General features: G+C 35.8%; 4 protein-coding genes across 5 annotated transcripts in view; 3 read left to right on the top strand and 1 right to left on the bottom strand.

Annotated features, from left to right (window-relative positions):
* Window positions 1-23,500: 23,500 nt before the first annotated feature.
* LOC129255684 (fibropellin-1-like) lies at window positions 23,501-49,863 on the bottom strand. The gene is made up of 12 exons (XM_064095960.1): window positions 49,780-49,863; window positions 38,790-38,950; window positions 37,881-38,019; window positions 36,394-36,551; window positions 34,698-34,857; window positions 33,172-33,268; window positions 30,781-32,821; window positions 30,046-30,215; window positions 29,532-29,700; window positions 28,417-28,591; window positions 27,075-27,166; window positions 23,501-26,397 (listed from the first exon to the last, which is right to left on the bottom strand). The coding sequence occupies exons 1-12, from the start codon at window positions 49,861-49,863 to the stop codon at window positions 26,175-26,177; spliced, it is 3,669 nt and encodes a 1,222-aa protein (XP_063952030.1). The 3' UTR covers window positions 23,501-26,174.
* Window positions 49,864-52,618: 2,755 nt separating this feature from the next.
* On the top strand, window positions 52,619-70,480 carry LOC129257416 (xylulose kinase-like). The gene is made up of 9 exons (XM_064096853.1): window positions 52,619-52,884; window positions 58,718-58,800; window positions 61,694-61,844; window positions 62,506-62,592; window positions 65,852-65,980; window positions 67,078-67,143; window positions 67,944-68,016; window positions 68,504-68,622; window positions 70,232-70,480. The coding sequence occupies exons 1-9, from the start codon at window positions 52,831-52,833 to the stop codon at window positions 70,469-70,471; spliced, it is 1,002 nt and encodes a 333-aa protein (XP_063952923.1). The 5' UTR covers window positions 52,619-52,830; the 3' UTR covers window positions 70,472-70,480.
* An 11,120-nt stretch (window positions 70,481-81,600) lies between these two features.
* On the top strand, window positions 81,601-87,957 carry LOC135153578 (xylulose kinase-like). Its single transcript, XM_064096854.1, has 6 exons — window positions 81,601-82,787; window positions 83,302-83,417; window positions 83,941-84,111; window positions 84,657-84,803; window positions 85,894-85,988; window positions 86,552-87,957. The coding sequence occupies exons 1-6, from the start codon at window positions 82,573-82,575 to the stop codon at window positions 86,606-86,608; spliced, it is 801 nt and encodes a 266-aa protein (XP_063952924.1). The 5' UTR covers window positions 81,601-82,572; the 3' UTR covers window positions 86,609-87,957.
* A 10,733-nt stretch (window positions 87,958-98,690) lies between these two features.
* The window catches only part of LOC129256360 (amidase-like), a 23,456-nt gene continuing 2,902 nt past the window's right edge, over window positions 98,691-119,244 (top strand). The window contains exons 1-12 of one of the 2 annotated variants that reach the window (XM_064096851.1): window positions 98,691-98,963; window positions 108,262-108,400; window positions 109,953-110,050; window positions 111,588-111,724; window positions 111,930-112,102; window positions 112,700-112,839; window positions 113,453-113,653; window positions 114,613-114,687; window positions 115,898-116,063; window positions 116,648-116,710; window positions 117,187-117,287; window positions 119,236-119,244. The exon at window positions 119,236-119,244 is cut by the window's right edge and continues 178 nt beyond it. In XM_064096851.1, the coding sequence (XP_063952921.1) occupies window positions 108,277-108,400; window positions 109,953-110,050; window positions 111,588-111,724; window positions 111,930-112,102; window positions 112,700-112,839; window positions 113,453-113,653; window positions 114,613-114,687; window positions 115,898-116,063; window positions 116,648-116,710; window positions 117,187-117,287; window positions 119,236-119,244 (1,287 nt within the window). In that variant the 5' untranslated portion in view covers window positions 98,691-98,963; window positions 108,262-108,276. Of the gene's footprint in view, window positions 98,964-105,446; window positions 105,602-108,261; window positions 108,401-109,952; window positions 110,051-111,587; window positions 111,725-111,929; window positions 112,103-112,699; window positions 112,840-113,452; window positions 113,654-114,612; window positions 114,688-115,897; window positions 116,064-116,647; window positions 116,711-117,186; window positions 117,288-119,235 lie in introns of those variants that run through there. The other variant, XM_064096852.1, reaches the window with a different exon arrangement.

The raw sequence follows: 119,244 nt of genomic DNA, 5'->3' as shown, positions 1-119,244 counted from the left end.
TGTTTAGAGTCCGATTTGCGCGAGATGGGGAAGTAAATAAACCCAATAATGTAGGTAAAGGTAAAACCGATGACCGACGTCCGTGATATAACAATTAAAATATCACTGTACTTGTTTATAGGGGGTCAATTCAGGGAATACTTGCCAAGGGTACCGTTTTGTTTCCAATACTTGTTAAGGGTTGGGTTTCACACGCCAATACTTGTTAAGGGGTGCATTTTCAGAATATGGAAAATACGTGTTTAGGGTGCTTTTTGAGACCCCATGGTCGCTCATGGTATCCACTCGTCAATCGAAGTGGCCCCCCAGGTCTTATTTACAGTTGATTCCATGGATTTTGTGGTACTTATACTCATCAGGTGACATTGACTTTGACTTTGACAACTTCTGAATTCCAAGACAAAAAAATCAGGGGAACATTTTACCCTTCTGTATTTCTTTAGAAACAAAATCCAATTAGTGTTTCACAATTGATTTAGGATCAATCATTTTAATTGCAAACTTTGAACCATGGGTTTTCCCTCAAATATCAATTAACGTTTATGAGAGCCCTATTCATTGCCACTTATTGAAAAATTCTATAGGACATTTTACTATAGCCATGATTATTTTTTTTTCGGGAGGAGGTGCAAATTAATTCGCACTGAATATTTACATGTAAATTGGTTTCCGCTGGTTCATATTGGACGTGTTTATCATAATCTGAAACTAAATCAGATTATCGACTGCACGCAGTCAGATTTATGCCATCGCCACTGCCAGACCAAGACTGTATTACACATCTAACTTCTAAAATGACCTATGTAATCTTTCACCTTTTACCTTATGGCCCGAAAGTCTAATTCATATTATGCATACATGAGTCAAGTTTGAATTTGAAGCTCCAGGTGGTTCGTAATATTATCAAGAGAACAATGTACCTTCGGGTATTACTCTGCGACCCTTGACCTTTGACCTTGATACACACAACTACAATAATAGATAATCGACAAGAACATGAAGAAGATACATCAACTTAAGCGGTTCCTGTTATAAGTTTTACGGGAGAGCGAAATACGGGACGAATAGACAGAGTATAACTCGAAAACCAATCAACTACGGTGGATGAAAGCAAACAAAATTAATGATATCGTGTCACATAAGGAAATGGTGCATGGGCTGGGTTGCCTGTGTGTGATCGCAGCATTACTAGTACCTGTTGCGAGTATTTTTCTTTATTTTGAACCATCGCTTTGTGATGGAGCCTGTGAACTGATCACTCCAGTAATCTTGCAGTGGACAGTTTCCCTTAAGAAATGTTGAATGGTGTTGAATACATACCTAGGTATACTTGCCAATTATTTTACAAATAGGCTATGCGCCTCAAAAATGCACCACGGTCCTTAATTTTCAACTATGGATTGCGAAACCACCTTAGCGATAAGCCTGGTCGCTTTGCTCACTCGCTTATGGTTTCAAATTTGACGCATTTATTGCCCCCGAAAAGATATAGTATGCGTACGGCCTTTTTACCCGCGGCTTTATCGATCATGCAAACTTTCAGGTGACTATTTCTCTTTGAATTTTCAACTAACTACAGGTAACTACCAGGCGCGGATCCAAAATTTTGTGGGGAGGGGGGCCCAAATTTGACCTGATTTTTGGCGCCCATGTGTACTTTTCGAAAAATGGCGCCCCCTCCCTCCCGGCCAGGCTAACTTAAATGTAGCTTAAATGCCTTGAATGTATTTTGAATTATCTTATTACATAATCACATAAAAAAGGCAATTAAAGACCACTTTTTTAATGTGTTCTTGAACAAAAAATCCATGAATATATAATGTAATATCAATGGGAGCGCGAAGCGCGAGCGATTTTGGGGGGTCTCAATTTGGTTTAACTTCTCACCAGAGTAGGCCCTACTAGAATATTGTGTGAACGGGAGCTGTAGTTTCTTTACTAGTTGTTTAGAATAGCCCTTATTAATATCAATGATAACCTCTTGGGAATAATGCAATATCGAAGCAATCGACTCAATCTCCTTATCAGTAGCGAAGCTGTGATTTATTCAGCAGGGTTGCACGGGGGGGGGGGGGGGCTTGTTGAACTTTTGTAGAGGGCACCAAGATAAAACAATAAAAATAAAATGGGGGGTAGAAGTTAAAGAAATTCCGGAATTTTATTCTTAAAAACACATTGAGGTATCTCACAAGGCCTAAATAAATAATGATAACGCGAAGCGCGATATATTTGACATAAAATTTGGAAAATAATATTATATTTCACCATAATCCCTTTCCTTTTCTCTCTTTTTTTTCTTGGTCGAGATTTTTTTTTTTTTTTGGGGGGGGGGGGACAAAACGCCCATGTCCTAACAGTCATTTCCTAGCTTTACTTTATAAACAACATTAATGTGCAATAATCTCATAAGCCCTATGCGAGGAAAACAAAATTAAATTTTATGTATTTTGACCTGAAAATTGAAAATTCTGGGCAATGTTTGTGAACCTGAACAAGATGCGTATGTAACTAGATAATTACTACGAGCGCGAAGCGCGAGCAGAAATTTTTAATGTGCGTTCCGACCTGGTCGAAAAGGGACCTGTTAAGGAAGTTTTGCAGTTAGCCATTAAGACAATACATATTTCAACGATTAAATAATGCGAGCGCGAAGCGCGAGCTGAACATTTTTGATATTCCAACCTAAAAAAATAGATTTCAAACCCCCAACGGGACACTCGATTCATGTTTTGTCACTCATGAAAAATGATGGGTAGTTTTTGGTATCTTCCTACATTAATAATGCGAGCGCAAAGCGCGAGCAGAAAATTTTGATATTCTGATCTAAAACTGGATAATTTTAGCACGTTTTTAATAAGATCAAGATGCGTATCTCGATAAACATGCATGCACGTGTTTTAGAGTTAGACAAAATCTGGGCATTCTGAATACATTTCAATTTTCATCATGAAAATCAATAATGCGAGCGCGGATCGCGAGCTGGAAATAATATTTGAAATTCCGATATGAAATGGGTCAATTTAAGCAATATTTAAAGCACTGTGTATATAGGGGAATTGTGGATGTGGAAAGTGGATGTGGAAAGTACTTAATAAATGATTCGAGCGCGAAGCGCGAGCTGATATTTTATTATTTTCAAAACTAGGATCGAGACATTTTAGGCCTAAGGACATTTTGTCATATAAAAATGATGCCTATATTTTATTCCTCTTCCTAGAACGTGTCGATTTTTTTTTTGAAAAAGGACAATTTAGTTATGAATTCATAAAAATTGTATTTCATATTTGAAGAGTTTAGTTGCAAAAGGGGTTAGGTCCACTTTGGACCATTCCGAGAAAAACCATGTTTTTTTATTCTCACTTATTGCAGTAGTCTTATGAAAAACTAAATTGTCATGATGTACTACCCTATCATGTGAACATAAAATTGGGTATAAAAGAAATCTACCTTTCTTCAATTTTTTTCTATATATCTTTAAAAAAAATTATCATTGTGGACCTAACCCCTTTTGCAACTAAACTGAAATGAATCCAATCTCTTTTCATAAGGTTCATAAGGTGTCCACTTGTAATTGTTATTGTTATCAGTATTTACATATTATTTTTATTTTCAATATTGTTGTTTTAAAGAATTAACATCAACTACCCGACAAGGTAAATTTACATTATTAGGCATATCATTATTCTTATACAATCCCTTCCTCATTCAGCATTCGGATTGAGCTTGGCACGAATGAGTTTAAGAACCTATTTGTTCGACAACGTGCCGACCGTAGTCTATTATCAGATCTCATCCTTTCGTAGTTTACATTCAATGGGTGATCATTATTGTATAGTATCTCTTTTGCCTTTTCAAGTATTCTGTTTCGACATACATCAGTGAGGTTAAGGTCGGGTCCTGTTATTTTTTCTGCTTGTCTGACCATTCTACTTAGTATATTCAGATCTTTTTTGCGACAGCTTGTGAACCAAACCACACAATCAAATATGAGGATGCTTTCAATAAGTGATCTATAGAATAAAACCATTATGGTGCGGTCAACATGGAATGACTTCAATTTTCTTATGAAATACATCCGTTGTATTGCCTTCTTGTAAATTGAATTGCATTGATCTCCCCATTTTAATCCATCGTCAATAATGGTACCTAAGTATTTGAACTTATGAACTATTTCAATTTCCTCTTCATTGATTAAAATTGTGATTTTTCTTTGCCACTTTCATTCACGTTTTCATTTGAATTTCAAATTTTCTTTCGTATCATCAGAGTGACTAAAAATTTAGAGGTTTAGAGACAGAAAACAATAAAATTTATGAAAAATGGACCTAACCCATTTTGACAAATGAGTTCTTCAGAAGAGTTTTGTTGCAAAAGGGGTTAGGTCCACTCCAAGAAAATATTTTTTTTAATTCTCCCATATTGCAATATTTTTATGCGAAACTGAATTTTCATGATACCCTTCCATGAGAACATTAAATTGGGTATAAAAGAAATCTACCTGTCTTCATATATTTTATGATATACTTTTCCAAAAAAATTCTGTTTGGACCTAACCCCTTTTGCAACTAAACTGAAATGGACCTAAACCCTTTTGAAAAAAAGTGGCTTTTCTTTGCCATTTTAGTTCACTTTTTAATAGGAATTTCAACTTTTCTTTGGTATCATCTCATAGAGCTACTAAAAATCTATACATTGAGACATAAAAATCAAATTTGATGAAAAATGGACCTAACCCCTTTTGCAAGTGAGCTCTTCATTTATTAATCTAATAAGCCTAATGAGTGCGTGAAATCTGTTGACAGTGCATGAGGCCAATCAAATACTGCGAGCGCGAAGCGCGAGCTGAAAATTTATGAAATTCAGACCTGAAGAGGGGGATTCTAAGGCTTGTTTGTAGGAATTCACTAAGTCCTTACGTATTTCACTAACCAAATGATGCGAGCGCGAAGCGCGAGCTAAAAATGTTTGATATTCAGATCAGAAAAATTGACATTTTAAGAACTGATTTTAGGAATTCATGAAGAGCAGACATCTCACCAATCGGCTCGGTGTAAAAATGGCAGAGGCAATAATGGCAGAGGTAAAAATGGCAGAGGTAAAAATGGCAGAGGTAAAAATGGCAGATGTAAAAATAGCAGAGGTAAAAATGGCAGAGGTAATAATGGCAGAGGTAAAAATGACAGAGGTAAAAATGGCAGAGGTAAAAATGGCAGAGGTAAAAATGGCAGAGGCAAAAATGGCAGAAGTGAAAATGGCAGAGGTAATAATGGCAGAGGTAAAAATGGCAGAGGTAAAAAAAATGGCAGAGGTAAAAATGGTAGAGGTAAAAATGGCAGATGTAAAAATGGCAGAGGTAATAATGGCAGAGGTAAAATGGCAGGGGTTATAATGGGAGAGGTAAAAATGACAGCTCTAGGTAAAATATGGCCAGTCTTAAACCCCCATGCAATGAATTGTCAAAAAGCCCCCGCATGTACATACATTAAATAAGAAGTGCATGTCACGGTTAGGCATTTCATCATCATTATGTTTTCATCGGCCTAACAATGCTATTTACGAATTCGTTGGAGGTGTACCGTGAACGCTTTTTAAAAAGAAATCAAACGACAGATTTTGTTTCATTCAATTTATCAGGAGCAAAATGAAACTGCACTATTCTCATTCATCATATCATAACATTCCTTTTTGGCTGGCTGGTTTCTTTATATCTATTTTTTTGTTGTTACCTTTGTATTTTTTTTCTTATGCCTATTATTGCCATTGTTGTAAGTTGTTATATTTCTTCTATGCCCCCAGGAGGGGCCGTCAAAGAAATAAAATCATTGTCATTGTCATTGTCATTGTCATTGCCAGGTTTACCGATGCAAAAAGGAGGAAGAGTAGACATAAGGCATAAGACAATAATAATCCTGTTTTGAATGGTAAACCAATTTGGGGTCGATCGAGGGGGACCGTCTGGTTCAGATTCTTTGCATAAAAGAAGACCCTGAACCTTAACCACTGCATCCAATATGATATAAACGCCTTGATGGTCATAACCCTTGAAAGCGGAAGTACTGTTGGGTATTTTGTACACCATAAGCAGCACCCTCTTGGTAATTAGCTTGGTATGCTAAAATGTAGAGATTTGATACAAATCTGTTATTTTTCAAACAGAAAAAAAAACATTGTTTATTATCTAATTGTTATTATTTTTGTTGTAATTCGTTTTCTGACCTAAAAGAACTTCATTTAGTTGAAATAATTTTTGTGTAATTTTCCCCCTTAACCAAATCCCCTTTCATTTTGGATTGAAAACTTTTTTTTCTCGGCTTTTTAACAAACCGGTACCCCATTTTTCAATAACTTTTCAAAAGTAAGTGGTGCTCACTCAAGCGGAAATATTTTTCGACAGTTATATCGTCATTTGTTTAAATGGATCTGTACCAATGTTAAAATGTGGAAAAATCTTCAGGATTTTACATGCGGGGGCATTTTGACAATTCATTGCATGGGGGTTTAAGACTGGCCATATTTTACCTAGAGCTGTCATTTTTTACCTCTCCCATTATAACCCCTGCCATTTTACCTCTGCCATTATTACCTCTGCCATTTTTACCTTTGCCATTTTTACCTCTGCCATTTTTGCCTCTGCCATTTTTACCTCTGCCATTTTTACCTTTACCATTATTACCTCTGCTATTTTTACTTCTGACATTTTTACCTCTGCCATTTTCACCTCTGCCATTTTTACCTCTGCCATTTTTACCTCTGCCATTTTTACCTCTGCCATTTTTACCTCTGCCATTATTACCTCTGCCATTTTTATTTCTGCCATTTTTACCTCTGCCATTTTCACCTCTGCCATTTTTACCTCTGCCATTATTACCTCTGCCATTTTTACCTGGCACCCACCAATCAACTAATGCGAACGTAAGCATGGACAGGAAATGTTTTATATTAAGACCCTAAAATTGGGCAATCACTTTAAGTAGTCATGAAAAAGAAGCAAATGTCACTACATAAAACAATAATAACTCGAAATGTGAGGAAATATATTTGGTGTATATTGATTTGAAAACGGGAGGTTTTAGTACAACAGGATTATACATCTCGTTAAACAGTCCACGCGAGCACCAGGAACAATGAAGACATAGGCCCTGAGCAAACTGTTTCATAAAGTCATGAAAAAAATGCTTCTTATGTAAAATAATTATGATATAATATAACATTATAATAAACAATATTTTATATTTTTTTTTGGGGGGGACGTGCCCCCCATGCCCCCTGGTAGTTACGCCACTGTATAGGTATACAGAAATCACCAATAAAAATGCGAGCGCACAGCGCTAGCTCATAGGCCTTCATTTTGACAATCGAGACACCTGAAAAGGAATATTTTGAGAATTCTATAGGAAATACACAAAGATAATAGGTAGGCCAACAACATTTTAAAGTTTCGCTTAATTTCACAAACCAGTTATATTCACATCCTTGTCGGTATGTAAATGAGGAGACTGATGACATCACTCACTCACTACTTCTTTTTGTATTTTAGTATATGAAATATGAAATATTCCATTTTTCTCTGTTGTCGTGTGAAACAACGATTAATTCCTCCCTGAACATGAGCAATTAGCATTGTTTAATACTAAATGGTTCAATCAAGTTGGTTCATATTGTAAAATCTGTAAAAAATGAAATATTGTAAAACTCTAACGATAAAAAACAAAGGAATTCGTGAGTGAGGGACATTATCGACTGTCTCATTTGCATGTCACTGAGTTGTGCATATCACTGTTTTGTGAAAAATAAGCAAAATTTTAAAATGTCATAATTTTCTGATTTTACATCCGATTTTGATGAAATTTTCAGCATAATGCTTGTTTGATTTTTCTCTATTTATTCAAATCAACATTTTTTTTGGGGGGTGGACTTGTCCTTTAAGAAATGAATGCGAGCGCGAAGCTTTTTCAGTTGTTAGATTAGAATATAAAATATTTTCAGCTTGTGCTTCTCGTTCGCATAAAAAAAAACCTGTGAGGTCGGGATGCGTATATAACTAAACAGTGATGCGAGCGCGTAGCGCGAGCTCAATTTTTTATATACTGACTTAAGAAGGACTCTTTTAAGGTATAATTCCTATTCTAAAAGTTTTTCCTTTTTCTCTTTTTTTTTTTTTTTCTTTTTCCTTCCTTTTTTTTTGCGCCACCAGGGGGGGGGGGCAAAAACTTTGCCCCCTGGATCGGCCTATGTATATTGACTTGAAAAACACTAACATTTTAAGGACTTATGTACGTGTGATCGATGGAGAGGATACACACCTCACTAATCAAATCAGGCGCGGATCCAGGAGGGGGCCGAGCCGGCCCCGGCCCCCCTATTTTTTGACAACCTGCAGAAAAAGTGTACTATAGGAAAAACACTAAAGAAAACACTAAATCATACCCAGGATGTGTAATTTACAACCTCGTATCGGCCGGCCCGACCCCGAAAGGAAACAAGAAAAGGGTAAGGGGAAGAATTGGAAAAAGAACTTTATACAAAATATTTCGCTCGCGCTTCGCGCTCGCATTGCCTGTACCAATGAATCCCATTCAAGAGGATTAAATGACACTTATATATCCAGATCTGAAATCAATTTGCACACAATATTTTTGCTCGCACATCAAGCTTTAATTATTTTGTTTGTTTTACACAAATTGTTTATATCAAAATTTTCAGCTCGCGCTGCGCGCTCGCATTGTTTGATTTGTGAGTTACCTATCCTCTTTGGAATTCTTACCAAAATTTGTCAAAATGCTCCTTTATCATGTCAGTATATAAAAAATTGAGCTTGTGCTTCGCGCTCGCATTTAATTGTTTGAGACACACAGCTTTTTCTGTATTTAAATAAAAACGCGCTTAGACTGTCGAGTTTTCAGGTCGGAATATCAAAAAAAATTTGCTCGCGCTCCGCACTCTCATTATTTAATTGGTGATACTTGTATCCTCTTCATTAATCACTAAAAATAGTCCTAATTGAGTCTCTTTTCACGTTACTATGATAAAATTTCGGCTCGCGCTTCGCGCTCGCATTGTTTAGTTGGAACTTATCTATTCATGATTATAAAATCTCCTCAGAATCTTCAGGTCTAAGGACATAAAATATCAAAGAATTTGAGCTCGCGCTTCGCGCTCGCATTATATATTAAGACCACATGAGATATCCTATCTTGTTTATAACAATAAAAACTAACATATACTTAAAACTTCAGTCTCTAGTTAGGACTACCCCCTGAACCCCCCCACCCCCCCCCCCAAAAAAAAATCAGATTATAGCGGCCAATCGAGAAAAATGTTGATGAAAATATTTTTCGGCCCCCCCTATTGGCGAAAGCTAGATCCGCCCCAGCAAATATTGCGAGCGCGTAGCGCCAGCTGAATTTGATATTTACTCCTTTTCTGACCCTGAACAGGTTACCTATCTTGCCAAACAAACTTCAAACTCGAGCACATTGATTTTTGTCTATTATCGTAAAAACAGGATATTTTAAATCAGCCGCATTAATTTAACCTTTTTGGGCAGGAAATAAATTTCACTATAAACAGGCAATACGAGCAATGTTGCGCCCCTGGTCGAACATGAATTTGCATGGAACCCCCTAAGTTCAAGGTCAATTTGGCGCCCTCGGTTGAACATGAATTTGGAGCCATGTGAAATATCACTTTGCCCTCCCCCTTCTGAAACATGTCGCCTTATGGTCAAACATCAAATTAGCGCTCCCCTAGTTCGAACATCAATTTGGCGCCCCGCTAGTTTGAACATCAATTCGGCGCTCCCCTAGTTCGAACATCAATTTGGCGCCCCGCCCAGTTCAAACATCAATTTGGCGCCCCCATCTAGTTCGAAAATTAATTCGCCCCCTCCCCCTTGTTCAAACATCATTTCGGCGCCCCATAGTTCGAACGTCATTTTGGCGCCGCCTAGTTCGAACATCAATTTGGCGCCCCCCTCGTTCGAACATCAATTTGGCGCCCCAAGTTCGAATAGCAATTCGGCGCCCCCTAGTTCGAACATCAATTTGGCGCCCCGCCCAGTTCAAACATCAATTTGGCGCCCCCATCTAGTTCGAAAATTAATTCGCCCCCTCCCCCTTGTTCAAACATCAATTCGGCGCCCCATAGTTCGAACGTCATTTTGGCGCCGCCTAGTTGGAACATCAAATTGGCGCCCCTAGTTCGAATATCAATTCGGCGCCCCCTAGTTCAAACATCAATGTGGTGACCCTAGTTCGAACATCGATTCGGCGCCCCCCCCCCTAGTTCGAGTATCAATTCGGCGCCCCTACATGTAGGTCGATCATCAATTCGCCCCCCCCCCCCCCCCCCGTTCGAACATCAATTCGACCCCCAGTTCGAACATCATTTTGGCATCCCTTCGAACTGAATTTGGTTTCCCTAGTTCGAAAATCATTTCGCCCCCTAGCTCGAGTATCAATTTGGCGCCCCCCTAGTTCGAACATCATTTTGGCGCCCCCCTAGTTTGAGTATCAGTTTGGCGCCCCCCTAGCTCGAACATCGATTCGCCTCCTCCCCCTAGTTCGAGTATCAATTTGGCGCCCCCAGTTCGAACACCATTTTAACATCCCTTCGAACATCATTTTGGCGCCCTCCTAGATCGAATATCAATTCGGCGCCCCTACATGTAGGTCCAACATCAATTTGGCGCCCCATAGTTCGAGTATCAATTTGGCGCACCCTAGTTCCAACATCAATTCTGAGCCCCCCTAGTTCGAGTATCAATTTGGCGTCCCCCTAGTTAGAACATCGATTCGGCCCCCCCCCCCTAGTTCGAGTATCAATCTGGCGCCCCCAGTTCGAACATCATTTTGACATTTATTCGAACATCATTTCGGCGCCCTTTTGGTTCGAACATCATTTTCTTTCCTCCTCTTCCTCTTTTTTCTTCTCGTCCTTCCCCTCTTCCTCTCCCCTTTTCTTCTTTTCTTTTTTTTATTTTTTTATCTTCTTTCCTCCCTCTTCCTCTCTCCTTTTTCTCCTTTTCTTTCCCCTCTTCCTCTTTTTTCTTCCCCCTCTCCCCCTCCCTTTTCTTCTCTTCCTTTCCCCTTTTCTTCCCCCTTCTCTATCTTTTTTCTCTTCTTTCTTCCCTTTTCCTCTCTCTCCTTTTTCTCCTTTTCCTTTCCCTTCTTCCTCTCTCTTCCCCCCCCCCTCTTCTTTCCCCGCTTCCTCTTTTTTCTTCCCCCTCCCCCTCCCTTTTTCTTCTTTTCTTTCCCCTCTTCTTTTTTCTTCTTTTCTTTCCCCTCTCTTTTTTCTTCTCTTCTTTCCTCCCTCTTCCTCTCTCTCCTTTTCTTTTCCCCTCTTCCTCTTTTTTCTTCCCCCTCTTTTTCCCCCTCCCTTTTCTTCTCTTCTTCTTTTTTCTCCTTTTCTCCTCTTTTTCCTCTCTCTCTTTTTCTTCTCTTCCTTTCCCCTCTTCCCCTCTCTCTCTTTTTTTTCTCCTTTTCCTTTCCCTCTCTTTTTCCTTCTCTTTCTTTCCCCTTTTCCTCTCCCTTTTCCTTCCCTTCCTTCCCCCTCTTCCCTTTTCTTCTTTTCTTTCCCCCCCTTTTCCTCTCTTTTTTCTTCCCTTCTTCCCCCTCTTCCTTTCTTCTTTTCTTTCCCCTCTCTTTTCTCTTTCTTTCCCTCTCTTCTTTTTTTTTGCCGAAGGGGGGGGGGGGCCAAGGCCCCCTCGGCCCCCCCCCCATGGATCCGCGCCTGGTAACTACCGCTTAGGGTGTATTGTGGAAAGTGTCAACAACTATCATACATTGATCATGACCTCATGTTTCTAAATTGTTCACTCTGATATCTAGGTAATGATTGCGTTCAATTGAAACCAAAAGAGGGATAAAACCATCGGTACCGTAGTTGGCATGGGAGACGGTTGTGGAAGGAAGGCCATGAGCGCCAAAAACTATGTCCGCAGTTACCATCCGTGGTGAACAGCCATAGACGAGAAAATCGGAAAAGAGTTTGGAAGTAAGGATCGAAAGTTTAATTTCGATATGACCTAAAATCGGTAGTCAGAACACATTTCGTTAATAGACGTAAATCGTGTTAGAGTTATTTCAAGCTCGAAAATAATCTTACTGTATTCGACAATGGTTTTGGGCCGGGCTATATCATATGGTGGCCCTGAAGGGACATCGCAAATAGACCAAATCGCGAATATTCACGACGAAATTGGCGACGAAATTCACGACATCGTGAATTTCGTCGCCAATTTCGTCGCGAATTATTCACGACGAAATTCACGACGTCGTGAATTTCGTCGCCAATATCGTCGTGAGTTTGTTTTGCTTGCCTGGGCGGTATGCGGGTTGAAACCAATTCGTCTGCTGCTAATTCCTCCACTCACAACAGGGTCTCTACATTCATTTAGTCTAATGCAATTCTGTCCATTAACTTTTCGCCTAACAACTATATGGTCCAATAACCATTTGGTCCAGTCATCACTTCGTCTAATCACCAGTTCGTCTATGACCATTTCGTCTCATAACTAGTTGGTCTAATATCAATTTTATTTTCCTTAATTTCGCCCAATTAACACTTAGTTCAATTAGACCAAATGGCATGTGGAATAAATGGCAATTGGACCAACTTGGTTATTAGACGAAATGGCAGTTAGACCATATGGATAGTGGATGAACTGATGGTAGACCAAAATGATAGCAGACGAATTGGCATTAGACCAATTGAAAATAAACCATTGAAACGACAGAACGATGTCCATGCACTGCTATACATATGCATAGGCGGATTTAGGGGATAGGGGGGCCGAAGGGCCCGCCCCCCCCCCCCCCCCTATTGGCCGAGCAAAAAAGAAAAAAAGGGAAGAAAGAAAGAAAAAAAAGGAGGGAAGACGATATATGACACCAATGAGTTTTTTACCTTCCCTGGGATTTCAATTAAAAAAAAATATTCAAGATAATTTGCCTGAACTAAATCATGTCTGACTTTGTAATTCACAGATTTATGTACGCAAAAACCAGTGCCACCATCTCTCTTAGAAATTATATTATTAACTATAAGATCATAATCAGTTAATTGGTACATGTTTAAACAAGACGAACTGTTCAGCCAGGTTTCTGTAATGGCTACTACTGTAAACATATGATTCACATAAAAAAAACTTTGAATCGTTTGAATCTTTCCTTAGTGACTTCTACAGTTAATATGTAACAAAGAATAACAATATCATTACAAGCTATGTTAAACTCATCAACAGAAAAAATAATTGCTTTGAGCATTAGGTTCTTCAGTAAGGTTCCCACAATAATGCATTCTGTATTTCAAAAGCTATATCTACTATACTTGATTATCAGGTTGAACTTTATCATTAAAAAATGTAAACATTGCTTCACTGTACTCGTCTTGGTTGTTGTAGTTATTAAAGGGTAAGTGTTCACCAATACAGTTTTGGCACATTACTTACTTATCATTACCTCTGTATGATCTTTGGTTAAATTCAGTAAAATATTCATTAACAATAGAATGGGAAATATTTAATGAGCAATTAAAACATGTAAGGCGCCCAGATCTTAGATTTATTTGGGGACTATTGAATAGAGAGAAAAGATATACTTTCATCTAATACGTAAAATGCAATGTAAGTCCAACATTTTGTAATATCAGTAATAGAATAGAGGAACATTGAACAGATGGAGAAAATTTTGAAATGACAATTAGACAATGAATTTCAAAGACAAAAATATATTCTAATTCTACCACTATACTATAGCATAAAATAATGTAAACAAAAAGTTCAGTAATTGAATTGAATAAAAAAAAAGAAATGAGATACCAAGGCTCTATGGAGGATATAATATAATCAGTTCACTTTTTCGCCTTAGGTTGCCAGGTTACACTGAATTATTTCAAATATCTAGCCTATACAAGTATGTACATGTTATCCCGAGGGAACATACATGTACCGCTAATAAGTTGCAAACTGTGTTATTGAAAACAGTGTCATTTTTGTCTGGTATGTCTTTATTGAGTTAAAAATGCTTAATAATAGCTGAAAAATACATAAACTAAACATGCACTTTACTAATTCTCAAGTTAGATAACACATGCACATATGCAATTATACTATGTAAGTATGCAATATACATGTGCATGTGAATTAAAATATTGAATAACAGTAGAGCACCATCATACATGAGGCACACTTGTTGTTTGTAGTTTTCTATTTCTTACACTATACGTACATGCAATCAAAATGCAATTTTCATTTATTGTTGAAAAATTACATGTGTATAAAAAGTAAGATGTACTGAGTAACAGTAAGCGGAATTACACGTAAGCTCGAAAACCAAAGCGTCGTGCATAGTTTTCTATTTCTTTATCAAAGTATGTACCAAAAGTTTCACATTATGAGTTTGCGGTGTTCTTTACATACCAATAAAGATATTAATTCAAAAGTTTAATTTATTTCATTTGTAGATGTAAAATGTGCAGTTAGCATTAGTATCATTTTTGTCTCACCTGCATAGCAGAGTGAGACTATAGGCGCCGCTTTTCCGACGGCGACGGCGGCGGCGGCGTCAACACCAAATCTTAACCTGAGGTTAAGTTTTTGAAATGACAGCATAACTTAGAAAGTATATGGACCTAGTTCATGAAACTTGGCCATAAGGTTAATCAAGTATTACTAAACATCCTGCCTGAGTTTCATGTCACATGACCAAGGTCAAAGGTCATTTAGGGTCAATGAACTTAGACCATGTTGGGGGAATCAACATCAAAATCTTAACCTAAGGTTAAGTTTTTGAAATGTCATCATAACTTAGAAAATATATGGACCTAGTTCATGAAACTTATACATAAGGTTAATCAAGTATCACTGAACATCCTGCATGAGTTTCACGTCACATGACCAAGGTCAAAGGTCATTTAGGGTCAATGAACTTTGGCCGAATTGGGGGTATCTGTTGAATTACCATCATAACTTTGAAAGTTTATGGATCTGATTCATGAAACTTGGACATAATAGTAATCAAGTATTACTGAACATCCTGTGCAAGTTTCAGGTCACATGATCAAGGTCAAAGGTCATTTAGGGTCAATGAACTTTGGCCAAATTGGGGTATTTGTTGAATTACAGCCATAAATTTGAAAGTGTGTTGGTCTAGTTCATAAAACTTGGACATAATAGTAATCAAGTATCACTGAACATCCTGTGCGAGTTTCAGGTCACATGATCAAGGTCAAAGGTCATGTAAGGTCAAAGAACTTTGGCTACGTTGGGGGTATTTGTTGAATTGCCATCATATCTCTATAAGTGTATTGGTCTAGTTCATAAAACGTGGAAATAAGAGTAACCAAGTATCACTGAACATCTTGTGCGAGTTATAGTAGTTTTCAAAATCAGCACTGCTGCTATATTGAATCGCGTGATGCAGGTGAGACGGCCAGAGGCATTCCACTTGTTAATTCAATGTGTGCAAATAATTAGCATCTTACTTATTTTCAAACCGTACAGAAACTCCCCATATCATGACATTTTGTCAAAGTACGGTGTAATATGTACAGATCATTCTGAACATGTTCATCGTTGGCGTATTGGATTATACTTCAAACATGTTATTATATTTTGGAGCTTGATAAGGGGCGTACGTGACATGCTTGCCAAGTTTTATTGTCATTACCAAGGTCCAGTAATCAATTTTAGGCTGTCTGGTGACGAATACTGCACTCACAATGGTCCTCAATCATTCCAAGTGAATTCATTTATGGTTTTTTATGATTTTTAATGGAAGCTCATTTCAAATCCCTCTTTGCCCCGGGGTCCTTCCGTTTGTTTGAAATCGCTTTTCTCCGTGCAGGTTTTCCACTTAATCGAGCTGGAATTTTTTCTAAACATGGTTAAATTGTTCGCAGATTGTCATGAGGGGGGTTGTTTGTGGTATTTTGGTCGCATTTTTCATTTTTATTTTTTACAATTCGTAACTCATTTGCATTCCTTTTCGCATTCCATGTCACTGCCATAGTAACACTGATCAACAGCCAATCAGAATCAAGGACTCCATGCAAGTTACCATTGGATGGCAAAGTTATCATAATAGTAACTTATGCAACGGGGCCCTGAATAGCTACAGTACAGTGTGAAAGCCATAATGTGGGGTTGACTCTATTGATATTTACCTCACTCCGCCCCCTAAATTAGCATATTTGACAATATGTCTTCCATTTCTGAGACAAAACATAACTTCAATTTTTGAGGCATCTAATCCTAAACCAATAAAGAGCTCATTTCTATGACACTATAGTTAATATACAGACCTTGTGTCATGGTGGTCAATGCATGGATATACATGTATGCAATGCACATTATAAAGTGTATACTGTATAGCCCCTATGGATAAATGACATTTTTTATTCATTTCGCAAATATCCGTAAAACCCAAAGTAGAGGAATAAAAGCAATATATGAAGCTGCTTGCTATTGTTTAACTCATATCATCTAATATCCAAGAACCACAAAACGATGAAACCTAATTTTTGGCTGTAAAAGGGCTTTAAAAATGTGTATATTGAAGTAAAATCACCTTTTAACTCTACAAATAATGGTTTAAAAGTACTAATTTAGGGAAAAAAATTGTCTGCCCCAAAAAACATATGAATAGACATCAAAACCAGAGAAAAAGACCACCAAATAAAAGAGTTGTGGCCAAAAATGTGATTTGGGAGAGTTTTGGCGGCCATTTTGGATTTTGGCCCGGCACCGTTTTTTATCGGACCCGAGACAAAAAATATTGTCATTTCATGTTGAGATACATTACAAGGAATTAAAAAAACTGTTGCCATATTTAAAATATTAAAAAAGTATTTTGACCCATGTATACCCCACTCCTAATTATACAGAATAAAATGGTTAGATTCATTAAAAGTTCTGGTCCCAAAAAGGGATGTTGGCTACACCGAACTCGTTGGAGCAGGTTTTCTTGAAGTCAACAAAGGATCAAAACAGCCCTATTATTTACTCCTCCTTTAGGGCTCTCCATGTATTGAAAAACATTAAATCCCATAGACGGAGCCCTAAAGGAGGACTGAATAATAAGGATTGACAAGGCAATATCGTGGCTAGCCAACTGTCTTAGAAATGTGATGAGCTTTTAAAATCGATTTCAAAATTGATTTAATAATCAATTGTAAAATCAATGTTAAAATCGTATTCAAAATCCATTTTGAAAGCTCAAACGTTTTCTAAGACAGTTGGTTAGATGTTTTTTTTCCAATGAAGACCATGAGAAAACAAAATACATAGTAAGTTCTCAACAGTATTACTCGTTCCAACTTCAAATTAATCCTGTCTCGAGACACCCAAAATGAATATTATTCTTCACAACTAAATGATGCTGTGATCGACCTATTTCAACGTTTCATTTTTCTATTTCCACAACATCATATAAAAAATCTTGGTATGTTTTTCCATATCAAAACTTCCTTATGAAGGATCCAGTACTGATCCACTCATAACATACTAAATCACATTGGAATATCATATACTCAACATTCAGAATAACTCATGTACTTCTTTGACACTAACCACATATCGATAGATATCATTTCATTTTCACTTATTTTTGCATAATCCAGTTTTACCCTTTTACAATCGAACATCATAACTTCAAATATAACATCAACTTAACTTCTTGTATCATCAACGTCTTCCTAAAACTATTTTCTTATCTTTATTATCATTATTTATCGTTCTCATCATTTATCTCAGAACAAACATCACCTGACGATCCTGTACTGATCCATCATAAAAACATCAACCATCAATATTCAACCTCAGTCAAGGACTAAAACAAAAGGAACAATATCAATAAAAAATTCTCACTATAAAAAATAATAAATCAGTATCCAAATCGCTGAACAATTTTGTCCCTCAGAAAATATATATTTTTTCAGCGTTCATTGTTCTATCAACATGTCTTCAATTCGACATAAAATAATCATATCGTAGGCCTATACGTCACCATAGTCGACCGTATGTCTTGCGAACTTGGATTTGGTTACTCTCGGTGACTAGCGGCAAATCTGGACATCCCTCGGATACTTTCGACTACTCTCGGCTCCAGTGGCCATTTAGTCTGCGGGGAAAGATGTCCCACCCCGGTACCATCGATGACTTTAGCAAAACGGGCTTAAAATTGGTTTTAAAGACCTGTATTCTTAGCTCATGCAGGTAGCAAAGTTTAGCAGCTCAAATATCAGGAAAATATAGCTGCTCGGAAGTAAGCTTTTAACAGGTCAGTAAAATGTAATGAATTCTCTTCTGGCTAGCTCGAGAAAAACTGTACAGAGATATGTGCTCACCAAAGTCTGGAGATGGTTTGTGCCAAAAAGCTAAATGGAAGGCTACTGAACACATACTCTTGTCCAGAAAAATCCCAAGCAGCTGGTCAAAAAGATTGGATCCTGCTTGGGACAAAAGGGGAACAAAAGGGACCTATTCAGGCAAGGCAGAGAAAGATCACTGCCCTGGAAAAACTATTTTAATTACCTAGTCATCGATGGTAACCTAAATCAAAGAAGCACTGCTCATTAGAGAATAAAAAGATAAGATTCCTGTCTCTTTGCTACCTTGGCTCGAGTACGGGGTTAAATTGTTTGGGCTAAAGCAGAAAAATGAATCTAAAAAAATGCATTTTCAATGTGACAAAGGCGATATCGTGGCTAGCAAACTGAAAGTGGCAGAGTGGTTTTGAAGAGGAGGGAAAAGAGGGGTTGATGGAATAATTCGGTTGATGATTTTAAAATTGATTATAAAATTGATTTTGAAATCAATTTTACAATCGATTTTAAATCGTATTTCAAATTGATTTTAAAAGCTCAAAGATTTTTTAAGGCCATGAAGACAGTTGGCTAGCCACGATCTTGCCAATCCCTATTGTGTGGGTGCGTCGTGGTCTAGTGATTCTGACTCTCGCCTTTGAAACAGAGGGTCGTGTGTTCGAATCGTAGCCATGGCGTATTTCCTTCAGCAAGAAATCTATCATCACTGTGCTGCACTCGACCCAGGTGAGGTGAATGGGTACCAGGCAGGAGTAATTCCTTGCATGCACTGAGCGCCGGTGATGGTAGCTCGAGCTAAAGCCGGGGTAATAATAGCAGCACTTTGTATCCTCTGGCAAAAAAGCGCTTTATAAATCCAGCTATTATTATTATTATTACTTCTCCTCCTTTAGGGCTCTCCCTGTAGTAAGAAACATTGAAAATCGTATTTCAAATTGATTTTAAAAGTTCAAACATTGTCTAAGACAGTTGGCTAGCCACGATATCATCTTTTCAATCCGTATTATTTAGTCCTCCTTTAGGGCTCCGCACTAGCGTACCTACGGGGGGCAGAGGGGGCAGACTGCCCCCCTGACGTAACCCAGGGAGCTCCAGCCCGCTTCGCGGGCCGGAGCCATAGTGCTCACCGTGTATTTACCCATACTCACGGGACTAGGGTAATTTATGGTCAAAATATCTAGCAAACTAAATTGTGAAAACAGAAATTATGCACTTACCTCGATTATATGGATGAAGGTCTATCGTGTGGCAGTATCCTGACATCGAGGCACAGACTGGAACCTAAAAAAAACGAAAAGTTCTGTCGCGGTATCGGCCATTTTGTTTTGAATTCTGAAAGAAGGAGAGCTACCGCGACAGAACTTTACCCCTGACGAGTCACGTTACCCCTGACGAGTCACAACCCATGCATGGGGACGTATCCCCCCCCCCCCCCCTGACGAGTCACAACTGATCCCTGCCTGGCCCGCTCCTTTGAACGTGAAGACCTTTTTTTTTTTTTTTTTTTGCTTGTCAAATTTTTTTCTGGGGCTCCGTCTATGGGATTGTAATGTTTTTCAATACAGGTAGAGCCCTAAAGGAGGAGTAAATAATAGGGATTGACAAGGCGATATCGTGGCTAGCCAACTGTCTTAAAAAATGTTTGAGCTTTAAAATCAATTTAAAATACGATTTTAAAATTATAACTGTCTAAAAGTGGCAGAGTGGTTTTGAAGAGTCAGAAAAGTTCCGACTCGGAGTCCTCCTATAAGACACAGTAGAAATCCTGATCTTATTAAAGTTAGTTGAGCCACATGGCTGATTTGCTTGTTTGTTATGTGAAAACAGTAGTCCAGTACATTTTATTTAAGGCATTTTCCGGCTTAAAACGAAACTCGAATTTCAATTTCATTTTATTTTCCCAGCGTGTTTGTCCCATTGAAGACACCGTTAGAAAAAAAATCGCCAAAAATCCAAAACCCCGAGTGATTTCTTACGCGACCCCAGCGATTTCGCACGCGCACGCGACCCGAGTGATTAGTATAAGCCTTATGTAAGGTATTATTTTAAAGAGAATTAAATGATCCATTCATTGGTATCAATCACACATCGATATTCACTAAAACCGAGGAGGGATTATCGATCAAAGTCAGATTTCCAAACTTTTTTTAGGAGTTTAGATGTTCTTACCTTTATTACAAACCCAGCAAGGAGAAGGCCCCTCAGTACTGCGTGAACCCAACTCATCTTGACGCCTGTGATGGAACGGGGATGGAACACAGTATGAAAAATAAGTTGAAGGTCTAATTGGAACGAGTGCAAATGAACATAATCGACTCGAGTTTTTCCCTTTCCAATGAAATAGTTTCTACAACAGTTCGCAGGGTGTGTTTCATCGTAGACGGCATTGAGCTGAATGAACTGTGATCGAATAAGAGAACACAAACATGAAGACTAGAATTGCAACGTACCAGAACGATGTGCATGCATTGCCGCATGTGAATAAAACATAGGCTGATCCGGGGGGCCGAGGGGCCAGATGCCCCCCCCCCCCCTATTGGCGGAGCAAAAAAAGAAGAAAAAATGAAGGAAAGAAAGAAAAAAAGGAGAGAAAAGAGAGGAGAAAAAAAATGAGGAAGACGAGTGAACAAAACAAGGTGAGGTGAAGACTTGGAAAATAAACAAAATCTTTCACATCACTACATAAAATTTTCGCTCGCGCTTCGCGCTCGCATTGCCTGTTAGGTGATTAACATATCTTGCTCAATATGGAGCTTAAAATATCAAGTTCGGAAGCCAATATACAAATTATATTTTAGCTCGGAAATCGAACTTTCATTATTTTGTTTGGTTTACAAATTGATTTGCACAAAGTACTCTGTAAAAATGTCAGTTTTGTGGTCTGAATATTAACATTTTCTGTTAGCGCTGCGCGCTCGCAAAATTAGATTTTTGCCAGGTACCTATTATTTTCGTGTATTCCATAAAGTTCTCAAAATATCCGTATTCAGGTTTGAGTGTCAAAACGTATCAGCCAGCACTCGGCACGCTCGCATCATGATCGGTGAGTTATGTATATAATGTATATATCTCAATATTAATTCTATAACAATTTAAAATCCCCATTTCACTTCAGATTGTCAAAAATGTCGGCTCGCGATTTGCGCTCGCATTAATTAATAAAAATATATTAACTCATGCATCCAGTTCATACTTTAAAAAGTGCTTGAAATGTCAAGTTTTTAGGCCATAATATTAATGGATTTCGCGCTCTCGTTAAGCCCCTTTCACAATTGACGTACGACCAGTTTACGACCGCCTGCAACAGTTTTTTATTGTTGTTGCACGATCGATCTCTTGGTGTATTGCGAGCACTTGCAGTCGTTGTAAACGATCGCACGAACTCGAGGTGGTCGTGACTGGTCGCATCTGAACTTTGAACATGTTCAAAATCCAAACGCGATCAAATACGATCGATTCACTCGCATCAGGTCGTACCATCGGTCGGGCGATCATCGTGTGAGTGTTGTTCAACGTTGTACGACTTGATGCGAGAGGTGGCACAACTAAGCAGTCGCATTTAGTCGACTGGAGGTCGTACAACACTTGCACATGTGTTAGCGACCTACAGAGACCAGTCTTGCGACTGGGTGCGATAATAATTATATAGGCCATAAGACTGTTGCAAGACTTTTTCCCCGCTTTCCTTCCTTTTCCCTATTTATGCTTTCTTTCTTTCCCTTTCTTTTCATTTTCCTTTTCCCTTTTTTCCCTTTCCTCTTTTTCTTTCTTTCTTTCCCTTTCCATTTCCCTTTCTCTTTCTCCCTTTTCTCTTTCTTTATTTTCCCGGTGAAATCCGCCAGGGGGCAGCTTGCCCCCCTCCCCCGCCTGTTACGCCACTGAATAAGAATGACAAACGTTTCTAGAACGTAAATCATTCATCTCATCAACGAGAAAGTTCTCTCACTGGAGTTTATCTGGAAATAAGAACTGATTTTCCATACTATGATAAGATCAATTTTACTAGTACTTCCATCCCTCCTTTCTCTCTCTCTCTCTCAGATGCCCCTTTGAGTTCGTGCGACATTTTGACCGATCATGCTAGTCACACCTTGAGATATACAGTGCGTATCAAAAAAAGTTTACACTTTAAAAAAGCCCTGGGAATTAAAAAATATACAACATGTGGGTATTTTTTTCACTTATAATCTTGGGTTTGGGTCTCATCTATCTAATGAAAGTAAAGGTTTTGACAGAATTTTACACTTGAGTGAGCACTGTCCATTTTTGTAAAGCTCGCAGAAATCTGTTTGCGCAGAAATGCTCGTTTTCACGCTGTGTCAAGGGGAAAGAGCGAAATCAAACTTGCCCTGCGAAACATTTCTCATACATTTCCCTTGCACTTTTAGTCAATTGGAATAAAACGGACACATTCAAGCATTTTGTAACAATTTTGCCACCCAAATTGAAATTTTAACATTTAGTAAGCACAATCTTTACCCATTTTGTGCCAGCTGGATCTGAGGACATAACTGAATCTGAACAAAAGTTTATATCAGACATCTCCAGCATTTTTTCACTAAGTTTTTATCATTTAAAGTGGGTTTACATTTCATTTTTCATTTAATACTTGTTTCTCCACACTTTTCCCAAGCTTGACAATAATTAACTAAATGAAAATCAAGCCTAAGCCATTTCATGTAAATCACAGCACAGTGTAAAGCAAATAACGTCTCGATGGCCTCGGTGTGTGGTGGAGTGGGATGGGGCGCAATGCACTCTTCGAAGTGTTTTGGGCAAGGAAACAATTTTAAAAGGTAAAATATATCTTCAAATCAATTTTACTAGCTAAATTCCACGTGTTCTTCATGATTAAGGTCTACTTTTATTTGCATAACTATTTCAAAGTTCTGCGCAAATAATTTTTTACTTTTCAAAAGTAAGTGGTGCTCACTCAAGCGGAAATATTTTTCGACAGTTATGTGTCATTTGCTTAAATGGATCTGTACCGATGTTAAAATGTGAAAAAAATTCTGGATATTACATATGTGTAATTTTACAGGATTTTATTTTTGATACGCACTGTAGTGTCAACACAGTATCCCCACCTTCCCCTCTTACTAGCAAATCAACTCTGAATTATCAACCCCATGTTCCAACACAGAATTTGAAAGAGGGAATACATGGGATAATGATGTGATGGTTCGCATTTTCTTTAATTTCATTTGTACAATAACATAGCCATGGTTCAAAAATATGTTAACTTATTATATAATGTACATTTATAATCGTGATCAAAGCACATCATCTACTTGTTGTGTTAACTAATATCAGTGCGATGCTTTATTATCTTAATGACAATATTATTACAACCAGGTCTACGTGTTTATCCAGGTAATTTCTTGATAAATACGACAAAGATCAATGTGACTAATCACTCACCTCACGATCAGTAAAACTTTAGCAATAAATGTTATTGTTCTATCATTCATTTTTTTAAGTCTACGGAATATCAGCAGATTCACCTCATAAAATTTCCTATTTTGTCAACGAAACGTAAACAGAGTAAAATAAAACGATGGGTGCTCATGGTGATAAGCATTTGAATAGGTCCATATATATTTTTACAAAATACACTTCAATCTGCGATGCAATCACATCTAAGTTAGTACGTTGGACACTAATGTAAGTAGTTCTTTGACAAATATTAAAATTAACGACAATGAGACCATTATGCCTTGGCTTGATCACCCCGTTATCAATATTTACAGCAAGTGAATGATAGCAACATAATATCAACATAATATGCTCCACACTCACCTTCTGACAAATTCATGTCATGACAAGAAAATGCAGATCTCAAACTTGTAACTTTCGCAATCGAAACCAAGCAAGTGATTTTACTGTTGATATAAGAGGGGCTATCAATAGGGTATATTTTACAAAATCGGAATAAACATAATGATGCTTGTTCGTGAAAAGTATTGCACATTATTTATTAGTATTTTTTTCAAAACTGAACATGGTTTTATTTGATGACATTAATCCACAATGTATCTTGCAATACCTCAAGTCAGTGATATTTTATTCTATTTTTATTACATGAATTGCTATTTAGTTCAGTAAGCGCTTGGTGATATTCAAAAGGCCTTATTTTCGTCCCGTAGTCCTTTATTCTCTACCAACTCTATTGTCTTTATTTCATATTCATCATCGCCGTAAAAATCATCATCTTCGTCACCACCACCACCATCATCGTCAGTGGCGTAACTACGGGGGGGCATGGGGGGGCACGTGCCCCCCCAATCGGCTGACAAAAAAAAAAAAAAAAAAAAAAAAAACGGGGAAAAGGAGAAACAGAGGGAGAAAGGAAGAGGAACGTAGTGGGAAAGAAGAAATTATTATTCATTATAATGGTATATGATATTATAATCATGTTATGTTACATAGAAAAAAAAATTATCCTAACTTTATGAAACTTTATTTGCTCAGGGCCTATGATGTCATTGTTCCTGGTGCTCGCATTGTCTGTTTAAAGAGATATATAAACCTGTTGTACGAAAAACTCCCGTTTCAAGTCAATATAAACCAAATATATTATTGTTTTATGCAGTGACATATGCTTCTTTTTCATGACTACTTAAAGTGATTGCCCCATGTTAAGGTCTTAATATAAAATATTTCCTGTCCGTGATTACGTTCGCATCAGTGGATTGGTGAGATATGTCTGCTCTCCGTGAATTCCTAAAATCAGTCCTTAAAATGTCCCTTTTTCTGATCTGAATATCAAAATTTTTCAGCTCGCGCTTCGCGCTCGCATCATTTGGTTAGTTAAATACGTATGGTCTTAGTGAATTCCTACAAACAAGCTATAGAATGCCCCTCTTCAGGTCTAAATTTCCTAAATTTTCAGCTCGCGCTTCGCGCTCGCAATATTTGATTAGTGAGATGCGTATGTTATTCATGATTACAATGAGTACAAGTGCTTCATAAGTGTTTAAATGTAATTCTATCAAATTCAGCAAGCACTTGGTATTGGTATTAGATGACCACGGTGAGATATGTATACTATTAAGGGATTATTCCTATAATATAGTCCTTAAGATCTCCCTGTTTGGGGTCAATGTATACAAAAATTTCGGCTCGCGCTTCGCGCTCGCATTGTTTAGCGAGACAGGTACGTATCGTGATTACAAATTCGATTATAATGTCCCTTTTTAGGTCTGAATATCAAAAATTTTCAGCTCGCGCTTCGCGCTCGCATTATTTGATTGATGAGATGCGTATTTTTTTTATTCATGATTACAAATGACTACAAGTGCTTCCTTAAAATGTCTCTATCAGTATACCTGACATCTGAGCGCGCTTCGCGCGCTCACTAAGTGACTTAAAATTTTTGCTGGTGCCCCCCCAATGCTGTGACCCACGGTACGCCACTGATCATCGTAATCATTATCATCATCATCAACGCCATCGTCACCATCATAACCTGTATTTTGATTGAGGAAAGATGAATGCATTGCGCCCCTCTCAATACACTTTAATCTATATAGTATAAGTCATGCGGTAGTATCTATAAGATGTTTCATTTCTCCATTCCTTTTCTAAATATTCATTTTCCCCATTTTCATCTTCAGAAGAAATGTTTTCATTGCATCAATTCAATCCCAGGTAAAGGTTTGTTGACAGCAAGGATGTTCATCGGTTCTTGGTCGTTTCAGGGGGAGGTTCCTCCCTCACTCCCCCGGTAAAACTCCCTAGTCCTTTCTCCATTTCTATTTTGATTTTCACTTTGATACTTTATCCAAAGTTTTCCACTGAATAGAGTTATATGAGAGTATTTAAAGGTTTTATGCAATGAATCAAGTCGATCATAGTTCGGAATCCGATTCAGGAGGACCTTTGAATGTGCCCATGTTTGCATTTGAAAAGTTGGCTTCCCACGAAGCAAAACTCTCTGTTGCTTCTGTCACCGGTAGTGCGCCCTCTACTCTGGGTGGCACGTTATTTGGGGGTGAACCGAACGCTGGGTTGATGAACCGTGTGACTTCGCGATCCAACTCAGTATGCTCGTAGGCTTCCGATTGTTTTCTCCTATATCAAAGAGAAATTTCATAAATATGATAAGATATAGAATGATAAATTTTGATGAATTTTTGGAAGATGATGATGAATCGCTCGTCCACGTTAATACAAGGTATGAACAACTGTGTATCTTCAAAATTAGCAGGCATTTTTTATTATGGACCTACAGGCTTAAAACTCTTCAATGTTACAAAAGATCATCTAGTCCAACTTCAAAGTAAGCAAGGTTTCGTTCTAAAGACACACATGACACTGTCTCCAAAGGGGGTAATTAATATAGGAACGCCTTAAGCATAACACAGTGGATATTATGTGCGCTATAAACAATACATTATATTATTGTCTTTATTATAGTCCCTAATAAGATGCATTGTCGTGTTCTACAATCTCTTTTTAAAAAGTTAAAATATTTTCTACTTTATCGATCCATTCAAATCTTCATTAAAAATAAAAGCCCGGTTTATGTTCTCTGACTTCTCTCGAAGACATTCATGCTGCTGACTGGAATTTTAATTTGATTGAATTTGATATATAACAAATCACACAGCATATTATATCAAACAGCAGAACATTGAATAAATGAGATATGGCATGAATATTCGTACAATGAGAATTGATAAGCGGGTTGAAATCAAGGAAGCACTGACAATACTGTAGGCGAGATGCATGCTGGGATACTGCCCTACCTTTTCTTGTAAAGATATGCGAACAGGATCAGTGCAATAAGAATAAGCAGAGCAATGATGCAGAAGACAAACCAGTTCTTTGACATCCATTGCTGTGATGAGAAGAGAAAATTTTATTATATGCGATTAAAGTAACTTGCATTGTAGCCTCATCTATTATTTCACTAATTCCAGAAACACAAGTGAATATAGTTGTCAACTTAAATTGACCATTTATTTATTGAATCATAAAGATACAGGTACATGACAGGTAGATACAACAAGTGGAACGCCTCTGGCAGTCTCGCCTGCATTACGGGATTCGATATAACAGCAGTGCTGACTTTGAAAACAGCTATTAAATAATTATTCACAAAAGAAAACACTCATATGATAATAAAACATGACCTTTGACCATATCATGTGACCTATTAAAGAGGCTAAGACATGTGCAAAACAATCATTCATACTGGATTACCATTATGTCTTTGCTTCATGAACTGCATGGGTAGATCCATAAACTTTTTAGGTTATGATGCCAATTCAACAAATACCCCCAACACGGCCAAAGTTCGTTGACCCTAATGACCTTTAACCTTGGTCATGTTACCTAAAACTCAGCCAGGATCTTCAGTGATACACTATCATTCTTATGTCCAAGTTTCATGAACCAGGTCCATATACTTTTGAAGTTGTGACGACATTTCAAAATTTAACCTTGGTTAAGATTTCGATATTGATTCCCCCAACATGGTCTAAGTTCATTGACCCTAAATAACCTTTGACCTTGGTCATGTAACCTGAAACTCAGACAGGATGTTTATTATTACTTGGTTATTTTTATGTCCAGGTTTCATGAACTAAGTCCATATACTTTCTAAGTTATTATGACATTTCAAAAACTTAACCTTAGTTAAGATTTCAATGTTGACAACGCCACCATCGCCGCCGTCGGAAAAGTGGCGCCTATAGGGCTATAGTCTCGGTCTGCTATGCATGCGAGACAAAATTACTTTGCTAGGCATTTGTATCTTCCATCATAATTCAAGTTCAACCACAAATCATAATCAAGGGGTCCATCATGTCCATGGTAAATGCATTGCGAGTACTTATCAACAATCTATTAAAAAATAGATTTTACTTGAACTTATCTTTGAAGACAAATTTACCACCCATGCCAAGTCTGACATGCCACAGAATAAGATGCCTAACTGAAAAATCGTCTGATTGAAAATCACCAATTTAACATTAATACCAAATCTTGCGGACTCATATGGAAAGTATTATGGCGGCCTCGTTGAAATTCAAAGGTGAAGGAGACATTGTTATCATTTTTTTTTAACAGCTAGGAATTTGGGCGTACCTTATTTTCTCTCGATGTGACGTGTGCCAGTGGAGTTTCGATAAATAACCTATAGGGCTTGAGTATCGCACCAATTTCCTGGTTTGAGCGGGAATTAATCGCAGAGGTGAGTTGTGATCTTGTCAGCACATTATTATCTGCGCGTGCGTAGAACTCGATGGCTGTATAGGCAAGACTGAATCATCCAAAACAACAACAAAAAATATGAGTAACTATTAAAGCAAAGTAATAAAAAGGGAAATTCGAATCAACTAAAGATAAACGAAACAGATGAAATACAACATAAAAGAAAATAATGTGCCTATTCGTAACAAGGGCGAGAAAGGGTAACTGGGGCACGCGCCTGACTAAACTGAGAACTTACAGAATGAGAAAACTCCAGACATCACTGAACAAAACTGTCATATGCGCGAAGAAGTTAATGGGAAATTTCTGGTAGTTTGAATTATATGTTCAAGTCGACCAAATATTCGATGAAATCATGAATGTAAAGTCCTTTGCGGTAAAAAAAAAAAAACAGAGAGAGAGTGAGAGCCAATGATTTTGACAAGTATCAAAAACGAAGGAAAGGAAAACAGGTAAATTTTCTAACAGAAGAATGAAACAATGTATTGGAAATATTGAGCTGGGATGTACAACTTTGTAATAAGCCTTCCTCTATAACTTAATTGCGAAAAGAAAAGGTCAACTAGTGTCACCTCCTATGACTACACCGGTTCGCCCGTGGCCTAGATTTAAGATCGTGACGATTTGACTGTTTATATTGCACCGATGGTGTCACAACTTCATTTATCATATGTTTTATGAAATATAAAATTCAAACATTCATGCTTTTACTAAAACAAAATCAAAACGTGTAGAATATCTCAGGAAGTTTAATATTAATATCATTATTATTACGGTGATTCGTGTATACATCTTTCACAGGAAAAGGAGGTTATGACAATTTCATATGTTCTGATTTTGATCTTGTATTCATGACATTATCCCTTTCATCATCATTATAATTGAATTATAATTCATATCTGTATCGACTGCACACTCATGACATTGACAACGGATAGTAATTATAATGATCATATCAAAATAAAATAAAAACTACTTATGTGACCTACCCGGTAAGTTGTGATTCCCCGTACTGAGCTTTCTGGAAGACAATCTGAAGACTCTCAGGATCTCGAATGTCCAGACTTGATTTGAGAAGTTTGGAGAAGTGTGCTTGAAGATCAGCAGATGGTTTGGTGTGTTCAGCTATCGTAATGGAATAAATGTCCCTCACTGGATCTATGCAAATTGGTTAGAAGTTTGAAAATAATTTAGATTCTATAAATTAAACTCTCTCTCTCTCTCTCTCTCTCTCTCTCTCTCACACGTCACTCCATCCCTCCCATTTTTTCCCCTCCCCCTCCTCTCTCTATATGTCTACTGTATCTTATATCCCTCATCGTACCCCGTTTACCCATAAATATTGGTCCCCATGTAATTTTAATTTACAACTTAATTTCTATGGTTTCCCTATCTCATCTGGCGGACCATACAACACACAATTGCATTAATGGGAATTTTAAAATTGATATAAACATATTTTCCCCGTCAATGATGCTGTAAAACAATTTGCAGATGACATACCAACGTCACAAAACTCGCCGAGGAATTTATCACTGCAGATGCATCTTCGTGATTCCGTGGTATTGTCTTCTCCAGGAACACAGACTCCATTCAAACAGGGCGATGGAAAACACGGTCCTCTCGAGATAACCTGGCAATGAGGTCCAGTAAAACCTTGTACACAAACGCATCTGGGTAGATTGTGAGAAGAAAACGTAGTGAAAAATAATATGCATACACAGACGTTATTGAATGATATAAGGAAGGTTCCGTTTCTAAACGATAACGCGGGAGACGGTAACTATGGTAACGGAGAGAACGATGAGAATCTGTGCAAGAATAGATTTCTCAAAACCTCATAACAAAAGCTTCTTACTGAGGTAACAAGGACAAGCTAGTGCTTTATTTTATTCCATGTCCATTGATTACTATTTTGAATATGTTAAGAGAATATTGAACAATGTATTCAGAGTCTCCCAACATTTCCACTTGGATGTTCAGTTATAACCTACTTTATTATAACCTTTTGTATTTCACAATCGTTAATGGGTACTCTGCATTACCAGTGATTACCAATGAGTATCAATAACGTTAAGTCTCCAGAATGAGATCTCTAAATATCCTTCATTACACGCGAATGTTTATAGCATTGCAATAAGGAAATTAAGCTTCCTAATAGAATCATTGCTATTTTGCTTATACCACTATCCATCTCTAAAATTTACATTAAAGGATAATCATTATGTCATTAATTACCTTTCTTGGTTTTCTTGTTGGATGCAGGAACCACCGTTCTTGCAAACAGCTTGTGCACATAGTGGTACTGGAGGAAGGGTCGCCTGTTCAGAGCATAAGACTCCCATAAATCCTAACGGACATTCACATGAATAAGACGAGTTTCCATCGACGCAGGTAGCATTGTTGAAACAGGGAAGACTTGCACATTCGTCGATGTCAACTTCACACAATTCCCCTTCAAAACCTTCTGGACAATGACATGTGAAACCTGCAATCATATCCTCGCATATCCCGTTGTTCATGCATGGTGAGCTACTGCATTCATCAAGGTCCTCCTCACAAACCCTTCCTCCGAAACCCCGTGTACACCGACAATAAAATCCATCGACGATATCAATACAAGTGCCACCATGAAGACAGGGAGCACTGGCACATTCATCATGGTCAACTTCGCATGTCAATCCATAGTAACCATCAGGACAGGAACATGTAAATCCATCAATATCATCAATGCAATAGGCACCGTTTAGACATGGATTACTGCTGCATTCATTGATATCCGTCTGACAGAGATCACCTTCGTATCCTGGCTCGCAGTCGCATTGGAAACTGTTCTCACCATCCATACAACTTCCGTTATTGTAGCATGGTCGACTCTCGCATTCGTCCACATTGGTTTCACACAAAGTTCCATTAAATCCAGGAGGGCAACTACAGGTAAAGGAATCTATTCCATCAATGCACGTTCCGTTGTTCAAACACAAAGAAGCCAGACAGTCGTCTATGTTTTCTTCACACACAACACCCGTAAACCCAACTTTACATGTGCAACTATAGCTGTTGACATCATCAGCACAAGAACCTTGATGTAAGCAAGGCTCGCTTTGACATTCGTCTATGTCATGCTGACAGAGTTCACCATTAAATCCATTAGAACAATGGCACATGTAACCCGCGATAACATCCTCGCATGTTCCATTGTTGAAACACGGGTTGCTCAAACATTCGTCTATATTGTCTGCACAAAATACACCGTCGTAACCTGATGCGCAATGGCAAGTAAAGTTGTTGACGAGATCCTCACATGATCCATTATTTAGGCATGGTCCACTTGTACATTCATCAATGTTGATTTCACAGTGAGTACCAGCAAATCCTGCCATACAATGACAGGTGTAACCATTATCTCCATCGATACAAGTATGATCATTCTGGCATGGATTACTTAAACATTCATTTGTGTTAATATTGCATAAGGGACCTTCAAATCCAGGCATGCATTGGCACTGAAACGCGTTAACACCATCAATGCAAGTGGCATTATTGTCGCAAGGCATACTTTGACAATCATCAACGTCAAGCTCACAATGTATTCCTGTAAAACCAGGACTGCATTGACATGTGTATCCATTAGTTTCGTCAATGCACGTATGGTCCAAGTTGCACGGATTACTGCTACATTCATCAATATCAATTTCACAGTTGATACCCGTAAAACCCGGTGGACAACTACAGTCAAAGCTACCGATAGAATCGGAACAGGTTCCGTTGTTCTGACAAGGAATACTCTCACATTCATCGACATCAATCTCACAAACCGATCCATTATACCCGTTCACACACATGCAGGTGTAGCTATTCACAGCATCAGTGCATGAACCGTTATTCAAGCAAGGTCCACTGCCACATTCGTCTATCTCGACTTCGCAATGGATTCCTTCATACCCAGCCGAACATTCACACGTATAGCCATCGACTCCATCTAGGCATATATGGTCCGAACTGCATGGGTAGCTGGAACATTCGTTTATGTTCGTCTCACAGGTTGTTCCTTGAAAACCACCAGCGCATACACAGTTAAACCCGTTCAGTTCATCCTGGCAAATACCACCGTTAGCACAAGGGTTTGAAGAGCATTCATTGGCGTTTGTCTCGCAGTTTCGTCCAATAAATCCCGCAGAACAGGAGCAGGAATAGTTGCCAATTGAATGTTCACAGGACCCGCCGTTTAGACATGGTGAACTCAAGCACTCGTCGATGTCGATCTCACAATTTAAGCCTTTCAGAGACATAAAGAAAACGTATATAAATTAGTCTTTTGTATCTCCTATCGTCAAATATAGTGAAACCTTTGAAACAAGATATGCTGGAATATAAAAACGAATAGTGACTATCTGTATTGCTGTATTAAAATACAGTACTAATTCTCAGATAAGCAATAATTACGGACATGTCGATGCTGTTCGATATGTTTCTTCACTGTTACAAGTTCATTGTGCATTTACTTCTGGCCTTCGTGATTCATTACTTTGACATGTTTTGTTATTATTTTTTTCTTTATAACTGGAGTGCCATTCCAAAAGGCAAATTAACTTCACTATAGGCTCATACTTGTCGAAAGATCAATACCTGATGTGCCATCTATACAGTCGCATGTATAGCCATTCAAAATGTCCGTGCATGTTCCACCATGCTGACACGGCCTTGATGCGCACTCATCGATCTCCTGTAGGAACCAAAATAATAATCAAGGATAATCATGAAGGTTGACTTGATTCAAATATAGAAAACATATATATTTATATCTGTGCAAAACTCTAAGACTTTCTAAAAGTCTATGATGGATCCAAAACCAAGATCCCGAATGCCCCTCCCCCTTCCAATATTTCGTATAAATAAATGAATTTGTTCCCATATATCTTTTGACAGGCTTAAGTAACAAATCATTGATCTGTCAGTGACAAGAGTTATGGGCCCTCCCCTCTCATCCTGAAATGCTGATATTGTAACTTTTTTTTCGTAGTAGAAAAGCACACAATCTGGTATAAATGGCAACTGTATTTTTTTTCTTCTTTTCATTTCTTTTAATCCCAAGTACAAACATAAACAGAACACAGTGCGCTTAGAAACACCAGTAGCAAGCGCCTTATAAATGTTGGGTATTATTATTATTATTATCATTATTTAAAAAAAAACAGCTGATGACATAGCAAATCCAAAGTACGTGGAACTATAGGGCTATGGGTGATCGCAGTGATAAAAAAAACATTCCTTTCAATAAATATTATCCAGTGAAACACACAATTTTTAAAATATGGTCTATAAAATTTAATGTTGTGGCACCAAGAACACAATTTGAACTTGTAAATAATGTACTTTTGCATCGAAATGGTAGCATGATTCATTATTAACAACAGTGTCTATCAAATGGTAGAAATTAAAGGAGGGCATATAATGGTTATGTTGGAGATGTCGAAGTTTGTTTCCTCCCAAAGGAAGAGACCCCCTGATGAATCATCGTTCCATTCAATACCCCCTCCCCTTTTCATAATCTTGCACACAACCGCCCTATTAGAATATAAACATATCTGCCACGTAATTCTTAATGTATATAGTTCATTAACTCTCAATACATGTGTTCGCGATATTCCATGAAATGTTAGATATTTCTGCAAGGCAATTGATGAAATTTTTCATTATTTATTTTCTGAGATAGTGATAGGCTCTGAAGATGTATCTGCATCATGCACTCCCGTGATGCATTGTGGTCATATTGTTAACTTCAAATGAATGTTATGTTTTTGTAGATGATTGCAATCTCAAAAATTAACAATCGTAATAGAAAAGCACACAAACTGGTATAAATGGCAACTGTAATTTAGCATTTCTAAATCTAAGTAAGTCATAATTCGCAGAAAGTGCTCATAAATCACTTTTTTTCTGCTATTCAGATCATGGAAATTGCGACTCCCTCAAATCCGTAATCTCCATATCTATCATAATTATACTTTCCACAAAGTGTTCAGTATCCACTCTCCCCATCCTTCATTAATCCTTCAGCGTGAATGTGTACCTTTTCTTGTTTTTCATCAATCCAAAAACAAAACTTTTGAAAGTAGTTTTGAAATCGAAGATTAATAAAGGAAAACACTAACCATGATGCAATTGTATCCTGTGTATCCCGAATGACATATTTTGTGTCCCTGTGGACTGCAGGAATAATGTCCTCTATCAGAGTTGGTGGGCTGGCAAAATGTTCTGCAGTTGCTTCCGTAGTAATGTGGGTCGCAGAAAACTCTAGCTTCTATGATGGTCCTGTTGAAGATCAGAGAGATAATATGAATAAATTAAAGTGACATTATGACTCTAATATCCTAAATTGATATCGATCACAATAACACAGCCAGGGCCAAAAGTAGTTTTAAGAAGGTTTAGGTTACAGAGCGGGGCGTACGGGTAACAAAAATCTCAGAATTTACGAGTTGAAGTGAGCAATCTCTGCCTTTTTTCATATAAAAATCGAATTTTGTGGCAGATTTCAACATAATGAACAAAAATAATCTAATATGTTTCCTTTTTCCCTGTCATGATGAAAATGAAGATAAATCAAAATCAAAGAAAAAAAATATTTAATTCATCATTTAAAAGCACAAAAAATAAAGCTCTGAGAGGTGAAAATACCAATTTTCTTCAGCTCAGTCGCTTTGCCCCTCTCACGAATAAACTTTCAGGATCGCATAACATTTTACAGCATTTGTTAAAGGATAATCACTTGTCACCGTCTCTTATATTATAGGTCTTGAGTATTCGTCAAAAATATTCTTGCTATTATACTCCTTAGCTTTTAAACAATGATCAGAGCAGAAAAACAGTTTAATTAATGCCATCTCTACCGTTAAATTTCAATGCAGAGAGGGAAGGATAACTTCAATGTTTACATCGGGTGTTGTTATATCTACATTACGCTACTTTATCATATGACTCATATCAACCGGTAACGACAGCTCAAAATCAGTTTACAATTAGCCAGTTAACCAAATTACTTATCATGGAGCTCATACCATTTACACGTTCCCGAATATATTGAAATTGATAATGAACACAGCTCAAAATTAATAAAGTGTGATTTATACACCAATGACGATCATGATTACGCAGAAGGGAAATCTAAACTTGCAAACATATAGGTACGTGATATGATATATCCTCTTGTACCTTATGGTAACAGAATCCTGAAATAAATAAATACTGGTACCGCTATATGAGAGTGGTCATGACAGAGCAGGCGATTAAGTCCGGTTTAAGCTGAATTGTAGCCGAAGCTCATTCATCGGATGGACATAGAACTATGAGGCTATTGCCCAAATCAGAAAAAAAAAAGATCGAGAAAATTGTTCTCAAATTCAGTGATTAACGTTAAAACACCACGAAATATTCATAAATATAGAGTCAATGATAAAAACTTTACATGGTTCCAAAACATTGGCCAAGTATTTCGAGGCGACATTCCGGAAGTGATTTGTCATGTATACGTGGATTTGTAGTTTATTGAGAGATCTTTTTCTTATCAAAAAGTGTATAATGCTCTCAGTTAGAGGGGTTGACAACCATTTCTTCTTCTTTTTTTTTCGGGGGGCTTTTTTTGGGGGGGATAGTCCCCTCCCACCCACCCCCCCCCCCCCAAAAAAAAAAAAGTAACGTGAGCGGGATGGTCAGATTCGGTTGTTTAGTTAAGGAGATGCTTAGATTTAATTTAGATTTGGGAGTTGTTTCACAAAGATTGTAAGCATGACTTAAATCAACATTCGCCCTTCGTTCTTTGTAAAACACAACACCCACTTGTATACTTACGCGGAATAACCCTTGTTACTTCTTAGTGTGTATCGGCTTGCTGTTGCAGATGCCTCGTTACGTGCTGCAGCTAGGTTGATATTGCTAGCATAGAAATCAATCTTATCATCTGCATTCGGATCCACATCCCAGATTTCTATTTTTACTCGAATTCCGCCCTACAAAGAGTAATAATACGAAATAAATAGTAGTAATGATGAAAATGATGATGATGATGATGATGATGGTGGTGGTGATTGTGATGATGATGATTTTTTTTCTTTTAAACCAGTACTGGTCTTCTTTATTTGAATAAAAATATACACACATATATATGTACACAAAAAAAAAGTTTTACAAGTTATTCAGTATTAAATTCCATTGGCCCATATTCATATACAAATTTTTCTTTCGTTTACCTCTCTCATTATCATATCTTTTTTCCAGAACATAGATGAACATAATTTTCAAATCATAAAACTTCATCTTTTTCATTGTAACTAATGTTATCTTGTAACATTTGTAAATAGAATATAATGCATAATTCAACATTAAATTAATTTATTTTCCTTTTTCTTTTCTTAGACCGTAAACAATATGCCGAGGCTTCAAACGAAAATTTTGAATTAGACATTTTCTTATGAGTGCTTCGACGTATTTCCAAAACTTATCAACCTCTGTACACAACCAAAACAAATGTAATAAATCACTCAACTTATTGCACTCACTACAAATATCTGTGTTTCTTAAATTCCATTTTTCAAGTTACAGAGAGTAGTAATAAATTATACATAAAATTGAAATTAAAATGGGCTATGGTATTATCTTGAATACTTTTGAGTTTCAGTGTCCATGTAAACAACCAAGAATTCATATTTTCTTCATCCAAAAATTTCTCTCCAAAATAATTCGGCCCTTGATCTTTCAACATTTAATTGCAACATCTCTTGGTAAATTTGTTTTACTCTAGAGTTACAATTAAGCAATGTATTTACAGATGGCATACAGGACTCATCATTCAAAATTGAATTTTTAAATTTTCTAAACAAAGCAAGGTTATTTTCTTTTAGTTGTTCTCTCCACATTTTTGGTATTGATATTATACAAACTGCATATTCTGACAACCATTGTCCATCAAGATTGACTAACTTTGATGATGATGACGAAGATGATGATGATGAATATGATGATGATGATGACGACGACGATGATGATGATGATGATACTGATGTAAACCAGTAGTTTGTATGCATGACCTTTTTTGTTTCTGCGACAATTTGGAACGGATTTTGGATAAAGAAGTAATTAGATTCTCTACTTAGAAAATTTACTATGAAAGTAACCCAGTAAAAAACAATGGGTTACGAATAAGTTCGATTCTTTTTAGCTGTTGAAATGAATATAAAAGTTATAAAATAGACATACGGCTGCCTATAAGAGCATGGAATCTACAATTATATGAAGCCTATATAATTCGATAAAAGTCCGTGTTAAAAAAACTACAATACCGTCCAAGTTGGAATCTGACGGCGTATTGGATTTGCAATGTTTGGTGGAAGAACTGCTGGAAATGTGAACGATTGTCCGTTATCTCTAACAAGTCCAGTCTGTATCCGCCCGTGATCACACGCCGTCATGCTGTTGGAACTGTATAGGAATAAATATGAAATAAAATATCCGAAAACAATATATCGTCTTCGTTCTTGCTATTGACATCTGATGAGAAAATCATATTGAATATAATTGAATGAAAGTTGATTGGAGAAATGTAGATGGAGACGAGTTAGCGAGATTAAAGAATACGGTAAAACGACATATACACCTGCGACAATTTCTACTGTCTTAATATCCGCGAGGGCATAAGGTTAGAGTTGGGAATGGGATTGTAATGGAGTTGTTTTTAGTATCAGAATAATGCCAAGATAATGATTAGGGTTACTTTTAGTGTTGTAGGTAAGATTTTATGTTTGGCTTGACGTGCAGATTTCCATCGGAGCAATTGTCGCCGGAGCAAATATCATGGAACAAAAACATTATTATACTGACACTGAACCCACAAGAAAGGATCGGTGTCATATTTTAAGACCAAATAATTAAAAGGGCTAAAGATTCGTTCTCTTTATTTATGTTATGTTGAGAGGGCAGCGTTGGCATTAAGGTCAAAAGTATTCAAAACAAACTGAACCCTCCCCCCAAAAAATGAAAAATTAAATAATAAATAAATAAACAAATAAATGAATGAATGAATAAATAAATACATAAATAGTTTACATTATGAATAATTACAATTAAAATTAACATTTGAAATTTAAAATTTGAAATTAAAAAAATAAAAAATAAAAAAAGTGAAAATATTGGAGGGGTAATGAAACGAAATTAATAAATTGTTAAAAACTAACAAGCAATTGTTTTCATACCCGCCAATTCTGTGAAAACATAGGTTAAATCTTGGATCACACTTATCAATACGGCAAATCCATACTGTATCGCAGCAGTCACCATCCAACTCACGATTTGCAGCGTTAGAATAGCTGACAAGCTTCAGAGAGAACGTAGCAGAAGAATGTATTTGTGAGATCTGGAAGAAACAATTAAATACAATGGTATTAATGATCTGTAATCTTGCGGATTATACAGAAATATAACTCATCTGTGGCGTGGTGAAGTTAATTCAATGAATATGTTTATGAATATTGTTATTACGATTTGACTCACGTTCAAACAGTTGCGATTTCTGAACCTATAAAGGCAACCAAGAGCTGTTTCTATGAAACTTTGTCTGTGTGCTAGTATGCTATCTCATAAATATCATAAAATAAATCGTAAACATACGCTCAACTACAGGTCTTGCAAGCCTAATTACAACAAGATGGCCAGTTTATTTATTCGATCCAACCCCTTCCCAAGATTTGTAATTGATATATATACATGTAGCCGGTTATAATAAATACCGTTTTACTTATCCAGGCAGTGGTATAATGATTAAAAAAATTGAGGGGGCAGGTGTGGTGGAGGGGGCAAAAGTTCTATTTAATAAAAAGTGCAAACAAGCGATGTGAGCGAACAAATCTTTTTAATAGTAAATCCAATTATTTTGATAGATTTGGGCATAACAATAAAAAAATTAATACATGTATATTCCATTCTTTCCCTTTCCTTTTCTTTTCCCCCTCCTTTTTTTTATTTTTCGTCGTGAAACTTTTAGGGGCCATGGCCCCGAAGACCCCCATCTGTACGCCAGTGGTTTCAGGTAATGAATGAGATTTTGTATTTTTTTATCAAGTGCACACCAAGATACCAAGAATGCGTATAACATTTTTCATTTAGTTGAATGCAGGATAAAAGAGCACTGTCGATAAAATGCCTTGCATAGGTGCCGCGGCCGAGGATCGAACCACAGACTTTCCATGTATACTCAGAGGCCTAACACCACTCGGCCACGGCACATCCAATTAGATGTTTCCATACCTATTGATTTATCTCTCCTCCCCCCCCCCCAAAAAAAAAAAAAAAAAAAAAAAAAAAGCACGCAAGTTTAAATCGATCAGGTGATCGGGCGGGAAAGTTTGATATATCTTGTCAGGATGTACACAGTTGTTATAAGGGATAAATATCCGTTAATTGAGACCCTTAAAAGATTACCGGACAAGCTACTACCTTCCTCGTTACACTTGAGATATATTGTGTTATGACTTTTATTGCTTTATTGCTTTCACTTTCTTACTTGAGGGTGTACTGTTAAGCATAAAACTGTTTTTTTTTTACCTATGAGATTGGTGTTTTTTTTCAAATTGCAGATTTTTCATGGTTGTAAATGGCATCCCTTGCTTCAATTCAGATCCCATGATATATTTAAATGGGTCGAACAATTTTGCTGAAAATTACTAGGATTTTTTTTTTATTAAACAAGGTAAAATTAAGAATAATTAATATTTTAATCTTTTATGATGGATACCGACACATTATGAATGTCCATATTGTTATTATTATTATCATTATTATTATTATTAGTAGTAGTAGTAGTAGTAGTAGTAGTAGTAGTAGTGGTATTATCATCATTATTATTATCATCATCATTATCATTTTCATCATCATTATTATCATTAAAGGGGGTATATGTTTGAAAGCAGTCACACCTCTTTCAGAATGAAACTTACACAGAGAGTATGAGTTTCCTTTGGTAACTCAACAAAAAGAAATAATTATTATGTTTTTAAACTTTGTATACATTGATCGTTTATAAGGAAAAGTGTGCTAGTTTCTGAGGAAGCGTAACTTTTTTAGTCGACAGGTTATTTGTTTTATTCATTCATTCATTCATTTATTGATTTCTTTTTTAATCTAATTATCTATTCATTAATTTTACTTAATCAGTCAGTTAGTAAGTTAGTTAGTTAGTCAGTCAGTCAGTCAGTCAGTCAGTCAGTCAGTCAGTCAGTCAGTCAGTCAGTCAGTCAGTCGGTCAGTCAGTCAGTCAGTCAGTCAGTTAGTTAGTTAGTTAGTTAGTTAGTTAGTTAATTAGTTAGTTAGTTAGTTAGTTAGTTCGTTAGTTAGTTAGTTGGTTATTTAGTTATACTTGGTTATTCTTTATAATGTTCTTCATCTGTCTATTTATTTTACTCTTTTTTATTGGGTGCTTTGTAATATAATCACTACCTACTTTTGAAACACCTTAAACTTATTCAGTCTATTTGGTAATGGTCTCTGTATTACAATCTGTTCAAATACAATTAAACTTTATGTCCATTTACGACATGAGTAAGGGTGTTTTAGGTGTGGAAGGGTCAAATAAACCACATAATCATGTACAAATTGGACTAAAAATTACACATTATATTTCCATTCACATTCGATGAATATTTATTTCCCAATAATTTGGGTACCTCTTCGAAAAAGATAGTGTTTATTGCATGAGTATTCCGGAATATTTCTGACACGTCCCTGGAGTCTGGACCGTTTATGTTTTTCCCTATGACATTGCATGGGTAACCTATAAATATTGTAGTTTGTTAACCAATCCTTGTTTTGAAATAGAATCAGTGTTTATACATTACGTATGTACATTCCATTGTATTCCTAATGATTGTGTTCAGGGATCTGTGTCGTTGATAATAAACTTTTTCCTGATGCTGAATATCAACTCTGAATCGTGAAAGTACATGATGGTTAGCGGACAAATGATTTCAAGTAATACATATATAACATTTTTGCATGTTAATTAACTTCATTCGGCCTCCGAATAAAATAAGCCATTGACAGAACATGTATTTAAAAGTGATGAACTCATGCCTCACAATTTGAAATAAATATAATTTCATTTGTTTACAACAAAAAAATAGAAAAAAACACAATTTTTTTTCAATGAGACAGCTCGGTATACCCTGACGGTAAACACAACCCTCCTCCCGCATACTGAAATGTCCAAAAAAGTATTTGATTTCGTATTGACATCATTCATCTTACGATAATTCGAGGTTGCGTACCATGCGCAAAACACATTTTTCAGGAGTTCTGAGTGTGTGGATGGAAGAGGAAGTTAATCGTAGTCTGCAGTATTTCCGCCAAAAATACCGAAGAAATCGCGTCATGTTTGGTTTTGTGGGGCACATCCCGTTAGAGTGTACATAATTTTCTTCTCACTTTCTTTTTTTGTACATATTTATTTACTTTCAATACTATCGGATTCCTCTTCATTTCTTTCTTCAGTGTGTATTTTTGTTCGGTTGTATTTGTCTGTTGCCTTTTGGTTGCTGTCAGGGATGGTGCTACAGGAGGGGTAACCCCCCCCCCCCCCACCCCCCCCCCCCCGTGATGTTTCATATAATGAAAAAACAATGAGGAAAGCGGGATAAAAGAGGAAGGGGGATAGAGCTGAAGGAAGAAAAAGAAAGTGTTAATAAAAGATAGTTCTGGGCCGAGTAATAGCCTATAACACCTCTTATTCAGTTTTTTTTTATATCCTGGAGCCGCCCAGTTGTTAATGTTGTTGTTGTTTTTAGAGGAACAGTCAAAATAGGATCACTTCCGTCCGCTTTACAGAGAAGGGATACAGCATGTACAGGGTAAAAGAAAAGAATGGTTTTTCTTCGGTTAACATTAGTTTTGATCAAATGTGCGAAAATTCAGACTGCATCCAAGGTCCGGAAACAAATACTTGCACTGCAAATATGAATGAAACGAAAGGAAAAATAATTTTATAAGTGAATATGTCAATTAAAAACAAAATTGAAACAGTAATTCTGTTCGTATTCATTAACAAATATCATCAATCGCTTTCTATTCTGAATAATAATTCATTAAGAATAATTTAAAATCGAACAGCAGCATTAGCAAACTTTGAATTGCATACAATGTATGTGATATGAAAGATAAGTAGAGTTAACCTTGACAACCGGCGTATAAATTCTCAAAGGAAAATCTTACGCAGGATATTGAAAGTCCAGACGGTGATTTCTTTAAATTAAATAACCCTGTCTGATCGATCTGTAATATCAGGAACCAACACACGAGGAAGCGTTTCATATTGTCCCAGACCAATATTAGGCCAACTTGGTTTGCCAAAAATCAACAGACTACATAGCACACAAAATAATGGGGGAAAAGGTGAGTATAGTATAAATATCATACATAACACATGATTATCATATATTATACATTGTATTTATGCACTTAGTTAGTTACTGTAGTTAACTAAATACTTTTGTTCTTTGTACACTCTACAAGGGTCACAAACCGCAACGCTTTAATATTTTTCAAACACTAATGTAGTGATATTGGAAATATTATATTCATACAAAACATCAAAGGTGTCTTTAATATTTTTGAAAAAAAATAACAAGATACTAGGCATAGTACTTCTTCAAAAATTAAAATGATGACCTACCACTTTACGATTATTGAGTGTATGGGTAATCCATTATCTATTCTTTGAACATCAAATTTCTGAAATAACCAATCCTCCGTTCTATACTGTATTTTACAGATCATCTTCCGTTCATACCCCTGAAACTCGTTGTCGTTGTTGTTGTTGTTATTGATACTCTGCCTTTTTTTCCACGCTGACAGATAAACCATTAATGTAATATCCCATGTGCAGGCACTGTGGGCGATAAGCCAAGGTCGTATTGTGAGTAAGCGAAAGATTTTGTAGATTGTACAATTTAAGTCGTCTTTGTTAATTAGGCCTAACAGCTAAATCACTTCAAATCATGGGGCCCGTTGCATAAAACTTTTGCCATAAAAAAGTCTGGCAAACAAAATCATGCCATTGAAACTTACACATTAAAAAAAGTCTGGCAAAAAAAAGCCAGTTTTTTTAATGGCAGAAGTTTTATGCAACGGGTCCCATGTCAACATCGCGGGGTTCGCGATGATATGATTCACTTTCAAAACATCGAACACTGTCCAATAACAAAACAAAAACTCCAGCATTGATCGTGTTGATACATTCGAGATGAGTTAGTTGTACTATTTCAATATTTCAATGTATTACCAAGTGGAACGCTTATAGCCTCTTTGTATATAGGTGAATTTCTAGTTTAAGTATTCAGACACAAATATCAGTTTTTATAATGATAACATGACTGGCAAGGTCATAAAACATCATAATGATTATGTAATACGCCTGATATGGTTCAACTGTGAATTAAAATATCTTATTGTTGAGCGTAATAATCCCTAAATGTATTGCTTTAGTAATACATTAGTTCCTACGGGAATATGTGTGAGTTACAGGGTCAGTGATCAACTGAATTACGTATAAAATTTATGATAAAATTTAGAGACTCGGGTCCCATTATATGGTCCCACTCCGTTTCATTTAAAAGAAACAAGCTATAAGAATTCGAATTAAATCCTGACCGACTGTGTTTATCGACCATGGAGCAAATCTCTCGATTTAGATTTGAATCATAAATAATTTTGAGAATAGACTGGGGGTTTCGTATTCAAATCTACATCTTAAGTTGGACTGGTCAATATCCACAGCTGTTCAGTATTATTCTGAATCCGTGCAATTAAGAATGAATTTAATTGTAATATTCTATCGAAGAATTAACATGACTTTCTTCTGAACCCTCAGTGGGATAGGATTGTGCATCATATCCATCTCGGCCTGTGTATCGAGGTAGACATAAATTTCCTGTACTCGGGGAGGGGGGAGGGGGTGCAGGCCACGAGGAAGAACACTTGCTGACTACATGCATCACTCAATATACGTCTCGTACCTACCTATATCTGTACTCTAGAGCTATATGATTTAACATTCTAAGCATTGTTTGCTGCTTATCTTTAAAACATTTGTATAAACTCTCTTGAAGATCTCTTAAGGAACGTACTCAATAAGCTTTATATAAACTTGTATATAGGACGTCTAAGTAGGTCTAAGATATTTCGTATGAAATTTGTTACTTATTTATTTTTAATTTTTTTCCTGTGTATACGGTTAAAAGTGGAATCCCCTCAATTTTGATAATTTTGTAATCTATTATATACCAAAATGAATACACATACGGGTATGTAATTATCATGAACTTGTTATGATTGGTGATGAATAATGTGAAAACGATGGTTCGTAATTTGAACTTATTTATTGCACTTGAGTAAATTTATTTGACAAAAACGTAAAATGATACATTAACATCGGTCTTAAAAAGGAGAATGCCACGGCAGGTGTTAAACTGACCCTGAGGCAAGCAAGCCTATTTTTAATATCAGTTATTGGTTTTGAGGTTAATACGAAGGTAGGGACCCATCTCTTTGGCCTCACCTCGTCCAGAGAGCCCCCCCCCCCCCCCCGATGGCGCGTTCACCTGTCCCTCTCGTCTTTAATACTACCTTCCCATCCTTGAAAATAATGAATCCGAAGGTGTTAATCATCATTTTTTTTGCTCGTATTATATACAAAGAACTTTTAAATGCGCAAGTTTATAATGGCAATAAGCCCTGAGGGTGATAAAAAAAACGTTACACCGACAATAATCAGATAATCACAGATAGGCAATACTTATTAACACACCGAATACACCCAATTAGAATTTTGAATAATTATATGTATATTTTATTACAACAACAAAAATTTTCTTTCGTTTTTTTTTATTTGAAAATAATTTTCTTCTTGCCATCGTTCCTGATATTTCGCTTGATACCTAAAATCATAACAAATTTCGAGGAGTTTCAATTTGAAGGTTGAAGTAAATTGAAATTGATTCAGGTCGGAAATTTATTTGGCCATGCCAAGAGCATGAAGAGGATAGAGTTACGGTCAGAAAATTGGACTGAGGCTGCTGTGAACTACATTTGTACATGTACATCCGAACTATAGATTTTGGGCCTAAAGTTACTAAAGTTACTGCTAATTGCCAACCCCCCCCCCCCCGAAAAAAAAACGTTGCACCACCAAAAAAAATATGTATAAGAAGACGAAAATTGTGAGATATGATGTCATTTCTGAATATTACGTCTAAATCTATTTTTATTTACCAAATTAGAATCTCAACGAGAAAAAAGACGAAATTTTCACCTCACGGCGTTTCCCTCAAATTTCTTTGCCCATTATGCCACTGACCGGGGCCACTGATCAATATTCAATATAATAGAATATAGAGCTCGACAGAAGTACTTTGTGCTGATCGGTACAATGTTCTTTCACATCTTGTAAACTGATATGAATGACTTTCTTTTTCACAGTTCTTGTCTCATCGAAACTGGAAAATGGACGAGGTTACTGTACATCCCTCACTGTTGGACACTATCTAACTTTGTTTGTCATAGGTCCATGGTTTAGTTGAGGGGCGAGGAAGTGCAAGAAGCAAGCTCATTCCCGAGGGTTTGTGGAATGGTTTGTCATCGCAACATGCTGACAGGTTTGCATAGCAATGATGGCTAAAAAGAGGTCATCGATTGGAGCGTGAATCCAGGGCTGCATGGGGTGGGGTAGCGGGGACATTAACCTCTTTCATAAACTAATATATGATTATAATTACAACAAGGTAATAACTTTAGAGTCATAAAGATTCTTTCTGAAATGTTTTCGATTTCAATGTGAGCATTCACCCCATTCACCCTTTGAACATTATTTTTCCTATCAGAAACTATTATGCGCGAAAAGAGAGTCTGTATTATAGGCCTGCATTTTGATAAAGGAAAACATATATATTGATTTGTTCTGTTTGTTTTTATTTCACAACTTAAATGCTTATTTGAAATGAAAATAACATGATTTGAACATATTAAGAAAAATCAAACAGACAAAGCACTGTCAAAATTGGACAAGGAATGACAAGTATATGACATTTTAAAGATATGTATTATTTTGGTGAAACAGTTGTTCTATGCATGTCTTCATGAATATTTAGTGAGCAAACTGATAGTGTCATATCCCAACTTGTACTTTTGTATTTTATTAAATGAGATTATGTTTAATCAATTTTTTTCTTCCCAGAATCGAAAATAAGATTGACCAATCATCAAGGACATTAAATATTCTTGCTGAAACTTATATTTATTAGAAGGGAGACTATTACACACTTGTCTTGTATGAAAATATGAATTATATGATTTTATATAATAAAATAAGAAAAAGAAAAGTGGGGATACCACATAATCAACCCACCTCATGAATATTCATAATAACACAGTAAAGTGCATATACATTAACTGCTTTTAAAAAATATTGCTAAATTCTAAATTTCAATAAGTTTGTATAATGTTGTCAGATTTTGATGATTTTTTCAGCATTTTTCTCAGTAAATTTTACTCTATTTATTTATACATAATTATTTTCAGCCCAGAGGGCCCTTTTCATTTTCCCGGATTTCGAGTCCGCTCCGAGGTTGATAGAAATTAAAACTGCAATACATAAAGATTTTACATGTAGGCTATGTAATGTTTGTAGGTCTAAAAAATACATTTTTGAAATTAATCATAACCTAAACTATACAAACATGTCGATCTCAAAAGCCGTTATGAAGCAGAATTTGGGTCTGATGCATGTTTGGACAATTATCTTGTGAAAAAAATTAAGAACAGGCGAAGTTTTATCTCATTCACTCCCCATTATGATTATATCAAATATATTCATTTCGCCATGGTCTTTTCGTGAAAAAATGATATCTGAAAATTATTCAAAGAACTTTGATCAGCGACATGGCAGATGCTGAATATTGCAATATAATGATTTACCACAAAATAACCTTGGGAAGAAGGGGTCCAGCCCCCCCCCCCCCCGTACTTGTGCATGTATATATTACGCCATTGCCAATTTCGCCTTAGGCAGGGGTAATCTCCTCCCTCCCTCTGCTGAAAAAACCCTGTTAATCCAGGGAGTTGGGAGTCACAATATATGAATCATTATAGTTCACTATGAACACACTGTGACACTGTACTGTAGCATGTGTCCACAGTGTACAATTATCTTCGTTCTGGTAAATTCGAATTTTAATCACATCTTCATACATGTAAACACACTGTGAAATAATGTTCACTCTATTAAATCTGAGCATTATGACGATAAGAAACAGAATTTGTAAACACACTGTGAATACTCGTGTGTGACTCCGCATAGGCCTTATGAATCGAATTATGTATATATATAGTTATTTATGTACTGCTGCACTGGAGATGTTAGGAGTAAGTGGAAGGGAAAGCATGGTTGCTTCTTCCAAAAATATTAGGTCTAACTCCAAGAAATTGATCCTGCTCAATAATCTATGATATTCCTTTTCCGATCAGGAAATGAACCCGGGGGCAGTCAAATATATTGCTGTACACACGCGTGACAAAAAAAAACTCGTTTAGGCCGGGAGTGTTTGGAAATAATTTGGCCACGCGTGTGTACAGCAATACATTTGACTGCCCCCCCCCCGGAAATAAATAGGCTATCATTTCAAACGATTGTTCAAATTTACCCCCCCCCCCCTTACGACAAAGAAAATGAAATAAATACATATACAACTATATTCCTTTTCACAATTTTGTGCCTCGGTATTTTGGGGTGGATTCTTTTTTTTTCTCTCTTTCTTTTATAGGCCAAGTCCGCCACTGACCACAAGAAAAGATGAATTAATATGGAAGATAAAATTAGCATAACAATAAAAACATTAATGATTTCATCACAAGATATATTTTGTTGTTGTTGCTTATTTTCACAACGTTTTCAACTTGCATATTCATTCTATATTATAAAGATGCTCTGTCAGTGAGAAAATGCTCTTCAATGTAAACAGCTGGTCTACAAAATATTGTCTATATCAAATTTCCCTCTTCACTACATAACGAAGAGGTTTGCTTTAACGGTGGATTGAGTACTTACGACTTCCGTTTTTGCAAAGATTGAGTTGATTATAGCTGGTCTTTATCCCTCAAACACAACCCACTAATTGTTGAAACTTCCTTTTAAATTATCTAAACCCTGGCTTCCAACCTATTTTTCCAGCACAACCTGTTTTGGCATCCATAATGTACCCCTCCACACAAACCAAGCCGGGAACCCAGTATTCATACAATCATTGTTAAGTTCGTGTGTCCGCGAGGTGTGGAGTATTTGCTATTATTTCGTTTATTAAGTCAGTTTATTCTGTTTGATTTAGTGATGTTATTGGTATTCCAATTCTGTTTCATAATCAATATTTTACCTATACGAATACCATCATATACCGCAATACTAAATAGCCATCACCTGTGGATGGAAACATTGCGCAGATATCACTAGCAAAACCTTTTTCGTTTTCATTTAGATTTATACGATATACATTACATGAAGGTGAAATCCAAGATTTCAATCAGTGTATGGCAGACGTGTCATTACAATTAATGTTTTCAAATGTTTCCAATTCATTAACGCTAAAAGTAAGAAAGCTAAGATAGCATATTCTTTGTGATAATTGAGGAAGTGAAAATAAATGAATAAAAACAAACACAAGTCCAGCATCCCATTAATATCCGGAAAAGAGGAAACCAAAACGGGCTATCCGTGATTATTATAAATTCCAACTGTTCAATGCAAGGATATGCAATATACTCTATACAGGGTAAGGGGATGACCCCCATCACCCCCCCCCCCCCGTCACACACACATTATTTTTCAATGAACGTGTTCTAATACAACAAATCCTTCTGTTAGTGTTTTTGTGCATTGTCCGCTCCCAATTCTCCCCCCCCCCCCTCACTGTCAAAACCGTTCCTCGAATTAACCCTGTATAAATGGTTAGGCCAGGGAACACTTCCCTGGTTAGGCCATCAGGAAGTTGTGAGTAGACTCCCTGGTTAGGCCCGTAATTCGACTCGGCATGGACCGAGGAAGGAAGAGGGGGGAAGAGTCCGAATCTGCAAATCAAATCCAAAGAGATTGATAAGACCATTCAATAATTATGCTACATCACAAATCCCGGCAGAGTTCAACCCCCTTACCTTGAGGCAGACAAGAAGTAGGACGATTGGTATCTTGGGGTTGTGCAGCCACGCCCTTCGTCTCAACGTTGATGATGGATCCATGCTGGTATTAATTCCTTGGTTGCTCCTTGACCATCACACCCTCTACTCGTAGAAGTTCAACGTGGCTCAATTATGTCCGCGGCCAAGGCCTAGGCTCTCCGTATGGGCTGCCCGTATTCGCGAAATCTGGGAAAGCTGCCGCAAAGTACTTGTTGGTTCAAGGAGATAATTATTATCCCTCCTTGGATGAATTCAAGACAGACTTGAAGCTATTAATGGATGATGGAGCCCGGTGATGGAGTCCTTCTGAATTTTAGATTTCAGTAATCAAAGTGTTGGGAGTGGTCGATCTCGTCCAACACCAAAACAAACTCACCGTCGATCAGCTCTCCTATTCAATGAACGTCTGGATGGTCATTCTCCGAAATTTACTACGAGTTTTTCATTGACGAATATGTGGGAGTGCTGTGTAACGCGTGAGCCAATGGCTTATATAGTCTGACGTTCACATCTCTTTCTTTTTGGCCTACTTCTTTTCATAGATATTTCATCAGGATTTGTTCTCTATGGATTAAGGACCCTATGAGCAAAATAAAGCAATTTAAGATAAATGATCTTACCGTTTCAGCTAATTTGCACTGTAATTCATGTATTACTACTGAAGATAATCACGTAAACGGTCTGCGATTTTAGACTAAATGCGGGGTGGGCGTTGTTTATGTACGTCACGTGACCATAACAAAACGTTTTCCGCGAATTGAATGGACAACATTGGACAAGATACATGTATTTATGTAGCTTCTTTGTCGGTGACTTAAAATCTTCTAAGCCTTTACAATCTTCAGATAAAGAACGTTTCTTTCTTTTGTTCTAAGATTTTAACCTATCTGAATAGAATGAATGGAACATTTTATGATGGTTTTAAGAATTGTAGCAAAACCATGATAGACCTAGCGTAAGCGGATTTCTATATAAAAGAAGTTTACGGCTATAATATATGTGCATGATGATACACAATGCATTTCAACTTAGGTACCACATAACAGGGGAACTAAGGGGAGAGATGCAGTAAACATTGAATTCATCAAAATTATTCCAGAATATTATTCCAAATATTAGAATGGTGTGAGTAAATTTCCCGTTAAAGTAATACGTGGACAGTACTATACTTCAAATTATATTATATTATCTATTATTTTTTATTATTATTTACTGCATGAAGCAGCAAATTCCGCCATGCAATGAGTGAGGTTCTTCAGAAAATTAACATGCAATAAATAACTTTGAATAGAGTTATATGAGTGGCCTATTAATAGGCCTATACATTTCTAAAATTGATAATAGTATTTTCTGCGGGTTGTGGTGAATAGACACTTCCTTATCAATTATTCTGTCTTAAGCAAAAATTTAAATTTTCTTTATTTCGTTCTCCGCAAATTGCATTCACCCATAGGGGCCTAATAACCATTACTTAACTATGACATAGCAAAATAGGGAAAGTGTGCATGTTATGACAGAAGAAACAATGAAATAGACCAATACCTACTTGTGTAAGGGAAGTTATTTTCAAACAATAAATAATTTAACAAACTTCAGATCAAGGTGTATGTTTGTTTAATCAAACCATGCATTTTAGAGCCCGAATCGCACATTATTATTATAATACAAAGTACATGAAAACGAAATCATAAATCCCTTGCTTTAACAGAGATTTGTTCTTTTGATTGCAATATATTAAAACAAATGAGATTTGAGCATCTTCTTAAACACATTAATAGAAGGGCATTGTCTAAGTTTATGGGGTAATCTATTCCAATATTTTGGGGCAAACACAGAAAATAAACTATCACCTACTGATTTGAATGTCCGGGGGATATGTGAAGAGGGATATGTGATGATGACCGAGTGTTTACATTGATTGGCGAACTGTTGGGAGGTCTGACAGGTATGGTGGAGCTTGCTCATTGAGACATTTGAATGTGATAGTCGGATATTTAAGCTCAATTCATGGAGCTAATAGCTCCATGCTCAATTCGATTTTTTACTTTCAGCCAGTGTACATGGTGTAATTCTCTTATCAGGGGGGGTTTCTGTGTATATGATGGTTGACAGTAAATGACCCTTGTTGCTTTATTCTGTAATATATATATATATATATATATATATATACAGTATATATTAATCTCATGATAATGGGGGAGGGGCTTATGTCACAAAATCAATACTCTGGAATTCACAGGGGAACATATCCCTCTCTTATTCTTTGATTTATTTCATCCTTTAAAGGACAAGTCCACCCCAACAAAAAGTTTATTTGAATAAAAAGAGAAGCATAGCACTGAAAATGTCATCAAAATCGCGGATGTAAAATAAGTTTGTCTTAATTTGACAAAATAAGATCACTCACTCACTATTTCTTTTATATTTTCTTATATGAACTTTCTCCTCATTGTCCTGTGAAACAAAGATTTATTTCTCCCTGAACATGTAGAATTACCATTGTTCAACATTTTATGGTTCAGTCAAGTTGGTCCTTATTTTAAAATCTGTAAAAATTGAAATATTGTATAATTAAAACAATAAAAAAAAACCAAAATAAATAGTGAGTGAGGGACATCATTCATTATCTCATTTGCATTTGACTAACTTGTGCATATAACTGTTTTGTGAAAAATAAGCGAAACTTTTAAACTTTTTTTTTCGAATGGAAACTCCTCTCCCCAAAGCATGAAAGCGTCTGCTTAAAATTTTTATGAGATTTAATTCTAACGGTAGCTGGCGACAAACACTATATTCAACTTTTGGTCGATTGGGTACCGTATATTTCTTGTGGTGGATCCGGATTGCATGCACAGCTTGCTATGCTACAGCGGCGGTGGCCGCGCCGCGCCCCCGCGGGACTTCAGCTAGAGTACGTGTACGGTATGTAGCCTGAACGCTATAGGACTCAGGAGAAGGACGGTGCAGAATCCTCCATATTCGATCTTAGAATAGCTAGAAGCACTGTGCATAAGCTGTTACATTAAAATGGCATCATCAGAGAGCAAGTTGTTTCTTGGTTTTGATTTTAGCACTCAAACAGTAAGTTCGTGTTTAACGTGTAAGACGGGCCAAACTTAGTCTGACTCTGACTCTGAGTTTAGCTACGGTACGGTACCTCGGGGGAAGTTCGTGCAGGCTCCACTCCATTACCGTAGGCGTTACACTACGGTGGAGCGTAGTGTAGTGGTAGTGAAGTGGAGTGCAGTGGAGCCTGCACGAACTTCGCCCGAGGTAAGTTTATAGTGAATGATTGTACGGACAATGTTGATGATGTATTATTTTTATTAATGAAAGTCTTTTCTGTATACTATAGCCTAGCCCTAGGCTACAGTAGAGATCTACACCCTCAGTACAGGACTAACGTTAGGCTGCTAACTGATGGGACTGATTATGAATGAATGTACAGCAGCTAGCAGGCTCCCGGGGGGGGGGGGGGGGCACTTCAATTGACGAGTGGATACCAATTACCATCAACCATGTACGACCATGGCGGGATTTTGAAAAGCACCCTAAACAATAGACCAAAAGCTTCAGTCTCTGTATTTTGGTTGTTCCGCTGAACTACGTTGGCTCCACTCACCATACATAGACTGAAGGGGATGGGGCCCCGTACCTACAGCCAACGTATAGTGAACTAGCGTTTTATAGATCGCGATTTAAAACTGTTTTTTAAGCAAAATTGAAAGTTTCATGGTTTCCATTATCAGGGAAATATAAAAAACTTAAGTAATTGCATACCTTGGGCCGGAGTTATTGAAAAAAATCCTCTGGATGATTGAGAAATCTGTCATCTAAGACATTTTCACCTGACCTGACGGTTTTTCTTGCAAGTTGCCATCTTGAATGACGTCATTATCGTTATTAACTTAATGTCTCGAATCGATATATCGCGATTATAACTAGTACTAGTACTAGTATAAGTAGTATCGTTTATCTTCGGTTTCGTTCGCATATGGAGCAGATCGTATAATATCGAAAGCAATATCGATATCACATTCGTGATTGTTGACGTTCGTTTGTAAATATTTTATAGTGTGGCTGCCATTTTGACCATTTTTATCGTGTTCAACCCAATTAAACATCGGTAAAGTATATTTTTCATGCCTTTTTCATCTATATCGTTTAAAGTATTTAAACATTTAAATATCAACTTTTAAAAGTTTGTTGTTTATACATCCTTAGATTGTAAATTCGATGTGTAAAATTACATCAAACTTTGGACTGTGAATTGACAAAAGGGAGGGAATGAGAACACATGCGAGCCCACACGTACACCCTACCGTCGGTAAATGGGGATTACAGTAAAATGTCAGAAATTGTTGAATAAATCCCCAGAAACGACGGTTATTCCTGTCTACCTAAACAAGTATTTTCCATATTCTGAAAATGCACCTAGAAGTATTAGCGTGTGAAACCCTACCCTTAACAAGTAGTGGAAACAAAACGATACTCTTGGCAAGTATTTCCTGAATTTCACTTTTGAATCCACTAAACGAGTACAGCGATATTTTAATTGTTGTCACAGACGTCGGTCGTCGGTTTTACCTAGTATACATCATTGGGTTTAGTACGGCCCCACCTCTCGCACGCAAATCGTACTCTAAACACGTAGTAGTGTTGACTGTTAGAGCAAAGAGTACATCTTTAATAGAACATTTTAGTATTAATTTTTTATGCCCTTGCAAATTTGACCCAAACCACGTAGCTTTCGTAGCGAAATAGAAACACTTTTTGTCTCACCTGCATCCATTGCAGAGTGAGACTATAGAGTATACAGTACTATAGTGCATAGGCACCGCTTTTCGGACGGCAGCGGCGTCAACACCAAATCTTTACTGAAGGTCAAGTTTTTTAAATGACAGCATAACTTAGAAAGTATATGGACCTAGTTCATGAAACTTGGACATAAGGTGCAAGTATTACTGAACATCCTTCCTGAGTTTCAAGTCACATGACCAAGGTCAAAGCCATTAAGGGTCAATGAACTTTGGTTGACCAAGTTGGGGGTATCTGTTTAATTACCATCATAACTTTAAAAGTTTATGGATCTGTTTCATGAAACTGGGACATAACTGTTAATCAGGTATCAGTGAACATCCTGTGCGAACATCAGGTCACATGACAAAGGTCAAAGAACTTTGGCCATGTTGGGGATATTTGTTGAATAACCATCATAACTCTGAAAGTGTATGGATCTAGTTCATAAAACTTGGACATAACAAGAGTAATGAAGTATCACTGAACATCTCATGCAAGTTTCAGGTCACATGACCAAAGTCAAAGGTCATTGAACTTTGGCCATTTTGGAGGTAATTATTAGATTGCTGTCACAACTTTCAAAGTTTATAGATATAGTTTATAAAATGTGGATATAGGGGTAATCAAGTATCACTGACAAGTCTTGGGTCGCATGATCAAGGTCAAATGTCATTTATTGTCAATGAACGTAGTATTGTATCATTATATGAATGGTGTTTTTTGTGAATAATTATTTTATAGTACTTTTCAAAGTCAGCACTGCTGCTATATTGAATCGCGTGATGCAGGTGAGACTGCCAGAGGCGCTCCACTTGTTCAATTATTTTAGTGTTTTTGACACCCTTAATACGTTACGTACGTAATGTGCCCTATCTTGATAAAGACATCCTTTTTACACGTTTTTTTTTTTTGGTCGCGTATTCACTCGTCAACATAAGTGGCCCCCTCCAGGGGTAGACTGCATAAAACTTTCTTTCATAGACCATGGGCCACAAGTCAAATAGATCTCGCCTAATTATTAGGCTAATTAAGTAATAAATCATTTCAGATCGGAGGGGTGTTTCACAAAGATTTAGAAGCATTTTAAGTAAGCCTTTTAAATAATAGGAATCTTATACCCCGTGATCTGTCTCTCTAGAGTCACACTAGACAATTGTCTGGAACGAACACAGGCTCATGAAATTCCTTATCAAAACACGAGGTACACATGCAAGGGCTGTTAAGATTAGAACAATTGTCTGCGGTAATCGCGTGCTCAATCGATTCTGAAACATTTCTATTTTTTCTTCATTTTTTCCTTTTTATATTTTCCAAGAACAATGTATTTTTCTGGTTCTATTTAATTTTTTTCTATAAATTGTTATGGATTTCCTTGTTTTAATATTTCCCATCGTCTATCAATTCTCATGTATATATTTTGTTTTCTCCTTCCATTTTCTTTATGATTTCTTTATCAAGTCTTAGGTATTTCTATTTTTGATTAATAATGATGATAATATATGTCCATTTATATAGCGCGGTTACTATGTGCATTTACTCAACTGCGCTTTGATACACTTGGTATCATATTATTTCCCCGGCTGTAGCTGATATAATAGGCGCTTAAGTGCGGAGACTAATCCACGGGGCCACAACGCTCCACACTTCTTCTCTTTTCTTTTCTCCAATCAATTATGTATTTCATTGATTTAAGTTTTCTTTAATATTTTCTTTTATCAATTCTCATGTATTTCTTTGTGTTTTAATTCTTCTTTCATTCTCTTTTCTGTCAAATCTTATCTATTTCTTTGTTTTTACCTGTTTTTATTTTCTTCTGTCAGTTCTATGTATTTCTATGTTTCAACTATTTTTTTCTTCTATCAATTATTATGTATTTATTTGTTCTGATTTTTCTTCTTTCTTTGTTCTGTCATTTTCATTTTCGTTCGTCTTCCTTTTTTTGTCTCGCCCACCGGAGGTGAAGGCGAGACTTAGGGATCCAAATGACGTCAGTCCGTCACAAACCTTATGACACATAACTCCGCAACCGTAAGTCACTTTTCAACCAAACTTGGATGGTAGATGGACTTGGGGGACCTGCATGTTTTGCTGCAGTCGGAGGTCACATGGTAAGGTCAAAGGTCATTTTCAGGTCAACGTTAAAGTTTACATGCAAGACTCTCTTATGACACCTAACTCCGCAACCGTAAGTCACTTTTCAACCAAACTGGGATGGTAGGTGGACTTGGGGGACCTGCATGTTATGCTGCAGTCGGAGGTCACATGGTAAGGTCAAAGGTCATTTTCAGGTCAACGTCAGAGTTTACATGCAAGACTCTCTTATGACACCTAACTCCGCAACCGTAAGTCACTTTTCAACCAAACTGGGATGGTAGGTGGACTTGGGGGACCTGCATGTTATGCTGCAGTCGGAAGTCACATGGTAAGGTCAAAGGTCATTTTCAAGTCAACATTAAAGTTTACATACAGGACTCTCTTATGACACCTAACTCCGCAACCGTAAGTCACTTTTCAACCAAACTTGGATGGTAGATGGACTTGGGGGACCTGCATGTTATGCTGCAGTCGGAGGTCACATGGTAAGGTAAAAGGTCATTTTCAGGTCAACGTTAAAGTTTACATGCAAGACTCTTATGACACCTAACTCCGCAACTGTAAGTCACTTTTCAACCAAACTTGGATGGTAGATGGACTTGGGGGACCTGCATGTTATGCTGCAGTCGGAGGTCACATGGTAAGGTAAAAGGTCATTTTCATGTCAACGTTAAAGTTTACATGCAAGACTCTCTTGTGACACATAACTCTGCAACCGTGGGTTGTAGGTGTACTTAGGAGACCTGCATGTTATTGTGTTCGGAGGTCACATGGTATATGGTCAAAGTTCATTTTGGGGTCAACATTAAAGTTTATGGGCAAAACTGTTATGACAAGTGTTATTCCATCCCAGTCATTTCACAATGAAGTTTCGATACAATTCTGTTGCGTGCCCTCGCAAATCACAATATTTCTGGTTATTTTCGTAAGAGGGCGAGACACAAAATTGTTTTCTATATGAAACCTTATGTATTTCTTTGTTTATAATAACGTGTTAATTCATCTTTCATTTTTCCCATATTTTTTTCTTTTGTCCATTTTATTTTCTATAATTTCTTATGTATTTATTTCTATAATTCTATTTCTTTTTCTATTATATTTGTTTATTTTCTGTTTCAATAATTGCACACTTTACCAAGATTACTTCCATTTTCTACCCCAGAGCTATTTAGATCTACCAGTACTCTCAAACAGTGGACCACGCTAGACGTTGTGCTAGGTCATGCTAAACTGCCTAGCGTGATTTTTACCGCAGATGTACCACAGACTTGTCCTTTGTGCCTAGACCGTTTAGATCTAACGACTCATCTAGAACGACCTGCGGTAACCTCAGGAGGAACTCCAGATTTTTGGCAGATCTAAACGGGGTATTAGAATCGTACTTAAATGCCTAGTAGTTGCATGCAGTATAAAATGCATGACCGCATTGGTCAGATCATGCCAAGCCAAGAGAATGCCTACTACTGCGTATTTTGTGCGTTGTATATCATCTGCGCGTCCGCTTTTAAGTGCAGCTTTAGGTCATATTTAAATCTTTGTGAAACACCCTCCAGAATATGCAAAATGTTTGTTTATAACAATTAACATTTTAAGTTACCCAGGTGATTATTCGTGCATGTTGCACTGCACGAACCATTGGGATGAGTCCATGGAAATTCGACTGTCATTTTCACGACTTGTTTTTTTTTATATAAATGAATCGATGCAAAAGAAAAATTATCATAAGCAACTAAACTATTTCGCTCCTTTTCCATGGTTGCATTAGTCTCAAAATTAATTATTTAAATCTATTACGTATTTTCTTCATGTGAACATTATAAATACACTGTCAATTAAAAAAACTTGACAATCACAAGTATGCCTGGCCGGCGGCCTGTGCGATACTCGCGATTGTTAATGTGATGTTATTTAATCTGCAGTGGATTTCTAATGCATGAAGAAATAGGTACGGTATATCCCTGCTATCTAGTCCGATAATGATCTGTCACTACGTTCCTTTTTGTTTATTTGCCCTAACCAGGCTAAAGCAATTGCTGTCAATGATGCACTTCACGTTGTTGTGGAAACCAGTGTTAACTTTGATCATGATCTGCCAGAATATAGGTAAGTCGATTTGCAGCAGTCTTTGGGCATGTTGACTGGGATTCTGACCCTGTCACCTAGTTTTGGTCATCAACATTGCAGACACAGCTACCCCCCCCCCCTGTCACACTTTGAATTGTAGAATTAGCAGTGGTCTAGCAAAGAGTGTACTTGAAATGCAAAAAATTTGTGTTTTTAAGGTCCAGTTTTTACCTAATTTGTACAAAATAGGTAAGAACGTATGGTTAAGCATTGCTAATATGTAGGGGATGCATTCTGGTAAAGGATCATGGTAAAACCATTGCACATAGATCAATACCAAGTTCATTCAAATAGGCAAAGTTTTGTAATGGATTCCACTACATGGGTTAAAGGAATTTTCTGTTCTTGAGGGGGTGGGCTCTCAGGAGGACAAGAGCTGGATGGAACGCTTTGGGGAATTTCAATGACATGAAGAGCAATACGCCAATTTGCCTTTTCAAAAGCAAAATGTCTTTAAAGGACAAGTCCACCTCAGAAAAATGTTGATTTGAATAAATAGAGAAAAATCAAACAAGCATAATGCTGAAAATTTCATAAAAATCGCATGTAAAATAAGAAAGTTATGAAATTTTAAAGTTTTGCTAATTTTTTACAAAACAGTGATATGCACAACTCAGTGACATGCATATGAGACAGTCGATGATGTCCCTCACTCACTATATCTTTTGTTTTTTATTGTTTGAATTATACAATATTTCATTTTTTACAGATTTGACAATAAGGACCAACTTGATTGAAACATATAGTATTAAACAATGCTAATTGCACATGTTCAGGGAGGAATTAATTGTTGTTTCACTCGACAACAAAAAGAAAATTGTAATATTTCATATTTTACATAATAAAATACAAAAGAAATAGTGAGTGAGTGATGTCATCAGTCTCCTCATTTGCATACTGACAAGGATGTGAATATAACTGTTTTGTGAAATTAAGTGAAACTTTAAAATGTTGTAACTTTCTTATTTTACATCCGATTTTGATGAAATTTTCAGTGTTATGCTTGTTGGATTTTTCTCTTTTTATTCAAATCAACTTTTTGTTGGGGTGGACTTGCCCTTTAACCAATGTGTTATACCGGCAATGACCTGTGGTTCTGAAACCTGGTCTGTAACAAAGAAAATGGAACAGAAATTAAAAACCACTCAACACAGTAGTATGGAACGTATAATGCTACGGATATCAAAACATAACAGGAAAACCATACAGTGGATTAGGAGCTATACTAGAGTAATAGATATAATCAAAGCAATTTAAACAATTAAATGGAGATGAGCTGACCACCTTGCAAGATCACATGACAATAGATAGACCAAACGCATAACAGAATGGAGACCATGGCTAGGATCACGAAATCAGGGTAGACAAAAAGTGAAAAAGAGTGACAAGCTCACAAAGTTCATTGGCACAGAGTGGATTGCATCAGCACAAAACAAGCACCTTTGGCACCAACTTGAGGAGGCCTTCGCCTTGCAGGGGGCTGAACATGGCTGATATGATGATGACCACACTTTTGAAAACTAACTCTATACCGTATATTTACAACTAGATTTCTATGTACATTTACTAGTACCTCACAATAAGATCAATTGATTGCCCAACCTTTCCTACATTGTAAATAACCTATCTCTTTTCTTTGACTTTTGTATTTTACCTTTGGAAAGATACCTCTTTTTTCATCATCAACATCATTCCAAAGTTATAAATCCAGTTTGTCCCTGGAAACGGGGGTGGCTGGATTTACCTCACACTCTCAGCAATCGCCCTTATCCACTCCTCCACTTTGCCCTCCAGTATTTATTCAGTAAGAAAAATGTGTGTAACTCGGAGTTCATACCTGCGTGTACATTTACATGAATCTTTTTAAAGGTTAAACCTGTAGTAAAATGTTCAATCTACAGTATGCATAGGAAAGCCCAGAGTCTACACAAACATGTCTACTACTAGCATGGTTTAAAATTTATGACTTCCCAATCGGATTAATAGGAGAATGACACATCTTTGCTATTACCTGCAGTGGTCAGAGAGCTGATTCACACAGTTTATGTCTTTAAAAAAGAACTATGGCAAGTCAGGTGGATTATCCTTCCTTGTCATTTTTAATCATGCCTTTAGTCCAAATATGCCTGCAATATCTTCTTGTTGCAAAGTATATGATTTGCTACAATATGAATGAGATTAATGTAGAAAGTATCAGTCTGTTGCAATAAATCTTTGTTAAGATGTTTAAAGCTCCAAAAGTCATACATAGTAAATACAAACAGATTTATGAATCCTCTCCAGGGGTCAATCACAGAGAGAGTTTTAATCAAACCCAACTTTGTTTAATACTAGTACTCAAACAGAAGTGTGCATTTTGGACTTATGTATGATTTTTTAATAGTTGTTTCTAAAACTGTGCATTCAACAGTCAGTCTCCATTCTCCAGTGTATTTTTTTTACAGTGGTCTTTTAGGATCCCTTGTTTGACTTTATAATTTGTAATAACATATAAATGCTGGCTTATACATGGCCATACACAGAAAAAAAATTCAAAGGGGGTTAGGATGCATAATTTTTATTTAAAGAAACTGGAAAGTAAGGAAGGGAAATAACCGAGCTTGTCACTGGGGCGCTTTTCATTTCTAAAGTGATTTGAGCACAGTTTTGTTGAACTTTATGAAAATTTCCCCCCCCCCCCCGCCATGGGCTTATAAAAGTGAACATTAGAGTCAGATGACTTCTTGTTTACAAACTTAAAACCTTTCGTACCAGACTACAGTGAGTGATTTGCGAGTGCTCAGCTTGGAGTGTGTTTTCATTTTCATCAAAATCTTTGACTTCCAAAGGAATTACCTGTCACTTTAAACTATATTTGTTTCATGTGCCATAGAACTGAGGGTGGAGTCCATATTCATGATGACCAGTTGACTGTTACCTCACCAACCATCATGTGGGTCAAAGCAATGGACATTCTCCTTGACAGATTGAAAGCACACAAACTGGACTTCAGCAAAGTAGCTGCTTTGTCAGGAACAGGACAGGTGAGTTGATACATTTACTGCCAACAACACGTACCTCATATTGCACAGAGAGTGAAGTCATTATTCAGGAAAATTTGCCAATCAGCAGCATGAGATACATATAAATCCCATGGAGCTGATATGGCATTAAAAGAGTTAAGAAATACATGTATCATGGAGTTAAAAATTATAAGTGATAGAGATTGTGTGATAAGGCTCGGGCGGGGGGGGGGGGGCAATGATTTATACATTGTAACTGATGAAAATTATTTTGTTATGCGGTATTTGAAGCTAGGCAAAAAATTTCATTTGTAGGCAGTTATTATTAAATATTCCATATTCCTTCATATCTAGAACTTGGTATTGTTAACCATTGACATAAAAATACAGAAAAAGAAAGGCTACTTCAATCTCTCCTAAAGCAAAGAAGAAAGTCGCACATATTTTCTATTCCCATGTCACTTACATAAAGAGCCAATCCCTACCTCCTCACTGAGGCATCAAGTGTAGTATCAATGTGAATGATAGTGTTAGACATAAAGTACGAGTATAAAAGAATCTCTTTTAAAAAAGGTGATTTGGGTGGTTTATCTTGCATAAGTTATTTGATTTCTTTTCCAATCATTATATTTGAGAGGAGAAAGTGTATCTATGTCATTTCTTTTGCTTTTTGTTTTGAAAGCAACATGGGAGTGTGTTCTGGGAAAATGGATCTCAGGCTGTACTGAACAAACTCCAGTCAGATAAACTCTTAAAAGAGCAGCTACAGGTATGAGTAATATGTAGTCTATTACAAAGATTTGTGATGAATTCAAAATTCAAAAACCAAATCTGATTAGTTACAGATCAGTCTTGTAAAAAAAAAAATATGCATCTAATGCATCAAACAACTAGATTGGCCATTGCCTCTATACCTCTTTGCAATTTACAGCAAATTTGTGTGTTACTGGCCCTGGTATCAAGTTCATATGATGAATAAAATAGATTGGTTTTTAGCTGTACTCCAGAATATTGAATTGATTCAGGCATTTGATACACCCTCAATTCTTGGACAAAACAATCAAAGATGACCAGGATAAGAAAGAAAAACCTACCACAATACTTGTATAAGCTCCAGGATCTTTAATAATATGAGTTTTGTTTTCCTCAATGATGCATTGCACACATCCTCTGATTTATGTTTTATCAAAGTCTATATACTTTGTAAGTTTGTATGATTTACTTTTTGATTTTGGAGCTCAAATGGAAACAAAATCTTATCTAACACCACTGGCGTAAATACCGGGGGGGATGGGGGGATATATCCCTCCCACTTTTCGAGGAGGTGGGATGGCCTGTACAAACATCCCCCCCACTTTTTACGAAAGAAATGAAAAAAAAATCACAAGAGATAATTGTTTTATTGGTGAAAATTCTTCCAAAAAAACCGCTTAACAAATAAAATAATATTATTGAATCATAAAATGCAAATAAAGAGCCAGTTCACCATTTCCAAACGAAATACTAATGTCCTTATTATAACATTGAAGAGAAACCCCCGTTTCTTCCAATTCATCAATGTTGGGGTCTTTGGGAAGGGATTAAGATGGAATGTCAAAAATTTGTTGAATGTAATCTCTAATAAAACCATTAACCCTAAAAAGACTGGGGGGGGGGCTGATTCAGCCCCCCCCTCAACATTTTTCGCGATAAATCTGCCGTGCAAAATTTTTTGACCACGTCGCTCGCTGACTTTTTACTTTCAAGTCTCGCGCAACTTTTGAGACCAAAATTGTGACCCCCAGGTACGCGGTTCTGAAATTACGCAACATTTCGTAAGTGCATGGAGACCAAAAATTACTAAAAAACGTGAATTTGTGTACAAATCCAATGCAAATAGTGCTTTTAGCCAAAATTTATATATGTATCATTATTTTTCCTTTTACTGCTTAATATCAATTGATTTTATCTTTTTTATGGTCAAAATAAAGTCCCTGACAATTTCCATTGAAAAAACAATAAAAAACAAAGAAATACATAAGAAATTAAGAAAACAATAGAATACATAAGAAAATAAATGTGATGTTGAATTAAAAAAAAAATTAATTTGATCAGATGCCTATCTAGAGTATGTGAAACAAAAAAGAGCATTTTAGGGGCATTATTTTATTAATTAGAGCAAACTTATGATTTTATGCATAAATTAGCATAATTAATGAGCAATGAGATTTTTTGCAGAATTTGATATTATAGTTTTGTAGATAATGCCATGGGTAACGTACGTGCCAATTTTCGTCGCGATCGCGCGGTCAACGGCCGAGATCATAAGGGGGGGCTGAATCAGCCCCCCCCCCCCCCCCCAGTCTTCTTAGGCGTTGAAATAGCCCAGTCTATTTAGGGTTAAACCATCATGGGGTAAAAAAGATAATAATATTGGAGGGGTATTTGCCATATGGACATACAGTGGCGTAACTACGGGGGACATGGGGGGCACATCCCCCCCATCGGCTGACAAAAAAAAAAAAAACGGGGAAAGGGGGAAGAGGAGAAAAGAGGGAGAAAGGAAGAGAAACGTAGTGGGAAAGAAGAAAATATTATTCATTAGAATGTCATATTACATTATAACTATGTTAAGTTACATTACATAAGAAACATTTTTATCATAACTTAAATATGAAACATAATTTGCCCAGGGCCTACGTCTTCATTGTTCCTGGTGCTCGCATTGTCTGTTTAACGAGATATATAATCCTGTTGTACTAAAACATCCCGTTTTCAAGTAAGGACCCCATTGGAAATAAGCCATCTCGGCTTTCATGGGCAATCCTGTCAAGGTATACACTTCTGTTCATATTTTCTTGTACTTGTTCATAGTTACCTGACAAATAAAATCAATCAAGTCAATATAAACCAAATATATTTCCTAGCACTTGAGTTATCATTGTTTTATGTAGTGACATATGCTTCTTTTTCATGACTCAAAAGTGATTGCCCCATGTTAAGGTCTTCGTATATATGAAACATTTCCTGTCCGTGATTACGTTCGCATTAGTGGATTGGTGAGATATGTCTGCTCTTCATGAATTCCTAAAATCAGTCCTTAAAATGTCCCTTCTTCTGATCTGAATATCAAAAATTTTCAGCTCGCGCTTCGCGCTCGCGTCATTTGGTTAATGAAATACGTATGGTCCTAGTTAATTCCTACAAAGAAACCTTAGAATACCCCACTTCAGGTCCGAATTATCTAAGTTTTCAGCTCGCGCTTCGCGCTCACATTGTTAAGCGAGACAGGTACCTATCATGATTACAAAAATTTGATTATAATGTCCCTTTTTAGGTGTGAATATGAAAAAATTTCAGCTCGCGCTTCGCGCTCGCATTATTTGATCAGTGAGATACATATCCGTTTAATGACATTGTCCTTAAAATGTCTCTATTAGGTCACTCACTCAGTCATTCAAAAATTTTGCTGGTGCCCCCCCCCCCCCCCAATGCCGTGACCCAGGGTCGCCACTGTGGACATATCAATGACAATTCCTTGCATATATAAAAACATGATTGCAAAAAAATGCCAAAATATTTCAGTCATCCCCCCCACCCATCAACACGGATTTACGCCAGTGTCTAACACACCAGACATTTACAAATTATAGATCATACAATATTATATTGCTGATTACTGAAGGCGAAGAATTCGTTTTAGACTTTGTTATTTTGATTGATTTAGCTATCTGTTCATTATGTTTCATATTTGTTTCAAATCTGGGATATTTGATAAATTCATTTTGATAAGTCAGGGGCTGTTCCCAAAATGTTACGTGTGATTCAATGTCATTCTTAAGTGCCTTCTGTCATTGGCACAATCTCATTGTTTAGTATGCAGTTGTGTATGTCCTATGAGCAAGATCTGATTAATACAGTGATGTGTTAAAGACCATGCAGAACTGAATTTAAGTGCAGCATTTAGTCACACTTAAATCTTTGTTTCCCCAACATGTATTTGACTGATGCTTATAATTCATAAAAATTTTGGTTTATTTTTACCTCAGGATTCATTTGCTGTGAAAGAATCTCCAATCTGGATGGATTCTAGTACTGCTGTACATTGTAAGAACCTTGAAGATGCACTAGGTGGACCTCAGAATCTTGCCAATATTACCGGATCCAGAGCATATGAGGTATAGTATCCAGCAGCAGAAATATAAATTATTTGCTGGTTCCAGTAGAATACTCTAAATGTAAAGGTACTGTCAAAGGTAAAATTTATCCAGTTAAATTATATTCAATAATGATTTTGCTCATTCGTCATTATCTTTTCCACTTCTGCCATTGCTGCACAATATCAGAATATATAAACTTATGTGCCGTATGAGTCCGAATCATTAAAGGGATGGTCCAGGCTGGAGCAATAAATAGAGTAAAATTCACTGAGCAAAGTGCTGAAAATTTGATCAAAATTGGGAAACAAATAGTTTACTAAAGTTATTGAATTGTAAAGATTTACATTATTCCGGTGAAACAGTTCTAGGCATGTCTTCATGAATATTCATTAGGCGGGCTGATAATGTCATATCCCCACTTGTTCTTTTATATGAAATTAGGTTTATTCAAAAATTTTCTACCAAGAACTAAAGCAATTGGATTGACAACTGATTAAGTGCATGATTAAGTGCATTAGTTATTTATTGCTGCAACTTATTTCATCATAATGGAGACACATCATTTACACATTTATGAAAAAATGAATCAATTATGATTTCATGTAATAACATAAGAAAAGGGAAAGTGGGGATATGACATCATCAGCCCACCTAATGAATATTCATGATGATGTGTATATAACTGTTTTCACAAAATATTGACAAACTTTAAAATTCAATAACTTTGTTATTTATTGTACAATTTTGATGAAATTTTCAGCATTTTGCTCAGTGAATTTTACTCTATTTATTTAGATATAGATAATTTTAGCCTGGACCATCCCTTTAATGAAATATCTTGAAAGTGTTCGGTTTAATGTGAAACAGATTTTATCATGGTTTAGAGAAAACAAAAGTTTTATATATAGCTATCTCTATACAGATAATAACCAGATATGGAAGTTTCTCTATGAGAAACTTCATCATTCTCTACTGGTGCATACTATATCTATTCTATTAGGTTTCATATGATTCAAATACCATGCATGTTGAAGATATCATTATTTAGCATTATTTACTGTATGGTTCCTTTGGAAAATAATGTTTAGTAAGTTTCATTTTTGTTTTCGTGACAGAGATTTACTGGAAATCAGATAGCTAAAGTCTTTCAGGATCAACCGAATGCTTATGTAGATACAGAGGTAGGTATGATACCTAGGAGGGGGGATTCCCCCATGATTTAGGTGTGACTATTTAAAAAGTGAAACCTAATTTCCCAGTTGCATGAGATGTAAAACATCACTGAATTGGTCAGATCATGTTCGTGAGACATGCGCTGCTGCATATCAATCAATGAGTCTGTGCGTTAGACATCATGTGCACGTTGGCACTAGTTACAAGTTTTAGTCAGACTTCAATCTTTGTAAACACCTACCAGGTGATTTGAGATTTCTAGTGGTACATTAAATTCAACATGTGTGAAGTATTTGAGATCACTGTTATATCCATTCTGTTGGACAATTTTTTTTTGCTTTATTATGCCCATTCTTATCCTGAGCAAAGTGTAACAGTTACATCTCCACATTAAAAAAGGCTACCACTTTGACAAACATCTATTTCCCATGTAGTTCCCATTTGGTTGAAAAAAGGGTATGTGGAAACATAGTCTTTTATTTATTGTTTCATTATATTCTATGTGTTTGTGTGTGACAGTTTCACGTTACACAATGTATTCTCTCGTGGGCATATATCGGTGCTGAAAAGGACCACCCAAACTCGACAGTTTGACAAGTGCGTTCTTATCGTCTTCAGGAGAATGAGCAAAGGTTATAAAAGCAGGCTTGTGCCAGAGAACCTAAGTTTGTTATCTATCTATGTATGTCAGAAAATTTCTGCTGGAATGAAACAGTTTGTCCCATCATTAATTATACCCTCAATCTGCCCATGACCTTATGCCAGAATACATGAGTTGGGAGTTTTTGTTATTCATTTCCCCTTACAGCGAATCTCTCTAGTGAGCAGTTTTGTTGCTTCCTTACTCTTGGGTGACTATGCTGCTATAGATCATAGTGATGGTAAGTAGACAATTAGAGCAAAATCATGATTTTCAAAAAGTGCTTTGTTCAAGCTACATTACTGTAAAGAAATTCATAGCTTGGTGATATGGATCGTGTATAAAAGATGTCTCTTTGAAAAACTTGATAGATAAACTGAATATACATAGAGCAGAAGTTACGACTTGATGAATCAATGCGATATGTTATTTAGTCTGTAGATGTTTTAAATGAGGCTCTCAAGGACATATAAAAAAACAAATAAACATACAAAATCAGAATGCAGTGGTTTGATTCAAATACAAAACCTTACATGTGTGGTGTATTTATCATGTAGTTGATACTGTTCACAGAATTAATAATAGTTACATGGATAATTACTGTATCTTCTTATCTTTCATTCACCCTCCCCCCCCCCCCCCCTAAGAGTGGTACAGGAAGACTTAGATATTCTAACAGTACATTTTTTAAGCCTTGGTTTTGTATATATGTATTTATTTTGTTTTAGGATCTGGAATGAATTTACTTGACATTAACACCAAGCAGTGGTCTGAGGCAGCATTATCTGCATGTGCACCAGGCCTCTCCCAGAGACTTGGTCAGTCAGTACCTTCCTATACAAATCTGGTAGGTATAGGTAGATTTATAGTAAAGGGTTATTATCATTACATTTTCCATGATATATATACGCTCATTATTTAGTAATGAAGTTGATGACGTCACAAAAATTGTTTTGCACTTCAGCATTTTGTCTCTGCAGAGCATGATAAAATACATGAATACCTAATTATGACCATTGAAATCAGTGTAAATTGGACTGGTTCCACATATCGGGCCACCATGAAACAATTCATGCCAGATTTGATGTGGTGGGAGGTTTGTTATCAAGCTTTACTGAATTATGGTCATGAACATGTTGAAATACATAAAAACAACCTCATGATGTCACATTTAATACTTTATTTCCTTGGTAGGGGGTTGTTTTAATGAGAGAATTTTAAGTATAGGTGATAATTTACTTTGAATAACTACTTGCTACAAATGTCGATCAATGTACTCATGTCTAGTTGTGGTAATGGTTGAAAGCTTATTCTTTTGGGCAATTTGATACATGTATATGGGATCCTGATTTGTTGTCTCTACTCTTACTTCACCTCACAAACTGTTTAAGGGATGACGAGAGTATTGTGATTTTTGTCTCGCCTGCAGAGCAAGACTATAGACGCTGCTTTTCTGACGGCGGCGGCGTCTTCACATTGAAATCTTAACCAAGGTTAAGTTTTTGAAATGTCATCATAATGGACCCAGTTCATGAAATTTGGACATGAGGGTAATCAATTATTACTGAACATCCTGCCTGAGTTTCAGGTCACATAACCAAGGTCAAAGGTCATTTAGGGTTAATGAACTTTGACCATGTTGGGGGAATCAATATCGAAATCTTAAAGGGATGCTCTGGGCTGAAGATATTTATCTCTCAATAAATAAAGTAAAATTCACAAAGCAAAATGATGAAAATTTGATCAAGATCGGATAACAAATAACAAAGTTATTGAATTTAGAGATTTGCATTATTCCGGTGAAACAGTTCTAGGCATGTCTTCATGAATATTCATTAGGTGTGCTGATGATGTCATATTCCCACTTATTCTTTTGTATTTTATTAGATGAAATTAGGTTTATTAAAATATTTTCTACCAAGAACTAACAAAAATTGAATTGACAACTGATTATAAGTGCATTAGTTTTTTATTGCTGCAACTTATTTCATCATAATGGAGATGCGTCATTTACACATTTATGAAAAAATGAAACGATTAGGATTTCATGTAATGACATAAGAAGAAAGGAAAGTGGGGATGTGACATCAGCCCACCGAATGAATATACATAAAGACATGCCTAGAACTGTTTCATTGGAACAATGCTAATTCAAAGTCAGCACTGCTGCTATATTGAACCGCACAATGCAGGCGAGACTGCCAGAGGCGTTCCACTTGTTTATAACAGAGACAAATAATTTCAACAAGGTACAGCATATGCAGTAGATGGGTTGGACATATGTACATGTATACTAGATGGAATTTCTCTTTGGTATGTATGTTTCAATTAGCTTAAGGTATAATTATCAGTTTTATTTCAAAAAGCAAATGAAAATGCAAACCCAATGAAAAAAAAAGTCCTTTGTAATACTAACAGAGATTTATTTATGATTATTGTGTTTTATTTCCCCCTAGGGCAAAATTTCAGGTTATTATGTAGATCGTTATGGTTTCTCCCCCGAATGTGCCATCATTGCATTTACTGGAGATAATCCAGGTAAGATAGTTTATTCAATAAAAAATAGAAGATTATTCACCACTTCACATATTGAATACTCTGTAGGTACATGGAAGGGCAAGAAGTACTATTCTCTGGAAAGGAGCTTTTTATTCTTCTGCTCATTATATTTACATTTTTCAGATATATCCAGTTAAAAAAGATTGTTTTTGCATGGGGAGCGATTTTACTTACACTAGTCTATTGAAAGTGAGTCTTTTTGTATCAAACCTAGTGCAATTTACATGGGCTCTTTCTGAACTTGAATGGGCCTTTTGTGATATTTTGGGTGAATTCTTTTTTGATTGATCCCAGAAGTGAACTTGGTCAAAATAATGTGTTGTATATTATTTGTTGCATGATATGCACTGTTTCATGTCCAATGAAAAAGCCATCACTCTTCCTCTTCATGCAGATCATTATGTTCATTACATGTCATATGACCACTAGCTGAAAACAACATATATAGTAATATTTCATCATTTCCAATTCATCAAATCATAAGAATGCAGCCAACTTCAGTGCCTGTTATTGTCCTGGAAATTGTAATTTCAAATTTGTCATATTTGTGTGTCACAGATGGTCAGGCCTGTAGATGACTATTAAACAAAGCTGGTTTCTGATTAGTGTAGGATAAAATGCAGTTTGTTTACTGTTCGAAAATGCTTTTAGACTTGATCCGGAGTCCTGGAGAGACCGTACCTCTTCCACACTGCTTATCAAAAGTCCATCATAACTCCTTCTTTCGTGACTGGCCACAGTCATTCAATACCTTGGCAGTTTTCATGGAAATAAGACCCTCATGAATAACACAACATTTGAAATCCGTCCTTTGCAAGTCTATTCTCCTTTCTTGACGACATCATGGATGTCCTGATAGTTAAGGCTGGTCTAATAGTCCAGGAAAAATAACTGATTTTGGGGGTCAACCGCAAACAAATTGCAATAGAATTTTTTTTACCACAATGCATTTCCCTGAAGTCCCCAAAATGACATACTAAAAGTCCAGAAAAATCCCAGCAGTGGAGAGACGTCTAATTTGCATAAATCCAAAATGGCCGCCAAATTTTCAGAAAATTTGAATTTTCGTACATAGATTTTGACATGAACATGTAATTGCAACAAAATTAGTGTCATATGAAAGAGAAATAAATTTCCTACAATTTGGTACTATTTATAGGGGATAAAAAGATAATTTGGCTGAGATTTTTTAGTAGAAAACTGCATTTTTGTCATTTTTTCCCAAAAATTGAAAATTTTGGAAATACATGATTTTACATAAATCTAAGAAAAATTAAGCAATTACCTTGAAATGTTTCAGAAAACTTTATTGATATACTATTATCACGTGGATGCAATTCTAAATTGGTGTCATTCTTTTTAACAATTTTATAAGGTATCAAAGTTGAATATTCAAATTTTACAAATGTCGGTTTTGTATGCATTTTCGTAGACTATGTATAACGTGTACAGTACAGTAGTGAAAGATTGTATGTATTTATCTGCGCTTTTTAACCACTGAGTTAAGATTAGGCTTTTCTTTATCAGCTACATAAAAAGGCTGGTACATTAACGCCTACCCCTCTCAGGGGGCTGTCAAAGTCACGCCCGCTGGCTATATCATGCTGTACAGTGTGTATCAAAATAAACGCAACCACATTTCATTCCAAATTTGTGAAAAATTTGTTAGCTTTAAAGTCCAGGAAAAAATACTGATTTAGGGGTCAACCTCAAACAAATTGCACAATAATTTTTGTACTGCAATGCATTTCCTTGAGGTCCCCAAAATTTCATACTAAAAGTGTTTTTAAAATCCATGTAGTGGAAAGACGTCTTACATGTATTTGCATAAATCCAAAATGGCGGCCATAGCAAGAATTTTCAGTAATGTTTACTTATAGAAGTACAAACACTTGTCTGATCATAGCACTTTGAAAAGTTTTGATTAAAGCTTTTACCTTTCACCAGTGTTATATCTTACCATAGGCTTTGTCTTAAAATTGGGATGCAAGTCAGATTTGGCCTCTGCTGACCTCTGGAGGTCAATGACCTCAAGGTCAACAACCTCAAAATATCAGAAAATTAATGTTTTGCATCATCAGCTCGTGATAAATATAAAAATAATGCACACACAATTATTATTCAATATTGACTTTCAAGGTAACCTGATATTCTGGAAAGAATTTTGTGTATTATAAATGTTGACCTTTGACCCTGGAGCAATGGAAAAGGTCAATTACCTTAACATATTACAATATTGATACTTAGCATCAGTTGTTTATGATAAACAGGCCTCTCGTGAAAAAAAAAATACAATACAATTTATTTCAGCACAATGCATTTCCATGAAGTCTCCAAAATGGCATACTAAGAGTCCAGAAAAATCCATGTTGTGGAAAGACATCTAGTTTTTGCATAAATCCAAAATGGGGGCCATCATGAGAATTTTTTATTTTTACTTTCACCATAGGCTTCATTTTAAAATTCCAATGCAATTCAGATTTGACCTCTCCTGACCTCTTGAGGACAATGACCTTAAGGCCAATGACTTACAAATATTGATGTTTTGCATCCAAAGTTCTTGATTAGCATGTTATATCAACTTGTATTTGAAATTTGAGGATCTCTAAAGAAATTTGACCTTAAATTTAAAAATATTGGTACTCGGCATCACTGGTTGATATGATAATGTTTTGAGGTAATTGACTTTTCACTTTCCTCAGTAGTCAAAATGTTGAGATCTGCAATCTTTACCCAAATGGTCTGTTTAAAATAACAAAACTATATCATATGTATAGTTGTAAGTTTGTAACTGTAGGGGCACATTTCATAAAGAGTAACTTTGCCATTATGGCAACTACCATGGCATTAGGGTTCAGCAGCCAATCAAAATGAAGGTTACCATGGTAGTTGTCATAATGGCAACGTTACAACATTTGTAACTCTTTATGAAACGGGTCCCATGTCTTTTTTGGCTAGTACATTCCTGACTGAGGTTAGAGCATTTTGAGGTATTGAAATGATATCTGAAATGTCTCAATTATTTTTTGCACTTATCATCTATGTATACTTCCCGAGAGACTTGCACGTTTTCCCATCTAGATTGTAACCTGGTGTAGTTGCTCATTAGAAGGGAGATGCAGCTTACCACGATGCTGGTTGGCACTGCAATTCTCTTCCCATAACTTGCATAATGGTGACTCTGTCAGTGGTTGGACAGAATTAAAAATATGTTTCCTAGATTTTAGGCTTTTTTAGCTAGTTTGGCATCATAGATTTGATGAACGTTATATCTTCGCTGAGAGCTCTGTGGTATAGCTACTGGTCTGCATATATCAGATGGGCAATACCTGACAGGAAATACAGACCCTTCACATTGTTTTGGCTTTAGATAGTTTGTGATAGTCCCACAAGTGTTGCCTAGAGGTAGATGTGTCCAAGACAGCACATGCTCACTCTGTAGCAGAGTATTGGTGGAGGAGTTTGTCAGCTCCGGAGAAGGTTATTATGGATCCTCACTTTCCACCTTCACTTTAAATGTGACTGATCAAGGTTGACACCAAGATATATTGCATGGTCGTAGTGCTGGAATGGAATTAAAACCATAGGTTGTTTTAAGTTTCCTCAAAGCATGAGGATTGTGGGATGAAATAAGCTAACCTTGGTCTTTGGGTTTGAAGACTGTACTCAAGCAAGAACACTACCCTGAGAGAGTCAGTTCTTTTGAATTCTTTACCTGCTGGTCTTCCTGTTGAGCTCCATAAAGAGATGTCTGTTTTCTAGTAGAAGTTTGATGACTTTGGTCAGATGAATGTCATCAATGACTTGTATAGTTGTACGAGTAGACCACAGTATCAGATGCAGCTGCTAATTCAACAAAATTTTCTACACCCGTTAGTTAGTTACCGTATCAAGTCGGAAGTCCTCAGTGAACTGAATCTGGTTGAGAACCTAGCCTGTATATTATTTCCAAAGTTAAAAAACCAGCCTGGTTAGGAATATGATATGTTCTATAATGGGACCATTTTTTTTTAGGATGAGATGCCCAATTAGCTTGTAGAGATATCAGAAAAAGGGTGATTGGCCTGTAGCTTTCAGGCACATTTGGATCTTTCCCAGGTTTGAGGAATTACTTCAGCCTTAATTCCTCAAAATTTCTGGGAGATAGGACTGTTTAGCACATTGTTAAACAGGCTGACAAGCTATTCTGAAGTATGGAAGCTTAAGATGTTCATATAATCATCTCGTCATGTCTACATCTCTTAAGGAAAAGAGATAAGATGACGAAATCTCGGATCTCGTCATGTCTACATCCTGTGTGAGAGATGATCAGATGGCAAGATCTTGGATCTTGTCATGTCTACATCCTGTGGGAGGGATGATCAGATGACAAGATCTTGGATCTCATCATGTCAACATCTTTTAGAAGAGATGACCAGATCTGTGATCTCGTCATGTCTACATCTTTAAGATGATCAGATGGCAAGATCTTGGATCTCGTCATGTCTACATCCTGTAAGAGAGATAATCGATGACAGGATCTGGGATCTCGTCATGTCTACAACTCTTAGGGGAAAGGATAAGATGACAATATCTTAGATCTGATCATCTCTCCCACAGGATGTAAAAAAATGACGAGATCCAAGATCTTGCCATCTGATCATCTCTCACACAGGATGTAGACATGACAAAATCTAAGATATTGCCATCTTATCCTTTTCTGTATGCGGACATGACGAGAAATCGGAGATGATTAAATGAACATCTGGGCGGCAGATCAAAATGTTTCATTTACTCAGAGTGGTGTCACCGAAGCGTGCTACCTTTTCCCTTTTTTGTTCCTTCAATTTCAATATCCAGGTGAAGTCTCCATTGGACTGGTCCCATGGAAGATATCCACATAGTAAACTAGTTAAGTTTAATATTCTAAACGAATTGACCTGTGAAAGTTTCAGGGTCAAAGGTCACAACTTTTAATACTCGCAAATTTTCTCATTTATCAAGGGGCCTTATAAGTTAACGAATTGTTTTGATGCAAAACATACATTTTTATGATATTCCGACTTCAATTATCATTGCCTCTAGAGTTCAGCACAGGTCAATTCTAAATTGCATCCGATTTTTAAAATGAAACCTAGATGATAAAATATAACAGTGATGAAAGTTTACGCCTTAATCATATTCTTAGTGTTATGATCAGACCAGTATTTGTACTACTACGATTAATCATTTTGGATCACTTTTGATGCCAATAAGACGCTTTTCCACCACTTGGATTTTTCTGGACTTTTGGTATATCATTTTGAAGACTTCATGGAGATGCAATGAGTTGAAAAAAATAGTATTACACTTTTTACACATTGAGGCCTGTTTATCATATATGCTTAGCATCAATATTCCAAAATGTTAAGGCCATTGACCCTTTCTAGCTCTCCAGTTTTCAAAGGTCAAAGTTTGTAACCCACCAAATTCTTTCTAAAATACCAGAATACCTCGGAAGGCAATATTGAATAATTTTGTTTTCATTATTACTATTTTTATCATGAGCTAATGATGCAAAACATCATTTTTTTTTTTGAGGTCATTGACCTTAAGGTATTTGACCTCTAGAGATCAGCGGATGTCAAATCGGACTTGCATACATTTTTGAGGCATGTGGTAAGATATAACACTGGTGAAAGTTCAATGCTTCAATAATAATTTTTAAAAGTGCTATGATCAGACCAGTGCTTGTACTAATAATCATGAAAAGTTTTCATGATGGTCGCCATTTTGGATTTATGCAAATTTGACGTCTTTCCACTACATGGATTTTTCTGGACTTTTAGTATGTCATTTTGGCAACTTCATGGAAATACATCGTGCTCAAATAATTGCAATTTTTAGACTAGAAGCCTGTTCATAAATCGGAGATGCTACTTGTCAATATTCTAAGATGTTAAGGTCATTGACCTTTTCCAGCTCTCCAAGGTCAAAGGTCAAGATTTATGACCCACCAAATTCTTTCTAAAATATAAAGATACCTTGAAAGTCAATATTGAATCATTTTGTTTTCATTATAACCATATATATTATGTACTAATGATGCAAAACATCAATTTTCTGATATTTAGAGGTCATTGACCTTAAGTTCATTGACCTCTAGAGGTCAGCGGAGGTCAAATATGACTTGTCTTCTGATTTTAAAAAGAAGCCTATGGTAAGATATAACATTGGTAAAAGTTTCATGCTTTTATCATAATTTTTTAAAGTGCTATGATCAGAACAATGTTTGTACTACTATCAATAACCATCAAAAATTCTTACGATAGCCGCCATTTTGGATTTATTCAAATTAGACATCTTTCCACTACATGGATTTTTCTGGACTTTTAGTATGTCATTTTGGTGACTCCATGGAAATGCATCGTGCTCAAAGTAATTGTATTGCAATTTTTACACTAGAAGCTTGTTCATAAATCAGAGATGCTACTTGTCAATATTCTAAGATGTTAAGGTCATTGACCCTTTCCAGCTCTCCAGGGTCAAAGGTCAAGACTTAAAACCCACCAAATTCTTTCTAAAATATCAAGATACCTTGAAAGTCAATATTGAATCATTTTGTTTTCATTATAACCATATATATTATGTACTAATGATGCAAAACATCAATTTTCTGATATTTAGAGGTCATTGACCTTAAGTTCATTGACCTCTAGAGGTCAGCGGAGGTCAAATATGACTTGTCTTCTGATTTTAAAATGAAGCCTATGGTAAGATATAACATTGGTAAAAGTTTCATGCTTTTATCATAATTTTTTAAAGTGCTATGATCAGAACAATGTTTGTACTTCTATCAATAACCATCAAAAATTCTTACGATAGCCGCCATTTTGGATTTATGCAAATTAGACATCTTTCCACTACATGGATTTTTCTGGACTTTTAGTATGTCATTTTGGTGACTCCATGGAAATGCATCGTGCTCAAAGTAATTGTATTGCAATTTTTACACTAGAAGCTTGTTCATAAATCAGAGATGCTACTTGTCAATATTCTAAGATGTTAAGGTCATTGACCCTTTCCAGCTCTCCAGGGTCAAAGGTCAAGACTTAAAACCCACCAAATTCTTTCTAAAATATCAAGATACCTTGAAAGTCAATATTGAATCATTTTGTTTTCATTATAACCATATTTATTATGTATTAATGATGCAAAGCATCAATTTTCTTATATTTTAGAGGTCATTGACCTTAAGGTCATTGACCTCTAGAGGTCAGCGGAGGTCAAATATGACTTGTATTCTGATTTTAGAATGAAGCCTATGGTAAGATATAACACTGGTAAAAGTTTCATGCTTTTATCATAATTTTTGAAAGTGCTGTGATCAGAACAATGTTTGTACTACTATCAATAATCATCCAAAATTCTTACGGTAGCCGCCATTTTGGATTTATGCAAATTAGACATCTTTCCACTAAATGGATTTTTCTGGACTTTTAGTATGTCATTTTGGGGACTTCATGGAAATGCGTTGCGTTGAAAAAAATTCTATTGCAATTTGTTTGCGGTCAAACCTTATTTTTCCTGGACTATAAGTACTTTCAAATCAACGCTGGTCCAGATTTTCTCTTGATGTGAACACTACTTTTCATGTGCCACCTTACTGTTGGTAATGAAGGGTATCTTTCTATACCTTCTTCCGTCATTAGCTTCGGTTGCAGGGCTTTTCTTAAAGGGTATAGACAGGGACGAACTGAGGGATGTTGCATGCAATTTCAGCCCGGTATAGCAATCAATGCTACAGAATTATACACCCCAAACAAGCACTTTATGGAAATAATTTGTATTTTAATTGTATAGTCTAGAAGGATCTGCAGTTGTATTACTTGTTTGATGTGTAGGAGTTCATATCAAGAACTTGACTTGCCCTCACCTTCTGTCCCAAATTCATTTGTGCAGATCAGCATACATTACTTGCATTTCAGCCTGAATGAAATTGAAACCCATCGATAATCACCTCCCTGCGTCTTGCTTGTGTACTAAAGTTGAACCAGTTTATGATATGTTTCTGAGTGGTACTTATGATTTCTCCTCATTCATCTAAGCCTACGTATGTGTTAATTATATGCCTGAGGGTATAAGATGGCTCAGCGTATAAGATGGCTTGATTCAACATTCAGACTTACCTGGAAAGACTACATATATTAGGCCCATTTTTCGAGCTAAAAGTAATTTTGATTGTATTCCATCAACTCATAGACTACTGACTTCTGTAATTCTGGTAGGCTTTGTAAAGCAATCATTAAGTTCTGGGGGGGGGTTTAACTGTAATTCAAATCTGTCTTTCACACAGTATTCAAGCAAACTTTTACCTATAATATAATTATAAAAAAATATTTTTATCTTCAGTCCTGAAACTTTTAAGTTAAGTCGCAAAATTATCATCTGATCCTGGGTTCCCTATGTCAGCATTTATAACAATAACATAGAAATAAACGATTTGTATGATTGAAAGGTTAATGGGTATGAAAAGTAACATTTAAAACATCATACTTTTTAATTCAACAGAAAAACACCCCTTTTGTGGCCGCCCAACCCAGTTTCCCAATATGACTGGCTAGGCTTTAAGATGGCCACAATTTTTACTCGGGGGAAATAACATCATCTCCTCTGAAACGGTAAAATACATGTACAGGTATTTACAAAACGGGAAATAAAAACATTTTCAGTATTAAAATGCGAGAGCTTAAAATCTCATGTCTCCCATTCAGAAAGAAAAGTAAAAAGGAAGCGGGCGGGTGCTAATTAACTTTATCTGTAATATCTATATAATTTCTGTTTGTTATGCTTTATGGCATAATACACCTCATTTTGTCATCCCAGATTCGCCACTGCTGTTGACATTCCATGAGTCATGGTTGGGTATGAAAGTAGCTGGAGTAACACGTGAGGGGTACCTCCATTCATACGGTTGAGCTACTGGCTGAAGGGTGGAGAATTGTGATTCTTCTCTGACTGAAGTAGTCGTCTTTTCTTGGAGAAGAGCTATTTTTTAATCCATGTAGCGCCGCTTAACTTCCAATGTTTCTTTCATAACATTGAGTTTTTCGGTTTCGATACGGATCATTTCTTGATAGTACTCCGATGAAGACATTTGACTTACTTTAAAGGTAGGCCCACTTCTGCGCATGGAGGAGCTGACTGGTGTATTTTCTGGGAATTTCCGCTTCCTTTTATCGGGGTGAATCATCCTTGGTGGGTGGCTCGAACTTCCCGGAGTACTCGGAGTGGAATCATCCGCGCAATCTTCATCTTCCTCTATTACGATATCTCGTCCGTGGCAAACCCGTCCACCACACCTGCGCAAAAGATGGCAATGTCAATATAATATTATCCAGTGAATATAAATAAATAGATTAAATTGTTCCTATTTGGCCTATAATAAATTTCCAGTTATCATGAATAGGAGTCAGAGGGTCCCCATTAGGTCTTCATAATCATGTAATATGAACTAACGCATAACCATTTGCCTTGCACTTGAAATAGTTGCATTTTTTTGTCATTTTAATGAATTCGGTAAGTTGTGGTTAATTAGTTTAAGGAAAAGTAAGCAACAGCGGGTTAGGCTAGTATTATCACTTTAATATGTTGGAGCTTATATGGCATCACATTACGTCATTACGTAACAAACTTTAAACAAAACTTAAAGAGAAACGAATCTAACACATTTTATATAACGATAATAATTTATAAGCCTACACAAGTCTTACCCATCATTTATTTTTTACCAATAAATTATTAACCAATTAATATTAAACCCATCTTCGACAGCTTCGACTTATAAGGGCTTGGCACTGTCGACAGCATAGGTGGTATTCGGGTGGAGGGGCTAGGTGAAGCCCCCTTCTTGATTTTTTCAGCCCCATCCCCTTGATTAAATTATCATTTATACAATGTGATGTAAATAAAATATCAAAATTTCTTTAAACCTAGAGGTCGAAAGCGCGTCAATCATCGTCCGAAATCAACAATAAGCTATGCGCCGTAATTGGTAATGTACATGCTTGTTGATTTCGACACGCGCAGAAGGAATTCGCAGTGCTACGTTACCGCCCATGGCTGCTACATAAAAAATTATGTATCGCCGCCTAACATGGCATCATTTGGGAAATCAAGTAAAACTAATACCCCTACCTGTTATTTGTTCGGATGGGATGACTTGAAGAATCTGTTTTTCGTCATCATTTAGACAATCAAACACGTCGTGGTCATCTAGTGTGGGATTTTCCCCTCCTGTCTTTTCACGTTCCTTCCTTCCTTTGTAAGCGTGTACCGGCGGCAACTTTCTCTTTTACGTTCTTCTTGAGAGCCTGCCACTTACCCTTGATGCTCTGCCACTCGTAAAGCATTTACTTCTAGTCGGATACTGTCGTAAATGTTATCTTTGATCCGCTGTGTAGTATCATTGCTGTGTTTGGCTGATAGTTTGGTGCTATGGTTTACAAATCCACTCTTTATTATTTGTATTTCTTCAGAGTAGTCAGGAGCTCGAAACCTCTTCTTTACCGGCTGAACCAGCGCCATTTTGATCCACGTTTGGCAAGTTGAGATGAAATTTACACTGATGCCTCACCCACTAGTAATTTCTTTGTTATTTGACATGATATGTTTGAATAGCACTTTTGTTGCTATGTTAATGAATGATAGGTTGAAGATCCTCCATTCACTTAATTCAATTTATCAAAACATAAGAAGTGGTATACCTAGACCCATCTCTTTTCTTCCAAATTAATCTAATTAGATCTTAGGCTCAAGTAAAAATATCAATAAAAATATGATTTACTCTTTCATTGTGTGGTCAAAGTAAATTGTATTGTTTATTGATTTTTTTCCATATTATCCGTCAAATTACCTTTATTTTGACACCTTTATTTTGACAACTTTGTTATTGCATGAATATTTCACTCACGAAGACACCAATACACTGTGTACAGCAATCTTCACCAATCTACACAATAGATTACTACGCACAAATTCTGCCTGACTATATGGCTCAAATCTACTAACAACACACAAACAGCGTGCCCGGCTAACATCTCTTTCTGTGCGCTCATCCTATCTAAGTTGCTAGTGGCTGAGTTGTTAGGGAAATGTTAGCGCTAAAAGAGCTCTCACTAACAGCGCTTCTGTGCAGCCGGTACAGGTCACCACCAGGGGCCCGATTCATAAAGATAAACAACTATTGTAACAACACCATTACTGTGACTTCCATAGAAACCTTGATTTTGATTGGCTGCTGAGCCCTGTTCTCAAGTTTATACAATAATGTCAAATTTGCAATAGTTGTATGTCTTTATGAAATGGGCCCATATTTGATATACCCACTTCCTTATTATGTAGATTGATGTGAATTTCTTCATTACAGTGTCAAAATTGTGCATAATGAAAATTGCATTAATTTATTTTGCCAGATGCTGGATTACCATCGCATCATTAATAATGTGTTAGATATCTACATGAATTTAGATTGATTAATACCCAGTAATGGCTGTTCAGTTAGAAATCAGCGGCTGGAATTCTTGTAGTTTGCTGCTGAAATTTAGTGCGCAGTCTTGCAGACCTTTCGCCAGAATCTTTAAGTTGTGAAATTCCTTGTCATTGCTGATCCCTATACTAATGTATGTATGCTTGTTTGACATCATTGTATGCTTAGCACATTATTTAAGTTGGTTTATGTCGCTGTACACCACATCATATCATCTTTATCTTGGTAGAGCATCTGTCTCACAACCGGGACGTCGGGACGGGAGTTCAAACCCCATCCGCATCAGTCCAAAAGACATTAATAGATGGGAGTTGCTGCTACCTTTTTGGCATTCAACGAATAAAGGGATAGAGCCTCGTCGATCTGGCACTGCACAGCAGCTGCCAGGCCCGTGATCAATTGGGCAAAGCACATTTTTGGAGTATTCAACTTCTATTACAAACACTAAAATAAGGATTTTCATTATTTCAAGGTCTTGATATATGTACAATAATTTTATCATCATTTATGGCTATTAGCAAATTTTTTGTACTGTTTGATAAACAAGGCCATACAGGGTTAAGTTCAATGATATAAGATGTATGATTGATTGCATGTGTGAAATTGGTCAAAATAGATTTTAAGGTCAACCTCTATGCCTTTTGTTAAATCAGTCTTTAGTCTAGATGGGTTTAGGGAACAGTGTATGTTAACTTTTTCATTATTATTTCATTCACTATAATGTTGTAATAGATGCTGAATGAATTACAAACTGCTTTACGCATACATGTATGTTTTGTTCATTCCTCAGCCTCCCTAGCTGGAATGAGTCTTAAAGGAGGTGATGTAGCCGTGAGCCTTGGAACCAGTGACACCCTCTTCCTCTGGCTAACGACCCCACGACCAGCCCTAGAGGGCCATATCTTTGTCAATCCTGTTGATATTGATGCTTATATGGCTCTTTTATGGTTAGTAGGACTAGAAATAGTATTACAGCCATGCTTTGAAAATTGCAGCTATCATAGTCTGTTTTTAACAACTAAAAAATAATCTTATAACAGTATAGTGCATGTATATGATGGTGATTGCATAAAGATAAGTTATAGATTGTTTGTTTTGCCTTAACATTGCTTTTCGTTGGATGCTATCAGTTTGAAGAGTGGTACAAAAAAAAATATATTAGCATTGATAGACCAGGGACTATGCTGACATACTTTATCATCCCTGCTCTTTTGTGGTTGGATACAGTATGTACAAGTACACTGGCATTTTTTTGGTATATTCAGTGTTGCTTTATGTCATATATTAATTATTATTTGTTTGGCCAGCATGATACAATGAAATGGGATGAACTTCAGTTGATTTAGAACATGCACAGCAAATCAGTATAGTGGGTGTCATTATCAGAAGCTTCTGAAATATCCTGATTATTTAATGCTCACTTCTGGTTATTATTTTTGTCTTCAAATCCCAAATTTTTAGTTTCAAGAATGGATCTCTAACAAGAGAAAAGATACGAGATGCAAGCAGCAATGGTTCATGGGATATTTTCAATCAACAACTCTTGAGCACTCCCATGGGGAATGGGGGCAATATTGGTAAGAATATTGGTATGAATGTATTTAAAAAAAGATGATAGATAAAATATTTGAAGTATTTCAGATGTGGCAATGGGGACAATGATCGATACATGTCCTTTGACTGGGCAAATTCAAGTCAACATCTTATGGTAATTCTGAAGATGTTCGTCATCGCGGAGAATTCAATAGAGTTGGTTGATCGGTTGTCTCGCGAAGCGGTTGAAACTGCAAGAGATTTCTTATGGTAACTTACTTTTTTAAAGAAAATTTGATTGCAGTTTTCATTCTAATTCATATGAATGGAATTAAAGAAGGCAATTTCATTTGGTCACAAAGGTACTGTCATTTTGATATAGGAGAGACTCCTTCATTAGCTCCAGTACACATGAGTAAAAAAAAAAAAATTCAAAAGGTTTACTCAGAATTACATGTTCATTTTTCTTTGTTGACGATACAAAACAATATGTTATCTATGTTCCTTGATGGTGAAGATACTGAGGAGTACAGTTCTGAAAAGGATTTTAATCATGTTATTTTGCAGGTATCTACTTTCATGTGCAAGAGATAACTCCATCAGCTGTAGGTCTTCATCGGTTTAACTCAGCTGATCAACCTGTCACAATCTTTGACCCAGCAACAGAGGTCAGAGCGCTCATCGAAGGTCAAATGATGGGAAAGAGATTGCACGCACAGCAGCTTGGTTATGATGTAGGTGAGTAGGGCATTAAGTTGAGATTATTTTTGTTCTCCTTTTTAAATTCTTGATTCTTAATCTTTCATGACCTTTGACTCAACAAGGTCAGAGCACTCATTGGAGGTCAAGTGTTCTTCATTGTTCATCAACTTCAAGGAGACTGGACAGTTATGACATAGTGTGAACAGATGGACTGCTGGGACAGTCAGTGTCATCTCCATCTGTGTAGTCCCATCTGTTAATGAGACCCTTGCAGCTTTCCATCCTTGTATGAAGCCTTTTCTTAGGGACTTCCGGTCTTCCATCCAGGGACCTGTTTTGTAAAGAGTTTACAACTGTGGTAACTTTGCCAGTTTGTCCACTACAATGGTAATGGTACTCAGCAGCCAATCCCAATCAAGGATTTTATCATGGTAGTTGCCATACTGGCAAAGTTACCATGATTGTAACTCTTTATGAAACAGGTCCCTGGTGGCAGCTTCTCCTTGGTCTGTATTGTAGTATCTTCTAATTATGTTGCTCTTATTGCTTTTTTTACTTTCTCATAATCATCTCATCTATAGGTGGAGGTACCAGAGTTTTAGTGACTGGTGGGGCTTCAGCTAACCAAGCCATCTTACAAGTGATATCCGATGTCTTCAATGCTCCGGTCTATATCCTGGATGTTGCCAACTCAGCATGTCTAGGATGTGCTTACAGGGCAAAGCATGGTAAGCATTCGAATGTGTTCATCCCTCTTTCCTTATTACATGTCAATACAGGGCATCATTTTAACTCTTTGTCCGCCAAGTTCGCCGATTGGCACACTTGCTGCTTCGCCAAGTTCGCCGATCGGCACAAAGCTCACGACAATCCGATGACATTGATTTATACAATGCTATCAATTACAAAAGCTAAGCTGCACTTCCTGCCTTGCCATTGAAAAAAATAGCCTAGGCTTAGAATATTGGGCCTGTACTATTATTCTTTGACAAAGGGGTTACAAGTAGCTTGTTCTCATATTTTGTAAAAATCTGGGAATGAATAGCCTGTACACTTATAGTTTGCAAATTGAAACTTGAAGGTTTCCATTGATCAGAGATATATGTTCTAAACATGAGTAAATATTTATGGAATATACATCAATAGAAAGCTAATTTCATACTCTACAACTTTACTGAGAACATTTTTCTGTAGGAAAAAGCATAAAAAAGTTACAGCCATGTAAACTACGCATGCAAATCCAGAGCACCCATTTCTGGTGTCCACAGAATTAATCCGGCAATAGGGGATTCCGTGCACGGCGGACAAAGAGTTAATGAAATGACTGTCGACAAAGTCTGTTTTATCTAGCAGTTACCACTGTGACAGTAAAAGTCAGATACCTGTGTTTCTGGGCAAATCAAATCTTTCTCAGATGACCAACTTTTGATGAAATGCACCCCAGGGGGATACATTTTCTACCTAACTTGTAGGGTTTCTTTTACTAGCTTTGTACATGCTGTTTAAGAATTGCTTGTATCATTTCTTATTCAGTACAAATACAAGGAGACCATCATTGCGAATACAATAAGTGTGACATGATAAAGTAATTACGTAGGCAAATTAACGTTGCAAATATACCAGGTCCACCACTTAAATGGTAGAGACATATACAGTTATGTTTTAAATAACTTGGCAGAATTTTGTGTGATCATCTCCTATCTCCCCCTCCCCTTTCCCCCAAAATGAATAATTGTCATGATGTAAATGATAAAATAAATATGAAATGTTCAATGGGAGTGTTCTGGTCATTGGTAATTCTTATTCTCTATTGTTCAGGCTGGCTAGGTGGCGACAAAGTTCCATTCCATGAAGTTGTGAAGACAGCATCTAATTACAAGCAAGCAGCTACTCCTAATACAAATGCAGCTCAGGTAAGTGTTTCTATGTATCCCCACTCATCCCAATACCCACAGTGGGTTACAAGGTCATCTTTATTCTGTCAAAATAGTAATTGCTGCAAATAAAAGAGTGTATTTCTGAAGACCATCTTTTTATTACAGTCTTAAGGAGTTTCACAATATCTTGAACAAAGTGTCCAATTCATGCCTGAGGAACCTTAAATCATCAATCCCTCTTTTGGGGGCTGGGGTTCATTTTTATCATTTACTCTTTCCCTAATTTTCTTCAAGAGTCTCTTTCATGGGTTGTAGTAAATTAATATGTTTGTATATGATTATAATTATTCAACTTTAAACCTATTTTGCCCAGGCATTTAGGTATCAAGATATGTGCAATACTAGAAATAAAAAAGTGTTGAAAATTTGTTGTGAAGCCTTTTTAAAACGTTAGAGTTATCATGGCAAAGCACAAAACTCCCTTCCCCAAACCAAGTTACTGCTAAACATGATTATTAGGAATAGATGTTCAGTCTATTTCCTATTCCTATTTGTATCTTATTTGTCTTTGTGTTTTTGTTTATCATTTTGTGATGCAGGTCTACAACTCACTCTTAGAGAGATATAGAGTTCTAGAGGCCAAGATATCAGAGTGAAATAGTAATCAGTTTTAACTATTTTCAGACCAATGAATATGATTGATTTTAACAGACATGCCATCTGTTCCCTTCTTTAGAGTATTTGTTCCTCTTTTTTGCTATGAAAACACCAATACTATTTTGTATGATTTGTTACCTTTTTTAAAATTTCTGATCATGGAGTATGTATTATACACAGCGCGTGACACTAGCGCTGGTCCGGCAGTCCCAGACCAGTAAAAGTCACTGCCGGGCCAGTAACTTGTTGCATGAAAAGAACAAGTAAATTCTAACCTACGAGCACATGTTTAAAAGGGTGAATTTTCAAGTAGAGTAATATCACATGTTTTTTCACCGATCTCACCACAACAGGCTGGCAATTGTTATGTTGAGTTAGATTTAAAAAAATACTTTTCTTTGTCAAAAAATACCTTTTTTTCCTTTTAAGAATATTTTTTTTGGGTTGTAGAATGTTGGCAGGTCTGTTTTAATGTGATACAATAGCCATTTGGTGGGTCAATTAAACAAAGAATTGTACTCAACACAACTACAAAATTCAAGCACAATTTAAATTTCATCCCAATGAGATGCTCACAGATATTGAACTTGCCTTTGATTTTCTAGATCTTTTTTATTGCTACTCGTTCAACAACTGACAACTGAACTCCTTGCAATCCAGGTTGTAGTCAATCAACCAAATTTTATTTTTTACAGATGTATATTTTTTTAATGTTTGTTCAAATAATGTTTTTTTATCATGAAAAAATCAGAGGGATGACCCCCCCCCCTCCCCCACGACGTTGCCCTTGTATTTCTGCTCCCTTGCAAATCAAAATAGTGATCTGAAATGAATATGCAAACTTATTATTATGCAACTGAACATCCATAGTGAAACTGTGATTCAGATACCCTCTTATATTTGTATTTTGTCACTTTTCTCACATTCCTTTAAATTGAATTACTTTCTTGTGGACTATAAATAACCTTAGGGCAGATTATGGATTAATAACAAAAATTCTTTTCCCAGTTTCAGTTTAGTGCAAAAGCTTCCTCATTATTTAAATGATGACTGATCAAAACAAAGATTACAAAGAAAACGTGTTCACAATTTTATAGTTTAGTGAATATTGAGAAAACAAAACTGATTTTTGATTTATTGCAAAAACTAACGCATTAAAACAGTGAACAGGCTGTTACAGAGTATTGCAGGGTGAACATGCTCATAGTTTTATAGTGCAGTGAATATTATAATACATACATGTACTTATTGATAAGATAAGACTTGTTCAAAGTGAAATAACAGTTGAAATGTATTTCATCATTAAGAATGGTGCTAATAAAATAATACAACATTATGGTAATGGTCATACATGTGATTCAGTTCATTTATTTAAAATGAATAAATCTAAGTTGTGAAGAAAGTTGACATAAGGAAAGAAAATAAGTATGAAAGAGTACAAAGAGGATATTAAAGACAGGTGTCAACTGTAAAGAGTCTATGGTCTCATTGTAGCAGCAGAGTTGATGAGCAATTCATCTTGCATATTATACCTACAAGTGCATTATATTCAGAGAAATTTCAATTTTCATGAAGGGTCTAAAATCCACTTTAACATCATAGTGTTGTTACATTGGATATTAATATTTATAATCCAACTGATATTACTTTAGCTGTTGAATTGTTTATGAAATATGAATGTTTTGTCTGTTTAAGAGACCCAATATCTTCTTCAATTACTTTTTACTTACTTTGTTCTTCTCTTAATTTCTTTCTCCACTCTTTTTTTTTTAGCTCTTCGATGAAAATCATAGGGTGTCATTTGCCAGTTTACCCCTCCTCCCCCCCCCCCCCCCCCCGGCAAACACTTTATCCATTCCTGCAAATTCTGAAACTTGAGAAGTTTCAGAGTGCTTTTAAAGTGTTTAATGTAAACATATATATTTTAGCAACATTGAGTCATTGACAAAGTAACATACTTAACAACAATACCAAGTATCTGATATGAAAATTGAATTTGCTCTGACAAATTATGGTGAAATGTCTTCTTTTTTTTCTTAAAGGAAGGTTTAAAATTTGACATAGTCACATCAATCAATTGATTTTATAAAGTTCAGTTTATCAATTCTACTAGAATAATAATTTTATCCTTTCTACTACGAGGCATAGAAGTATGTTAACATACTTTACAGGTATTGATAGAACAATATATTGGAAGTATAAATTTGTTCATTTCAAATAACTTTGATGAGTTCATAACATTTATGCAACCCCTGATATGACTGTAGGAGTGTGATGGAGAAAAAAATGAACAAACAGGATATGTCCTTAAAGGAAAATGAAACCTTTGGAATAAGATAGCCTGTGCGAAAACAGAAAAATCAAAGAAACAGATCAACGAAAGTTTGAGTAAAAATGAATAAATAATAATTAAGTTATGAGCATTTAAAGTTAAAGAGAAATTCCAGTATTTGCAGTAAACACTGATTTCATGAGAAAGTCTGTAAAACAAGGCTTAATTGTCAGTATATCATCGAGGATCTAGATCTGGTACAGTTACATAAACTGAACTTTGTGAAATCTTGAAATCTACGCTGAAAAATGTTCACACTGAAGATCACCAACACAGATAGGCACACGTGGGACAGTGTATTATTATTGCTAAAATAAAGACCCGACGGAAGTGACCGAATCCGCGCTTATTTTGCTTATTTCTCAGCAATTACACAATTTCTTCCAGAATCCTTTGGCACATATTTTTTATTCATACAAACAGACACTTAGGTGGTCATTATATTAGATTCTGTAAAAAGTCATTTTTAGATCGTTACCAAAACTGGAATTTATCTTTAAGGTCATTATTGTAATGTAGATCCTCCTATTGGCAATGCGACTATTATGTGTGATGTCACATGTGAACAACTTTCCCATTTCTTTTGTATATATTTCTCTTATACTGCCTCTTATCACATCTATCAGTAGATCATGTATTCTTTCTATAGTAGGGCATGTAATGCAGATTTTCAAAGAATACATTATGGATACAAGTTTGTATCACCATAAGAAAGAGCAAAAATATACATTTTTTGGGGTATTTTATAGTCCATCAAAGGGAAAGTTGTTCACATGTGACATCACACATCTTTGTCGCATTGCCAATGGGAGGATCTCCATAGCATTAGTGATCATAATATTCAAATTCTCATTACTTTCTCATTATTTGTCAAATTTTTCTCCAACTTTCTTTGATCTTATTCGTTGACTTTTCTGTTTCCACACAAGCTAACTCGTTCCAAGGGTTTCATTTCCATTTAAGTTATAGGGAGAAAAATCAAACCCACTAGTATTTTCATTCATTATCTGCAAATTGATCAAGTAAACGATTCAATTATTAATAAAAAAATATATCATAAGAATGTGAAATATATTCACTGTCTTCATCATGAATCTATGTGACAAAAGTTAATACAAGAATAGAATCGGACATTGTTTTATTTTTATATATGTTATGTAATCAGATGAAAATATTTTGCCATTCACTGTCTTTTTGTCTTACATCATTGGTGTATATAACTAATGTGCATTTTTAATGTTAATTTTGTATGTTAATATATTGCAATATCATAATGTTATAACAGAACTTTTAAAAAGTATAGAATAGTTATGTGTATTTGCAAGTGCTTTAATTGTACATGTAATGTGAATGCAATGTGATTTAAAGTATTAAATTTTTTACATGAATTTAAAACTCCTGTTTGCTTCTGTTTTATTCTTCAGCTTGTAGATATAACCATTGTTAATAAGGAAATGTTAATTGGTTGATGAAAAGTCCATTCATTTCATTAAATGTTTAACTTTGAATGAATTAAATATGTAACAGATATGCCAAGTATCTGATATGAAAAGTCGATTTGCACTGAAAAAAAGACAATAAATGGTGAAATGTCTTCTTTTGCTTTCTTAAATGGAAGGTTCGAAAACTTTACAAAGACACATCCATCGATTTGTTCGTAAAGGTACAATTTACCATTTCTACTAGGCATAGTAGTACATGTAGTTTGTTGATAAAGTTGTCAGGAACTGATAGAACAAGAATGTTTTAAAGGAGGAGCTTGCTCTGACTTCGAGTTGTTTCTAGTGAATGTAGAATACCGAGAGAGATACTTATTAATGAATGGTTGGCTTTTTTTAAGTTTTGATTTTATGACAGCACATGCAAGCAGCCTTTGTTAACTATGGATTGGAAATTCCATATTTGTCATTTCCAATGGTTCATTATGACTGGAAATGTTTTCATCATGAGAGTAGTTGTGTCTGGTGAAATATAAAATGGACTTAATATTTCATAAGTTTTCTGAGAACATAGAAATATGTGGGATGTATACATGTAAATGATATATATCATATAACAGGGAGCTGCTTGCATTCATAAGTTAAAAATAAAAAAAATCTATAAATTATTCTTTGCTAGATTTTCACTGAACTTACATAAACATATTTTGTTTCATGTATCTGCAATATTCAAACCAACATCTCATTTAAGAATATTCAAATCTGTATATTCTCATTTGAATGTTTAATTTACACTGAATGGAGCATATTTTGACACCCCATTACTTCAATGAATGTGGCAGAGAAAAGTATGATTGAAAGTGTGTTTGGTCATGTACTGATCTAGTCTCGAAGGGTTGCAGGTAAATGGGATGTATATCGCCCTCAGACGACTGAAATAGCAAAGCAATGATGTTTTAACTGAACGCCAAAAAAAAACATTTTCTGTCACACATGCACCTGAATCTTCCAACTTAAGGTTATCCCTTTACGTCATTTATTATAATCAACCAGAAACAACAACTCTAAAGATTTGCCGAGATTTCATTGCCCCCCCCCCCCCCCCTGTTTGGTGGCACATGATGAAATGAGATAAATCTCGGTACCCGAGGAAAAGATCAAGACATCTTTTATTGGTCAGTAACACATGCAAGATGGCAAAAGGAGCGCCAGAATTGTCATAAAGTTATTGTTTGTGGATATTTTCCCCAATATTTTCTGTTTTATGTATATACCTTTTGTTGGTAAATGAATGGGATTTTGGGGAAGAGGGTTGGAGGGGTATATGTCATCTTACGAAACAAATAGGTTAACAGTTTAAAGTGAATTAAATGCACCAACATTGCTTGAACAGAAATTAGAAGGTATTGGATGCCGGATGAACTCCCGCCCCCGGCCCTCTAACCGACGGAGAATGCCAGGAATCTTCTATCCCATCGGAGAGCCAAGCGGAGTAGCGCTTGAAGTAATTAGACCCTCACGTATCGAGAGGTCATTCTAAAGAGCTACCATCACCGAAGCAGTAGCCAAATAGCAGCACCCGTCTATTACCCTAAACAACTATTCAGATACCAGTCGAATGACATATGTATTCAATATTGAATTAGCTTGCAACAAGCATGGGGTACTAGTACAATGTCGTATCAAAGCAAAAGAAGGGTAGTTTCATGTTGAACATATGTTTCGATGGCGCCCTGGTAATTCTCAATCTCTCAGTTTGTGTGGATGATCAAAAGTATATATGGTAGCTACCTTTCTACCAATCCTAAATCAGGTACCTTTTATTTTCCTTTATAACATTGCCAAAAGGTCTTAGAAATGGTTATTCACACAATGTTTTTACAACATTTGAACATTAATACATTACACCACCTATGTAATTTAACAATGTTTGGTATTAGATATGTGAAATATATGTTAAAAAAAAACGTTGATATGTGTGTGCATTATTCTGATGTTTCACAAAGAAAACAAAACAAAAACTTATGTTCTTATAAATATTATTGCTAAACATTATACAAAAATGTTTTCGAAACCTTACATTTTTGTTTTCATTTTACAAATTGTTTTCATAACCGTTAGCTAACATTTTTTTTCAATATTTTTATAATTTGTGGTAGCGAAGATATTGCTTTCATATGTGCAAAACACATGACTAGTACTAATTATCGAATTAAATAGCATGTATTTAAAAAAAAATGCCCCAGGAACGAAGATACTTTAGAGTGTAGGAACTCATGATGGACATTTTAATGAAAGTCTAAACATTATTAATTTTTCAAAACTTTTATTTAGTTCATTTGTCAGATGAAAGAGAAGGGTGGGATCTTATTTCTCAAAATGGCAAAAAACGGGTAAAATCAATAAAACGTATATATTAAAGATCGAGTCCACCCCAGAAAAACGTTGATATAAATCGATAAAGGAAAATCCAACAAACATAACGCTGAAAATTTCATCAAAAACGGATGTCAAATAAGAAAGCTATGACATTTTAAAGTTTCGCTTATTTTTCACAAAACAGTTATATGAACAAGTCAGTGACATGCAAACGAGAGAGTTGATGATGTCCATCACTCACTATTTATTTTGTTTTTTATTGTTTAAATTATATAATATTTCAGTTTTTACAAATTCGAAAATGGGGGCCAACTTGACTGAATCATAAAATGTTAAAACAACGGTATGAATTCCACATGTTCAGAAAGGGAAAAAAATTATTTTACATGACAATGAGAGGAATATTATTTTATATAATAAAATACAAAAGAAATAGTGAGTGAATGGCGTCATCAGTCCCCCCATTTGCGTACAGACCAGGATGTGCATATATCTGTTTTGTGAAATTAATCGAAATTCAAAAATTTCATAACTTTCTTATTTTACCTCCAATTTTGCTGAAATTTTCAATAATATGCTTGTTAGATTAAAAAAAAAAACTTTTGGTTTGGGTGGACTTGTTCTTTAAAGAAAACCGTAAAACCTAACAATAGCTAGATCAATAGGAAAACGTTTGAAGGGCCATCAAGAATGTTCGTTAAATATTAATGTAATACAACGGCCAATTCCAAATCAGAATAATCAACGAAAAGAGAATTATCAATATCATGGCCTTTGTATATACTGTGTATTTGCATATTTTTAATAATGATGAAATGTCATTCATAATTGAATCTTTTAACAAACCTGACAGACTTTCAATATGACCTCCATTTTTTTTTTTTTTTTTTTGGGGGGGGGGGGTCAGGCCCTGTTTATTTCATTCTCCCCCCTCTCATTCTAAAGGTCCCTCCCCTATGCTAATGGGCCAATGTTAAAAGAGCCGCTATTCATAATCGAATCAAAAGTAAGTATTGCAAAACTCATGGGACATGCTATCTATTTCTACCATTACTATTATTCCTCGATCGGACCCTCGTACCGTTGCATATTATAATTAGTTTCCCTTATTCGGTCATGTGAAACTGAATAACGTAACCGATTTTTTTTTTTTTTATGAATAACGATTCTTATGATCCATGACCGTCATAGTGAATCATTAAAATAAAACTTACCTCGGATAAATAGCTGACCTTCAAGAATAATGATCCTCATGACTTTATGAACAGCGGGTTAAAGGAACATTTACACTATCTGAATAGTGGTACCTTTGACTCACGGGCTTGCCCCTGAACCAAATCCCTCTTAAACATCGCTTTAACCCTTAGATAGAGACGTGTATTCCAATTACTAACTAATGAGTTCTCAACAGCAAGCTAACACGACCAATTACAAGATTTATCACCTCACAAAGCTCGAGTTATTGATGAGTTTGTGCGCTCGAGTCTGGTGGTTAATGAGCCGCTAGGTGAGGATTGGTAAATATACAAGAGGGTGTAGGGAAGACATAAAACTGTCCTCACAATGTCTAATTGGACAAGCATAATTTCATGTGCTGACGGTCGGTCGAGGCGTGTTTGGATTTTTTTTTTATATGAATCTTTCATTTTAGAAAAGATCTGACACAAGATTTATAGTTTTACATGATTCAGCTTTAGCAGCTGCGACTGATCATTCGATGTAGAGAAATATTTACTTTGGGGTCTACAATGTAATACTGCGCCATTTTAAAGAAATTGTTACATGCACCATGATTGCATTGGCATATGTGTTTATTTGTTCAAGCAACATTGATATTTTGATCGTTAAGGAAGACCCAGTTTTACTTACGCGAAATCATGTACTTTCCTAATAATTCGGTAGATTTACTCATTACAATTCTGAAAAAAAAACTTATTTCAATTTTAATACCCTTTCCATTCAAGGTATAACGAATCTATTACACATACATACATTTATCTTAACCACGAACAAGGGATTACCAAAAATCAGTATAAGAAATATATAGAGGAAGACAACCAAAAAGCATATCTTGTAGAGGATGGCCGATATAGTGGCGTAATGATGAAAAAATGAGGGGCAGAACATGATTTAGAAGGCAAAATTTGTATTTAAAAAAAATATGATTTAGAAGGCAAAATTTGTAAAAACCGAGCAAGCGAAAATGTTTACCCTTTTGATAGATTTTTTCTTAATTTTAAGAAGATTATATCTATTATCATCTATTACCCTTAATCTTTCTTATTTTTTTCCATTCTCCTCTCTATTTTGCCATTGTTTGTCGAATTTCGGGGCTCAAATGCCCCTCATCCCCGAAATCTATATACACCAGTGATGATTGACATCCTGCATCGATAAGCAGCTATCAACTTAAATCGAAACATAATTTTTATCATTTAGTCATTTGGTATGGAATGACATACATAATATAGTATATATAAATATAATATATATTCATGAGAAGTTGAGTAAATAAACACATATGATGAAGAAAAATAGTAATCAATCAAAATGATACGGCTCATGACACAAAGTAATTTGCTGAAATGTTCTTCCCCTCCGCAAGTTCCGGCTGTTGAATCGTTACATATATACAGCTCATTTGCTTTCTTGAATAGTCTTGTATATATTTACAAAGCTATGAATATGTAAGGAGGGATAATATCAGTAGACAAATATAAATATTGGTAGAACATAATTGTAGGTCATGTTCACCGATTGTAAACGCTCTACTATACGACTGGTCTCGCTAGCAGGATACTGATAACCATATCACAAAACAACTACAATCATTGATTAAACATAGTTGAATTATGGTAACGCAGGGGAAATCAAAATACATATGAAGTAAATTACGCATTAAAATACCAAACTTATTTCATAATTAGAGTAGAATTGTGATGCATTTGTGTGAAATGTGTACACAATTATATTCATTATATTAATAAGGGTATACGGCATACGTTAATATGTTTATATCTTCCAATCATATACAAACACGGTAAAGACTTGAATCGTCGACATATTTTTTTTCCCCACTAAGTTTGTCTGTTTTGGGATATGAAGAAAATGTATAAGACATTTAGAGAGAAATCGTATTCATTTTTGTTGTGATTATGATCAACAACGACCGACAGTCCTTAGTTGTTATTATACATCATCACATCTACGTCAATATCGTTTTATGACTTTATGTATTATCATTAGCATGATAACTTGTTGTTGTTGTTTGGTTTTTAACGGCTCTCTCATTAAAAAAACTGAATATATGCGCCAATCAAATTATTTTATCATTATCAAGATTCATAGTTCACTTTACAACGTGAAAAAGCATTGAGCGTGGTTGGTTCGATCTCAAGATCTATTTCATACCAGTCCTATTGAATTGTTTTCAATGGTTGTCCAATAGAACATCACGGTGATATAAGAGCAGAGTTGAGATTTGATGACTTCATGTGAGACAGGTGATGCACTCTGATACCAATCTTAATGAATGGCTTGAAGCACCACGATGACTCATTGGTCCTTCCTAGATTGTGATCGATAGGTAGGAAAGATGAAAATCTTGCTTTTAATGGATTGACTCTTCATGCTCTTAGCAGAGAGCATGGACAATCAAGAATGGGGGAGAGAATTGGCAAATAAGTTATCTGCGGGTTCGCAGCGCTGAAATTGAGACGCTGCTGTATAGATGGTATATCTGATGCGACACATTTTCATCTACTATCGTGGATACCCGTATTATTCATAAATAAATCGACGCCCTGATTGTGTGGCCCATTATGCTAGGTCCCGCCTCTTTGAGAAATGATATTGGCTTTTCGTGCCACATATCAAGCTTTTTTAATCATTTCATCATCAGCTATGAGATTTCATTACAAACAAAAAAGTGTTTATATGAGTTTTGTTGTTCTTTTTTTTATTTTTCATTGGTATCACTCAGTAGAATAAATAAACTTATTAGGTTTCAGTTATGACTGGCTTCAGCATAAATTCAATTTGCATTTAAAATTCTCTTGACATAAAAAAAAACATAAAATATGACAAAATATTTCTAAATGACCTACGCGAAAATTTATCTCATTTACATTTCATTACGCAAATAAATCTTCATATAAATAACCACATAAATTCAAATTAAATAGAGAGTAACACAAGTAAACCTATAATTTAATCATTAACATATTTCAATCAGTTTACTATATAGGGAGTGACGGGTACTCGTTCTTAAAGTAAATAGACAATTTAAACACAGAAATGTTTAGATATAGTTCATTTACAAAGGCGATGCATATTCATATTGACACTTAAGCCTATAGACGTTATCACAAATTATCATTGATAGTATTCATTAACTCAATTGATTCTCCAGTTTCGAATATTAAAAAAACCGAAGGAAAGGGTTATGCATAATCAAGTTATGATTTGTATCAGAATCCATGGAATCTGTTTCAATTAATCGGTGCTTTTCATTTTGAAGCATACTCTTGCAAGGCAACATGAAAACACGATAATGACAACAAGCCAATTATAGAAATGAAAGATCAGCACATATAGCCAGGCCGCTAGGCAAGGCACAAGGGAGAGCTATAGAACGTGTTAGTGATTTAAGCAGATGGTTGAACGCCATACAGAAATCGATTAATGCATAAAGCATTCAGTCGCGTAATCTGTGCGATTTCAGGTTTATATAGGCATATATAAACATCGAGTGAGAAACACATAATAGGCCAGCAAACATCTGGTAGAATAATTATTATCAGTTGAATATTTATAATTTGTTTCACAGGGCTAATACTGTGTATTGGCTCATTTTTTGTTGTTGCTTGGGATAAAATTGTGTAATAAGTTATCAATTAGAACGTCTATGAAATTTAAAAAAAAAGTTTTATCAAAATCAAAAATTCCGCTGAAATATAGTAATTATGGTCTATTCTATTAAAAAAATGTATTGTTTTAATCAACCTAACATCATCTGTCAATGCAATTATACATGTGACATTATCTATACAAATCATAAGAAAATGTTATGAAGATAAATTAATGAAATATAGAGAGCGAAGACCACTTTTCGCTGTCAGTCATGAGGTTCACCAGAACATACAACAAATCCACATCGAGATATTATTTCAGTATTAAAATAGCTTTGATAAAAAATTGAACGATATTTCAAGAGTCTTAGAAATTCGACTGACATATATTTAAAATGTACTAGTAAAGTAAAAATGATCATATGCCGTTTCATATTCCATTCTTGTTGAACATGATGTGTTAAAGAAAAACATCGCTGATATACAAACATGCATTAATCATGTTGACTGTTGGCATTGTCGATGTTCTTTATTATTGTATGTTCATAATTGTTTTTGAAGTATCATTAAAGACAGTGGCTCTTCTTCATTATCAAAATGTTAAGATATTGATATAGAATTTATCCTTCCTCTTTATTGACATTTCACTAAAACTTCGAAAATATCAACCGGTTCATTATGCAAGTAATTTTATTTCAGTTTTCTAAATCACATTTACCAATTTTGAATCATCGTACAAATTACCATTATTTACATCTCATAAATGATAAATGTGTATCAAGATAGGTATTGATCCTTCTATTGGCCCATAAATTAAAAATACACAAAAATAGGATCATGTTGTCAAAGGGTTTAGTGCGACTTCAAGTTTTAAGTCTACAATGGGTTGTGTAATCGCGAAATCGGTTGGTAATATTCAAACAGTCACTATAGCATATTATCTCCTCTATCAAATGTACATTTCTAATTAGATTATACATAAAGATACATTTTCCATAACAACCGTCATCCATTATGAGCTACCAGTGTTCACTGAATAATGAGAACGCGCATGCGCCGATGGCTCGGCAGTAGGTGTGCCACAGCGAAGCCGCATAGTTGAACTTAGTATTAAAGGTACGTCATTGCTCAGGTCTCCGCCTTCCTTTCCTCTATAGTTTCCGTTTGGAAATTCCACATTTTGGACTATATTTCGATAATGTCTCTTCTTCCTCAATGTATCGAGCCCATACCATAGGATATATATACCTTGGACCATGCTCATTGGAGTTTTGGACGATTGGAAGCTTGGAAAAAGTACCTTAAAGTTGGCATATAATCGGATTACAGGCAAAACTGCATAGCTTCGATATAGGTGGGTAATGCATATACACATGACGTATTTTGGTGTAATGATATGTATATCACTGCTGGAATATGTACCTTTTGGGTGCATACCATTGCCGCACGGTGGGTGACCTCACAATAGCAAGAAGAGCAATACAATGGCATGAACTTGGCGGGAAATAGTTGGTGAAAAATAATCGGCATCTTGCATTTTTCGGCGATCTTGATTCTTTTTCGGACATTTTTCCTCTGAACCCTTAATTTTTCCGGTACAAATTCAGTGAAGTGATGTAAGCGATTGCAAAATGTCATTTCCTAATTCATCTTATATTTTATAGCATCTCCCGCAAGGATGCGCGATGCGGTTATTGCGCATATTAATATATCTATTATGGCAATGAATTTTTGCCGTTTTTTCATGTTCGCCATCTTGAAGTTTTTCTATCTTATTTCATTTTCGGGAATTGAAAATTGGTTTTAATTCTGCCAGTGATCTTATTAAGAACTAATTTACTTAAATTGAAGTGGATATCTTTTGATGTCAAGGTAAGATGATAAGATGAATAAGGGTGTGGTCTGATATTATCATCGTCGTCAACACAGGTTGCCATCTTATTGCATGACTTTCTGCGTTATATTTCAAGTCCACATGATCAATATATCTATCAGTCATATCAAATATTTCATCCATCAAAAACTTAAAAATCATTTGGTAAGTTTAGATAATCTGTTTTTACTTTCTCTTTATTCGTGTTTGAGATGGCATCAGGGATTTATCACAGAGGCTCCCCGTGCGGCGAGGCTCGACCGCCAGCGTCATCACAATGCCGCTGTGCGACACACACCTTCAATGATACGCACAGTTTAGTTGACTGTAAACTCTCTTATAATAATGCCAGCGACGGGGCCTCTTGACTTTTGCAGATAATTGTTGGTTATACAAATGTCCAAATACAAGTTTGCCGTGATAATATCCCTTATCAGCTTCGTCAATATCAACACAGAGGTATTTTAGAAAATATTAGAAAATGTTATTTTTTTTTTTTAATTCTCAATTTTAAGGTTATTTATTCAATTTTACCAGTCAATTTCCTTTAAAAGCATTTTAAATCAATTCAGTTATTTTTCACAATCTGTGCTAAACCATCCATCATCTTCGCCGTTTCCCATCCTATTTTGCCGTAACATTATGTCAAACATAATTGATTTAGTTTATATAAAAAATATTGATCACTTCTTTTGGATAAAAAGTACATCCTTTTGTCATCGAAGAGCTTTTCCCCCTTAGTTCCTTGTTAAATTTTGAGTGAAAGAACTTGTATTCTTCTTTCTCTGTTTTTTCTGTTGATTAAGGATTCTTTTCCGGCTTGTCAGAGCATTCTGAAAGAAGAAGCCTAATTCCGCAATCTTTCTGTGCCCCCCCCCTAAAAAAAAAATTGATCCGGTAGTAGATGTTTGTTTAAATATTTGAATTTATTATGTGCATATCTCTTTATACAGGGAATTGAAAACGAGGATTGTTTCCTCGATCTCATTTGATTTGAAATAATTAAGAAAATATACATACAAAGCTAAACCTTCTGAGTATCACTCTTCTCAACAATCATGATAATCAATCATAAACATGGGAAGATAGTCAGCACCTCAGAACGACGCAAATATATTTCAAAGCCTATGCTGTGTGTAATGTTTTGAAATACGCGAAACCAAAATGTAATCAGCATAAGAATACTTAAGTTATGAAGAAGTATGTGAAGGCCTGTTGATCAGTATAAGTGCCTACTTAAGAAGATCTATCATTATTTGTTTGTTTGGGTGGTTGGTTGTTTGGGTTTTTTGTCGTCGTATCAAGGTTGGTGGGAGAAAATATTTATAATGATTTTGTAAGTGGTATAATCAGCATACGAAAAAATCACGTGGAATTCTGAAAATGCTGCACAATTTCTAAAAAGATGATATACGAGTGCATGGGCGAAGCGAATGAGCATGAAATATACTTCTTCAACAAGGATATATGTTAGACACTTTCCTAACAAGTGAAAGTATCACCATATCAATCAATCGAAGCAAGTCCAAGATGCCATATAACATTTTTTATTTGAAACAAAATATTTAAGGAAAATGATTGGTAAGCAGCCCCCCCCCCCTAAAAAAAAAAACACCAGTGATCGATTGCGATTTCATGACACAGTGCTTTTCAATTTTTTAATGGTATACCAGTTTTTTCTGAGTACGCAGTGGGCTCGTAATATATAATTCATTATGCCCAAGAAAGATAACTTGTGCCAATGAAATGGATCATCCGCCGCAAAATGCATTGATAGTTGAGTTTCACATACAGACTTGCCTACAAGATAAACATTGTTTTACAGCATTAACCCATGTATTATGCAATGTATACAGGCTCTATTGGTTGAACATATCGAAATTAAACTGTGACTTTCATAAAGCATATATTTCCATTTGAATTGAACGAGATACGAATACCAGGTTATAGATCCGGAAAAGTTCTTCTGGTGTCAATATAAGGGCAAGTATAGGACAGACGTGTAATCACGGAAATACAAAAACCATATCGGCGGAAGAGATAGGATTTAAATATACATTGAAGATCACCAGACAGGGCTCTGTCACCTTACTTTAAAATTTCGCAATTGGTTCATGGAAAGCCAATGTAATGGAACAAAATTACACAATATCCATACAAGGAGTGACGACTGGTGTAAGAAAAATAAATAGGGATCGACGGAAAGATTTTCCCATATTCTGATGTGCTATGGATAAAATCAATCAGGTAGCAAATAGTCACCCTCCCCATACAATTTTTGAAATTGTATCTTCCCTTACTTTCTAAAAAGAAACTACTAGAATCTAGATGGGCATACAGAGGGACATCTGATATACATTTCTAATAAAAAAGTGAATGTTTCGTGTCGAAAAGACAAGTATATTGCCACCTCATTTTGCCTCGGATCTTCTATTTTCTTTAAATAGAATTTCTATTAAGTGCCCCTCTAATATCGGTATCTTTTTCATATTGGAATAAAATGTTTTCGAATATATGAGAATATAGACTCCCCTTGGTCAATTTTAAAGAGAAACCTCATGTTTTTACCTCTTCAGAAAATTATGAAGAATCGACCCACATTTTGTAAATCTGTCTTATTTCATGAAATCTTGGATCCTCTCCCGAGCTTACATTTAGATATGACTGTAGGAAGGAATTAAGGTTCAGTCATACCAACAAAACTGACTTTTAACCGATCGATAGTATTAATAAACGTCCAGGGCCGAGGCTATGTTGTTAAATACGAAATATTTGATTAATGAGGCCGTGGTGATGGGTTTTTTTATGGAAATATTGTTAATGGCTTCATTTCGACTAGGTTTTTATTAACGTTTTAGTTCTATGTATTTAGAAAAATCTCTTTTCTATGTTGTGAATATTTGACACTAGAAAAAAGATTTGAGTACGTTGAGTTTATTAGGTTTTATTGTAGCACTAAAGAAAAAAAGAAAGTGTTAAATATATGAGTTTTCAATGTATCTATATATTCAGATATTACTTTGTAAAGAGATGATATTTTATTTGATGTATGTATTTCATTTTGTATATAAATTGAAGTTGTTGACAAATAAAAACTTCTTATTACAAAAAAAAAAACAATCTATCGATATATCATTATATTACATTGTATTACTCCACCTTTACTTTTATCTTTGTTTTTCTCTCTTATTTAGATTTCTATGAATTTAATCTGTATTAGAGACAAGTTGCGATGTTCTTCATCATCATTATAATTTTATACTTTTCGTTATCAATGGCCGTTCAACAATTGTATAATTCTCTGATACTTGTCTTAGTGATTGTATAATTTTCTTATGAGATTTATATTGTTATTGTATATGTGATTTGCGAGAAGACAATAGAAACATGTTATAAAAAAAAATCGTTTACGATCTGATCGTTATAGAGTCGCTTTCGTGGTGTGACTGCGACAATGGAAAGTATACACTAGCGTACCTACGGGGGGGCAGGGGGGCACTCTGCCCCCCCCCCCTGACGAGCAACAACCCATACAAAAGACATATACCTGCCCCCCTGACAAGCTTAAAAGACCTTTTTTGGCCCCCCCCCCCTGACGAGCTTGAAGACCTTTACTGCCCCCCTGATGAGCTTGAAGACCTTTTTTTTTTTTTTTTTTTTGCTTGTCAATTTATTTTCTGGTTAAACCTATATTTTTTTAATTGAAGACCTTTTTTTTTTTTTTTTTTTTTTTTTTTTTTTTTTGCTTGTCAAATTTTTTGGCGGCCGATTTTGCCCCCCCTGTGGAAAATCCTAGGTACGCCACTGAAAGTATATAGTGCAAACCCATGCTATACACTGATTTGATAGAGATTTAACAATAGTTTGGCATAAATTTACTTTACCTTTGAACCCTTCAATGACTCGTTTCAAGTTCTAATGATTGCTCATCAAAGTTTGTCATCTTTCTTTTAGGTCCTTTAAACATCACTACTCCATATTTCCATCAAATAAATTATGGTTTGATCGTCCATCATTTTGCATCACAGCTGTCCAACACGCTAGTCATGTTTATGCTTTTAATCAATCGACATTAACAAATTCCGAATATGACCAGAGCTAGTGCATACACATCCTCTCATATTCTACTGGACGGATTTTCCGTAAGAGGGATTAAAAGCAAGGATCACTTCCTTAAAAAGAAAACTCGTTAGAAAAAGTAGAGGCAGAGATAATCTAACGAGCATTAAAAGTGAAAAGGGAGAGATTACACTGAAATGCGATTATAATGAAACCGCATCTCTTATAAAACTCTGGATTAAAAGAGATAAAGTTTTTTTAAATCCTGATTATCATAAATCGCATTTTTCAAACTGCTTTTGCCCCATTCACGGGGCATATACCTCTGCCATGCATCAACATATTCTGTACAATTTTGTCGATCTCTTAGAATCATGAGAGATAACTGGACTCCATATGTAATTTCCAATTCAATGTAGAATATAATTTGCAATACTGAGAAGTCAGATAGATGTATGAACATTGGAAAATACTCTATAATTATTATGGGATGCTTTATAATTATAATCGAGCCTATACTGGTCATTGGCAGGCATCACAGTGACAGTGTGAACTCTTTAACGGGGACTGCATGCATGGACCTCTCTACTTCTGCAAATATTAATATATTTCTTTGATATTAATACATTTCTTTCATGTCTTTGATAATCTGTTATTTACTTGTCTGAAAGAAGAAATATATATACTTGTACTACAATCATACTAATTGTGCCAAGCGTTTTGGGTTTCTTTTTGACGCAAATTAAAATAAAACAGACATTCAAATAAATCAGTACATACATCGCACACTTCCATCACATTGTTAGCTTTGAAATTGGACGTGCCCAAAAATAGGTTTTCACAATGAATCGTATATTTTCATTAAGCTTATTTTATGTCTTTATCTAAATGTGGGAATGGGAGTCCATTGTGGCTTTTAATCTAGCGAGGATGACTCAGTCGCTAAAATTTAATATCAAACATGTATACGCATAGCGATATTTGCACCAATAACCATGATTGTTTGACAATAAACTGAGCACTCGAAAGATGAAAGCTGTATATTTTTAAGGCACATCCTGTCAAAATGCGTCTCGTGGAAAAATCGCTCATGCATCAGGCAATATCAGTAATAACACCAATAGATCGGTACATCGGACTGAGGTATAACACCAATTAAAGAGGTGAAGAGAGATTCGAATTTAAAGCTATGATGATGTGTTTTAGAGAGCAAAGGTGCGGCGATTTTCGGGACGGGGCCTCGCATTGGGGGTCACCATTAATGAACAGATTCAAATCATTTATTAATTCCTTATGCTTTTTTTCAAAAACGTGAGCAAGAGCAATCAAGATTTTTTTTTACTAATATTCTAATAAGCTAATGTCTGGCTGTAACATATACTTCTTAATTCAGACCAAAACCTTACTTGCTCCTGATAGTTATTTGGAACATAAAATTTGTTACTTAACAACATAAGCTGCAACCGCTATAATGTTTATATTCAGTGGTTCGACATTTGTGTAAAAATTATAACATTCATGTTTAGACATGTCTATTAATGTCCAGAGATTGGGACAGAAAGCAAACGTCAGAACATTATATGAAATTCTATAAAGGTAAAATGTTCTAGTTTTATGATAATGTAGTCACATTACATAAGCCATGATTTCAGATAATCTAGCGTTTGTTTCTTTATTTTACAGTTCGTTACTTTTCTGTATTTTTGCAAGATTGATGTTACACTGTTGATGATTATTATTTGCTTTTGAAAATGCATGGTAGCACGATTAGCTTGATTAGATTAGCAAATTATGGAACACCGCGTGCACAGGGTAGATGCAAGCTCGATATGCAGTCATAATAGCGCGCTGTGATTCATACGCATGAATGATCGCTTTAATATTGTCAATTAGATTATTGGAAGTGGCGACACGTCTGAGAGAGCCCCGCGCGTGCATGTGGATGCATCAATGGAATGGTTTTGATTTCTGAAGGGGATGGTAACTGCACCAGTAGGCTTCGAGAGACGTTGCTATACTCGCTTAAGAACTAACCATAAGAAAAAGGCAATATATACAAGGTAATTTATATATATGGATCGTTCTTAAATTATCTGACTGTGAATATGCCTACTGTATCGTTATTTTTATAAACACACACAAATCCACACCAAGCACACACAATAATGAACATTATTCGCACCATCTCGTTTCGCTTCCTCATTTCTTTTTTTCTTCATTCTTCCTCCCCCCCCCCCCACCCTTTTCCCTTCCCTCTTCTCCCTTCCCTCTTCTCCATCCCCTCTCTCTCTCTCTTTCTATTTTACTGTAAGGATTCTCAAGCATGTCGAGAGAAGAATATCCTCAATTTGAATCATCGTTTCATTTCCATCTAATTTCGTTTATGCCAGAAATCGAATACATATCTACTCAAGTAGCAAAGTAATTATGATAAATGGGAATTTAAATATAAAAGAATGATATGACTGACATTTATAAGTGGAAGGGATTTCTATTATCAAGGGTTTTGCAAAAAAAAAGGGAAAGTCATATTAGAAGTGTCTATTGTTGAGTGTCTTTCCCACGTCTTTCAAGTTTCATGCAGTCTTCTTTGAGTTCGAAAGTATCATTCATGAGATTGCATGGGGAAAATTTCCATTACAAAACTAAAGTTTACTCGTTGGACTAAACTTTGGCATAACACAAGCGAATATGTCTTAATGGATAACACCAAAATGGAACAATCGGATTGTTGTTTCGCCAACGAATATAATATACGGGTTACACTGATCATGAACGATGACAGGACATAGTTCTTCTGATTAAGATGGCGAGGAAGAGGGAGAGAAGAACCATAAAAGTTATACTATTATGTTAACTTTGACATCCAGTGGTAATTAAGATAGTAACGCTGATAAACGGCCAATCAAAATCAATGATTCCATGCAAGTTACCATTGAATGACAAAGTTAGCATAATGTTAACATTTATGCAACGGGACCCTGTGTTCAAAGAGAGTTGGAAGTGGAGGAATACGAAACATGACCAAAAATACAGATTAAAGGGAAAGTCTATCATGTTTTTTTTTCAGATTAAAAGAAGGGAATGGATCAAGGATGATGCTGAAAACTTAATCAAAATCGTTTGTAAAAAAGAAGGCTATGACATTTCATAGTTTTGCTTCTTCCATATAACATGTACAACTTATAATTATGCAAATGAACGAGTCGATGGTGTCACATTTTCACTATTTATTTTCCATTTCATTATAGTCCATGGATTAATTTCATTTTTCCTCATTATAATGCGAAACAGTAAATGTTTGGTTCCTCCCTGATCATGTGTAATTAGCATTGTTGTAACCTATCGTGATTCAATTGGATGGTCATTATTGTCACATATGCAAAGAATTAAACATAAACATGTTCTAGTATAATTCATATAACAAAATGCGAGAAAAGTGAAACTGTGTCAAAAGATGTGTATTTTCATGCAGCTCAGTCGATGTAATATTCTAAGAAAGTTTTATACTGGTATCGTTTTATTTTACTTCCTCAAACCGAGAGATAATGCACAGACTGTTTCAATCACTGGTGTGAAAATTGTCCTGATATAAAGTAAATTGTTTACGCTTAAATTTATTGATCGCAAAAGACAAACCATTGTTATTGCGGGTTTTCATTTCATAATGATTGTGAAGTCATTTTGAGAATTCTAGTCACACCATATAGCCCTTCAGATACACTTTCGCGTCATGTCCTCTTGGATGGACAAAACAGACTTTGAACTACAAACACTTTGTAAAATCCTGAATCAAAGTGATTTCAAGAGTTGTGTTAATATTTAAAGTTATTAAAGTTTAAGTGCACATCAATCATTATACGAATATTTTGAATTCTATCATATTCAGTCCATCAACATCATTTATAGAATTATCAACTGATGATTCGACTTAATAGAATTCTCAATCATATATTATTCATTTATAGAAGTGTGTGATGGGATCAAAGTGTTTCTAACTTCTTTATTCAATACCTTTAATCATAGGTATGTGAACCTCATTTTATTTAAGAAAAAACTCAACATGGAAATCAAGGAACTCAACATTAATAACAATGTTTACATTCCATTGAAACATTAATGCATTACATCATACACATTACACAATCATGATACGGTATACTATGGGGGTCGTATCGTGAGTTATAATTCCCTCTTGTAAAGTTTTGTAGAAGTTGTCAATTGTATCTTTATTTTCAAGTTTCATGTAAAAATGTTAAATGTCAAAATATTTCAGCCATTTCAAAAGGAAATACACTCTTTCACTTATTTTTCCACAACCTTCCTAAATGAAGTTAATCACATGTTCTTAGATGTGGTGGTGTTTTTCGAGAGGTCCGTGGCCTTATGGTTTCAACTAGTTAATGAATATTTTGTTTGAAGTAAGATGGTCATCAAAGAATCGAAATAAAAATTGATCGATATAAATTCTTAAAATGTTGTTGATACTACAAATGGACAATTATAAACTTTTATTTGCTAACATAACATCTACTTTCATTTTCACTTCTTCTCTCTGATCATATTACGATCAGAGTAACACTTACAAGACCTCTTTGTCTGCTATTAAGAATACAGAATGTAATTTCATACTGGTGAATTTCATCAACCAATTCTTTCTTTATAGTGAATGTTTTATGAATGATACTCTATTCTAAGTATTCCATATCATATTTTGCAGCTCTACAGGATGTAAATGAATATGTCTCGAAAGCAAGTACCTAGTTATCCTTTTGAGAGGGGTGAGGAAGATGAGAGACAAGAGAATAAGGAGACCAAGGATGGGGAGAGTGTTCATGAACACTCCGTCAGGAACAAAGGTATATAGAGACTTCAGTTTAAGCCTAGTTTCATCAATTTACGTATTTCCTTTTATTAATCTTCAAGGTTTTGCCAAGTGTGTTTTAATAGGCAAATTCAGTTATGATAATGCATGTTACAAAAACATTTAACATTTGCAAAAAAATTAACAATAAGAATAAAGAACAAAATTAAACCAAAACACCCGTAATCATGATAATATGGATCAATTCTACTGACTTACAATAGTCATCGAAGCAACCGAATTTGAAGGCTTGCCCCGCTTTCTGAATACCATACTAATAGAATCGATTGTCAAAACGAAAATTTTTAAATTAACGAAATCCGTAAACAGAGGCAGACTGAAGAAAAATGCCAATGCTTGATATTTTTCTATGGCTGGAAGGCAATTAATAATTCGAACATCATTCGAAGTTTTGAACTAAATGACATCTCTGATCATGTTTTGGGGGTAGAAACGCAGACACTCTGTGTCTAATTATCAAGTTATATATAACCAGCTTAACATTATTATTCAAAGAATGTACGAAGTTTTTCTTATCTCAATAACCAATATCGAAGCATGATTGGTTTAACGATCATAAGTGAAAGAAAGCCAATTCTAGACTGGTTTTGCAGTGGTAAAGGTATTTTAATCCAAGAAAGACAGCCTCGTTGTACTTTGACTCAAACTAACACGGGGAAGACAACCTTCTTCTTCAAAAGCTCAATCTCTTCTGCCCTCTTCCCGCCAAATTTGTGCTCTAGCTGGCTTGAAAAGAAAGCCTCCTACACCTATTGGGGGTACATTATTGCTACCCCCAACTGACTCTTGATTGGTCAAGAGATCAACCCAGCCAAGTATATCCAGGGATGCTTAAATGCATACCTGAATACACTTTGAACAATAGCCATTGTTCACCAAACTACAGCAAATTTAAATAGCCTGATGCAACCCAATAGGGGTAGCCAATTTCACATTACAACATAAGAAAGAGACTGCATGCATGAATGGTCCCATGGGGAACCGTTTCTCTCTTATTCCGTAGAAATATCCTCGTCTTGTAATTTCTATTCTATTCCAAATAATGCTTTGTTCACCAATACCTAACAACTTTTAAAGGCGTATTATTTTAAAGCTAAGTAATATCTTTTGAATGTCCAGTGTCGCTGGAAGTAAATTTAACTTCTGACTTAGTCGTAGTGCGGAGTCTGACATTTATTCGTAAATCCTGCAATCCTGCTTCAGTCTACTAATGAATTTGTTCTCATACCTTTATGCCGAAAGTAATTATGAAAATATCCCAAAACCTTATCTCAAAATCGTTTTCAGTCTTCAAAACCTCATGTTTCAAATTCTCGCAGAGACGAAATGTCGATCCATTCTACTTTCATGATCGACCAGGGGGGGGGGGGGTTGTCGACGAGAATCAGATTTGTTTTACCAAATGAACCCCTTTAAAATAATATGGTCTTAAACATATACATCAAGTAGAACAATTACTTTAGTTTTATTTGGTTTATGCTTTAAATTATACGTCTGTAAAGGTAAATATCTACTTTTCTCTTTAGGCCGACACTCTTCTCCTGCTGTGCACGTGCCTTCGATAGATCAACTCGGGAAGATTGCCCGACAATGCAACATGGATATAACAGTAGATGAACTCAAAGTAAGTATTGTCTTAGTTGTTCAACAAATCATATTACAATGAGACCCCTATCCACTCTATGACCCACCCCAACCCCCCCCCCCCCACACACACACACACACACCCACACAAAGAGAGACGATTGTGAGTTGAGACACATTAATTTACACTCGGTAAGATCTTTTGTAATGACACCGAGTATGAAGAAGCAAGCCAATTTACTAGAAAGGGGTGAGGATATGGTCTCAAAAATACTGGACAGACAAAGTTAGAGGCATGTTGAATAAATCGAATAGATTTGTGTTTTTATGTCCAACATATTATAAAATGAGGTCAGATCAAAGATACTAGATAGTGAAGTGAATTATGGATGGAAGATTATACTTTTTATATAAAACATAACTCATAACATCAAATAGTAATCTGTGTGTTGTCAGACATCCGATCTACCCATTCCTCGCCTCGTTTTCACTCCCACCCTTCATATTGCACTTACATGGACTGGGGAATTATCCATACATGGACTATCTGCAAGGGCTAGGGTTCTCCTATAAAGTGACATTATTATCAGGGTCAGAAAGTAAATTATCCTTGTCACCTATTATAACCCAACCGTTGGGATTCAGTTAGAATGCGTGTAATGAGACTGGATGAGCTCGTTGAGTGAGACATGAGAGCTTCCTCAAAATAGAAGATCATTGTAAAGCATGAAGCCAATTTGATTCTGTCATCTCGTATTGCTTCTGGAATCCCCAAACATCCATCGCGCTATATGTCAGTGTATCTCGACAGGGTGAAACTTGAGAAATGTTTGAAAACGATCAGGCTGTTTTGAATAAGGTTTGCTATCAATATCAAAAGAAAATTTATACATTATTTGTCTTTGTGATAGCATAATCGTTGTGTTTGTATGGCCGAGGTAGGATTGATTCCAACCCGGTGAAGAGTCCGAAACACAAAAGTAAAACACTTTGTCACGTTGTTGATTAAACGCATACATAAGCGAGGAGATCAGTTTAAAGGGAATGTCGAACCTAAAGAACAAAGTGATTTTGATAAAAGCAGAAAAAGATCGAAAAATGAGTGTACATGATAGTTTGGCGTAAATACATCAAACAATAACGTAGTTATGAAGTTTTAAGATTTTTATTTCGTGATGAGGTCCCCGGGTCACACGCGAACATCTTTTCCATTCCACGTAGACCTCATATAAATTTCATTTTTCATTGATTTATTATAGTGAATAGATAAATAATTTTTCTTTTACTTTTGTTAGAAAACGACATGTAACGTCGAACAGTCATTTCTACGACTGATTTGTGTGAAACCGTAATCATTGTAATGAAATATTTCTCTCATTTTTTAAATAGTCATTTTGTGAAAACCAAACTTGACGCTTGAGGGGCGTCTTGTAGGTCCAACTCCGATCCAATAGGCCTACATGCAGTCGACGCAGAAACTCTGGGAAGACAGGGTCCCTGATCCATTTTATCTCTTTCCGCCAGATTCACGGATTTTCTTGTCTTTGTTTTTTGTCTCTTTTTTCCTTTTTTTTCAGGTGTACCAATCCCAGATGAAACGCACGATACGTACTCTGAATGAAGCGAGTCTACTACCAGAACCGCGACTTCCTGTCAAATATCCTCGGATATCCGGTCGTGAGCCTGATCCGCAAGAAAATCCTCATAACGCATGGTAAGAATAAAAATGAGAAAATCATACATCGATATTCAAAAACCTAAAATTGAGGGGCGAAATTGAAAAATAAAAAAACTACAATACGTCCCAAAATGTGTATTTTAACGTCCATTTGGAATTTACATGCCACTTTGAGAAAAAAATATCTATTTGACTTTCAAGAATGGAACATCGATTTTCTTCTTAACTGTACCACTAATAGGAGCCACGTTTGTACAATCCACGGAGCAAAACGCGGAAAACTTATTGGGAAAAGGATAGCCGTGAAGGACAACATTGCCGTAGCTGGCGTCCCACTGATGAATGGATGTCACGCATTGGATGGTTATGTTCCAGACTTTGATGCAACAGTGGTGACTCGAATATTAGAACAAGGTACGTCATCATCAGGCCCCTGGGAGCTGGGTGCTGGGTGGAGTTTTTGAAGGGGTGCACAACAACTTTAGAGGACTGATGTTTTATGGGGACATATATATGGGACAAAATAATGCACCTATATTTCCATCCGATCTAACTCTTAAAATGTTTTGAATATTACTATTTAGCACAAGTTATTTTAAACTCGTTGATATCCAGTCTCTTCATGCAAATCCCGATACTAGGGGTTGGGGTGAAGGTCGAACGGCATAGGCCCCCACTTAGAGAAATGTATAATATGTGCTATTTTGTACTGTGCCATGAATATCTCAATAAAATGGGGAAAACGTGATCAGAATTATTTTTTTCGCCAAATACCAGGTCTCGACAGCACAAATCGTCACATTTGCCCGAAAAGTCACCGAAAATTACGGAGTCATAATTGTATATATCCAAAGATCAATATGTATAGTTTTGGTGACAGAAAAACGTCGAAATTCATTTTCATTAATCAAAATTCATTTTTAAGACGATTTATATGGAAATTTTCAAACTTGTATGAACGTTATTTGTTATATTTTTAATTTATAAAAATGAATTTTGTTGCTGTATCAGGTGGAACAATTATTGGTAAGACGAGGTGTGAAGATTTATGCTACTCTGGAAGTAGTTTTACTGGAGCCGGTGGCCCCGTTCTGAACCCACATGACACAACACGAAGCTCTGGTGGTTCGAGCTCCGGCAGTGCTGCAGCGGTAGGTTCCAATTTTTTTTTTCTATTTATAAAATAAACAATAAAGTAAACTAATTTTACCACCAAAAAGTTTCAGAGTTGTAAAGAAAATGGGACACTATTAACGTACGTGACAGAGAAAAGCTACTGAGCAGATTACTGGGACGATGTAGTTTGTTTGTTTTGCATAAATCTATTGAAATTGAATAATATTGGGAAATATTTTGTGTGGATTATTGTAATAACTTGCGACCCCCCCCCCCCCCTCCCCACACAGCAGTTAGTAAGGGAGCATTATCAGGGTATACAGAGCGGTGTCTTTGGGATATGTTTACAAGTTAGTGATTGAACCAAAGCCTATTCTTATTTCATCTTGAATGTATCAATAAATGACATTTAAACATCTTCCATGATATTTATAGGCCAAACTGATGCACGGATCTGTACGGAGAGGTGTATCTTCTTACAGATCGGTGACAAAGACCACCGATATTCCTATTTTTTATTGTTATAATAATTTTCTTGTTTGTATACAGCAATCGATGTTTGATCGACATTTTTGGCCACTATCACAACTCGTCTGTTTGCTGACCCGTTAATCATGACTAATACTGCCTGTCTTCTTCTCATATCAGATAGCGGCTGGTGACGTCGACATGGCACTTGGGACGGATCAAGGCGGTTCGATCCGGTTACCGGCGGCATGGTGCGGTGTTTATGGGATGAAACCTACCTATGGACTGGTTCCATATACGGGTGCTATGTCGTTAGAACCAACTGTCGATCACATAGGACCACTGGCAAAGACTGTGTATGACTGCGCACTCCTACTCGAAGTGTGTATTTATAACAGCTTTTATATTGAAGTTATCGTTTCGTTATTATCAAACCTAGGGTCCGTTCCAGAAGGACTTACAACTTTATCATTTTTCCATTATGGCGACTATCATGGCAACAGGACTTAGCAGCCAATCAAAATCAAGTCTACCATGGTAGTTGCCATAATGGCAAAGTTACAACAGTTGTAAAGGGCTCCTAATCTCATGTAAAAATTGTTTTAACGATCTATCAACAGTTGTCTCAATATTTACATTCAACGAATATAATGCTGTTCCATCCAGTTCTAGTCCCCGACTTACAAAGAGTTACGATTGATCCCATCAAATTCAACTGTATGGAAATCCATCAATGTCATAAATTTTTATGTAGGAAATTTATACAATATCCATTTTAAACAAAGAGAAGCTCACTGAATATTCAAGAAAATGGTTGATATATGAATACTCATCATATCTGCAAAATATTTTGAAGAAACATGGGTTTTAGATGTTGACGTTGCTGGCCGTCCATAGATGTAATTGATCGGATCAATCACAAGTCTTTGTAAGACGGGGCCCTGATCTAACCTTTTATTGATTTCTATTAACAAATAAATTGATTATGTACAGTACATGCGGACTTCGTATTATGGTGTGTTTATATAGAATCATTTTTATTCGGCCTATACTTCTTTATCACTTGAGGTTTCATGATAATTCACAGCTAAAAATACACACATGCTTTTTTTAAATAAAAGGGCTATATTGACAGGTATAAAGTAATGAAGAACACAACTGAACTTGCATAACACACCATGTTAATATAGCAAACACAACATTTAATTTAATTACTTGAAAATTAGTACTGAATGATGTCTAATATTGTTGTTACTTCTCATTTTCCACAATAATTTGACAATGCGTGTTTACTTGTTTTCTTCCACTATTAAACTTTTCTCACGTTCTTTCAACCTCAGGTAATTGCAGGGCATGATAACGGTCTGGATCATAGACAGCATCCAAATATCAAAGTACCACAATACACAAAAGAGGTAAGAAAAGAAAAGTTTGAGTATATGAAATTCATATGAATATATATCAAGCAACACTTTTGTTTTCCGCTATGCAATATTTCAAAAGACTTTTCTACAATATATTCTTGTTTAATCGGAATGTGTCAGTTGGGGGCACACTCCATGCAATGAGACCGTTAATCTGACCTGAAATGTCTAAGATATTGATAATGCCACTTGTTGATATATTGGGCAAACGATGTAGCCTATGTTATGCCCCCAAGCTCTGCACAGCGATTCGGAGGCCGCTGATTGGTTCATCGCGCAGAAACGTCATGACCAATATCATGCATATTCATGCAACGCTCTGAAATACAGAAGTTATGCCGTTCCGGATCATTGCATTTTTAGCAATCGTTGATACGAGAGCAGTTTCGGAGACCCCAATTTAAGACCAAAATTTAGTTCCAGGGCCCCCGAGTTTTTGGTGCATGGGCGGAAATCTGTCCCCAAAGGTAGGGTACCAGGGGCTGGAAAATTTGACAAGCACAAACAAAAAGTTATAAAGTTATCACCCAAAATGTAAGGTCATTTTAACCCCCAAAAAATTGACCAGCCAAAAAAAGGTTATCACCCCAAAATATAAGGTCATTTAAAAAACAAATGTTTTCACCAAAAATGTAAGGTCATTTGGTCCAAAATACAGGTATTATTTCGATTGTGAATGATGTATTTTTCTCCATCATAAAATACCAAAAATAGTAGGGGGACATTCGATATTGCGTCCCCCTACTATTTCTGGTAGGGGGACGCGTCCCCCTGGGATTTCCGCCCATGTTTTGGTGCGACACATAGGTATCATTTATAATTCGAGTACCCCCCCCCCCCGGATGTTGTCTATCAACTTTGTTTTAATATCTACAATCTCATTCAGTTTGACTGTGAGAAAAAGTAATCGGTTTCAAAAATCTATAAGTACGTGACGTACATAGAACTGTTTTACCAAAATAAACCTTTGGTGTAATTTACGTTTTATCTTATTTCCAATGAAATCTTGAATGATGTTGTTGTTTTTTTTTTTCATCGTGGATTAACCCTTCACGGTGATCGCTACCCTGCGGTGACATTGGGGAAAGAGGGCCGGTGCTTATAAGACTCAGACCATAATCATGATAATTTAGTTTTAATTAAACTTTCATTCTTTCCACGATTCATTTCCTTGATTATAAACTCAACTTTATTTTTTCAGATTGAGAATTGTCAAATTGATGATGAGAGAATCGGGATCTTGATCGAAGGATTCGCTACTGATTGTGGAGATCCTAGAGTGAAATCGTTAGTCTTTGATATTATCATGCAGCTGAAACAGCATGGAGCACATGTCGATGATATTTCTGTCCCTATGCACAAACTAGGTGAGACATGATCATAAAGCTGACTTTACCTGCCTTCGTTTTTGTTTACTGTGCTGTCAGTCTTTTGTTTTGACATTTTCCCTATTTAATCTTGGAGTTTTTTTCGGGGGGGGGGGGTTCTTCACGTCCTTTAGCACCATATTTTCTGTTGTTTTCTTTGTGGTTATTTTTGTTGTTGAAATTTCATTCACAGACAAATGTTTGAAATTCAAATCGATGCTTTAAATCTTTCTAAAATTCAAATACTGCTAATAGTCTTCTTCCACTTAATTTGGTGTGCCTACATGATGTCTATATACTCTTAGAAATGTTTTAACTAACCTACCGGGTTGGGTAACATGAACCTATCAACTATTTGTTAAGAAATCTCCATTCCTTTAACATGCAATTTTCTTTTAACCGACAGTGGGTAGATTAACCAATCGTTTTTATTTCTTTTTTTTCTGAGAGTGTAACACACAAAGTAATTGCATATTTACGACGGAATGGGCAATGAGGTAATTTGGCAAGAGAAAACGGCGGTGTTACTAAAATGGTTCAAGAGATTAAACGTCCATTTTTTTTCTAACAATATTGACTTTTAGGTCATATGGCTTTCGCCTGTTTTGCCCCTGAAGGAATCAATGCAGCGTTACTTCAAAATGGAGGTAAGTCTATCAACATATTAAAAGCCTATATACTCTGGCTTTTGATTTATTTTTTTCCCATTTTTTCCCCAAACAAAACCGTAAGAAATCGCTTGAAGCCACTAATAATAAATAAATCAATATCAAAACTGAACAGAAGTAACAAATGGGTTATGATGTAAACGCTTTATATATATATATAAAAACTCAGAATTTTGATACATTGTATGCCTACATTTATATGCTAATCGAATAATATCTTGACCGGCTCCACATGCAGAGAGAAAAGAAGGTACATTAAAGCAGCAATTCCACACTCGTGTAATAAAGTACACCTTTCAGTTTCTTCTTTTTTCCTAGAGAAAAATAAAGTACATGTTAAAACATGAAGATAATATAGTAAAATTTATTTTCTGCAGGTAGTAGGTCTCGGTCTATTATATCTGTATTGCTATAGACGTGGACTGATCATCTTCTTTTTTTTCGTGTTTACTAAGGTGGTGGATACGGTCACAAAGGTTACTATCCATCTAGTATGATATCACAAGTATCAAAAGCATTCCAAGCAAGACCAAATGATGTTACACATAGAATAAAGGTAAGATAATACAGGTCAACTTTACAGTCATTATGATTACGCACGTTACGATTACGACTTCTCTCAAACGATGCTATAAAAATCATGAATAGAATAACGAAGAAATTAAATAATGGACATTGAAGAAAGAATGAAATGAATGAATCAGGCCTAATAGATATAAATTAGCAGATAGATAAATTAATATATGAAATTACGAAGAAATAAATGAATGAATAAATATGATAGAAAGATAGATAAACGAATGAATCAAGAAAAGAATAAATGATTTGAAAGATAAAGTATTGGAATATTGAATATAATAAAGATCAACGGAAAGATGATGACAAATTAAATATTAGACGATGAATAAATGAAATTCATGCATACCTATGTATGTCCGGGGCGTATCCAGCTTTCGTCAATAGGGGGGGGGGCGAAAAATTTTCACCCATAAATTGAAGTTGATTTTTGTTTGTTTCTTTGAAGGGGTAGTCCTAACATTCACTGCTTAGCTTTATTCTTATACAACAACATATAATAGTCTCATAAGTCCTATTTGAATAGTGCGAGCGCGAAGCGCGAGCTAAATTTTTAAATAGAAATGTTGTGTATTTTGTCCTGAAAATTGAACAATCTTGGTAATATTTGTGATCCCGAAGATGCGTATGTGACTAGATAATTACTGCGAGCGCGAAGCGCAGCAGAAATTTTTCTGTATATGTTCTGTCCTGATCGAAAAGGGCCCTGTTAAGGACTGTTTGCAGTTAGCCATGAAGACGATACATATTTCAACAATTAAATTATGCGAGCGCGAAGCGCAAGCTGAAATTTTTTGACATTCCGACCTAAAGAATGGACATTCTAAGCACTTCTTATCATGATCGGGAAAGGTATATAACTAAACAATTGATGCCATCGCCTAGCGTGCGTTAAAAAGAATTGAGACTTCAGACCTAAAAACGGGACATTCTAATCATGTTTTGTAATTTATGAAAAGGATGGGTAATTAAGTATCTTCCTACATTAAAAATGCGAGCGCGAAGTGCGAGCGGAACATTTTTATATTCTGATTTGAAGCCGGATAACTTAAGCACGTTTTAAATAAAGAACCAGCTGCGTATCTCAATAAACATTAGACAGAATCTGGCATTCTGAATACATTTTTTATCATGAAAATCAATAATGCGAACGCAAAGCGCGAGCTGAAAATATTTGGTATTCCGATATAAAAAAAAGCGTCAATTTAAGCACTATTTCAAGCACTGTGGAAGAAAATTGTGGAGTGAGCTGTTATTTTTATTATTATTTGACCTAGGACATTCTATGGACATTTTGTCAATATATAAAAATGATGACTATCTTCATATTCCTCTTCCTAAGCGCGAGATGAAACTTGACAATATTCCATTCTAAAAAAGGGGACAATTTGAATATTAGGAATTCATGAAATTTTATTATCTTATTATTAATCTAATAAGCCTAATGAGAGCGTGAAATTTGTTGATTTTGAGGCATGAAAACTGGACATTTTAAGCACTTTTGTAAAATACCAGTAGGATGCATGGGTTAATATATTATTAATGCGAGCGCAAATCGCGAGTTGAAAATGTTAATATTCAGACCATTATCGGTAAATCAAACAAAATAATGAAAGCTGAAATTTGTTTTGTTTATTGACTTCAAACTTGATTTTTTAAGCTCCATATCAGCCTATCGAGCAAGATGTATCTCATTGGACAGGCAATACGAGCGCGAAGCGCGAGCGACTAAATTCTATATAGTGATATGATATTGGTTTTTATTGTTTTCTACATCTCACCATACTTTATTCACTCGTCATCCTCTTATTTTTTCCTCCTCTCTTTGCCCTTTTTTTTTCTTTTTTAGTACCTAATAGAATAAATACATAATTAAAATAGAATAAGGGTTATACGCATCATATGTCTTTTTAAATTGTCTTTTCTAGCTGACCAGA

The sequence above is a fragment of the Lytechinus pictus genome, chromosome 3, assembly GCF_037042905.1.
Source record: "Lytechinus pictus isolate F3 Inbred chromosome 3, Lp3.0, whole genome shotgun sequence".
NCBI classification, from domain to species: domain Eukaryota; kingdom Metazoa; phylum Echinodermata; class Echinoidea; order Temnopleuroida; family Toxopneustidae; genus Lytechinus; species Lytechinus pictus.
The sequence above is the reverse complement of the archived record's forward strand: the minus strand, read 5'-3'. Positions and strand labels throughout refer to the sequence as shown.

Bases quoted from the DNA above. Each gene is read 5' to 3' on its own strand.
- LOC129255684 (XM_064095960.1), bottom strand. From the start codon at position 49,863: ATGGATCCATCATCAACGTTGAGACGAAGGGCGTGGCTGCACAACCCC. The intron at 33,269-34,697 runs GTTAGTGTTTTC...TGGTTCCTACAG, and splicing joins CAGGATACAATTGCATCATG to GAGATCGATGAGTGCGCATC. The intron at 32,822-33,171 runs GTATTGATCTTT...TGTCTCTGAAAG, and splicing joins CTGTATAGATGGCACATCAG to GCTTAAATTGTGAGATCGAC.
- LOC129257416 (XM_064096853.1), top strand. From the start codon at position 52,831: ATGGCATCATCAGAGAGCAAGTTGTTTCTTGGTTTTGATTTTAGCACT. The intron at 52,885-58,717 runs GTAAGTTCGTGT...TGCCCTAACCAG, and splicing joins TTGATTTTAGCACTCAAACA to GCTAAAGCAATTGCTGTCAA. The intron at 58,801-61,693 runs GTAAGTCGATTT...CATGTGCCATAG, and splicing joins CATGATCTGCCAGAATATAG to AACTGAGGGTGGAGTCCATA.
- LOC135153578 (XM_064096854.1), top strand. From the start codon at position 82,573: ATGCTGAATGAATTACAAACTGCTTTACGCATACATGTATGTTTTGTT. The intron at 83,418-83,940 runs GTAAGAATATTG...GTTATTTTGCAG, and splicing joins GGGGAATGGGGGCAATATTG to GTATCTACTTTCATGTGCAA. The intron at 84,112-84,656 runs GTGAGTAGGGCA...TCTCATCTATAG, and splicing joins GCAGCTTGGTTATGATGTAG to GTGGAGGTACCAGAGTTTTA.